The 135262-nt window shown below is 41.4% G+C and overlaps 1 protein-coding gene and 1 pseudogene across 3 annotated transcripts; one reads left to right on the top strand and one right to left on the bottom strand.

Annotated features, from left to right (window-relative positions):
- Window positions 1-2478: 2478 nt before the first annotated feature.
- On the top strand, window positions 2479-117797 carry CAMSAP2 (calmodulin regulated spectrin associated protein family member 2). 3 transcript variants are annotated; one of them, XM_048496705.1, is made up of 18 exons: window positions 2479-3435; window positions 32161-32420; window positions 63260-63421; window positions 65074-65157; window positions 70847-70879; window positions 76192-76333; window positions 80513-80652; window positions 92816-92909; window positions 95260-95353; window positions 98078-98160; window positions 99480-99549; window positions 103518-105711; window positions 107905-108041; window positions 108982-109202; window positions 110530-110602; window positions 112472-112587; window positions 113607-113725; window positions 114475-117797. In XM_048496705.1, exons 1-18 carry the CDS (start codon window positions 3297-3299, stop codon window positions 114778-114780), a joined length of 4467 nt encoding a protein of 1488 aa, XP_048352662.1. In that variant the 5' UTR covers window positions 2479-3296; the 3' UTR covers window positions 114781-117797. The 3 variants fall into 3 exon arrangements, with proteins under 3 accessions (XP_048352662.1, XP_048352661.1, XP_048352663.1); XM_048496704.1 differs by having other exon boundaries at window positions 2480-3435; window positions 99477-99549; XM_048496706.1 differs by lacking the exon at window positions 70847-70879 and having other exon boundaries at window positions 2482-3435; window positions 99477-99549.
- On the bottom strand, window positions 34145-34286 carry LOC125434055 (annotated as a pseudogene).
- Window positions 117798-135262: the final 17465 nt, after the last annotated feature.

Below are 135262 nucleotides of genomic sequence, written 5' to 3' on the forward strand. Positions count from 1 at the left end.
CCGCACTAGCCTATGCAACAAAATGTGGGTTTTACATGGTATATCATGGTGTACTACAAATGTGCAGAAGAGTGTCTCAGAAAAAAAATAAGAAGAACATATAACCTCCAGAGAGCTTTCCAGCAGCATGGAGATGCAAAAAAAGCCAAAAAAACCGCCATCTAAAGGGATTGGCGTATGTAAGTACAGGAACTTCTGAACTAAGTGGTGCAACCAGCTGTGTAAACTTCCAAAGCCGGAGCTGACCTTCCGGGGCAGGAATGCTCTCCCTCCCACCACCCCAGGACTGTAGCATCTGACCCTGGGCCAGTTTCAGCACAGCTCTGCCCAGCAAGGCCCCAGGATGTCCTGCTTTAGCACCACCACAGAGCTGAGGGGCAGCCAGCCACCACACCAAAGGCGTTGGTGAATCCCACACTGCCTACGCAAATGGATTTGTCCTCCCCACCATCTGGTTTGTACTGATAGTTTATAAATGTTGACACTGTATCACCAGCAAAGATCTTTTAAGGCCATCATCTAAATTGAGAGAAAAAGTTCAAATAAAATACATTTTTAAAAAGATAACCAAACTAAACAAACAGCTATGGCCTTGGCCTTTAATATATACACAGAATAATCCCAGGCATGTTTAGGGGGACGTATAAAATTCCATTGAATTTTATTTTATTAATTTTATCTCGCCTTTTCCCCTTCATAGCATATCTTTAGTACATTTTAACCCCACTTTTCCTCTTGGGAGCTAACAATAGTATACATGGTTCTCCCTTCATGTTATCCTTATAACAACATTCTAAGGAAGGTTAAGACAGAGAGAGAATAACCAAAATTACCAGTCCCTCCGGCCCAAAATTACCAAGCAAGCTTCCATGATCTCCCAGATTCCAGGCTGGCACTTCCACCATTATACTGTACTAGTTCTTAGGACATTCCCAGGAGGTTTGTCATGGAGGGGATGCCATAACTTGTGACTTGACAGCACTTCACCACCACCACACTAAGGACTGGGTCTGGAATCTTCCAGATGGAAAGTAAGTGTTCCAGAACTGAGCTCTGGCCCCTCCTCTCACCAACAATCAGATGAATAGTTTTGACAGGAGAGTTTTCCTTCCTGAGTTGAGGCAGTGCAAAATCAGTAGCTGTGATATGCATCATTCTCTGCAGAATGGCTGCATACACATATTTTGGTTATGAGCATATGTACTCAGAAATAACTCCCACCAATGTTAATGGAATTTTTTAACAAGTGCATATGTTTAGTTCTGAAGCCTTACAGCAAAGATCTTATCCATGAAATAGCACATCTGGGATGGCAGCCTTCCTGCCAGTCAAGCTGATCACCACCACCCTTCTCCCTCCCCCCACAACACAATTTCAGCAGACTTGGGCACTGTTTATGAAACCCAGATGTCTCTACTGAAAAGGCATTTCATTTGGCATGGAAGCATTCCAAAAGCTACAGTGCACACCCAAATGTTACAATCTTGTGGCACCTTGAAAACTATTATATATTTGTTTCAGGCTAAGTTCCAGACAACAGCTCACTAGTTAGGATTTAAGTTTGTATTTTCTCTCTGTCATAAAGCTTGTCAGTCATTCTCAATCAACCTAAGCTACCTCAATTGGTAGTTGTGATCATATAATAAAGGAGAGCACCGCAACATATGCCTCTATAGCTCCTAGGAGAAAGGGTGGGATAAACATTTAAATATATAAACATAATCTAACACAGAACATGGCAGCTTTAACTGTGAAGAACCAATTTTAAAATCTACTGAAATTAGAGTCATGCACATAGATTCAGATGTATAAACGGTGATATAGCAGTTAGAGTGTCAGGCCAGGATTTGGAAGACCCGCATTCCAATCCCCACTCAGGCATGGAAACTTGCCAGCTGTTCTTGAGTTAGTCACATCTTCTCACTCAAATCACAAGGCTGTTGTGAAAATTAAATGCAGAAGAGAACGATGTAAGTCGCTTTGGGACCCCAACAGGGAGAAAGGTGGGGATACACAAATATACCCAACATTACCCACGGAATAATACTATCAAACGCCTCGCACATCTCAAGTTTACACCCCGCATGTGTCAGATTCCCCCGCGCGTTAAAATGTGCTTCGCGTCCGGTTTGTTAAAAGTTCTTCCAGGCCGGTTTCCATCCAGCCTACGCGCGCATTAGTATCGCTGCCCATGCTCGCTTCCCTTTCCCTGGCGCATCGGCCGGACCACAGGCTCTCAAGGCGGCCCGGTGGCTTTCGCTGCCCAGAGTTTCCCAGCCCAGCCGCCGCCAGTCGCTCTGGCAGTGCGCACCGGAGGACCCGCCTTGGCACCGGAGGATGAGCGCACTAATGATGCTGCTGCGCTTTGGCGCGGCGTCAAGAATGGCCCATTGTACGGCCGCTCGCCCACGTGATCCCAAGCCGGGCGGAGGGGAAAGGCGACTCCCCTCTCCTCGTCCTTCCCTTGGTTTTTCCTCATGGCCGCTCCGCCCAAGCCGGAGCCTGGGCACAATGAGGAAGGGGCCGTGGAGAGCCAGGGGAGCGCGCATGCGTTTTTGCGCCCGGCGGCTTTCCCCTTCATTTTCTAGTCTGGTGCGGCAGCGGCGGGAGGGAGGGAAGCAGTGGCGGCTGGGGAAGCAGAAATACAGATGAGGGAAGAGGCGAAGCCAAGGCCGGCTAAGCCAGAGCAGCCCAGGCGGCCCCGGGAAGAGGCACAAGCGCCGCACCCAGCCGCGTCGTCGGGCTTCTGCTTGCCGTGGCGCGCCGGCTTGTTCGGGTAGCCGGGCTGGGGCGTTCGGACATCTCCCAGTCCTCGCTGCCTTTTCGCCGCTGCAGGAAAATCCCAGCCGCCTCCCTCCGGGCTCCGGCTCCCTTCCCCGCCCCCTTGGCATTTTTTTTCTTTTTTGGCGGGGGGGGCAGAGCCAGGATCTACAAGGCTCTTTGGAAAGGATCCTTCAGAGGGATCTCTTAAACTGTCATCGGCCGGGATTTTTTTTTAACCGAGGAACAAAAGGAATCGAGACCGAGTGAGCCAGGGCCGAGGAAGAGAGGACACCCGGGGCTTGTTCCACATTCCTATGCAGAGGCAGGGAGTGTGGGGAATTTCTCCCCATAAGCACCGCTGAGGTCGTTGCATCGCCTCTTTCCTCGGCTACTATAGGATATATATATATATTTAATAGGCACGCTCTTGTGATTTTGGACATCTATTTGAGGAGTTGCCTTTTGGAGGGAGAATCATGTAAATTGCGTTTGCGAGAAACCCGGGCTCTGTGGGTGGGGGGAGGGATCGAAAAATGGGGGATGCCGCAGACGTCAAGGAACTGAGGAAGACGTTCATTGTGCCTGCCGTCAAGCCCTTCGATCATTACGATTTCGGCAGGGCGAAGATCGCCTGCAGTGTAGCCTGGCTGGTGGCCAAAGCCTTCGGGACAGGTAGGCAACGGGGCTTGGGGGCTTCCTTTTCTTCCCTCCTGGGTCAGTCGGGCTTGGGTGTGAATCAGCCACCCGCTGGGAGACGTGCAAGAAGGGAAAGGGATGGCAAGGGAGGGAGGGTGGGTGGGTGGGTGGGTGGGTGGCAGGGAGGAGGAGTGGCAGGCACCCAACACGGCGGTGTGGTATGCTGTTGTCTTCACCCTCGGTGTGCAATGGTGGGTCTCCGCTGTTGTACCTGAGCGAGTCATCATATCTATTACTTCCAAGAGTACAGGTCTTGCAGTGTGGTGTATGTAGGCGACCCTCTCCCTTTCCCCTCCTGATTTTTTCCCCCTTTAATCCCACCACCAGAACCGATTGTTAAATTGTCAGAAAAAGAAGCAGCAGACAGTTTTCCCATTTAGTAAGCTGGGAGCGGGAGGGCTGGGTGAGCATGGTTACTTTTGACATGTGTGAGGTTTGCCTTGCGGGCATCTAAAGAAGGGAAAGCTGGAGCAGTGGGAGAGGGCTCTTGAGAAAAGGAGCATTTAATGCTAGGTGTCATCCTTCATTACCCAGGAGTACCCTCCTCATTTGGGTGTACACAGAGAAGTTGCCTGAATGTGTTCGCTAAAGGGAAATGCTTCCTGGCTAGTAAAATCGAGGCCTTCAGGAACAGTGTATGATTTATTGTGCTTTTTGGAGGATTGGTTAGCCTCTTTCCAAACAATGGTTTTCCAGCCATAAAGCAGGCTGCCTTTAAATGGACTCTCTTCAGATAAGCAGAGTGACTGCTTATGGCTTTTCTTAAAAGATAATTGCAGCACCATTCCGACTGTGTCTCCTTTTCTCTGTAGAATAACCGGAAGAGCCGCCCCCCCATCCCTTTTGCAGTTCTGCAACTGTTCCATTTGGAGCCAGGATATTGTTGTGGACTAGAATATTTTGTGTTTTGCTTGAACTGTGCCAGATAGGAAATGACAGGGCTTAACATCAAAGTCTTTTTTAAACAGATGCCTCTGTTGGTTCGTTCTGTGAGGCAGAGATTACATAAAAGTTCATGGACCTAATAAGTCAGTAGCCTGTGCTTGGGTGCCAAAAACATTGTGTTGACTGGCATAGTGGCACATTTGCTGTTTTGAGAGGCTGCTGTGGTTTTTTATTGCCCTCTAAGCAGATTTATGTGCTGATGTTGTAGTTAATGGCGGGAGCTAACTTCAAGGGACCTCAGAAATGGTGTAACATATTTTTCTTATGATTCAGTCTTGCAGGTATGGTCACAAACACCTGTTAATTAACATGTTGTGGTAATGCGGAAATCATATCCCTGTCTAGTAAACAAGTGAAACAGCATTCCAGTATTTTGCTGGTGCAGAGGCAAAAAGCTTAACAATAAGTCCTTGACTCCAGTCTTGCTTGTGCATTGAATTCACTGTTAGTAAAGCCATTCTCTCAGCTCTTCCCTTCTATCTGTAATGTGGGAATAATACTGACCTTCCTTGCAGGACTGTTGTGAGGAATACTGAGATTACCTTTATGAAATGCTAGGAATCTTCCAGTAATCTTCTAGCTATGTAGATCTAGGACTCACCTTTAACCCCCAGGCTGCAGCATCTCTACAAGCATCTGACATCACAGTCACATGACAGGAAGAGGGAGAGTCAGAATTATTATTGTACCCACACAAAGGCCAGGATCATGGCCACCAGACCAAAAGAGCCAGGGGCAAGGAACACAAACCAAGCATCAGGAGAGGTATCACAGTACATGTAGGGATGTAATCAGTGGTGGGATTCAACAGGTTTGCATCACTTTGCCTGAACCAGTTGTTGAAATGGTGCTTGTAAACAACCAGTTGTTAAATTCTTTTAATCCCACCACCAGAACCGATTGTTAAATTATTTTAATCCCATCACTGGATGTAATCTAATACTCCCATATATCTTGAAATGTTTGAAATATGTTTGTTATTGCCAAGGCTTAGAGATGGCAAATGCTATATGTAAAATATTCCATATTCCTAAATAAAAAAAACCTCCGAAAGGCCTTAATGTGTGTTCGTCCCTTGTGAATGGCCCATCATAGATAAAATGCTCAACTGAAATGCAGTGGAGTCATTTTTCACATTCTGCTTTTGGTCATCAAGAGTACAGTAATAAAGGAATGTGCATATGTATATAACCCAGCCAAAAGTCTGCAAACCTAAGTACTCATTTTGGGAAGTCATTCCTCTTGAGATCAGTGTTTATTTCCAAGTAAATAGGCTTTAGAGTCAGGCTGAAAAAAAATCAACTCTGCCCCTATCCTGTGAACAGTGGACTGAAACATACATAAGCGAAGCAAGATATTGTTGTCTGCTCTGTGCTTAAAATAATTGTTGGAAATTGAATTTAGATGCCATATAGTGTACAGAATCATGTACAGCACAGTAATATTTTGTTACAGGCAGTTGCAATGTTCAAAAAAGTATTCCTAGACAAACCAAATGGGGATGGGAAATAGGAATTAGTGGCTGAAAAATAACCTTCTCTTTTATGAGTTTGAACTGAAAAACAATCAATCATAGAGGATGTTTATAACCTTTTTGTAGAGAAAAACTACACATTCATTTCAAGCAGGCATCATTTGACATATGGTCAATGTGTTTTTCTGCACAAAGAAACATGATTATCTAAATATAAAAATGTTGGGTTGGCTCCTACCAGCTTCCCAGAGCACAACCATGGCTGGGAATTGGTGGGATATAAATTAAATTAAAAATAAAATTTAACTAGTGAAAGAGGATGAAATGGCCCCTTTAGACCACCCAAGAGTCTTCATCATGAATTCTGGGAGCTGTGGGGATAAAAATCACATGTGTTTGTAGTAATGGTACCCAGGTGAACTTGTTTTTAGCCCCAGCTCATACAGTTAAAAGGAATTATAGCTTTTCCTTCCAAATTAATAATTTTATGCACGAAGTGTTGATTCCATGGAAGAAAGATATATTAAACATGCCCAAATTTTGTTGTTTTTGGAATCCTTCTGCCATTCCAACTCAAGGAAAGAGATTCAGATTGCAGGTTCTTTCTTAAGTTCCTTTATTGTAGTCTATAATTAGCTTGATGCTGGCCAGTGGTGAATTATATCTTGATTAACTTCTTATAAGAGGTTTTCCATCCCACTTAGCCACTTCCTTCTTGCAGTGAGTGTCACATCCTAATTACTAATACGAATTGTTTAGAAAACTGTAAGGAAGAAATGGAATTATAGCTAGTGGGAATGATTGAGCAAAAGCAAGCAATATTTTGAAATATAAAACCTGGAAATGGTAGGCCTGCCATAGAACCAACGTGTTATTGTTTATAAAGGTAAATCTAATATTTAATTTCACATACAAAGTCCTTATAGAATCCCTATACATTCAGGTATTTACTGTAAAGTGTTATCAGATCATGGGACTGAAAGAAATAGGGTTGTATTCTGCAATCTACAGACTAAAGGACTGCAGAACTTTCCTGTGTTTTCTTCTCCCTCGACACAGCAGTTCTTTCCAAACCCCGCCATTCAGGTCCAGAGGCTGCAGTTTAGAAGGGGAAGGAGGTAAAATTGGGCCCTTCTTCCCCATCTGTCAGCTGGGGCGGGGGGAGGGAAACACAACCAAAACTTTCTTCCACTCTGAAGCTGCATGCCATATTCTGCTTCTCCATCTGATCTAGCAAGCAGTCTTTGTACTATTTTTATTTTTTCTGTGCCTTTTTTTAATGCTTCCCAGAGCCAAGATCAATAGTGTCATGGCGGCTGTTCTTGTGTACTGTAGGATGTTTTCCATTATGGAGCCAGGAAAATGGTAGGCTCATTCCGCACCCGCAAAATAATGCACTTTCAAGCTGCTTTCAGGGCTCTTTGAAGCTGTGCGGAATGGCAAAAACAGTTGTGAAAGCAGCTTGAAAGTGCATTATTTTGCGTGTGCGGAATGAGCCGTAGTTTGTTTGCATTTATCTCACAAATACTTCTGCTATTTTGTTTTTAAAGTCCTTATGAGATTGCATCCACTTACCCTGGCCTCATACCACTGGTAACATAGTGACATGGGCTTTGCCTCTCTGCTCCAGTCTCTGAGAATGTATTAATATGGCATTCTAGGCCACCCTATGTTTGTTGGACTTAGACTTCATTGCCTTGAGAAGTTAGCACACTTATAATCTGCTTGTGTGGTCTTGTATCCTATTTTATAACTTCCCTCCACCAGAGCAGCTTTCTGCTTGTCACTTTAAATCAGGATTTAAATTTCCTTGACTTAAAACCAGCCCATATTGCTAGAAATTGAGCAACAATGCGGAAAGAGATGCATTCATCACAGCAAAGTTAGGTCAAGTTGAAGTTTTCCTGCCATAACAAAATAGCTTGATTCTGGCATGTGATTATCCTGACAGAAATTCACCTAGCTCTGTTAATCCCATTTAGTTCTTTGGTATTGTGTCTATAAGATTCTGTTTTGCTATATTGATCTCTTCCTTGTGATTCCCAGTGAGTGAGTGAGAGATCATTAACATTGGATGCCTGAACTGCTTTCTTAGTACTAAGGGGAAAATCACCTTCTAAAAATCTTTGATTACATAGGATGCATTCTGTACTCTCTCTTTGCCCTTGGTTTATGTGCCTTTATTTTTACTTTGAAACTAAATATACATCTGCTGCTAAGTTCACCTGGAGTAGGCAGGAGGAATTTAAAGTGACTAGGGAAACTACAGGACCAAAGTATAATTTCCCTTTCTAGAAAAGAAGATGGTGAAGCAGTTTCAGGTATGTCTAGAGAGCATGGATTATTTAGATCCACTTCATTGTAGCATCCAGCCAAATTGTCCCATTCAATCTTGATAGTAGAAGATATTGGGAGAGTATGACCCTATTAAGTATTATGTTCTATTTCCAACAGTGCATGGCCATATAGCACAGAAAAGTTTACAAACAAGGCCTGCAAATGGAGCCTCCACCTGCTGATTGCTCTCCAGCACCTGACAATCAGAGGCCTTCTTTTACTGAACCTTTACGTCCTATTCAGCTATCTTGTCAGTGATAGAAGCAGCCTCCACACATTTTCCAGCCCTCTTTTAAATCCTTCAAAGTCAGTCTACTGTGATATAAACGAACTGAAGGTTAACTACGTAAAATCCAAAATAGTAGTTTTCTCAACTCGCTGGAAACAGATGACATGGAAAATCAATAACATCCATCTTAATCAGGTCAAATCTTTTAAATATTTAGGCCTAAATTTCCAATATAATTTCCAGTGGTCACTACAAAGATCTTGCTCCATAACTTCCGGGAAAAGGCTGCTATCAGGTATCGCCCAATTCTATTACGGGAAGGGTTTTCAATCCATCATTGCTGCCCTGAAGATTTTCCAAGCAAAGGTGATCCTAAAGACTCTTTACGGGATCCCCATGGCGACGCACGCTTTCAACTCAGAAATTGATCTAATCCAAGCATCATTTCTGAGAAGAGTAATGGAGTCCCCTTACCAGTATCACCTTCACTAATTTTGTGTCTTGAATGTGGATCATCCACAGTCGTAAACCTCTAGCTTGGATTTCACAATAAAAATTCTGGCTCAAGATCCACTTTTAGGATCCAAGGATGACGACATTACCAGACACCTACTTAAAAGATAACATTGCCTAAATGGTCCAAGGTACTCACTAACAAAAAAATTAGGAGCATTGGAATAGATCTAACTGTCCTTCAAAACAGCAATGAGAACTTTATCTTCTGCCAAATCAAAAGACAGACTGAAAGACCATGGAACTGGGCTTTCTATTCATCCAAAATTCCAGTCTGTTCTCTCGAAGCTTTGGGCATCCTTCCCAAGCATGGAGCTTTAGCCAATTACCTAGTAGCTACTTTTACCGGGTTGCTCCAATCAACGGCATTTATAAGTAGCTAGGATTCAACAGTCTTCCTTCTAGCCTCTACCACAACTTAAAGGTATCACCAAATCTAAAACAACAAAGACACTGTCATGGTGGCTCCATTGACTTCTCTTACCCATGTCCTCCTAGGAAAGTGTCAAATAAATGCAGATGCTGCTCAGGATTAATTCACCCCTTTACTAGTGGCGAGGAAAATTTCTAACCCTACTAAGTTGCCATACACGCTTTCTTCTTGAGATTACAATGCTCATACAACACGATGGTAGCTCTATACCTGACAAACTATTTTAAAGTGCTAATTTATTCCTATTTTATTACTTTTAACTGTATTTTTTTATATATATATATATATTATACTCAGTACACTAAACCAAATTGGTTTTATTATTTTGGCACAGAATCAAATTTTAAATATAAAATATGATACATAAAACAAAACGTAGAACTTCCTATAAAAGATAGGTATCGTCTCCCAATCTGTCTAATCTGCATGGTAGGATACCTATTGCTGTATCATTTTGCTTTTAACTTGCTAAACAGATCTATTTTTATTGCAATTTTATATTGGATTGTATTTTTGCATTGATGTGTAGGGGTATTTGTTGTTGTTTGCTCTGGCTGTTTCTTTTTTTTTTTAAAAAAGGAATCTGAAGTGATTTGAGCCCTTTGGGGTCAACCGTCAGGTTATGTGATCTGTTTTCTTGCTGCTGAACTATACTTGAGACTGAAGAATGTGTCTGTGTAAATCTTGATCTATTTATGCCTATTAAAGGTTAATAAAGATAAAAAAAAAAGAAAGTCAGTGGCCATGGCTGCATCTTGGAGCAGGGAGTTCACACAACAAGCAGTTGACTTATAGAAGTGGCACTGAAAAGACCAACCTGTTACTCTGGAAGGCCAACAACAGAGCATAGAGACTGAGGCCTTCCTCTGATGTTGTCTCCTGTCTCTTGGATTCAGAGCTTTACTTCCTTTTCCTTGTCTTGACACAATGGTTTAATAGAAGTTTGCTATTGTATTTAAATTGTATTTTCCATTTTTTTAACTTGTTTTCAGTTTTGGAAATGTGTAAATTGAGAAGCGGACCATAGTCTACCTTCCTATCTGTCATCTGAGGCAGCCCATTCTAACAAAGGTTGTGCCATACTATTCTGCTTATTGTGCAGCGTAGCTATTTACCCAGAAATGTAATCTATTTGTTCTTAGCCTGTGGACCTGTGTTAAACCTTCCACCTGGAAATATTTTGTCATAGAGCACAGGCTCAAAGTTCCCAGCACAAGAGAAGTGCTGTTCCAGAGAACAACTGAAAACCAATGAGACCAAAATAACTTCTCATGACCTGTCCATAATATGCAGATTGCAGGCTTTTGAACCCTCAGTGTGCCTCACGGCCATGCACAAGAGAAACAGGTGAGTTTAACCCTTCTTTTAGTCATTTTTCTATTTGAAACTAATTTCCCCCTCTGCTGTTGCCTTTTTAAGGGTCCATGGAATTGGAATATTCTCTCCTTTAAAATTCTAACAAAGTAATGGAGGGGAGAGGTTTTTAATTGTGAAAGTGAGTGAAGAGAGAATAATTAAGCTTCGTGTCCCTTGTTTGCAAAGCCCTGAGGTAAAATGAGACCCCAGAATCCTGCAATTTGCATTTTATGGACTGACAGATGTATAAACCTTCATCTCCTCTATTTAAGCCAATTAGTTTTAGTAAGTTTGGGAAAAGGGCGTAGTATGAAGTGCTTATGCCTTGTTTCAGCACTCACAGAGCAAGTCACCTCCTGAAGATACAATTAGTGAGTCTGTCCAGTTCTGCCAGCCAGCATGGTGTAATGGTTAAGAGCAGTGAACTCTAATCTAGAGAACAGAGTTTGATTCCCTGCTCTTACACATGAGATACGGACTCTAATCTAGAAAACTATATTGGATGACCCACTCCTCCACATGAAGCCTGCTGGGTGATCTTGGACTAGTCACAGTTCTCTTAGAACTCCCCCAGACTCACCTGCTTCACAAGGTACCTGTTGTGAAGGGAATGGGGAGGGAAGGTGATTGTAAGCCACTTTGAGGCTCCTTTTGGTAGAAAAAGTCAGGATGTGTTAAAAAATATTCTTCTGCGTGCAATCCAGGAGGTTGCAACGATTGTACAGCATCTGGAGAGCATGAGAACAGGATGTATATCTGTAGTCAAGATTTTAGACTTACAGGCATATATCCTGTGTTACGCTGGAGGAAGTTCCTGCAGGTTATAGAGACTTCCTCTGTCTTAAATAACCTCTTTCTTCCTTGGAAGAGCCATTTCAGTTGGAGGAAGGCTCCTTCGCCTTGAGGAAGCCTCCAAACTGTGCTCAGTGTAGTAGTAGTAGTAGTAGTAGTAGGATGCATGCTAATATGGTAAATTCTTTCTGAAAGTAATACGCAAATTACTTCCTGCTTTATCTCCCTCCAGCTTAAAGTAATTCCTATTCTAGTTGATAGTCATAGCAATGTTATAATTCAGATCATATGCACAAATAACTAGTTACAACTGCTCATCATCCTTGGAATCATAGCTTCAGAGGCCTCTGGGATTATGGTGGGAACAGAACCGGCAGGATACTTATTTACCAAATTTAGTGTCAGATTATTTGACCTAACTCTAAGTAAGAGCCCTCTCCTTCTTGAGCATGTGTGCCACATTCCTTTATTTTCAGTACATGTACAATGTAAAAATAAAATTGAGTACAGCCATGATTCTTATGAAAAGAAAGATAGAAGAATGAAAAGAATGATAGGAAAATATTGAATAGCTATATTTTCATCAATCCAGTGTTCTTCTTTTTGTCCCTGTTTCAGAGACTTACCGGTATTTCAGTCACATCCACTAAAACTTTGGGAAGTTTTTTCCTTCAAAAAGCAGATTCCAAATCAGAGGCTGCTTTTGAAACACTTATAAGTTCAAAAAGGATACAGTAAATTGACAGTTACGGAAAGGGGAAATTGACCAGGGAATTGGAATATCTTCTGTACCAGGAAAGGCTTTAAAGGTTTAGTAAAAAGACCACCTATGGCTGAATGAATGTCACACTCATTTCATAAATCTTGTTGCATAGTACAGAGGGAGTGGCATCAAGGTCTTTGAATTGATTGGAGGCTGGTTCCAGCCAGACCAAATGAAGTACTTGTCCATGAAGCAATATGGTTAAGCCTCCGAATTTAGACCTCGTAAAGTAACTGTATCATTTTATGAACAAAAGTATATCCTTTGGTCTGGCTGGAGCTTGCTTCCAATCAATTTAATAAAAGGTCTTGATGTAGGTGACTTGAATAGACCTATCAAAGGTTGATTGTATCTGTGGGCAATATAGCTCCAGAAGAAAATGGACAGAATGTGGTTTTTTTCTTTGCATGAGCTTCTCATAGCACCTCGTTGGCTGCTGTTACAGGCAGGTAATAGGCTAATTGACCCGTGTTATCTTGCAAGACAATTCTTATGTCGCACTAGTTTTAATCTAACTAGTGTTAGATGTCAACAGTATCAGTTCTTTAGCTTGCAAATGCAGCATACTGACTGTGTATCTGTCCATTCTTTGAAATCACATCATAGGGTGGGGTACTAAATTTAATAAAATAAGTAATATATGCAACAACATACTTTCCATAGAAAATTATATTGTTAATAATACAGACATAGGAGGGTAAGAGAATGGTGTGAAACTGTATATGTGGTATGAAATCAAAGAAAATTGTAGGGTGCCATGCCTTCCAGGGCGTATGCCCTATGTATGTTTAAAGAGAAGTGGATTAAGACAGACCAAACTGATCAGGTCGTTCAGAATTGACTAATCATCTACATGTTAGTTATTAATTGAGTAAATACATTGGACTGGATCTTGTGATTGTTCTTCTGGTAGAAGCGAAATTTTTCCCTGTAGCATCCAGTGAACCCCGCTCCACCCCCCACCCCAAGACATTTCTGGAGCTTGGGGGACCGTTACAGGCAGGAAACTATACAGGTCAAGAAAATCAGTGTGTGGAATAGATGGTAATTCTACACTTGGCTTCTTTTTATTGGACAAGGACCACCAAATAACATGTACAGTTGCTTGGTTCTGTACACTTCTATGTAAATATAGGAAAAGGTGGGAGGCCAGTGGACTGTAGGACGCAGAGATTTTAACCAAAGCACTTTTTTTTTGCAAGCAAGCCTTTATTGGCATAGACAACAGTACAACAATAGTAAAACAACTGATTAAAAACATATACAGTACAGGAAATAAATGTTAAGTGGAGGAAAATCTACTGGCATTTAGTAATTTCCAGGAGAAAGACTGCCACTATCATACAGAGAGAAGGATCAGGATTGTCCAGCAAGTAGTGTAATGTAAATAAATCGGTGAGATCGGGTAAATGTAAAGTAGTAAAATTCACATACTTGGATCTGATTTCCTTGAATCTGAAACAGTGTAGTAATTGGTGGGCCAGAGATTCAACTAAGCTATCAGTACACGGGCACAATCTTTTAGCCTTGTCTTGCTTGTTAAATCTGCCATGTAACAAGGCAGAAGGCATAACATTAAACCTGGCGAGCATTATGGCTCTCCTTTGAGCAGGGTTTATTAAGCAATACAGGTAGTGTGCCAAGTCGCCCTGTTCATATGGGAGGGAAAAATACAGGGGGGAGCATGTTTTCTTGGCTGCAGTGATTAGGGTAGGGAACTCTCTATCCAATAGTTTACCTTTTAATTTTCTATAGGCTTCTGAATAGGACAAAGGGCAAAGTGAATCCACTGACAGTCCAATAGAAGCCATTTTTTCTTCGATTCTGGAAAACCAGGGGTTGGAATGGGTGTCAGAGAGCAGATGGTGGACCAGGGAATTACAGTCCGAGAGAAAATGGATCCGCAGCCAGAATCTAAAAGCCCTCAGCCAAGCGGCTGATTCCAAGGAGTTTTGACCTAACTCCAGACAAAGGGCTGCATAGGGCATGCAATTTGGGAGTCCAGTTATCTTATGAAAAAAATTGGATTGAAGGGAATTCAAGGAGTGGTTAATAGCTTGAATCCAAAATGGGACTCCGTAAAGCAATCTCAAGGCGACTTTGGCATTAAAAAAATTGAGGGTAGGAGGGATAAAGGAATGGCCACAGCTGTAGAAGAACCGTAGTAATGCTGACATATTATTAGATGTATCTAGGAGAGTGGCCTTCCTATGGGTTGCCCATGAAAGGTTATAGGAGAATGAAAGACCAAGGTACACTTAACCTGTTCAATTTGGGTGCTATTCATTGAACCAAAGCACTTTTTTTAACCAAAGCCCAAGTTTTACAGCATATTTTAAATAAATATTTGATGAACTAAATCAGTGGGATATAAGTTTTAGTGTCACATTTTAATAACTACTGGTAGGTTTGTTTTTAGTGTTGATTTATTTTAATATTTATGTATATTGGCAAGGTTTTAATGCATAATTTTGGTCTATATATAATTTTGGTTTCTCTGACATGGCAATTTTAAATTTTTTTGTTGTTGTTGTTCTGGTTGTGGACTTCTTGGTTCTTGGTTCATAGTTCTTTCTCTACTGCGCCAGTAATTATACTCCCAAAGAGCTTGCATCAGTTATCTGAAGATAAAATACAGAGCATAATGCATTTGGATATCTAAATTCTCATCTATCTAAAATAGTTGTCGATAATAATTATTAATCCTGCCAAGATTCAGCAGTACAAACCATGGTTTAGAAATTGTCTGAGTGAGCCTGGGCTCATGTACTCTGTCCCTTTGTCATTCAGCTTCATAATTGAAGACTTCTGTTTTTTGTACTCTTGAAGGCTTTCGCAGCCAGAATCAACTAGTTATTTCTGGGCTATGTGGCCATTGTCTAGTAGCTTTTGTTCCTAAAGTTTTGCCCACCTCTATGGCTCTATACATCTTCAGAGGCATATCACAGCAAGATGTGTTTCTTATGTTTCCATAACAAACTGCATTATGCTGGTGTATTTGGAAACAAAGCTCGTTTTGTTACACCTTACTAAATCCTTTGAAGTCAACAGACTAGGATGTAACTCTTCTTAGGACCATGCTGTTAGTCACCATTAATCCCCCTTTGAAATCAGTAGATTTATATTAGTCATGACTAACTTAAGGATTTAGTCATAACTGAATGTTCCCATTTGGTCCAAACTTGTAATTAAAGTGTAGAAGAAATTACTTTTCCCTGACTTGCATTGCCCCAGGCTAGACTGACCTCATCAGATTTCAGATGCTTTGCAGAATCGGCCCTGGCTAGTGTTGGGATGGGTGATCTCCAAGTAATACCAGACTTGTGATGACGAAGGCAGGCAATGGCAAACCACCTCTCTGAATATCTCTTGCCTTGAAAACCCTACGGGGTTGCCATAAGTCATCTGTGACTTGGTGGCCAAAAAATGTACTTTCTTACATATTCATAGAGGGTATAAAATTTGCCTTGTGATGAGATTTTGGAGGTTAAAATATTTTTTAGTACTAATGAGTATTCTCAATATCTCTACTTTTACAATGAGAAAACAAATAATTTGTCCGTTACTGCAAATGCAAATTTGTAGTCAACTAAAAAGTTAACTTCTAGTTTTTGTTAACTTACCTAATGATGGCATATATTCTTTTTATTAGGGCATATTTGATTTAAATCAAATTGATTTAAAGCACAGTTTAAATCATTAATAAGACTAGATTTAAAGCATGTTTTTCTACATGAAGACTCATTCTTGATGATATAATCTTAATATTTGCAACATGTTAAGGGGTTGGAACAATGGGATTAAGGTATTTTTCTCTACTCTGTTTATTTTGCTGTGAAGAAGAGGCAGTTTTGAGAACTGCAAAATCAAAGATCTATGATAATATCTTCTAGATTAAAAAATATCCAAAATAATATTTCATCTGGAAGAGCATTATATTGTGAATGGATTAATGAAATTCATTTACCAAAAATTTTAAACATTGCATGAATATTTATTTTACTTATTGATTTAATTTAATTTCTCACCCTCCCCAACCTAAGCTGGGCTCAGAGCGACTAATAGCGACTAATTGCACCATAAAGCCAATAACTTACATAATTAACAATTAAAAGCAATCTAACACATTTTTTTCATAGATGGCTATATAAATCAAAGCTCATTGCCCAAAAACAGATCCTATGTTTGCCCCAGAGGAGGGGGCATGATCTCAGCAGCCAGCATGACTCAGTGTGGTCCAAACAGCTTCAGTTATAAACCGAGTGAAACATCTCTGTTTTACATCGTCTGTGGAATTGTTTGATGTCTCACAGAGCTCAGATGTTCTTCGGTAATGAGTTCCATCATAAGCATAAGCATAAGCATAAGCATTTTATTGTCATTGTGCACGCACAACGAAATTTACAGCAGCATTCCTCGATGCACACAATTTCAGACTCATACAATTTCAGACTCATGCAATTTCAGACTCATACATCATCATCCTCCACCCATCCCTACATAGCCCCAAATACATCAATATGAAGCAGCGGAGTTTAGCATAGCCACAGCTCTAGAGTAGAAGCTTGTCTCTTTAAGCCTCTTTTGTCCTAGTTCTGAGGGCCCTGTATCAGATCTGCCAGATGGTAAAAGCAGTTTGAAAAGAGAGTGTGCTGGAATGGGACGGGTCCATACCCAGGAATATTTTGAGGCACTATTTGGAGCTTCGGGCATTATAGATTTCTTCCGGCGAGGAGAGGGCAGCCGATAATCCTTTGTGCAGTATTGGTCACCCTTTGGGCGCTCTTTCCTGTTAAGCCACTGTGCAGCTGGAGAACCATACACAGATGCAGTAGGTTAGGGAATGCTCTATAGCTACAGTAAAAAGGACAATTCAGAAGTTTTCCATCTGTAGTTGTTAAGCTTCCTTAAAAGTCTCAAGAAAGTACGATGATCTTTGCTGGGCTTTCTTAACCACTGTGATGATCTTGTACTCCCCAGGTCAAATCCTCTTTAATCATAGCATGGGAATTTAAAAACTAGCCAAATTCCGCTTCCACTTGATCTCTCCATTTATAGTCAAAGGGTACTGAATTTCTGAGCTATTCCTTCTATAGTCCCATATGAGCTCCTTTTGTCTTGTGAGTGTTAAGAACCAGGTTATTTTCCCTGCACCATGGAGAGCAGTGGGTCCACTTCATTCGGGATTAGGCAGACTCATCTCTCCAGAGATGGTTTCCCCACCGTTGTGTCATCAGCAAATTTTGATAATGGTGTTGCGCTTATGATGAACAGGAGTACAATCATATGTATAAAAGGTGAACACAGTAAAGGGCTCAACACACAGCCCTGTGGCGTTCTCCCATATTTGGAGTAATGAACTGACGAAACCCGATTTCCCCAGTCTAACCCTCTGGGAACGCTCCAGACAAGCAAAGAAGTCCCTAATCCACAGAATAACAGATTGAATGTGAGAGTCCAAGATCCCACAAGTTTTGTCACCAGATCTTTGTGGCGAGGATTGTATTAAATCTTGAACTGAAAGTCCTTAAAGAGCATTCTTTATAATTCCCCTGCTGTTCCAGATCGTCAAAGTTTATTGGCCAGGCTAATGGCAATGGCGTCCTCCGTCAGAGATCTATTAGTCCGATATCTTTGCAACTGGATGTTTATCAAATGTATCTGGAAGGCAAGAACTAATAATGCCTATATGGACCAGTTTTTCAAAACACTTCATGATGATGGGGGTGGAAGAGTGCCACTGGTCTATAATCCTGAAGATTGTCAGCAGGAAATCTCTTTGGTAGTGGAACAATGGTGGAAGCTTTCAAACAAGATGGAATGGTGGACTGGGATAAGATTGCATTAAGAGATCCCGAAGTAAAACACTTACCAAGCCAGTTGGTTAAGCGCGATTCGCTTTAACACGACGGGAATACCATCGGTCCAGCAACCTTCCTTGGATTCACAGCCCTCAAAACTTGCCTCACAATTCTCATGTTCCTCCACAGTGAGGTGGCGAGCTACTATCACCTGGTGGCATGTGTCATCTCCTTCTGATAGACTCTGTTATTGTTCAAAGCGGCAAAAAAAAAGTGCATTTAAGCTCCTCCGCCAGAGAAGAATCCCCATCTTTAGAAATGTCATTGTTTGGTTTATGGTTGGTAATTTGTTGAATTCCCTGCCACGCACCTGCCCCATGTTGTTATTGTTGAGCAAAATAATCTTCAATTTTTTCTCTTATAACTCATATCTTGGCTTGGCGCAATGCCTCTCTTGAGACTGAAGCTCTTCGGCCAAGACTATACTTTGCCTCATCACACACCAGATCTGAAAGCAATATTCCTGTCATGCAAAAGTGGCTGAACCTCCCTTGTCATCATCCAGGAGGTTTATGGTTGGAGTGAAATCGGGATGCGCTTTATACTACAATGGAGTGTCTCCAGGCAGTGGGTGATATAACTCAGAACAGCAGTGGTATGCTCTCCTCCAGATCTGGGTGGTAGAAAACATCCCGAATTTGTTTGTCTCAAAACAATCTTGAAGGAAGTTTAGAGGCATCAATGTTGGGACACATTTGCCAGTCTTTATTACAGGCAACACCGCCTCCCAAATTCTGGAATGTAAATAACAGTTGCCAGAAACAGTGATAAATGAAATTCTGACTATTAGAATTAGTAGTAACTGTATGTAACACCTTGTAGGCATCCTTGATGTTGGTATACACTTTATCCAATGTATTGGCTCCTCTAGTGGGGCACCTGACATGCTGGTAGAGTTTAGGGAGCACTGTTTTTAAATTAGTATGATTAAAGTCTCCTCATGTAGGAGCCAAAGCCAAAAAAGCCCTGACACTAGTGGAAGTCTGTCCTTGGAGCCAAGTTTCACCAAGAGATTGCTGTTGGAGGACCAAAGAGTCCTCCATGGACAGTATGGGGAGATGAGGTCCCAAAGGCACAATGGTCCCAGACCGTTCAGGCCTTAAAGGTTAATACCAAAACTTTGAAGACCATCCGGAATTCAACTGGTAATTAATGCAGCTGATAGAGTATAGGTCTCATATGCTCCCTCGCTGGAGTCCCAGTAAGCACTCTTACCACTGCCTTCTGGACCAATTGCAGTTTCTGGAACAGTCTCAAGGACAGTCCAGCATAAAGTGAATTATAGTAATCCAGTCTAGAGGTGACTGTTGCATGGATCATTGTGGCCAGACCTGAATGGGACAGACAGGGGGCCAACTGTCTGGTCTGGTGAAGATGGAAGAAGGCTAATTTGGTCATGTGTGCAACCTGGGCCTCTATAGGTAGGGAGGACTCCAGGTAACGTGACAAGTTAATTGGGGCCAAGAGATGTAATCAGTGCCCCTAGTCTAGCTCTTGGTCATGCATGCCAGGTCCACATACAAAATAATTTTGTAGAGTCATGGTCTTATCATTGATGGATGTAGCATTACACAACACCCATATTAGAGAAAGGAATTTCCTTCTAGACTCCCTACCATTGTATCTTGGGATGGGACAAAGTTCAGAAGGGGGTCAAGCCTGACTGTATCTTGGCTGCCTTCTTTCATATGGCCTTTTCCCACTCTTATGTCTCTCTTTACCACCAATATGTAGCTTTATGCTACAAAATTAAAAACGAATCCTTATTTCATGATGAATAACCTTTGGATTATGATATATCTTAAATTAAAAACCATGTTTAGATAGATTTTCCTCAAAAAGCATTTTATTAAAAACCCCAATTTAAATAAAAAACCTCAATTTTAATTTTAAAAACCTGGTTTTAATTTTTTAAAAAACGTTGATTTTTATCCACCCTGTTTTTTATTGCCTTTTAGGATTAGTAAATGTAAGCTGCAGCGGCATTCAGCTAATTGATTTTCATATCTAACTTCATGAAAGCAGTGTGAATAGTTATGTTAGCTCATTAATACCTTGTCAGCCAAATCCATGTGAATTGGAGCAAGTTAATCTGTAGAAATGGGATTACTTTCAAAATGTATTCCATCAGAGTGAGTATAAATTTAATAGAACCTATTTGTTTCTTTGTTGCATGAACAAATATACATATTTAAAATTCCTATAATTTTCTTCCATTTCGTTTGTGTTATGGATAGCTTAATGAAAGGTTCAGTAGTGTCAAAATAGCATAAGCATCTTCGTAGAGGAAACCAAATTGTGTGTAAGGGCAATTACAAGTGTATTTCTCAAATCTGAGAAGCATAGTGAGGCAAGATGGGGAAGGCAAGACCTTGATATGTAAAAGGTTTGGTAGCTTTTTTCTTGTTGGTTGTTTGAAGGGTTTGTTTGTTTTGTGGAAGGTTCTGTAAATTGCCAATATATATTTTTCTGCCTCCAAAGAGAAACATGACTCTGTGATTTAATGATGGCAAATTCAGGAAATCCACATTCCTTTTCTGATGGGGAGGTGGGGGCAAGAGAATCATTTAGCTGAGCCCTCAGATTTAAACACTTGTTAATTTTCAGGCAATCTATACATATTGTAGTTTGTTTTATTATACTTGTCATTTTGATTTTAATTGGGATGACTAGGGATCTAAAAAAAGATAGAAAGTGTACCTCTGCCCATTGACAGGAGATTTCTGCTCATTATACTTTTCTACCTTTAATATTCAGTTTTCAGTTCCTGTTGTTCTTTATATACTTTACCTTTCTTTACTTAGATTCATGTGTTTTTTTGAAAGGAATCCATAGCATTTTCTCATTCCTTTTGGCCAGCTGTAATTTCACTGTAAGTAACCTGTCCTGCTTAATCATCTATTGTTAATTTCTGTTGGAATTGTGGGTTCTGATCAGAAAAGCAAGCCATATATTTCTTAACAATGATCCCTAACTTAGATGTGCTTTAAAAGTTAGAAACTGCTTCTCAAGTGCCTTCATTCCCTTAGGCTGATTCCGCACGGGCCAAAAACAGCAGTGTGAAAACGGTGTGAAAACAGTATAAACCCTTTTACACTGTTTTAAACCCTTTTACACCATTTTCGCACCGTTTTCACACAGCTGTTTTTGGCCCATGTGGAATCAGCCTTAGTGTCTTGGGCTTTTTTTCAATATTGATATATCTTACAGATTCAAGTTTACATTCTTGCTGTAGTCTACAACTTTTCTCATTTCAGCATATTGTAGTAGTGCTCCTGCTGAAGTAGTTGATTGTTCACATCATTGAAGATCTTGATTTTTTAAAATTGTAGTTCAATTTTGTGCACAAAGTGTCTGCATGTGTGGGAGAGAAGCCTGCTTGCAAACAGAAAAGGAAGAGGGAAACTTGCATCTGACCTGTTCCACCTGAGACTACAAGAGGAGTTCTCATAACAATGTTCCTGCATACAGAACAGAAAACAGAAAATTAGCTTATGGTGGGGGAATGTGGTGTGCTGGGCTATTACCTAGGACAGTGGTGGCGAACCTTTGGCACTCCAGATGTTATGGACTACAATTCCCATCAGCCCCTGCCAGCATGGCCAATTGGCCATGCTGGCAGGTGAAAATATCTAATTATGGGGCGATAGATTATCATTGCGGTGTCCTTGGCTGCTGTTTGCTATCACTGATACAATGCACTTTGAAGAATGAAACTAGTAAATGTTAATTATGGCTCTGCTTTTCAGTTTACTTATATTACGATGATTAAAATGTGTGTCCATGTGCAAAGCTGACATATCATTAAAGTTGACAAGAATGACTATGTTAGCGTATTTATCCCTTCCAATCATCTTGTGCAGTCACAGGAAATTTTATATTTGCATAAGAAGCTCTAGAAAATTAGGTAGATTTTTGTAGATGTGGTCTGGTTAGTGCATGAATGATTAAGATGATCCTAGCAGACATAGTAGACATACTTCCTACAAACTGGATAGTGTATCTCTAAGAATTCGAGCTTATAACCAAGAGGTTCTTCACCGGTATTTCTGTTCTGCTTCCTTTACAGCGGTTCTCGAAAAAGCCTGTGGGATCGACCCTTTTGGAAGTCCGAGCGACCACCTACAAGGGTACCTAAGACCATCCAGGAGAAAACACATATTTCCAATAGTGTAGGAACTGGTTTCCTAAATAGTTTTTATAGTTCAGAGGTCACCACAACATGGGGAGCTGTATTAAAGGGTTGCGGCATTAGGAAGGTTGAGAACCACTGCTTTACGCCGTGTCTCTGCTTCAGCCTCCTATTTGCAGTACAGAAATTGTAGTAGTGCACTGCCGACCCAGCAGTGCCGTAGTAGAACGTTGGGGCATGTAGCGGACCTGCGGCCTTGCGTGCGCGCTCGCACCCCCATCATCCCCATGAGTCCGCGGGTGCGTGAGCACATGCTGGCTCAATCACCGAGGCAGGGACAATGGTCTTGCCCCAGGGGTGAGGGATTGAAGCCAGGCAATGCGGCTCCTCTCGCCGCAGTAGCCAGATGAGATCATGCATCACATGATGATCTCCGACCTCCCGCTCGGAACTCCCCAGTCCTCCCTCCTACGCCCCCCGATAGAGTAACAATAAAGGTGCAGGAACCGGCAGGCCGGGAGCTTCGCTAGAACCGGACCTCCGGTCTCCGCTGCTGGCGATCTCCACCAGATGTTATCTCGGCGTCTGCGTCGTTCTTACGCTGACCGCGTGGAGTCGAGCTACAAGCTGGTGCCGAAACCCGGGATTACTCGAACCTCCACCCCTGCTGCATTAGCCTGGGGAAGGGCGGCGATGCCGAAGTCCGGCTGGATGTCCGGCGCATCCAGGGACCACCGTTTCGATGCTCGCCTGTCCTCTGGATGCGGCGCATCCAGAGACACGCGTCCTGGGACGCTCTCTCGTCCGACGGAACACCGGTGAAGTATGGGAGCTTGCAAAAGCAGGGCTTATGACAAGCACGTTGGACGCAACTGAAAGCGTTAATCGAAATCGCGGCAGGGTCCCCGTAAAGAGAAGGGAGCTGCGCAAATTGGTTGAGGAGATTGAAGCTCAGTGTCCATGGTACCCAGAGGGGGACATTGGAATCTTAAGGACTGGGAAAACATCGAGGCTTATGCACTCTTACGCTGACAGAGCCTCGCTTGGCATGATGTCGCTGCTACTGACGTGGAGACAATGTTTTGTCGCCATCAGCCCGTGCGAGGACCTACGGCTCCCTTGCTGTAGGCCGCCCTCCTTTCGATCTTTCACCTTCAATTTCAACTTGAATTTTCTCTATCCACTAAATTGGACGCCTGTCCTCCTTCTGCCCCCCTCGTTCCTTCACCCAATTCAACCTCTCCCGCGGCTCAGCCGCCCCCTCCCCTTGCTCCGCCTTCATTTTCCGAAGCCATCAGCACCTCCGTCAGCAGCCACGTAATGGCGCGGGTTTCAAAACTTTCCCAGAACAGCATTAGCCCACGATCTGCAGAAGAAAGAAACCCTGACGGAAGACGATGCTGAGATTCTTGCATTTGTGCCCCATCCACTTCAGCAGATACTGAGGGGGGAGGATGGCATAGTTATCCCGGGCGGGTTGTCGAAGTACCGCCCCTGAGCTATAATAACATCCTTACCGAGGCTCCGCCAAAGCAATGCGGGGCGTAGGGGAGTCACTAGCCCCTACGTGAGAGGCATGCTGGAAGCCATACGCAAGGGAACCACCTAATGGTTTCCAGATGCACTGGAAGACTAACACCTTTTCGCATGCTCCTGAGCCCTGCACAATTTGTGGTCTGGGAAAGAGTGAGTTCCGCCAGCAATGCTTCAACAGAGCAGCCACCTCTGGCGGCCTCACACCGCCCGCTCATTGGCGCTTTGCGGTTTCGATGCTTTTTTGCCAATCCCAGCGATCAGATTGTCCTGCCTTGAGGGCCACCCTTACGATTGCCGCCTCTGGAGTGCGCCTATAAGGCATTTGTCAAAGTCCCCAATGCCGGCCAGCCAACCCAGAGTTTCTCCTCCATCCGGCCACAAAACCCCAAGAGCCCTATGCTGAATTTTGTGAACAGGCTCCAGGAGGCGCTCCAAGAGGCAGGTAAGATGGCGAGGAGGCTCCAAAGCGAGGCTCCCTCATGCGCCTGCGCAAAAGAGAACGCTTCCCACCCGAGGAGTGCCGCAGGGCAATCACGGGCCTGGGCAAAAAATCCTGAACTGGCCGACATGCTTAAGAGCTTTGCCAGGACATCGGATCCTCCGGCGCCCACCAATTGCTGGCCTCCCTCGTCAGCAGCGCACTCTCCTCCGGCGGAGGCAGCCTCCAGGATGACCTGCTTTAACTGCAAGTGCAGACCGGACACTTCGAAGGGGAGTGTAGGCAGCCCGGCGGGGGGGCCTACAACCCCGATGTGGAGGGAGGGTCCTCCCCCAGGAGGAGAAGGCCACCAAAAACCCGGTGCCCACGCTTGCCAGAAGGGGGCTTCCCACTGGAGAAGCGACTGCCCATCGGGAAACTCTCCGCCCGAGGCGTCTCCCCAGCCCAGGACCAAGGAGGGAGAGTACTCAGAGAGCAGACTCAAACGCCAAGGCCCCTGCCAGAAACCGCCCCCCTCTCGTGGCATCTGGCGGCTCGCATGCACTCCAGCCCATCTCCTTTAAGTTCCCCACCGAGGGGGTTCTTGTCGCCCCAACCCAGTATGGCCGAGCCCATCCCTACGGGACAATTGGGCTAGTGCTGCCAAAGGCCTCTGCCGCTGAACAGGGGACTGTTCATCGTCCAAGTGATCGACTCCACGCACCGGGACCCATCCACCTCCAGGTCTGGACAAACATCCCACAGGAGCTGCCCGCCGAAGACCAGCTGCAGCTCAGCTGGTTCTCTTGCCCCATCGCGGCTGCCCGCTGCCGACGACCAATAAAGGCTCACGAGCCCCAGCAACCAACATGGCGCAGCCTACACCACCGTCACTTGGCCCGGTGGAAGGCATGCCTATCGGGAGCTCCGTCCATATCTGGAGCTGCGCCATAGAAGGATGTAAGTTCAAGGGCCTGGTGGACACCGGCTGATGTTACCGATCATCAGAGCAGCGAGAGTAGCCCGACCAGTGATGGCCGACCCGAGGGCTTGCCCGCACATCTGGGGAGTGGGGGAGACAAACCTGGCCCGAGGCGGAGCATCCGCCCGGCTCACCGCGATCCAACAGCCCAGGACTCGAGCGGCAGCTCACAGTCCGCCCATTATTTTGGACATCCATGTCCAATCTCTGGGAAGGGACCTCATGAGTCCAGGTCAAAGCGACTCTGGTCTAGGGACGGGATAAAGCCGTCCACAGATCGATTGATCCCGATCTTGCCCTCCGAAAATTATTTTCTAATTTCCGCTTGGGAAAACTGTTTCCCTCTCCCTCCTCTTCTCCTTCTGTTTTTTCGAGCCAGTATTAGGCGGGAGGGCCAATTAGCTGACTGGCCCTCCCTGGATTAAAAAAATCTGGGCCGTCCTGATACGCGCAGGCACTGTCAGGACAGGCCCCAGTTTAAAAAAAAGGGCTGCCGCCATTATGCGCTAATACCCAAACCACGTTTGGGTCATGAAGCTGCCAAGCGCCTGGCCAGCTTTTATCAATACCATGTTAAAAGGCCGAGGCGGCTCAGCGAAGCTTCGCCCCTTAGGGAGGCGGTCACGGCGTGACGGCAATCCCCCGAGATAATTCGATCACAAAATTTAGCACCATCCAGCTTCCTGCATTAGCCACCAAGGTCCGCGGTAAGTGCAACTCCCTTGCAAAAAAACCCCCCTTTCCCTTTTTTCCTTTGTGTGTGCTGAGGAATCTGCCTCCTAATTGCCCGGATTGCCTCCTTCCCGGATGCACCCATCCCAAAAAAGAGTGCTTCCAAAGCCCCCTTTGTGATGCTGATTAAGCATACATACCCACAATCCCCCCAGGACCCGCCTGTTCCCTCCCCCCTCAAGGCTCGGACCCTCGCCTTGACGCACCCTGATGACGCTCTGAACCAATTCCCACCAGGGTCGCCTACCTCCTGCCCTCCCTGTCAAACAACTAAAGAAAGAGGAGTGTAGGCGGCCCCCATGAGGAGTTGCATTAAAGCAACAACCTTCACAGGCTGCAAAGCAAGCCTTCCCTCCTTCCCATATTAATCTAATACTAACTTCGGTCCCAATGTCCCGCCATCCGGCTCTAGAACTGAGCTTGGCGGGACCAGGCCCCCCCCCGTAACCTGGGGAAAGGGGTGTATTGATCCAGTCCCTCTTCCCTACGCTGAGTTCCCGTGGACTCCGATTAGCTACGACAGGCCAACCCATGGAATGAAGCCGGGAGGAAACCAACCCCATCCCGGAGATGGGCAGCATCTCTCTAGAGGATCCTTAGCGATCTCAACAGAGAACGCATGTCGCCAATGCTTAAAGACCCGGATGACCTGGGGAGACGTCAAGGTGACCACCAGCCAGGCCCTAGCGCTGCTGTGCCAGCAAGACCACCCCGAGACACCCGAGAACCTCTGTGCCGCTCTCTTTGCGATCATCACCACCAACTCAGCAACCACCATCCTTTGCCTGCTCTGCTGCCTCCTGCCACGATGGCGATGCGGTACCCCCTGGCGAGCTTTCCCCATACCAACATCTGGGAGCGGTTTGCTGCCGCTGCCAACGTCTCATCATCTTTCTGCCTGGGCGGTACCTAGGAGTGGGGGAGCCTGCTGGAGCTCCTGCCTGCTCCCCGTCTGCAAAGCACCCGGAGACTTCCTAGCGGAGTCTGGGCTGGGCAGCTTCATAGATACCTCATCCATCCAGATGCTCTATGAGCGCCGACTGGGGACCCGTCGTCCAGAAACCCTCCCGGCCGGCCCTCTCTCCCATGTCGCCAAGACTGTCGCTAACCACGAAGCTAACACCCGCGCCCGCATCCGCAGGCGCAGCCAAGCGAAGGAACCGACCCGGGCCCGATACGTCGGCTCGGCCAGTTGGATCTGCACACACAGGGAAGACATTCGCCCCATGTTCGGAAACAGCCTGCTCCCCAGGGGCTGGTTCTGTGGACCTGCGGGGAGAGAGCGTTTAATTATATCCCCACCCGACTCTCTGCGGGAACTGCTTTGTTGCCTCAGTCGCCTCACCATCGTTCTACCCCAGGCTCCACCCTGGGAGCCCCGGACGCCTTGCTGCCCGCCAGCTCATCTGCCTTTCGTGACCCGCACCTCCTGTCGGAGCAGCCCAGTCGCCCTCTCCGAGCCGGAGTTAAGTCTCTCCTGGCGACTTCCCTAGTGGGAGTCCCCGGACTCGCTTCCTACAATGCTAAGACTATTGGCCGGCTGGCCTGTGCCCTTCGCGAAGTCCATCGCTCTACCTCCACCGCTCTGGATGCCCTGGCCTCCGAGCAGCAGGAACTTCGTCAAGCGACCCTAGACAATCGTGCCGCGATTGATTATTTGTTGTTGTTACATCACCAAAGGAGTTGTGAGAATGTACATAATATGTGTTGTTTTAATCTTGCTGATAAGCCCCAGTTGACCCACATGAAAGTGCGTGAGCTGCAAGAAGTTGTATCTAATCTGAAGTATGATGTTTTGCCCCATTGGTGGTCAGCCCTCTGGAGCTATTGCGGGGAGAGATGGTTGAGTGCTATTGTACAGCTCTGCATTGGTTTAATTGTAGTACCTTGTTATCGGATCTTGTTTTAGATTTCAATGCGTGTCTAATATTGCCTATGCGTGTGCTAAGAAGCCCCTCGTATTTCCCTTACCCCGCAACCAAGTTCTAATGTTGCACAAGCAGCAGTCAACTTGACCAAGCTTGGCCGAGGAGACAAGCGTCCCTTTAAATCGCGCCCTTAGCGTTTCGGCCCCCCGTTTTCTAAAAAAAAAAATGTGAAAAAGGAGGAGATGTAGTAGTGCACTGCCGACCCAGCAGTGCCGTAGTAGAACGTTGGGACGCCAACGGACCTGCGGCCTTGCCGGTCGCATCGCCAACACCCACTCCTCATCCCCCCATGAGTCACGGGTCGTGAACTGTCTGGCTCAATCACCGGGCGCAGGGACAATGGTCTTGCCCCCAGGTGAGGATTAGGCTCAGGCAGCGTCAGCTCCTCGCCGCATTAGCCAGATGAGATCATGCATCACGCGAGTAGTCTCCCACGACCTCCCGCTCTCCCGGAACTCCCCCCAGTCCTCCCTCCTACACGCGCCCGATAGAGTAACAATAAAAGGTGCCAGGAACCGGCAGACGGGAGACTCGCTAGGAACACGGACCTCCGGTCTCCCGCTGCTGGCGATCTCCACCAGATGTTATCTCCGCGTCTCGTCTCGTTCTTACGCTGACCGCGTGGGTCGACTACAGAAATAAAACTGGCCTATTCTGCAAAGCTTTTATATGACTGAGGTAATGTATATTAGATAATCAGAACATTCTAAACTTGGATCCCTGTGGTGCAGAGTGGTAAGCTGCATGTTCATGACCTGAGCTCGAACCCAATGGAAGTCAGTTTCAGGTAGCCAGCTCAAGGTTGACTCAGCCGTCCATCCTTCCAAGGTTGGTAAAATGAATATCCAGCTTTCTGAGGGTAAAGTGTAGATGACTGGGGAAGGCAGTGCCAAACCATCCCAATAAACATAGACTATCTAGTACACATTGTAACATGGCATCACTCCATAGCTCAGGGAACTACCTTTAGCTTTTATATTCTAAACTACTGTATAGATTATGGTACTTATATTTATGTTGTGAGGCTGGCATATGACCATTTCCACAGCAAAAAGAGTTGGCCTGAAGCATTTTGACTGAGATGCTTAATTGAGCAATGAGTAATGATTTTTTGAGAGAAATTTAAGGCAAATTCTAATATTCTCTCATAGTCTTTGGTAAACTGATCCTGTAAAGAGGGTATCAATTAGAGCAGGTGTCTCCAGACTTTTCAGTGAGAGGTCTACACTGTATATTTTGCAAATGTTCATAAGCCGGAAAAAAATCAGTTTTATAAAACAAATGAATGAATAAAATTTAACTGAATGAGTAAGTTTTATGAACTCCTTGTAATCTACCTTGAGTCCCAATGAGAAAGGCAGGCTATAAATAACACAATGTCTTGAGACACCAATCTTGTGTCAGGTGGAATGTCCACACTAGTTCTCTTACCATCCCCAGGGAAAATGCACTCAGCAGTACATAATTCTGTTTTCCCAAAGATTTTTCATGAAATTTGGATTTTACAGTGGGGGAAGCTAGGTCGTCAGAAGTGGGAGAGTGGAAAATGGGGTTAACAAGGGGAAAGGGCATAGCAGTTTGCTTTAGACCACAGTGGAGTTGATAACCGATGCGTTCATAAACCAGCAGGTTTCCTTTTGAATCCTTTACCAACCCTGCGTGATTCTAGCATGGAGAAGTTTGAACCCTTCACTCAAGAGGAAGAAATAGGAGTCCTTCCAAAGAAAAGCCAGTGGTGATTTGGTGGTGGTTGGAGGGAAAGAGATTTGATGAAGGAGCCCTTTCTCAAGACCTACCTATCTCTGTCACCCTATTGTTCATTTATCCCTGCTGGGCGCAGAGCCATTAGGCAAGGCAGATCTTCATACAGACTGCTAGACCAGGCTGGGACACAGCCAGTAAGCACCCCCTGGTTCTGCTCTCCCACCCCCACCCTTTCTGTTCATGCCCCCTTCCCTGGTTTTCTACCACTTCCCCAGAACAGCATCATGGCAGAGAGAGGCAAGCAGGAGGAGAGAGAGACACCAGTAGGAAAGAGAGGCAACCAGGGAGGCAAGTGGCTCCAGGCCGGATAAAATCCCTTGGCGGGCTGGATGTACTTGGAGACCCCTGCATAAGAAAACAAAATCCATAACCACAAGCCTGAAATTAGGGTCCCCTGTATAAAATGAATTTACAAGAACACATCCCATCTTACCCAAATTAAGATTTGTATATTGTGATCACACTATGTGATTTTTTTTCCAGCTGAAAGCTTTAAGACAACATTTTGACATCAGGATAAACTACAGTTTAAAAGCCATAATTTTGATTCATCTAGTTCAGTGTAATGTTTGACTGTAGGCTGTAAATAGCAAACATTAATAGCCAACAAATTATTGTTTTTTTAATCAGTGGGTTTCATCCAATGGGTCACAAGCTCTTGTAAAGGTTGCTGTGTTTGTATTTTTTTTAATGAGCTTCAGCTACCACACATACATATGAGAAGAAAGGCACTATGCCTCCTGTCTGCCATTAGATGAATACTGAGAGGAGCAGCAGGAAAGTGGGGCAAGGTCACTCAGTGATGGAGAGGATTCTTTTTTAGTATAGTGGCTCATCTTCTGTCCTGTTGGATGACTGAGATCATGTGACTTCTTGCCAAGTACTTGGCTTCTACTGGGAATAAAGGTGGGTCTTCCTGGGTTGGGAAAGGCGGAAGATCACTGTTCTAAATCATAGTTTGTATCCAACTTGTTACCTGTAGTTTGGCGTGATTAAGGTTGCCAACTATAGAGGAAAAAATGTTGCGTCGGTTTAATGGAGATTTAATGAATGAAAATGAGCAGTTGAAGCTTTTCTTGGCATGAAGTTAAGTGATGTCACCTGGTAGCTAGAAGGATCAGTTTAAAAATTGGTCTTGTGTATACTCATACTTATTAACATTTAACATTATTTTAGTAGGTACACAAAAAAATTACCTAAAATTAAAATAAAATTCTTTCGATTTAGTGTCCAAATGTGCAGAATGAGATTGTAAAGGGAGTTTAACTTCCATTAAAAAGTACCTTTTCTTGTCATCAGTTTCTGCAAGTCTTTCTTTGATTTTGTTATTCTCTACTTTGGCTTATTCTGTAAGGGCCTCAACCAGACTGCTGCTCAGGGAGGCAACACTTTCTCTTTTCTGCATATTACCTTGCTTACTGGATTTAGATTCCATTAATTGTTAAAAGCTGTTGTATATCATGGCTTCTGACTGACATGTTTTTGTATCCCCTTAGATTTACTGCCTTTGTACATGCTGTTCTAAATGAATGGCATTTCTTAGTGAGATATGAAAGCTTTTGTTTTCAGTTCTTGATTTTATAGATGCAAAGCGTGTTCTAGTAATGCAAGACATTGTTTTAATAATAGCAAATCAGTCATACCTTCTTTTGGCTTCTTTCCTGTAGCCTCCATTGTATGTAGACTTTTCTGCTTTCTTTAGTAGAATCTTCAAGAACTATGTGTATAAGTCATCTACAGCAGCATTTTTACCACATGTTTTTTCTAACTTATTTTGCATACTTCTACTTAAACTAATCTCATGTAAATACATACCTAGAGCATTTATAGGATGAATTTCCCACTATCCCATGATTCAAATATACTGGTTATCTGGCTGATTTTCTTTTCTTTTGTAGTAATGTGTAATTTGTAGAAAATTATGCCTCCTGCTGACTTTCCAGATTGCAAACATTAATAGGAATTTGTCAACAGCTGCCCAGAGGATTAATTCTCGTATTTAGAAAACATCATCCATGCTTGAGTGATACTAATTTGTTTACGCATTATCACTTAAGCAGCATTCAAATGTGGTGTCACACACATGTGCCAAAATGCCTTTCTAGCACAGAGAGCAGTCAAATTTCAATTTGGTCAGTTTACAGATCTGTTTTGATCGAAGTTGTACAAAAAACATAAATCCTGTAATAAATTCCATTGTACAAGTGTTCAGATCCCCACACCAGAGTTTTATTTTTCTTAACACTGTAGTTAAATGTGATCACACAAGAATCTTGACAAAAGAAGTCTGGATAGCTTAGCCAGGATGGAAGGCCCCACTTGAATATGCATCAGGGTTTGAGGATAATAGGCAGGCACAACACATTTAGTATAATAATAGTAATAGTAGTAGTAATCATCATCATCATCATCATCATCATAAAAGAAACAGAATTATAAACAGATTATCTGAAAGTACTTCTTCTGATTAGACTCTATTTGATTTGTTATTGTTTTTGCTTTTTAGAAAATGTACCAGAGGAACTTCGAGAGCCTTTTTATACGGATCAATATGACCAGGAACATATTAAACCTCCTGTTGTTAATTTGCTGCTATCAGCTGAACTTTACTGTCGTGCCGGGAGTCTTATTCTCAAGAGTGATGCTGCCAAACCACTCCTGGGTCATGATGCTGTTATCCAGGCCTTGGCACAGAAAGGCCTGTATGTCACTGACCAAGAGAAATTGGTGACGGAGAGAGACTTGCATAAGAAACCTATTCAGATGGTGAGTATTGGCATCAAATGTTGGTTCTGAAGTGTATATTTGGTGTGTGTGTGTGTGAGTGTGTGTTTTCTGTTACTGCTATTATCACTGTTTAATTTTACTTTAAGTTTCACACATTAACTTTCCAAATTATCATGTATAAGACATGGAGTAAATTGTCTTTATGTTCCTTTTGTTTCTTTTACTAATTCAACATTGTTTACATTGCTACATCTAATAACAGGGTATGTGTCATGTACCAGTTATGAAAGCAGCAAAACCAGGTTAACCACGGCAAGCTTGTGGTTTCCAAGTCCCTAGGAGGCTCCCTATGTATGTAAAAAATTATAACTTCCTAAGTTAATCAGGAGAGGTGGGAACACTATCAGATTTATGAGAGGGCAGAATATGATTCAAGAGGCATAGCATGTTGACAGGAGTTGACAATTAAAACAAAAATGGTAAGATGTTACCTGCTGCCAAGCACAATGATCAGACATTGCATGCTGGTCGTGTATACCTCTGTCCTGGCAATGGGATGGAGACCGTATTGGTTGCCCTCACAGACAATCTCCTGTAATTATGAAATATTACAGAAATGTTTGAAAGGGCTAATCATGGGTATATGGTGATGAATCTGTAACAAACCTATTTTGTGTTAATCTATACAGTAATAAAAATGAAAAGCTAGTTGAATTGATTAATGTCTCTTTAAAAACATGGTACACAGCAGAAATTGATTGAAAAACCTGAAAGAATGGTTGATCTGTACAAAACTGGTCCTCTTTATTCATCATTGGATCAAAAGACATAATGATTCAGCATAACCAGTTACTTTCTTTATTGTGAACTTTTATGTTTAAAATATTCAATGTTATATAAACAGACTTTTTAAAACTTTTTAAAAAAACTGATACATAGGTGCTCCAGCACAAATGCCCTGGCTGCTGATGGAAGGGCAGACTTGCTAGTGAGTGGACAATTTACCCTGGTGGTCGGGTGTTGCGCGGCTCCGCTGTGCCCAATGTGGAAACCGGCTCCATTGCCCAGGCCCACCAGTGTAAAACGTTGTGCTGATGTGGCCAAGGGCATTTGGGGGCGGGGGTAGGTCCCCTTGTGCCAGCAGAGATATGTCATGAGTTTTGGGCCTTACCTCTATTCCCCGCTGTGGGAGAGTTTTGCACTTTCAAAAACCGTTTTAGGGCTTCCTATGTCGTGAGGAAACCCTCGGGAGGAGACAGGGATGGGAGTGGCAACATCCCTACCTTCTCGACGGCTCTGGATTGCACTGTAACTCTCTTTGAAAGTAGTTCTCACAATAAATACCATAGCACCCTGGAATTCCTCTGAGAATATCAATTGTGGTGGAAAAGGTGCTTGAGGGACAGCTTGTCCACTACAACCAGTTTTTTCTGGATTTGAGACACATTCTGAGATTGGTTCCAGAGAACTGCAAGCAGAATTCCACTTGTATAGATGGAGCTTTCCCACTTCTCCCCTCACTCTGTAGTCTCGTTGTGCATTCATCATATAATAAACCCACTTTAAGGCTGGAAGGTCCTCTGGATTTGTATGAAAGTAGCATAGAGGCTGCATGAGAGCACACACACCCCTCCCCCAGCATGGACTTAGTACCTTTTACAAATGCAGGAAACTCGTCAATTTCACTTTGTTGCTATACAGCTAAGCATGGGTATCATCCTGGTACAAAATTCTCTATGAAATGAGTTTGTTGCCAGAGTTCTTTGTGATTCACAAGAATTATCTTGGGAGACAAACTTGTGAGTGGGTTGGAAAATTGTCTGAAAATGGCTTAATAAAGTGGCTTAAAATAGTAAAAAATAAGTAGGTCTACACTTGATCTTAGCCAAAAGGCCGAGAAGCGATAGTAAGTCTATGGGGAATTAAAGTTTTCACAATTTAACCTAAGACGACAGAGAAATTCAAATGATACAAATCTTAAAAGGTAAAGAATCAGAAGAATAAAATTGTTCTCTTTTCTTTTCCCAGTTGGGTAGAGCATTTTACTCAGGACTTCTACCTGGCTGCACTGAAAACTTATTTCTGTGATGCTGTAAATCTTACATGCAAGGACGTAGGTAAGGGGGGGTTCCTGGGTTTAACCCCCCATTACATGTCCGAAGCTCCACCCCCATTTGTGGTTTTTTTTGCATTTTTAAAGTTTTTTCAGTTTTTGGCCTGCAGGGGGTGCAGCTTTTAGACTAGCAGTACCAAAATTTCAGGGAGTTTTCGGCAGACTCTCCTGATTATACCACCCAGGTTTGGTTCAGGGGATCAAAAGTTATGGACTCCCAAAGGGAATTCCCTCACCCCCATTGTTTCCAATGCGAGCTAATAGGAGGTGGGGGCTACACCTTTGAGTGTCCATTACTTTGGACCCCCTGAACCAAACTTCACCAAACCTGGATGGCATCATCAGGAGAGTCTCCTAAAGAGCCCCTGAAAGTTTGGTGCTACTAGCTTAACAATTGCATCCCTGACAGCAGGCACCCCCCAAATTTCCCCAGATTCTCCTTTTATATCCACCCCCTTGGGCATGTATTTAAAGGGAGAATCTGAGGTCCCCAGTTTAACCATTGAAAGTGATGCTGTTTCAGGGTGGGGGATAATCCACCCCAAAACAGCATCACTTTCAATGTTGTTTTAACTGGGTACCCCAGATTCTCCCTTTAAGGTGGATTTAAAAGGAGAATCTGGGCTCCTAGTTTAAACACCATTCAAAGTGATGCTTTTTGCGGGTGGATTCCATCATCACAGTGGCCGCCCATGGGGGGGGGGGGCACAAAACTCAGATTTTGCACCAGGCTCCATTTTCCCTAGCTACTCCTCTGTCCGGAGGGGAGGGCAGAAGGGACTGCCGGCTGGGAGCCCAGCCGGTGAGGGGTGGGCGGGGCAGGGGAGTCTGCCATCCCTGGCCTAGGAGAGCTGCTTTTATAAGCACTGAGGCCAGGGGTGGGGCTTTGGGAGGCATGGCTACGCCCCCAACCCCCCATAAAAATCTATACCTATGTCCCTGCTTACATGTGATCCCTTCTTATGTGTGCATCTTAAAATTCTATCTTGTGTTCTCCCATTGCTTGCTTTTCTATGTAGGCAGAATATAGGTTCTACTCCTATGATATAATTGGCTGGAGATTTAGATAGCTATGCTTGAAATACATAACTACTCTAATCCATGTGTCTCAATTTTCCAGCTTCATTAACAGTGGTAGGTTACATTTAGCCTTTGATGTCCCATTCTTTCACTTCTCATAAAAGGTGCCTCTTTTGGGTCCTATGTACTTGATTTGTGTTCTGCTGAGGTTTCCCACTGGAGGCTTCTGGCACGAGTAAAAAGTTTAATTGTTTTCTGTTTGAAGCACAGCAAAGAAACATTTATGAATTTGTGATGTGGGAATTGCCTAAGGCTTGTCTCTCAGCTAACCTCTTTCTCACAAGCAAGGACAGTGTAAATAATGAAGCAGGAATTTCCAACAGCCAGGCAGAATTTGTGGGGATGGGGATAAAAAAACATTGTTCATGAAGATAACATCCATTTCTGATATGCCCTTATAACTGCTTTGGGGTGTACAGTGGCGTTTTGGCCTTTACTATGCTAATAATGATGTTTGAACTGCTGCTACCAACTCCTACTTTAAGCCTGTTTGTTCAGATTCTATATTTCATCTATATAAGACAGTTACTAAACCCTTCCTCTTGAAGCAGGAAGGGCTCAATGGGTGGGGTGGGGTGGGGTGGGATGGGGAAACTCTCCTGAGGAGAGGTGATAAATTCTCTGCATATAGAGAAGAAGCTCTTCCATCTTACTGCTGTCTTTGGATGAGTGGAAGCTATGGAGAACTAAACTCATATGTAGGGGCCTTAAGGACTCAGTGTTATGTACATAATGAGGGACAGTGGATTGGGATAAGAAAGGGGACTATGTGTTTTCACATTTCCTTTTTATTCTTGCTCAGCCTGAATGTTTGAACAAATGTGTATTCTTTGTATTCATTAGTACTAATTTATTAAAATTCCTTACATTTTGTATGCTTTAACACCTGAGCTCTAGAAATGCATCACGTTTAATTGGCCTTTCTGTTTGGAATCTGATTAACAAGGAAGGGGCCAATGACAACTTTAAAGCATTTGGATAACATGGATTACTAAAACACTGTCTGAAGTTACCCTTCAGAAACTACAGCTATTATAAAATGCCGCAGTGTCCGTTTTAACTGGGTTTGGCAGTAATGGATGCTATTTTGGTTACACTAGTTTGTTTCTGGGATCAGTTTAAGGTATGTTTTTATAACCTTTAATACCCTAAACAACTTCCTTTCAGAATACCCAAAGGGCTACCTCCACCTTATGTAAACCTATCCAAGTTTTCAGGACAATTGATGGTTCTTCCTGCAAGCACAAAACTGGCACTGTTCCTACAGCTTATGTGGAACTAACTGAAATCTGTCTTAATCTTGCAGTTCTTCGAATGAAATTAAATGAATGGGATGGCACTTGGTTTCCATGAGTTTTGATAATAGTGTTCATTAAAACTCAGATTTATGTTGAATTCTTATCTGCAAGTTGCCTTAAGAGCCCACATAGACGCAAAGATGGCATGTAAGTGCACTAAATAAACAAAATTCAAGTCATTATAGCTAGTAAATTTTCCAGAATACTCTTCCCTGGGGTGGGGTGGGGGCAAGGTGGCACCTCTGGTACTCATTATTCTCATGGTGTCTCCCACATGTTCCATTGACCTAGCATTATAGTGGAGTTGAGTAGGGTCTCCACCCTTTCCCCCCTCCATCAACACCTGCAAATAACTATTCATATTTGGGGAAAAGATTTATCAGTGTTTCACCTGGGGTAGGTTGCAGGTGGGAGGATTCAGAATCTAGTCTCCTTGGTTACCATGCCCACACCCTGATCAGTGAACTGCAGCCGGTTTGCTATTTCAGACAGTATCTCATTAGTTCAAGTCATTAGCCATAACATCTGGTAATATCTGTCTTGTCTCCAGAAAAAAATGAGCTTCTTTCATGAGAGCTTACTTCGCTGTGTTTTTCCGAGGCCTGGGTTGGCCTCTTGCAAGAGCACTGATGGAAACAACACCTGGGCTTGATAATGGCACAGATGGCCCACATGTCTCCTCTCCAGCCTTTGCTATCAGTTGCCATCATGATGCAATTAAAAGTTAGGGTACTATCCATACATTGATGTCTTTGTCTTCATGAAGTATTTGACTGTATTGTGAGTAGACAGTATCTCACAGACCCGTGAACCAATGTTTCTCTTCTCCGATGAAGTGAATGCTGGGAAACTATGATATTACAACATAAGAGCTAACAAGAGGAACCACTTCCTGATCTATTGTCACAAAAACCAACCGTGTATTGTGGTTTATAATATAGTGGATAATCTAGAGGCACTGTATTGCCCTGGCAGCTGCCCCTTTCTAAAATGTCTGAGAATGCAGATAGATTTTTAATGTATGCTGGAGAGGTAGTTTTGCTTGACAGAGAAGCATTTTCTCCTAATATGGAAAGTGTTGCTGAAGTTGACTTAAGAGGTATGGGACTATAGTATAAACACTTTGAGCCTTTGATACATGCAGTAGTGAACCATGGGGAAAGGGAATCCTTAAAGACTACTGGGAGGAGGCTGTTTTTACTTGTTCAGTAATCTGGATTTTGCTAATCTGTAACCCCAGGGACAGTAGTTACTCCATGAATCTTGAGCAAGAGTAATGTGATGATTGTAAAATGCTCAGCTGGGACTTTAGGCAGCTACAGTCTTGCCTTTGCGAGAGGGAGCTCGGCAGCACAGGGCTTTGGCTAAAACATAGGAGCTGTGTGATTCTTTCCTTTCAAAAACTTTAATGGAGCAAAAGAGCTCTAAATGTGATTGGAACAGTGCTCAGAGACTTTTTCTCATGGGCTGGAGTTCAGAACATAGTAGGTATACTTTAACTGAAAGACATCGTGAGAATTTGCTCTTGTATGATGCATTAAATCACTAGTTTCTAGTTAGTAAACGATTCTAGTTAGTAAAGATTCTAGTTAGCAAAAAAAACCTATGCAAATGTAGCCAATTTTCCCCAGCCTATGAAAATAACCCAATTTTATACATTATAGCCAACTGTTCTTGTGTATTTGCAGAAATGTTGGATAATATAACCAGTATTCATGTGTCCTGCTGTTTCTAAAGGCAGAAGAGAGATCTCCATTTTATCTTACCAACTAAATTTTACATTTGCTTGCAATCTAAATTTTGTTTGAGGTCTTTATTGCGGGCTGGGGGGGAGTGTTAACTGGCCAGATAATACATGCTAAACTATTTCATAGTATCACAAGCAAAGTTTAATTTTAGGTTTTATTAATTGATATCGTTATAGTCTTGGTTTGAAAGTTGTTTGTTGGATAGCTATTGTCTGCATAGTTTTGCTTCAGTGCTAAAGAAAGTTAAGGAAAATGATTTATAATCATTTTAACAAATATACTACAATTTTATATTTAAAACATATAATAAAATTTAATGCGCTTTTATCCCATGGTTTTGTCTCAACATTCTTGGAATGTCAAAATCTTTTTAGAGTTTAAATATTGTTTTTTCTTTGGTTGTGGCTTTTTCTTTTGGGTTTTCTTTAATCTTTTTGGAACATTCTGATCGCAATTATAGATAAATTAAACAGAAACGTATAGACTATAAAAATGATAATTATAATTCAACAGTATACAATCACCATTATTCCCAAATCAGAATAAAGTAAGTAACATGCTAGGCACTAAACGTGTACATACACAAATAAAGACTGACCCTTTCCCTGACGTTACTTCAATGTATTTTAATCAGGTCTATCCACGTATTTTCAAGTCCTTATTTATAATGTATATAAAATTATGTGTGTAACAGACTTCCCTCTGTGATACACCTCTGAAGATGCCAGCCACAGATGCAGGCAAAACGTTAGGAACAAGAGTTACCAGACTACAGCCACGCAGCCTGGAAAACCCACAACAACCAGTGTATAAAATTAAATTGTGAGTAGACAATACTAGCATATGAGATAATTGCTAGTTCCTTGACCAAGCTGAAAAGGGAATTCCTCTTCTAAACTAAACTTCCATTTTCCACAACCATATGACCACATTGATTTGTGAATTTTCCTAGCAGTGTTCATTATATGGAATGGCCATTACCAAAGATTGTGGTGTTTAGATGATAAAGTACCTTATAAACTAGTCTCTCCAAGGGCCTGGATTGTCACTTTTAAATTCTGGTTACATCTGATTAATAAGTCACTACAGCTTTTCCATCAATCTGAATGGTGGGGCCTTATCGAGTCCAAAATTATTAAGCTGGACTAATCTCTGGATTCCTTGATCATATTTTCATCCAAAGAAATATTTTCAGCTCCTAAAAGGAAGCTGCTGGATCAGGAGCACCAAACTCTAATTGAAAAGGCCACAAGGTCTTGCTCCCCTCTCACCCTGGTATCCCCTGCTCAGTAAGCAGGGGGGATAAATATCTTCATCAATTAATACCACCCAGGTCTCGTAGAGCAGTGATGCTGGCCCACTGTAATGCTCTCCCATCAGCTGTGCTACCGTGTTTCCCCGAATATAAGACAGTGTCTTATATTAATTTTTGCTCCCAAAGATGCGTTATGTGTTATTTTCAGGGGATGTCTTATTTTTCTGTGTTTTGTTCGTCGGGCATGCTTCCAAACAAAAACTTTGCTATGTCTTACTTTTGGGGGATGCCTTATATTTCGCACTTCAGCAAAACCTCTACTATGTCTTATTTTTCGGGAATGTCTTATATTCGGGGAACAAGGTTAAAGGAAGGTTTGCTAAAACTCACTATCAGCAAAGGCTTTGTGCATGTAATGCGGACTGTCCAGACTCTATAGTACATATTTTATTATACTGTCTCCTCTTTATGGCACCTAGAACAAAATGGCTATCTCCACTGTTAGCAAAAAAAGAGTACGCATCCAATTTGCAGAAGATCATATTTTTATTAGATAATACCAGCAGCAAGGTAACAGATCCAGTAGCCAATTTTTTTGACCTATATATTATAAATCCAGAGATCCAAGGGTTAACTTGCCTAATTCCTTTCTCCCCCTCTCCCCCTTGTTTTATCTTTCAATTTATGTACTGATCTTTATTCATAATTTTATTTTCATTACCTGTTTGGAGACTGAACTCTCTGTTGATAGAATTGTACTATTATGCCAATAAAGGTTGTTGAAGTTGAATTAGCCTTTTAATTTTGTTTTAGTTAACTTCTGTTTAGTATTTGACCGATTAAGTTCTGGACTTTAGTTTGTAATGTTCCCTGTAATGTAAATTCAGAGAGAGGCAGACTGAAGTTTTGAAATGCCCAGAACCAAACTTGGAAGACTGAAGCGTACAGCAGTGCAAAACAAGATAAAGCCACAGTCATCCAAATTGTGATCAAGTGCAGGTTACTGTCTTGTACTCTATATGGGTTTGCCTTTGGAAGACTGTTTGGCTTTGAGTATTGCAATAGTTTTGTTGACCGGCATTTTCTATTCTAAAATAAGCTGTCTTCCAGTTCGTTTCTGGGCATAATTCAGAGTCCTGGCTCTTGCCTTTTAAAACCCCTATGCAGTCTTGGATGAGAATATTTGAAGAACCCCCTGTTCCAATTCTAACCTTGTCAGTTGAAATAATCTACTGAAGCCCTGCTGTTCATATTCCTATGTAATTCCCTCCCCACAAGGGTTTACATGTAGCTAAGGCTAAAGCTTTAGTAAAACTTTGTTTAAAAATTTGTAGGCACTTGTTGATTTCTTTAGTTCTTTTATTCTTTCTTAATCTCTCCATATTTGTACACTTAATTGATGCTGATTTTTTTTTGCAAGTTAAGGAGCTGTCTTGTTTTAAACATTTTCTTCTCCGTTCCTAATTGCATGAAAAAAGACAGGAGACTTGCAAGGGCAGGAAAAATCCATTTTTCTGACTAGCTACCTGTGTGGTCTGCTGACTGCTTATCTTCTTCCTTCCAGCCCTGGCTGCTCCTTGGGGATGGGGGTAAAGTTTCAACCGATCTTTTAAAAACAAATTAGATTTTTCAGCAAACTTGTGGATTCCCTTAGGTTTGCACAAACCTGCATGCCAGTAGTGGCTGGCTCCATTGTGTGGATTTGGCTACTGCTATTAGATACAGTGATTGTTCATTACATGCTGCTGTTCTTAAATTGATTGGATTTTATGCAGATCTCTCTTGCTTTTTGATGTTTTTATTATTTATGTATTAATGTTGTGATCTGCCTTGCAGAAGAAGCAGGATATTCATTTATTTAAACTTCTATAATCAAGCAAGAGGCAGTGACCCAAAAGCAGTGATCTGTGTCCCAATTCCAGCTTGGCTTAGAAGCTCAGAAGGTGACTCTGAGCAAATCACAGATTCTCTGTCTAATCTATTCCATAGAGCTGTGGTAGAAGTAGAGTAGGGATCTGCTGCACTCTGAGCTGATCTCTTGATTGATTGTTTGAAAGATTTTCTTTGATGAAAATGGTTTCCAGAAGTATATAACACAAGATGACCCAAATACCAAACATTCAATACACCATCACAAGACAACAGTTATTAAGATGGGAGTAGGCAAAAAAATGAAAACACATGTGCATGGGATGTCTCCCAGAGACATGGCTTTCAAATGAGCATTGGAAGGGGTACTGCAGCCTAATCAAAGAATTTATTTACTTCATTTATATTGTACCTTTTGTACCCAACGGGATACAAAGTGGCTTACATTGTTCTCCTCACCTCCATTTTATCTTCACAACAACCATGTGGATAGATTAGGCTGAGTGTTTGTGACTGGCCCAAAGTCATCCAGCAACTCTCAATGGCAGAATGAGAATTTGAGCCTGAGTCACCAAATCCAACACTCTAACCACTATACGTCACTGTCTGTCTAAATGTAGAGAGGTGTGTGTTTTGCTTTTGAAGTATGCTGCTTCTCACTGATTTTTTTAAAAAATGTGTGCTCTGCTGTATCTTGATATGTGGAATACAGTATGTCAGTTTGCGAGACGATCTACAGCTTCTAAATGTTACTTCCATAAACCTTGTCTTAGAAATTGCTGCTGGTGTTGATTTTCCTGCTTAAGGCTCTCGTGTGTGTGTGTGTTTTTTTTGGGGGGGGGGGGGAGTAATCTAAAATTAACAAGGGGAGGCCCCATGTGTTGACTCTTGTGCCGAAATATTACAAGTGGATTCTTTCCAATACATATGAATAGTTGTAACAAAGAATGTTTTTGTGTTAATGGGGCAGGCAATCTTACTCAACATTTTCAATTGAATGAGCGGACATTGGATAATTTTGAATATGGCAACCTAGCAAGCGTATGGACCAGAGTGCAGGGTAAGAGGTCTTACAAAGCAATTGTAGTCACTACATGGAGCACCGTGATAGGAAAGGTCTTTTAATGGGGCACAGAGAAAGTGTGATGTTAAAGTTGGCCTGTAGGCTGACATTTCTTAGAATTTCTGCCTTAGCTAAAAGGCCCAAGTAGGTCATTCGCTGTTTCTGGTTATCTTGTTAGAGAGGCCTAAGAACCAGCAAAAAAGCTACTTGGGTAATCCAGGTTTGAGTATAATTAGGAAGATGCATTATATGGTAGCGGCTGTTTCATACAGATTGCTTCTTATTTCTCAGGGGAACAATTAGCTTTGTGGGAGTGATTAGAAGAAGGAGTTTTGTTCTTATACCATTGGCACTCATGGCTGCCCTTTAATTATAATGCAGTTATGGCATTTGTAGTTGCATAAAGCCATAGAATGGTTGACATGTGGGATATCATTCTTCTGATACTCCTTTTTCAGGGATAATTTTCAGAAATGATTAAAATTAATTTTACTTCCTGATAGGGCTTTGGATGATAATCTTAGTTCACAGACAAGTTTGTATGGGGAGGTGATGGCCTTTAGATACTCTGGAGATCATTTAGAGTTCAACACGAGAACCAGCACTTTGAATTGATCCCAGCAATAGATGGGAGACCTGTAGAGCTCTTTCAGCACTGGCAACATAAATGGGTCTGGTCTCTAAAAATTCATAATGGTGATGCTAAAACAGTCAGAGTTGGTTGAGATGAAGATGCATGATAGACATCACTTTCTGTGTCTTTTGGCTTGTACCCTATGAATTAGAAGCACCATGGTGCTCTTTTACATTTCCACCACTTTCCTATCACCCACCTGGAAACTCTAAAAAGCTGATGCTAGGACTTCGGAGCTTTGTGGACAAAATGCAATGAAACATGTGGAGCAGTGAATGGGGAATCAGATGGCACTACCACCTTTTGCTCTTCCACTGGAGTTTCTGTTGATGCTTGAGGCTTTGTTTGTACAAAGTTGAAATGAGAGTGATGGTGCCTATTTCTCCATTGCAGTGTCCTTGTAGCATTTTTTGGAGGAAACATGCAAGACTTTCCTTCCATTCAGGTTTGTAGGATACAGGCCTCTATTTTTAGTGATAATCTGATAGATCAGTTTTGCACCTCTTGCTTGCTTGACTCATGGTTGTTAACACTGCTTCTTCCGTCTGTGAAACGAAACATTTATATATAGCAGGTTGCCTGAGATAGAAATAGCATAAACCTTCTGTCTGAGGCACCTGCCATACAGTAGGAAATATTTCAACTTGTATCTATTTCCTATGGTGACAACTTTAAGTTAATCTGCCCCACAACTCTGTTGCAACAGATTCCACCAGACACCCATATATAAACACTCCAGAAATGATTATGCAGAAGCATGTTAGTTTACCACAATTAATAGCTAGTTTAAGATCAGGTGGACTCTCATCTGGAGAACTGGGTTTGATTCCCAACTCCTCCACATGAACAGCGGACTTCAATCTGGTGACCAGGTTTGTTTCCCTGCTTCTACACATGAAGCCTGTTGGGTAATCTTGGGCTAGTCACAGTTCTCTCAGAACTCTCTCAGCCTCTCACAAGGTGTCTGTTATGGGGAGAGGAAGGGAAGGAGTTTGTAAGCCCCTTTGAGATTCCTTATGGTTGAGAAAAGCATGGCATTAATCTAAACTCTCCTGAATTTATTGTAAAATCTAGTTCTATTCATGTTGGATTTTACCGTTATTACCTGTTACTCTCACAAAGGATTGGTAGGTAGGGAAAGCAAGTGCACTCCCATTTCTATGTCTGTAGGAAAGTAGTGTTCCATCATATCATTTAACCCGTCAGTACTTGACCATGTACGGGGAATGCCTGCTGAATTCCCAAGAGACATTAAGGTAGCTGAATAAAATGTTCAGTAATTGGAAATGGGAATTTACCTCCTTTTCAATATAAAGTAAAATGAGAAATTATGCTTTTGTTTAATTTATGTTCTTTGTCATTGACAGTTTTTCTTTGGTCCTAGAAACAAGTCCAAATATTTATGAGCCAAGCTCATTTTTCACCCATCAGAGCTTCGTATTCTAATGACCATATTTTTAAATTATTGCTGCTGTAAAGCCCTAATCTTCACACTTTCTCATAATTCCATTATTGCTCTAAATATTCCATTAAATTGAATGTAGGAGCCAGTGTAGAAAGCAGATATCAAGAAGCAACTTTATGCACATTCATTTTTGTTATACAGCAAAACCTGTGATGCAAAATGATAAATAAGCTTTGTACTTGCACTGCCAAATTCTGGGGGAGACTCCAATAAAATAATTGATTAAAATACTGGGTGCCACAATGAAATCTTTAGATGCTATGGTCACCTGGCACCTTAAATTTGTCGAGTGCAGCTTTATATAAATTGCAGAAATCAGGCTTATTTGACTGGATCATTAGGACACACTGAACTGTTATTTTGTAGCACAAATAATTTCTCCACTGTGTCCCAATTCTATATTAATTAGAATAAAATGAGCTCCAAGCTGAACACTTACTGTGACTTTTTAAATGGTTAATTCTTCAGGCGCTATCAGCTCAGCATGTCTGCAAAATAGATTCACTACTTGTGGGTGGGGGTAGGGAGAGATTTGTTTATATGCATATTTGCTTTTTCTTCAAAAAATATTAGAAAGTGAGCCAATTGTGAAGAGCTCTGAAATTGTTTTTTTTTCCGTATAGCAACTCCCCTTGGCACCTCCCAAAATTCTTGAAATAAGATTGGAAACAAACTGCACTAGTCTCTAATCAAGAAAGCCAGTGAGATTGAATTAAACACCTAGTGCTCAATTACACTGGAATGAGAAATGTTGTTATTACTGATGTTCTTTGCTAAACTGCATTTCACTGTATGTGCAAGCCATGCACCTCCTGGTTTGCATCATCTTCGTTTATTTTAAAATACAAATAAAATGAGAAGAGTACTTATTTAACTTGTACAATTTTTAATTATTTGTCTATCAGTTGAAAGGGAATATAGAGAGGTAGGAGAGAGAGAGCTACATCCCTGTTACAAAATGCCATGGTGCAGATGAAATGTTCCCAGCTCTTTGATGGTTAGAAAATGACTTGAAGATGGTGCCTTGTGGGCTCACACTCTCATTTAGCTTTCCTTTGGGGAGATAGCCCAAAATAGTGCAATATTTTGTCTATATCAGTGTTAATGCAAACCATGACTGGCTTTAAACAGGGGTTATAGCTGTGTTTAGGAGAATTACAAGCTCTGGGTTGATTGTCAGGTTTCTTCATTCACAAGGTGGCATAAGAGTGATTCCCTCTTGCCACTGCAGCTCCCCACCCCCCCAATCCCATGTGGCATTTTGTAAGTTTACTGATCTATAACATATTTTCTTTGGGGATGGGGTCCAAATGTAATGGGGCTGCTAGGGGAAGGGGAAATCAAGGAACAATCTGCTTTTGCCCTTGGAAAACTGATAAGATCTTCTGGTTTGACCTTCTGATTGTTAACACTGCTACAGATGTTGTCAGCTGTGGTTGGGAAGTAAGGGAACAAGAGGTTTAAGGGATCAGGAATTTTAATTTATACCAAATTTATACCAAACCAGTGCAGGTTAGGATGCTTTTTCAATGTTGAAAAGCAAGAAACTTCTGTACTGAAACTGATTGTAGAAATCACTAGTCCAAGTCGATTATGAAGGCCAGTAAATGTGTTATTTATGTTTTTAGTGTTTAAATATTGTGCTGCTTCTGCATCACAGCAGCCTTGTAAATAGTCATTAGCCTGTTGTGGTGAATAACAATCTGAGCCAGGCAAAATTGTGTAGCAGCAGCGTTTATTCTTTTCATTTAGCAATGGGTGTGTCCTAATGCTAATAGGCTCAGGTTAGTACAGAGGTTAAAACAGTTTTGAAGAACACGAGGCTGTTCGGCAAAAGCTCCCTTCCCCATACTATGTACCTAAAAATAGTAGCTGAGCATAGTACCTGTTATTTACTACTAGCCATAACTGTAAAATTTACTCCTAACACTGTATTCATAGTTCTTAGCATCTACTTGGTAGTAGACAACACTGTTTGGATGGACAAATGATCTCAGTATAAGGTGGCTTCATATGTGCAAGGCTGGAAACCTGTGCACACTTGCCTGGGAGTAAGTGCCATTAAACCTAGTGAGACTTGTTTTCTCAAAAATATGTGCATGATTAAACTAAACATCACTGAAAATCATTGAAACTACCCAGCTACGTTGGAAGCTTTGTAGTCAAAATTGGTAGCAAATCTGTCAGTTTTGGGTTTTTTTAAAGAATTTCCTGTTTGCCGTTATGCCCCTGCTTTTGGCTCTTTTTATGGGGACATTATACATTCTCTCTTTCTGTCTGAGGTACCAGCAGGGAAAGAACGAAAAGGGCAGCAAGCAATACTGTCTTTTGAGGAAAAGAGGCGCTTAGATGAAAATGAAAATAATTCATTGCAGTCCTCATGTGGTTCAACAGATTCCTTTGTTGTGAAGGGCATTTATTAGGATGAAAACATCTCACTGTAAATTCTGTTTTGGAAATTCTCTCCATTTAAATTCCCATGTTGAAAAGGAGCATGCCAAGTGAAACTGGAGAGAATTGGGTAGATGTCTACAGATGGCAGGGGAATGCAGTTGCCAATATTCAGGTGGTGGCTGGAGATTTCTTGGGATTACAACTAATTTCCAGGTGACAGAGATTAGTTAATCTGAAGAAAATGGCCTCTCTGGAAGTTGGACTCCCCAGCATTATACCCCATTAAGTCCCTCCCCAAACCCCACCTTCTTCAGGCTCCGCCCCCAGTAAGTTCAGATATTTCCCAACTGGACCTGGCAACAGTAGAGGGGAATGTCTTTTTTGCCAGTCCCCTCCCCTTCTTCTGCAGACCTCCAACATTCCTGTGCTGTTCTTCTTTGCCCTAAGAGCACAATTATGGGGACCAGTTTGGGCTGCAAAATGAGGGGGCAGCAACCTGCAGACAGAAATCCTTCTTGTCAATGAAAACTCTCCACGTCAGTGACCCAGAAGGGGAATGAGGCTTCTCCAACAGTTAGTCACCTTTCGTGATAATTTTAAACGATTTGGCTCCAGTATTAAAGGAGGTAAATGGCCATTCTCCTACCTTAGCTTTTATTCCAATTCCTCTTCTTTTATTTGCTGATGATGCAGTAGTACTATTGCGCTCGAGAGTAGGACTGATGAGACAATTGAAATGCTGCCTAGAATATTTTATATACAATGACCTGCAATTAAATTTTGATAAATCCAAAATAATGATTTTTACCCACAAGTGGCAACTGAGTAAGTGGGAATTAAATGGGAACCAATTTGAGCAGGTTTAAATGGTTTAAATATCTAGGCCTAAATTACCATCACCAGGCCTCTTGGTCAACTCACAGATCCCAGGCCATTATAGCAGCTAATATTAATGCTAATGCCATTCTGCGGTTTTTCTATGGTAAGGGCAAGGGGTATGTTCCTGCTGCATTGAAGTTATTCAATGTTAAGATCTGCCAGCAACTCCTATATGGAATTCCCATATGGATTGAGGCCTGGAACAGAGATGTTGAAAGAGTACAATTGTGCTTTCTTTATAAAATCTTTGGTCTCCCTCACTCAGTTCCTTATGCGGCGCTTTGCCTGGAATCGGGCCAGCATTTGCTGGTAACTAAGGCTTGGTCACTGGTGTTCAAATTTTGGGTTTGGACTTGTTTTAATCAAGATGCCAAGAGCTTTTCCTACCTGGCACTAGCTGGCATTCATGCCACCAAATGGTGGAATTGTATTGAAAAAAAACTAAATTCCTTGGGGATGTGTCTTGATGAACTGGCCATGTTATCAAAACAAGAAATTTATCTTTCCATCAAAAAAAGATTTTATCAAAAAGAATTCCTCTTCTTGTTGAAGGAAGCTGACAAGTTTTGTTCTCCCCTCTATTTGGGAATTTCCCATACCAACTTAACTGTTGTTAGCTATCTCCACATTTTAATTGAGGCCAGATGGCGCAGAGCCTTGACCCTGGCCAGATGTAATGTGTTACCCTCTGCTCTTAGACAGGGCTTGGGAACTCCCCATCATGAAAGAACGTGTTCCTGTGGAACTGGGTGTGAAGAGTTGGTTCTTCATGTCCTGTTGTATTGCCCCCTTTACATCAAGCCTAGGAGCAAATATTTAGAACCTTTACTGATGGGTCTTGAGGAGCATTCTGATAACCAAAAAATTATATTCCTTTTGAATGGGGATTGTAAAGAGATTCTGGAGCTGGTAGCAAAAATTTTATGGGTTGTCATCAACAAAAGTGCATAAAGGGGTTGATTGTATGCTGCTATTGTGTTATTATGCCAATAAAGGTTAATTGATTGATTGATAGTGATAATTTTACTGGCTAAAGAAATTGTTCCTTCTCCAGTTTAGCTTAAAATCAGAGAATGTTGTGGGGGTTGGGATTAATTTGCTGCTTATCAAGAAGTGTTTTGTAATGGGTTATATTCATTACCATTTAAAATTTCAAGATGCTTCAGTATATTTGTTTAATAATGCAGTGTAATTCCTGTCCGTAGTACTGTTTTCCCAGTCACCAAGCATTTCCTTTTGTCTAGTTGTCATTGTCTTTGCCAACCTGTCATAGTGGCTTATTTGCTAGACGGAAGTATACAGGTCAGCTTTCTAGTAAATCTGTTAGTCAGCAGCCTGTTACTCCAAAGGGTTTGTGATATCGTAATAACCAAAGGAGATATAGGTTTTAATGTGATAAGTGTAATTTTCACCTGTCAATCCCTGTTTCTCTCATGCCTCAAATACATTTGTTTTAAGTAAGCACCTGGAAAATACCCTGCTGAGATATGCTACCTTGGATCTTTGTAGAAGCAATGTCTGACAGAATCCATCCCATCATTTCTAACAGTTGTGCTGCTATTGTGCCACAGTGTATTTATTGTATGTTCATGCACACACAAATACATTTTACAATTTCAGTATTTTATAAGTACACAGCTAAATAGTCCCTTTTGTCTATTCTTCTTAAAATAGAAAATTTTAAAAATGATTGATTCTGATGCTCTAACAAACTGAAGGGAAACAGAACTCAACCTATACAACAAGCCAGGAACCAAAAGGTTGAGAAAAAAGAATTTATTTAATATATATATCTGTGTGTGTATATATATATAAAAACTACACTTTTATTGCACAGTGCTTAATAACTAAATTTTTAAAAGGCTACACTACCACCCAAATTAAGTGTTATCTCAAATGTCATAGGCACACTTTCAGTGTATGATACATAAACAGTCAAAAACATATGTAGTGCCGCAAAAGACCTGACATGTTTCAAATCAAATAGTTTCAGTGGTCATGTTTCAGTGGTCAGTAAAATCCATACACACTGACAAGTATATTTCAAAATTCATAAATTAAAATTCCTTCTTCAGGCCACGAGGTTTGTTTATGCATCTGTATTAAACAAATAAAAATACAGTTAGATATTATACATTCCAAGGAGCCATGTTTTCTTCAGTTTGGTATCAGTAGGCCACTAAACTCTCCTGGTTTGAAGTATGATCCCAATGTGTTGCAGTTTCAGTAATTTTCAGAAATTTAAGGTCTGTAGATTAAGCTCCTACTTGAGCGCCAAATGTGTATGTATGCATGTTTGTACATATCCTATTTAAAAGAATGTGAGAAAAAATTATAACATAAATAATTTTTCTGGAAATATATTTAAAATAAATGTGACAGTTGAGGTTACAAAATTGTTCATCCTTGACTTTTGTTTATGATACCTTGCTAGATATCTTCTCTAACAACAGCCATTTGCAAGAAACAGCGGTTGGATGGCTAGTGCGTACTAATGCAATTTATGGAAGCTGCAGTTTATGATGAATAATACTGCTGCGTTTAGGAAAACGGGGGCGGGGGGGGGCTTGTTGAGCATGTGGACACTTCTGAGTTTTCAGAAAAGATAGTAGGTGCCATACCAGAGTAGCAGTTGGAAGCTGAGAAACGTTGGCCCCTCCCATGGCCATGCCTTTGGAATGCCTCCGCTACAGTGGGAGCCGAAGAATCTTGGTTTGTCTTTCTGCACTGTATCTGACAGCAATGGAAGGCCACAGCAGTTGCCCATCAGTGGATCCACCCCTCCACCAGGGCAAGTGACCTGGGTACGGCAAATGCGCTGGCACAACCTCATGCCACTTCCAGCAGTAGATTTGCCCCTCCCCCATGGGGCTGTGAAAGTAGTATGAAACTATAAATAATAATTCAACTTTTCCCCTCCTTCCAAGTCAATATTCTTAAGAGATTAATGCAACTGGGGTATATGTGACAATCATTGAAACATTTCCAGAATCCAAATTTTTACCTCTAGGTTTTAATAAGTACTGCAAGGAGACATCTTGCGTTTCTTTCACAACATCCCAAATGTAAATTATTGTGTTTAAGTGCCATCAAGGTGCTTCCAAATCATGGTGACCGTATGAACTGGTGTCCTCCAAAATGTCCTATCATTAGTGCTTCTCCTATCAATATTTAGCAAAATTCATCACTAGACAGATTTTGGGCGTCACCATCAACTGCTAAAGTAGATCATTTTATCACTTTATAGACCCCCTAATTCTTTGAAACATTTAAATGTAAATGTTGTGAAGGAAGAACTGTGAAGGAAGATGAACAAGAAATGGTTATGCATCGAACCATGATTATGATGTCAAAATGTGTGTTTTTACTCGTCTCCGTGTTGAAAGTTTTACTGGCATTGCTACTGTTATTAAACTGTGGGTCAGGGTACATTTTCAGGTGATCGTTAGAACTTATAAATGAGTTAAAATGGGTGATAAGGTTTGCAAACATTTTCTCATATTCCAGAATGTATTGACTGTACAGTCACTACTGTGCACAGTTCAAACTGCTGCACTTTTGAACCTGCAGGAGGCACTGCCTAGACTAGAGGCTGAGGTGCTGCAAAAGCAGGTGTCTTGAGCCTCTGCTTGTAGCGCCTGTGTTGATAGGTTCTGCTTTTGTGGCATCCCAGCTGGGCTTGAGGCATGATGAACTGAGAGTTTCATACTGCTTCTCGTCTGTGTGTGTTCATTTCTGTATTTATTTCCTTCAGAAAAAAAAACAACCTAAGAATTTACTTGAAGATAAAAATATAATAACAGTGGTGGCGGATGTAGACATAAGTTTCTATAAATGGTTTCCAAATATCTAAAAACAAGTCCATGCTGCATAAGCCACAACTTAACATCCACGGAGAGAACTGAGTAGCTATAAACGTTAAGGCTTATGCTTTGACAAAACAGAGTGATCCAGTTCCTTATTCCATTGGGTGCTGAGACTTTGCATGTCATATTTATTAATTGACATCAAATATTTATAAACAAATATTGTGGATTTTGTTTTCTCCTTTGATTTGGTTAGAACTTTCAGGGGCAAGGGGGACTCTGAGACGAGGCTTGCAGGGCTGTATTCTTGTAGTGCTTTCTGCTTCTTCTTGCTGTGCCCAGCAAGGTTAGATTGGTGCTGCTTGCATGGTACAGGTCTCACACTCCTGAGATGCTGTAAGAAGAGACACTCATGCTTCCTTCTACCACACTCACAAACTGGTCCTTATTTTATTTATTTGAAAATATGAAAACATTAATTTTAAGAAGGTTGGCTAGCTAGACATGCTTTTGTGTGGGGACATGTAAATTTGTTAACCATGATAAGAGTGCAGTATACATTTCTTCTGCCTCATGTGGTATGGGGTCTCTCCACAATGGAGATCTTGATGTCTTAAGTGAGGGTTGTCCATTTTTTACCTGCCTTGGTTAGGGTGAAAGATAACCATTTGCTCAAGGCTATCAGAAACATCTTAGCTCAGCAGGTATTTAACCTTGGATTTCCTCAATCCAAGTTTTATTGAACATTACAACAACAACAATGCTTATTGAACATTAGCTCAAAGTGCTTAGTTGGAAGGAAATGTGTTGGCATTTTTCTGGATGCCTATCATTTTCGTTGGAGAGTTGAGTTCAGAGTGCACACCCAATGCCAGGAAAAATAGATTTCCTATGTTTTACTACAAGAAAAAGTGATGTTTCAGAGAATGTTAATTTGTACCCTTCAAGCTTGGAATGAACTTCCTGATCTCAATGCAAGGTCATTTTTAAGTGACTTTGTTAAACACTTAATTGCTCTCTTTTTAGTAGGAAGCCTTGATTATTGTAAGCAGAGGATTAGTTTCAGGAGATTGCTTTTAGAAAGTACAAATAGTACCTAAAATCAAGGTACAGTACCATTCACTTGTATTGCAAGGAACAACAGCTACTGAGAATAATGTTGAAAGAACAAGTTAGTTTCCATGGTAATGGGCTTCTGAGGCAAAAGGGAAACCTGCCTATTTTACAATAATTATTTAATCAATCCCTTAAGTATATGTTAGAGGTGCTTGCTCAAAAGATCTTTTTTGCAGCATGATTAGAACGCTGCAGGTAAAAGCTAAAAATGCAGCTAACTCAGTTTTTAGTTAAAAAGCAGGTTGTCCTTTCTGCGTTTTAGTGTATCATATATGCATACGCCCTCAAGTGTGACCTCCTTCTGCAGATATCTAAATCTGTAAATTGGACCAAACTGACACTAAAACAGATTTTTATGCAAACTTGGGGTTTGAAATTGCTTCAAAATCAAAGACTGTTGAAGACTTCCCTTGCTTGGGAAAAGGATCTGCTCACCATCTCCAGGGAGGAGGAAAAGTGGTGGGAAAAGTTCAGCCTCCGCAGAGAGGCTGCTTGCAATGCTGTCTGGAATCAGAGCTTCCAGGCACCCCCCATGAATCACGCAGAGGTATACTGACAGAGACACAACTGAGAAGGGAACCTGAAGGAAACTAAACGAATCGTTCACTCCCTGCAGAGGCAGGAAAAATACTGAGGTAAAAATGGTCTCCGGGACCTCTGCAGGAAGTGACATGGGGAATTTTTCCTGATTTCCTTCCTTTCAACTGGTGGAGGAGACACCCACACAAGATGTCCTCCTAGCCTACCAGTAGAAAGGCCTTTCACAGTAAGTATCCAATGGACCCTTCCAGGCCTATTTTAGCCTTTGAAGGAGGACTGATTGGAGCCAGGCCTAGTTTGGATTGCCAGCTCCAGGTTAGGAAATCCCTGGAGATTTTGTGGTGGAGTCTGAGGAGGGCAAGGTTTGGTCTTAGCTGGGTGTAATGCCATAAAGTTCACCCTTCAAAGCAGCCATTTTCTCCAAGAGATATCTAGTCTGGAGTTCAGTTGTAATTCTGGGAGATCTGAGACTGGCAAATCTAGACCTGGCAGCAACTTCTGGGTGACTTGATATCACCCAACTTGCATGATTCAACTTGGCCTGACCACTAGCCACTTTTCAACAGCAGCCACCGTTTAAAAGCCAGTATCATGTGGTGATTAGAGCTTCAGAGTAGGGTCGGGGAGATCTAGATTTTCAGTCATCATCATATTGTTGGTATTCACTGGATAATTTTGGACCAGTCACAGGCTTTCACCAAACCTACCTCAGGGGGGTTGTGTGGATAAAAAGGACAGAAGAATAATGTAAGCTGCTTGAGTGCACAGTGTGGAGAAAGGTGGGGTAAAAATGAAGCAGGTAAATAATATAATTGAAGATGGGTGGTAGATAAAAGGTAGTTGATGAATGGCTGAGAAGGAAAGAATGGGGCAGTGGGAGGGGGGAAGATATGGGGGTTGCTAGGAGGGGAGGAAGAGGAAATAGTAAGCTAATAAATGCTACTGTACATTTTGGCATTGTATCTCTGTGACCAAAGTCATTTCTATATCAATTTTGCCATTGTGGTGGTTGAGGCTATCTGTAATTATTTTGATGCATTATTTATATCAACAATTGCTATTCATAAAATAAATTGATATGTTGTTTCATTTGTAGCTACAGAATGTGAGAGCAGAGGATTATGCTATGTCAATTTTCTTTTCTGTACGTGTAACTTTTAAACAAAATAGAAATAGTCAAAAATTTGCTTCATGCTGGGAGGCTTTGAAGAATTTTCCAGCAGACCACAAATTAATTATAATTCATCAAGAATCTTGAAGTTCATACTGATCTGTTCTCATCCCAAATTAGGATTTTCCACATCATTGTGCCTCAAGTCTTCTATTGATTTCCCCACGTCATTCTGATTAGAATAAGTGGTGAACTCAAATAGGTAGATATTGAATAACAGCAAAAGATTTAGAACTTGTAGGACAGTTCCACCAAAACTGTATTTTTTGGTTTTTTATAAATTGCTTGGCAGTTCAGACAAAAAGTGACACTGGTTTTATTTATTTATTTAATTATTTTATTAACTAATGTTTCATTTGCAAAACAGCATAACTAAATGTAAAGATTTTGGGAGACAGACGGAGTGGGGGTAAAAAGAATTGTCTTACAAAGAGAAGTTAAAGGATGAATAAATGTCTTGGAAACAGACAATACCATGCATGAATCTAGAATAGAATAGAATAGAATAGAATCTTTATTGGCCAAGTGTGATTGGACACACAAGGAATTTGTCTCCGGTGCATATGCTCTCAGTGTACATAAAGAAAATACATTTGTCAAGAATCATAAGGTACAGCACTTAATGATTGTCATATAGGTCTAGTAAGCAATCAGGAAACAATCAATAGTAATAAAAACATAAAATGTAAAATCATAAAATAAAATGAAATGTCAGCACAGGCTATAGTCATACAGTCATAATTGGGAGGAGATGGGTAATAGGAATGATGAAAAAAGTAAAAATCTATCAACTGAACATAAATTCAGATTACTCCAGATTTAGGAAGAGCCAGTCCAACCCAATATTTGTAGATTCATGCTTTATTTGTATGAGTATGTATGCAATAATATACATGTAATTTTTTTTTTAACTAGAGGAGAATAGTGGGTTGTTATGCATAATGTGAAATTATAACAAGGCATGAGAATATGAGGAATGAGAGGAATTGGATCATAGTAACTGAATCATCAGTTTAAACAGTGCCTAATGCAGTGCATAGCTTGTGCTGCTCTGTCAGCTTGTGAGCTGATGTAGCATAGCGGCTATGAATAAGAGTGAAGAATTTCTAGCACAGTCTTGGGTTAAGGTGTAATCTTGCTTCAGCTATGGACTAACTGCTAGCGAACTGGTTCAAATCACTTTCACTCATTCAAAGCTACCTCACCTGCTCTGTGTGGGTAACTGAAATAAGATCAGAATGATAGTTAGCTGAGGAGATATCTCTCAAAGTGAAAAATCAGTGCTAAGTAGCAGTATTCACTTGAGATGAGAGCCAGTGTGATATAGTGGTTAAGAGTAGATGGACTCTAATCTGGAGAACCGGGTTTCATTTCCCACTCCTCCACATGAGCAGCGGACATTAACTGGTAAGCCAGGTTTGTTTCCCACTCCTCCATAGGAAGTCTGCTGGGTGACTTTGACCTAGTCACAGTTTTCTCAGAATCCCTCAGCCCCACCTACTTTACAAGGTGTCTGTTGTGGGGAGAGGAAGCAAAGGAGTTTGTAGGCTGCCTTGAGTCTCCTTACAGGCGAGAAAGGCAAGATATAAATCCAAATTCACTCTTCTAATCTTTCTAGCATCATAAATTACGTTTATATAACTGTAAATCAATACAGATTAGTTTTAAAGTGCTTAGCAATAGCAAAACTATTGCTGTATCTTCAGCTGTAGAGGCCACTGTGGAGATCTGCTCCAATTAGTTTCTTCATGTTACCCCTTTAGCATGCTTAAGTGACAGTGACTTTCCTGTACTATTACTTTTAATCATCACTGCTTCTCACAACTGCTCCTTCTGCTGCGGGATACATTCCTATGTCTGTATCGGAGCCTCTATTCTCACACTAATTTCAAAAGAGTCAGTGAGTATTGGCGAAATGAAACAGAAATCAAGTGACACTTTCAAGTCTTACACAGTCTTTCTCCCTTCTTGGATGCTAATGATTCTTTCATTGTTTAACAGCGAGCCTAGTGTGAGAATAAAACAAAACAGAAATCAAGCAGCACTTTACTCTTTTGATTCCGACTTCAGTTCTTCAGAGCTGAAAATCTTTGTGAAGTCTGACTTAACAAAAACCCAACTATCAGAATGTTTTCTTGCTCCTGCTATTGAACATGCATAATGTGCATGTCCAAATGTTGCCAAAAGTTCAAAAGTCACACAAAAGTCACATAGTGTGCATTCCCAGATGTTGCCAAAAGTTCAAAAGTCACATATTTACAATCTCCATGTCAATATGTATATCATGGAAGTTTTAAAAAACAGCCGCAGGATATTCCCTTTCCTTATTAAAACCTCACCTCTGCCTTTAACCAAATCAGGTGGCCATCAGCAGTCACAGTATCCTAACCATGATCCTTATAATAAATGTATTGTTGCCCTCTAGCAGGGAATATATTTGCCCAGAGGCAAGCTCTTGAAAAAATGATAAATGGTATTTTAGAGTGAGAAAAGAGCCAGCAGTTGTTATTTGTCTCTTTCTGGGCACAGTGAGGAAGAACATGAAACTAGCAACTCACTGCCTGACATAATGGAAAAGATTATTACTATTTAAGTTAGTGACCTGTTTACTTAGCTGGTTGGAGTTAAGGATTTCCAGTACTTCTGCTGATTGCATGGTTGTTATTATCTGTTTATTGATTTTATTGTCTTTTACCATAAGCTACTGTAGGAACCTTTTAGGTATCCATTTTTTAAAATTCCTTTTAAATGTTTTGTGCATTGTTAAGTCAGTTAACACCAGTGGGTTTTAAACATTTGTAACTCTGTGGCCAAGGACTGCAACCCATAGCTTTCTATGGCCCATCAAAATATTATATATACCCTGTTTGCTCTGAATCTGAGTACAAGTAATAGTTTAAAACATTGAAAAATAACTGTAAATGTGTAAGTCCTTCATGCAAAGCAAGTCACCAGTGAGTTTAAAGGTGAGGAAGGGTTATTTAATAAGGCTTTCTAATCCAGAGTTCATCAGTGCAGTGCACATGGGTGATAATGGCACCCACCAGTATTTCCCTTATCTCCCACTGAATTTTTCAAAATGGGCAGGACCATTGCAGGGGAGGGCTTGTTACTGGCTGCCTTCATTCAAACGAAAAGGAAGACTGGTAAGCACCTGGACCTTCCAGTGTGTAGCGCCATTCCCCCTTCAGACTTTCTTCTCAGGAGGTGTAAGGAGGGATGATTCTCTTTGGGCAACCATTTTGAGTTTGACTTCACTTCCTGTGGCAGTCATTTAGGGCTAATATTCAATACCCTTCTCAGAATTCCAAATGAGTCCACAGGGAACTTTTTCACACACACTATTTGAAACATTTTCAAGCAGGAAGTGAAATATTTCCTCCATGTAGTTCTGCACTGCACTGCTTTTTGTCCGTTTGGTTCTGAAAACATTTCCAAGCTTTTTCTCCATTTTATTTGAAAATTTTTTACAACAGTTCTATAGGCTGAAGCATTTTCAAGTTTTCTTCCCTTGCTGTGTGGTCATATTTGCAGTGTTTTATCTTTCCTGCTGCCATTTTCCACGCCTCTGTGCTGTCATCCAACTTTCCCCTCAGTATTCAAAATTCCTTCCCTAAAGGGGGAGGGAGCACATATGTAAAACTCCACTGCTGCATCTGTTGCTCTCCTCTTTACACTACAGCTTTCTCTCTCCGATTTTGCCCATAGGAAAAATAATCAGCTGAGTCAATAAGTCTGCAGGAAACATAAAAATCCTTGCTTTCCTTTTGTGGGGATGGGGTGGGGAGAAATGAATTTAAGCAAAAGCAGGACTGGGGGTGGGGTGGGGTTTGTAGGTTTTTGTAAAGAAGGAAAGCCAGTGAATACCATTGCTTGTCTTGTTCTTTAAGCTGGGGGACAGGGTAAGCAAGTCGGTTTCTGTTGCTGATCAACTGCAGACAAGGCTCCCAAGCTTTCTGTGCACAGAATATGGGGGAAATGTAAACAGAGAGGCTCAAAAGGAGGAATAGTCTTCCTTGCATACCCATAAATCAAAGAAGCATTTAAGGAATTTTGAAAGCGAGGGGGCAACCTTTCATGCCACATAATACAGAACTGGGGAGTGGGAATCACTGCCACAAAAACTCAAGGTCTCGGGAGTCAATGATGCTGTGGGTGAGAAGCATGTGAGTGTGTGTAAGGAAAGGAGCCTGAGGTAGAGTCTTGAGAAGGAGAAAGAAGGGGACAAGTTTCTTCCCTTCCCCGCCATTCAGGTTCCTGTAACTGCAGCAGCCGCAGGTTGGAGGGGGGAGGGGAACATTTGGAGAAACTGAGTGCGGAGAAACATTGTGGTGAAGGGTTTTTAAAAAACGTTTTAAATGCTTTAAGCAACTTGTGCAGAAAAGGCCAGGTTCAGAAAGGTTGTGGGGAGGAGCTGTTCTGATGTGTTCAGGAATGACAAAACTAGAAAGGAGAAAGTTATGTGAGATCTGCAGGGAAAGATCTCCAGAGAATCCAATTGTGAAGAAAACAGAGTAATTTTTTGCTTTTGTGTTCAGTAAATATTGAAACTTTCAGTGTCTACAAAACAATTCTCTGTGTGTTTAAATAGAATGTAATTGTTATTTTTGTTGAACGAAACTACTGTGATCTGGAGCAGTGTAGAAACTTCAGCTACATATTATACGATCTTTTATTATAGGATTTTTTATTTATTAAAATAGTTGCAACTTCTTCCACTGTGCATTATTTTTGTACTTGTTATATGTTGACAGTGAATGTGGAAAAATAATAACTAGATGATTGAAATAATGATCAAAGTAGTTGTTTTAGTAGTTATATTTTGGAAGCAAGCTGACTTGGAGACCTGACAGATTTGATAGTGCCTCGGGGTTCCCCCAGCCGGGTGCCTCGGGGTTCTCCCTTCACCCTCTGAGGAGGGCAGCAACAAGCCGCTTGTGCAGCCGCAGGGAAGTCGTCCTGGGCCACACCCCCAGCCTCAGCAGAGGCCTGAAGAGCCTGCTGGCTGCGGGGGTTTCCCCTTCGCCCTCCGGGGAGGGCAGCAACAAGCGCTTGTGATTGCTGGTAAGCGGTGACTCGTGTATAAGCCGAGGGGGCATTTTTCAGCCTTAAAACAGGGCTGAAAAACTCAGCTTATACGTGAGTATATACAGTAATCCATCTCATACTGTAAAAGACATAGATGCCCTCATTTATTGTTGAGGAGGAGAACTGTCACTTGAGTAATGCTTGCATTTTCAAAGCTTTTCAGTTTCTTGGGCTCTTGACCCTCAATGGCAAATGGTGCTTAAAAATAATCCTGTGGAAGAAATTTCATGCATATACATTTATCCTTACCACTCCTTCCTTTGCATATACAATTTAATGTATACATCTCAAGATTCTCTTCTGCATCTAAATATTCTCTGGCTTGTTCCAAAGCATTATGATGGTTCCCCTGTTCAGAGAAGATGGATGGATAGATATGAACTGCTGAACTACCTAAATGAGCACGTTTTGCAGTGTTTTCCTGTCTCTCCCTATAGCCCAAGAGTGAATATTCTTTCTTTAATATCTGCCTTATTTTGTTTCTTTATCATTCGCTTCTTCCTCTAAAGAGGGCTATACAATCACTTTTACAGATTGGGAAGGGAGTATTATCATTTTTACTAAAACTGTTAAAAATTAAGAGGAAGCAGCATAGTTAATACATTTTTTAAAATTAAATAAAGCCACATTAAAAAGTTCGTTATAATGGATTCAGTGGTTCATGGTAACCCAACATATTGAAGTTTGTCCTTTGATTCCTTTGTTATACAGCTAAACTCATACTACCTTGACCAAATGAATATTGCTGCCTTTAAAGTTCATATACTAATATTTTTATGTGAATGAATGCATCGTTAGATGTACATGCCAGCAAAGGAGACAATTAATTTTTGAATGATATTTACACAACTTTAAACTGATCTAAACTCAAATATCTTGAGGGAAAGAATTACGCTAACTGTAGCACTTGAGAATAATTGTACTTCAAGTCTCAGTAATCTTCTTACCAAGCAGTTCCTTAGACTAAACCTCCGATACAGCTTGAAGCTTCCAGAATTCACACCAAGCAGTAATTACAGGAGACTGTAGAGATTATTGAGCAGATCAAGTCAACCCTAGCTGCAAAGATCCTATTACAGCTTTGGCTTTTATAAAATTCCATATTTAATATTTCTCACGGCAAGTGGAAGCCAAGGCTAGTAACAAAAAATAAAAACAGTCTATATAATCACAGGTTAAAATAATAAATATCAAAGCATCCACAAAATCAGTGTCATATAAAGTGTGTTCCAATAGTCTAGCCTCAAGGTGACTGTTGTAAATCAGCGTGGACTCAGTCAGGAGTTCCTTAAGTGGAAAGATTTTAAAGTAAATACAACTGAAAAAACACATTCTTAACCACTATAGTTACCTACTTTTCTAATAACTGTTTGGGATCTAATAAAACGCCTAAACTTGAAAGGTATAAAGCTGCTATGTATAACAAAATTGTTTGATTTTACTGTGTATTATTAATTACCATTGGACGCTTCTTTGTGTACATTTTGCAGAGAGACTAGTTTATTAGTCCTTTGCAGGTGGGTCACTTGTACTTTGTAGTGATTATTTTAACGGGGAGGGGACACTCCACAAGTGCTGCAGTGAAATAATTTACCTGTTTTATGAAGCTATCCGATCCATTTCAGACATTTTTCTCAAGTGTAATTTACTGTTGATGTTTCCATCAGAAGAAATGTGTTATTTTTATTTTGGGTTTTTACAATTTTTCTGGATTTAATTGAGCTTTTTACCTTTGCAGCTTCTTCACAAACTCCTTCAAGGAGATTCTCTCTCACAGCATTTATTTTCCTCTTCACTGACTTCCCAACCTAACTATTCCTGTCTATCATCTTCCTCTCCCAGTATTCTGTCATCTCCTTAGCAATCAGAACTTCTCAGTAGCCTGTGTGTGCTTGTCTGTTGAGTCACAGATGACTTACAGTGACCCTGTAGAGTTTCATGGCAAGAGATCTTCAGAGGTAGTTTGCCATTTCCTGCCTGTGTTGGCTGAGAGAATTCTGAAAGTACTGTGGCTGACCCAAGGTCACCAAAACAGTTTCATGTGGAGGAATGGGGAATTGAACCCTGGTTTTAAGATTAGAATCCACTACTCCTAACCAGTATACCACGGTGGCTACTTCATCCTCATCTAGCTGTCCTCTACTAGGGGTTTACTCCTATAATTAAGAGACTGAACTGTGTACTAGAAGAAGTGTAGTAGGTTTTTGTACCCCAATTTGCTCTATCTAAAGGAGCTCAAAATTGCTTACAATCACATTCCCTTCCTCTCTTTATAACAGGCACCTTTTGAGGTAGGTGGGGCTGAGAGAATTCTCAGAGAAGTATGACCGGTATCCAACCCAATTCTCCAAATTAGAATCTGCCACTCTTAACCACTACACCACACTGGCTCGGTTGGGCAGTTATTAGTTTAGATCTTGACATTGATTTCTAGATTTGGGCTTTTTTTTTCTCTGCCTCCGACCCAATCTGCAATATGTATACAGTGGAACCTCGGTTTTTGTTGGTAATCTGTCCGAAAAGAATCGATGAAAACTGAAACCGATGAAAACCGAGGCAAACTTTTCCGTAGCAATTAATGTAAATCCAATTAATCTGTTCTAGGCACTCCAACAAACATACCAAAAACACATTTTTGGTGAATAAAAATAATGTTTAATGCTGAAAACAGTAACAAACAATAACACTAGGGGCAGCTTCAGAGCCAGTGGACCAATGTCGCACCAGAAAACTGTCCAAAGAGGTCTGTTTCTGACGCCCCTTTAAGATTTGTCTGAAATGGGGCAAGACATTGTCATTAAACAAGTTGCACACACAGCCTGCAACAGCTTTGTCCGGGTGATTTTTCTCCATAAACCCTGCACCTTACTACAAATCGATGAAAACTGAGGTAAATCGATGAAAACCGAGAACAAATTTTCACTGAAAAAATCGATAAACCAAAACCGACGAAAACCGAAGGCAATGAAAACCGAGATTCCACTGTACTGTATACTTATATATACCCTGTTTCCCTGAATATAAGACATCCCCTGAAAATAACACATAGCCCATCTTTGGGTACAAAAATTAATATAAGACACTGTCTTATTTTCGGGGAAACACGGTAGTAAGTATTAAGTGGTATTGTTTGTTCCCACCAGTCCTTTCTGAGGACTGTATGGAATATGTATGGGATTCAGTTTAGTGCTCTTTGGATCAAAAAAAGAAATCAAAACATTCAGGGACATGCCTTAGATGTGCTTTCTATTGCAGTTGATAGAAACGTTTCTGAAGATAATTTTTTTCTGTGTGTATGTGAGAAAGAGAGAAATAACGACTTATTTGTAAGCAAGTAATCTGTGACCACTTCTTTGTAGAGTGCTCATTTGGCCATGATCGACACCTTGATGATGGCTTACACTGTGGAAATGGTCAGCGTGGAGAAAGTGATTGCATGTGCCCAGCAGTATTCATCCTTCTTTCAAGCCACGGACCTTCCCTATGACATAGAAGATGCTGTCATGTTTTGGATAAACAAAGTAAGGCCCTCTACAAATACGCTCTTCATCTGTTGTAAAGAATTTGTTTTCCTAAGATGCTTATTCAAATGGCCTACTGCTGCATATTACTGAAATCATGCCAAATAGCTGTGCTGCAAGCAGATAATCTTGTGCAGGACAAGTTAAGATTGTTTCTGGCCCAAATACATTAATAGTTTTGTTTACAAGTCTTTGGAATGATGACCATCCTGTTTCTACATCTTCAGAAACATGTAGCATATATACTACTGAACGGAACCTCATTTTGGTTATGCTTTCCTTAATCACCTACTAAGTTCCCTAGCTACTATTAGCATTGCCACATCATAGCATCTTGTGGTTGTATTCAAGCAGTGATGTGCGACTGCTGGTTTAATTGTTGACAGTCAAAGCTAATGCTTGTAGACTAAATTACATGATGAGTGGCACAAATGCATACTTCATTTTCATTACCTAGTTCCTGTGACAATAGTTGGTAAACAGTATAAACATATAGAAGTCAGTTGAAAACTAAATAGCTATATATGAATTTCTGCCATCAAAAAACGATCTAATCAATAGCTCTTAAAATGCTTCTGGAAGATGCTCAGGCTTCCAAAGTTCTATAACAGATGAATTTCCTCATAATGGGCAAGCACAATGTCCCTTTGTGCCCATAAACTTTTAGCAAAAGTGTAAAAATGGTATTATTAAGATGATGCCTTTAGGTGGTCTGTGTAGAGCAGTGGGTCATAAGAGAGAATGCTATCTCTTGCCCTACTCTGGAACAGCCCTTCCGACTGGACAAAGTACTCCTGGGAGAGTACTCCTGCAGGAGGCGGCTTGGACACACCCAGGAGGGCCAACAGACCACACAAGGCCCAGTGGCAAGAAATAGGTGGATTGCCGGGGGAGCTGGGTGGCCAGAGCAAGCTGCCACTGATGCAGCCATTGGAGGCCGCTCCAAGCTGGCTGGAGGCAGGCAGGGGTGAGAGTGAGGCCAGGATGCAACTGGCAACAATGCCGAAGACCCATTCATCTTGGGGGAAGGCGAGGGACATGCAGTTGAGCCAGAGACCACTGGGGGAAGGCAGCCTATCCCTGCAGTTACTACACAGCTCCTAGGCAGCCACAGCGATTTTCTCTAGAAAAGGGAGAGCCCAGGTGTAGGGGTGGGATTTAAGGGAAATTGGCAGGGAGGCGGGGTTGAGGTCGGAAAGGAATAAAGGCTGTCAGGTCTGGATGTCTAGAGGGATGTAGTGGAGCCAACAGCTGGCATCTGGAGGCCAGAACCAAGGGCAGAAGTCCACTGAGAGAACCTGCCCAAGTATGAGGTTGCGAAGTGAACGACTGGACCCTGGAGCTGCAGCATCTCTTAGGCATGCTTGGTTCAGTCAGTTTAGGAATTTATAGCGCCCATTTATCTTCCAAAGTTCATAGCTCTAGAATCTAGATACAAAAACTTTAAAAAGAATACACCCCCAACTGAATTGAGAGTTATTGTATTGTATCCTAAGTCCTATTTTATGTCAAATCATGTTGTATTGAAATAATCCATGATACAGTGTGTGATACAATTATGTTAATGTGTCTCATTAATCCTTAAGTATATGTCACTCTTACCTCAGCAAGAATAGGAAATTCTTTTAATGGGATTTTGTTTGTCATCGTAGGTAAATGAACATTTGAAAGACATCATGGAGCAGGAGCAAAAGCTAAAAGAGCATCACAGTGTTGAAACTCCAGGAGGTCAAAAGGTATGTACAGAAAATGCATCCAAGGAAGGCAGTACATTAGTCTTCATTGTAAAATCGTTCTGTAATGCAGCCTTAACAACAGGATTTCATTGTACAATCTGATTTCTTTCATGTGGCCAGGCCTTGATGGTTAAATATTGGCGTTGATTCTTGGAATATTTTGCTTTTGGTAAAAGGTAGCCACAGAAGCTGGGGATTCTCATTCTGCTGAAAGCATGTATGTGTCCATATTTCATTTTGCTTTTTGTCTGGTAATGAGTTGACTGGGTATGCGTTCCTACTGTAACATGTTAGCAAAATAAAGAGCTGAGGTTCGTGATTGGGTCAGCATTAGATGGCTGCCAAAAATCTGAACAACTGCTGAATTATAGACAGGGTGCATTCTACTGAGGAGCTGGGTGATTTCCTTTAATGCACTGGTTTGTCGTACATTACAGATACCCTAGACATAATCAGGCAGTTTCAGTAGTGACGAAAAGCCAGTATGCGTAGAGGATGATTCATACCAACAGCAGTCATGCACATTGCTGCAGCATCTGGAACTTGGTGCAACCTGCGTGTATTTTTCACCTACAGCTTCTTGGGGGCGAGGGAAGTCTTGGCCCTACAGTCAGTTTTTATTTTGAAATTATTGCAATTCATCATCGATTCTTTAGCTCTCAGAAGCAAAAAAAAATTTATATTGTTGAAGGCTTTCGCAGCTAGATTCAACTAGTTGTTGTGGGTTTTCTGGGCTGTGTAGCCATGGTCTGGTAGATCTTTTTCCTAATGTTTTGCCTGCATCTGTGGCCGGCATCTTCAAAGGCTTATCATAGGGAGAAGTTACATACCATGGCCACACAGCCCAGAAAACCCACAACAACCAAAATGTTTTTTTGTTCTTGTTTGTGAATATAGTAATATTTTTCAAATCTCCATAACATCAAAAAGGAATCTGACAGTGTGGGAAGAGACTTATGGGAAGTGACAGCTCTAAAAAAGTTAGTCTCAAAATTGCTGCTCACATTTCAGGTTCACCTGTTACCATATCTGATTTAAATAATATATATTTAGCACAGACAATTGGTCCAAAAAGAAAATGCTACAAGTTAGCACCATCTTACCATCTTGGCTGTCCCAATGTATCTGTATTAATGGGACTGTTGGTTCCAAGTGTATAAACCATGGTTCAGTTAACTGAAGTGACCTCTGCACCCAGGACGTATTTTTCATCTAATCTTAAATTGGAAAACAGATTTTCCCTTCTATAGTTTTCCTTCTATATCCAAGTTTATGTGCAGTTTTTTTTAAAAAAATGTTACTATCATACTATCAAATGTTACATTTGATAAAGTAGACTCTTGTCTGTGAAATTTTATCAAAATAAAATTGTTAGCTTTTAAGGTTGTTTGTATATATAGAACATTGGGCAAATGGTGGTCAACTTGAAAAATATTATGTTGCCTAATTTTTATTTACAGAGTTTAGATTATTCTGGTTAATTACCCACTCTCATTTAGAACAGGTAAAAGAAGTGAACTGAGAGGTTGCCTCAGAATGCGTGGTAAGAGAAGTTAGATGTGTAACTGGGTGCCTGTTCACTTTCTATTGAGTTATTTACCTTCCCATCATAATCTAACTTATTGTTAATGTTTACAATATAGAATAGTCTGATGGTTTACATTCAGAATTAAAGTTAGGAAAACTTTAAAACTGATTTGAAACCTTGATGGCAATTATATATGTACTGGGAAGTTCTGCAGCAAATGCAGGTATTTAAAGTTTTATGTGTGACACCTGTGCTTTATATTTACTGCAGGAAACACGCTTCACCAGTATGTTTGCAGTGATCAGGTTTTCTGTGTGAAGTGCACTTTCTGCCAGTAGGAATTCTGAAGCAACTGGTTCAAATTCTTCCATAGGGTTTTTTCATTTACTTTAACAATTGTCTTATTCTCTTTGCTCTATTTTTTATTACTCCATTTTTATTAGAAGTTTCTTCTGCAGGCACTCCTGAAGGACCATCTTTTTATTAATATGATCAGCAATTTTAAAGCATGTCTGCTGTTAGGATCAAAAATCAGTCACTGAAGAGAAAGTCATGTTCTCTTTCCATCTTACTCATTTATTTCTTGTAATTTATGGTTAATAACCTGCCACGTGCTTTGTTTTCTTGCTGTTTCCTAAATTGTGCCTTTCACTGCTGTGCAGCTATCACAAAGATGTTTTCTGAAATTCCTGAGATATGCATATAATTACAGCTGCCATTATGACTTGGGTCTTCCTCTTTGACCTATTCTCCACACCCCACACCCTGCATTTGTTTTCTTTGTCTGCGTAAGGCTACCAAATTATTTGCATCACTGGAGACTGTGATTAACTGACTCAGAACTAGGTCAGATTAAAAGTCTAATGTATTAAGTCACAACAGTTCAGAGATTCACATCTTGACTTTGATGTGATTTGGTTCTCCAGTCACGTAACTACGAACCCTTCATTTGGAAGATTAGTTCTTTTTTTCTGCAGAGGAGTAATAGTTGTATTTTACAGTGGCTAGAAGCAGGTATCTCTCCAGTAAAGCATGTTAGGACAGTTCTTATGTATAGCATCTTAAGCTGTGTCTTTGTTGTCAGTGTCCCCTGAAGGGTTGCCTCTGCTGGCAGTGTGTGATGTCCTTAATTGTCAGAAGGCAGTATGTGGGGGCCTTCTGGGTCATTGATCAGACCATGCCACCTAATCTCAGTTGTTTCTCCCCTCATATTCCTGCTGCAGAAAGGGAGGGGAGACTGTCATGGTTCCTGTGTTTGGGAATTAACAACACAATCCAGTGACAGCAGCTGTACCAATTTTCTCTGCAGCCCATGGGACTGGGCTAAATATTCAAATATGTGACTGAGCCCCCAGGAAGATGCTAGAATTGCCCTTTTCATTGATTCCCTTTTCAAGAGGCCATTGACCATTTCAGAATAAGTAAACTTTGTGAGTTCTGTAAGTTCATATTCATACACTGCATTTGAAACCAAGCTTCTGTTAGACACTTGTGGCTATAAGGCCCTGGATTTTTTTGTAAACATTGGCAACCAAATTGCCTAGCCTGTTACTGACTCACTGATGTATGTTGTTAAAGGAGTGCTTCTTTTCTTCAAAGTTCACACATTTCTTAGGAGTGCTTCTTTTCTTCAAAGTTCACACATTTCATTTGGGGTGAGAACATTTCATTATGTTTTGACAGTTGAGTCGCAGTGTCAGCATATCTGATAAGCAAATGATCATGGAGGGGATATGTATTATTTAGATGGTACTATTTCTGTTCCTCGAGACAGAAGTAATTAGTGAAAACATCTGTCTCTTCCATACTTCCTCCTTCATTACTATGGCATTTGACAGCCATTCCCATCATGAACTGCACAAACTAAAAAAAACGACCAGGGTATTCTACAGCACTAGCTACAGCAGCGAAATCACTTTCATCCTGTCCAGTTACATTGCCAGTGAACTTCCAGGTCCAATAGAAAATGATGGTTAAATGATAACATTTAAGGTTCTGGCTTGGGTTGAAGGTACCTGGTGGACTGTGTCTACTCATATAGACCAACTTGTGACCTGATGTTGGCCTGAGAACTAGGAACCTATATGAGGACTTTCTCAGCAGCTGCTCATGATCTTTGGAATTCTCTTCCTCTTGTGCTGCAGATGGTTACATATTTCTTTAGAAGTCTTTTGGCATCTTCTGAAGATTTGCCATTTAACTTCCCAATTAAGAGTTTCTGAATTAGAGTGTGTGTACTTGAAAAACATAAAATATTATTTAGCATGTATCAATTCCTTTAGAAAGTTCAAATATCCTGTAAAGTAGGTCAGTAGTGTTATCCTTATTGTGTAGACTAGGAAATAAGACTGTGCACTGCCTAAAGCAACTTGGGGAGTTATCATAAGCAGGGCTTGAGAATAAGTCGCAGCCTTAGTGAATTAATGGCAGAGGTAAAATTCAAACTAAATAGATAAAGTAGAGGAGAAAAGAATGGTTGAAACTTCTTTGGATCCCCATTATAATGACAATATGACCTCATTTGGGAGTTAGTCTGAAAACTGTTGCTATCCTTGAGTGATCCCTTTGTAGAACTTGTAATAAAGTCATGATGATATGAAGTCAAGCTATAAACTTAGATGGTGAACTACAATTGTGAATGCAGCTGTGGTATAATACCTTTTATCAGGACTAACTAATGAACCTGCTCAGCTACTTACTATAATTGTCTTGATTTTGAGCATTTATTCTGACATTTAATGAAAGCAGAAATTCCTTAATTTGTTGTCTTTTATCTGGTGGTAGAGGGAGTTCATATTAACTACTCAAAATTATTAATCCCTTACCTATTCTGGCATTAGTCTACTCAAAATGATGGATAAAAGGTCTCACAGTGACTTATTTTCCATTAGTGAGTACATAAATTCCAGTTCAGTTCATTGCATATACAAAGTCAGAATCTGACTTTTCTCCAAACGCCTTCTAAGCCATGAATAAATTTCCGTTGTCTTCTGCCAGATGCATCATGAAATCTTCAGCTGAATTTATTTTTAACAGAAAAAAAACAGAGGAAGCGGGAGAGAATTTTGCTGGTTGAATGCAGTTCATAGAACTTTTCTCCACATATACAGCCCCTGAAAAATCACTTTTTTTTTGTAACCATTTTTTAAAAAATTTTGGTGGGGAAGGAACTGCATTTTGGGGGAATTGGTGACGACAGACTCTTTTGTGAGCAGACACTTTTGATCTATGCCCATTGGTCTTAAAGATCAATTATTTGGAGCTTTTTGATCATAGAGGCGTGAACAATTCATAAACCCATCCAAATGTTTTCCTCTCAGAAGATTCTCTGTAGAATCCAGTGAATTGCATTTGAAGCTTCCCAGAGTTTGCAAGGCAATTCCAAAGGGCTGTAGAATTTGCTTTAAAGGAAAAAAGAGGAAGCAAAAATAGGCTCACCCGAAGCAGTTCTCCTTTCCATATCTTTAGCACATTGGTGACACTCACTGCGTTTACAGACCTTTCACGCGTATGGAGGAATGTTCTGAGAGGAAGAAACTCAGGAAATTTCAAACACTGTACAGGTATTTGTGATGTTTGGGTTATAGGAAACCTAGCTACCGTTTGTGAGTTTAGCTGTGTCTTGCTGCTGTCTTTTCTTGCTACTGCTATTCTATGCTGCATTTTTAACACAAACCGTTGCCAGAATGTATTTTGCATTTTGTGTCATTAGAGTCCTGTGAAACTTCTCACATTTAGAAAATATATTTATATTTTGAACTTTATATTTTGAACTTTAAAGGTTTATATTAAAGGTAAACACTGCACATTTCCAAATTGCTATGCAGATCTTTATAAAATTGCTACTACATAATAATTATGATTCTTACTAGTAAAATGCCATATTTGTGATACAGCTAAACTGATTTATGTGATAATTATTCTGTCAACATTTGATGTATAAAAAGTAAATAATTGTTTTGACAAATGCCTTTTTATCTTTTGTGATGAAAGGCAATATTGGTATTGATCACCAGATGCTATTAAATGTTATCATGTTTGTTCAAAACTGAGAATGTTATGTTAACTGTGATTATGGAATTGTAGAGTTTTGTCTTTTAGAATTTTCACATTTCCTTTGCTCTTTGCTTTTTTTCTTTTTTCCTGCTGCTTCCTCTGAAGTCTCCTTCCAAATGGTTTTGGAAACTGGTTCCTGTAAGTTTGCCCAACTGCTTCCCTTTGATACACTAGCATAATTTTATGGATGGCGCTGTCCATGTCATGCTGGTTTATTCATTCATTTCATCTATATCTGCTGGAGTTTTACAATAGATTCTATCCAAGAGGACAAGTAGAATTTCACAATGATATGAGAACACTATGGAAAGATTTGTGATTACCAGTAACTGGAGACTAAGTTGTGATAATGTTGTTTAAGTAATTTAATGTGCATTTATTCGTATGTGCATTTATTTAATATGCATATATTTACAAGTGTAGTTTCCAGTCTTTTTAACCTAAAGGTATCATCCGTCCATAGCAACAGGTTTGTCTGTAAAGTTCTGTTCAGTGCAAACAACGAACCTTGAGCATAATTTGTATTTTAAAAAGCCCTTCAGAAATGGTTGTTTTTAGCTTTCTGTGATGTCTTCTTACACCCATGCGCTAGCAGAAGTCAGAAGTGATCCAATCCGTTTCATTCTGTAAAAAATGTTAGCTGAAATTTGAATATTGAATCAGTTTTACTTTTTATACTATCCTATGAAGAATTTATCAGTTTAAATTCTTTAAGAAATCTGTGTGTCTTTAGTACTGCTAAACGTAAGTGCATTATTTCCTGAAGTTACTGGCCATTGGAAAGTGTGCTGTCAATCTTACTTAAAATATACATATGTATTGTAGGCAACTTTTGCACTCCTGCCACACAGGAGCTTGCATATTCTGCTTAACTGTTAGCAAAGGAGTGCATAGATGGGGGAGGGATCAGCAGTATATATGCTAATGACACACAACTACTCTTTTGCAAGTGACTTCTTTTATTAGTAGAACAACAAATATTTGGAGCACCCTGGTATTTATGCAGCATAGAACATGACAAGTTTTCAGCAACTTGGGTTTTCTAATAATTTTTTAATTTTAAAAAAATCAAACTCTTAAGAAGGTCATGCTGTTGAAAACCTGGAAAAAATGTAGAATGTCTGTATAAGGCACTAATATTAATATGAATCCCAGAATTGGGAGGGAGCCTACTGAACCTTTCTTTTCTCATCATTAGAGAGACCATATTTCCCTGCCTACAATAAATGTTTTTACTCCTCATGTCATTCTGCTTATTCAGGTATGGTTGAACGGTTTCTGTTCTGCCTCTTGTGCTCACTGGTAAGGGGGGCACTGGAGGCACATTGCAGGGTTGCACCCCCCCTCGTAACCGTCTGGCCCCATATGTCCCATGTCGGTCTCTGTGCTCGGCAGAGGCCAATCTACTGGAGATCCCCGCCCCCTCTATGATGCGGCTGGCCTCCACTAGGGCCAGGGCTTTTACGGCCCTGGCCCCTGCCTGGTGGAATGCTCTTCCTCCAGCTGTCCGGGTCCTGCGGGACCTAAATGAATTCCGCAGGGCCTGTAAGACCGAGTTATTCCGCCGGGCTTTTGGGGAGGCCGGCTGCTGATAGGTGCCCATTAACAACTGAGATCCGCTGTTCCCCTCTCAGAGTTAGAGGAGTTAATGGTTGAACGCCATCTGTTTTAAATATTTATGGATTTGGAGCGCTGCATTTTAACTGGTATTAATTTTTAGCATTTTATCCTGTTTATCCACTTGCCTGTAATTATGTTGTAAACCGCCCTGAGCCCTTTGGGGGAGGGCGGTATAAAAGTGGAATAAATAAATAAATAAATAAACTGCACCCTGGTCCCAAACTCCGTGTGGAGTTTGAGGCAGGGGCACAGTTGAACATTGGTGAGTGGTGCTTACTCTGCCCCCAACTCCATTTAGAGTTCGGGGCGGGGCAGACCTGTTTGATGCTGGGGGCCCCGTTTGATACTTGAGTAAGAGCCAACAGTACAAAGCTAGAGCCAGTTAGCCTCTGGTGCTCGGTCTGATTCTGGCTTCAAAGAGACTTGGATCAAGCTTGCAGTTTAAAGATGAATCCCTGAGCTGAGGCCAGCATCAGAAAGGCCCACTGTGGGGAGATCGGAGGCAGGGCAAACTCCACACAGAGTTTGACAGGGCTCAGCTGGGAGGGGGGGGCATGGAACTCAGGGTTAGCCCTGGGTACCTTTTTGTAAACCTACAACTTTGCTTGTGCTTCAGAGTGCATCTGATTATTCCTCAGTAGCATCTTTTCCTGTGGCTGCTGATTGGCTCTCCACATCAAGTGTCTATTATGTATAAGTTATAAACAAATAATAGATTTCTGTGCTGTATGTTTGCCCACCACAAATTCCTTTTTGGGGGGATTGACTTGCTGATAACTGAGTTACAGTAAAACTCAGGCATAAAATAATTGCTTTTAAAACTCACTATTAAAGATTAACCTATTAACAATGGCTGATTTGTTATTTTGACTCTTGTTCCCTCTTTAGATCAGACAACATTTTATGTATGATAGCATGGCACGGAGTTACTCTAATAGAAACCCACTGAACAAAATGGGCTTAGAATGGAGTAACTTTGTACAGGATTTCAATGTGGATCTCACAGTATTTTTCCTTAAGGCTTCTGAGTATAAGTTCACATTAGATCAGGACTACAGTACAGGAAAAACAAACTTTTCCTCTTACCATTCCATGGTTGAAATTACCCTCATGCCAAAGCTGCTGTTGTAAGTGTTGGAGGAAGAAGACTGTATTGCTGTTGGTTTCCCATTGAACTTAAAAGCAGCTTCAGAAGAGTGATTTCTGTTAGATGAAATGGTGTGAGGGATAAATAACTGTGACTGCAGTCCAGGTCTTCTCTCTGTGGCTGCTTTTGAAACCTTTAACTGGTTGTCTCATAAACACCCCTTTCTAAAATTGTTCCTTTTCTGCATCATTCGTTGTTGCTTGTTCTCCTATTGTAAGCCAAAATAGTAAAACAAAGTGAGGATCCATTGTTGTGGGCAGAGTGGAGGGATAACCTAGCAAGGGTTTTTTTAATCATCTTGCTAAAAAGCGAACATGTGATGGAGTGCTTGAATCTCTTATTCAGATTTATATTCCAACTAGGTTTGATTTTTTTGACCATTTCAAACTCACTGAGCAATCATAAAATCATACCCATCTCATGGGTTAACTCAGGTTCTCAAAAAAGCAGCCAAGGTGGTCCACAATCATATCTTGGATACATTGCAACATTGGGCTACCTCAGAAATGTGCATGAAGGCATGTTTAAATGTAATTGCACATTTAAAATTTCCTTTGTATGCAAAGCTAACATTGGGTGGAGGGATGGACGTGTTAACCCTGCAATTTTGAGAACTATATATAGGGGGAAAAAATCTATTTTCAAATAAGGAGTTCCCCAATATGTGTAGCTGAGGTATACTGTTATCCAGCAGGGCTGTGCTGAATGCCCTGATACTTGTTTGGATTAACTCTTAGAGTGCTTCTGAAAACAGTCTGTACTCAGTCTCAGCTCAGTCTGTACTCCAGAAGGAGCCCATGATTATGGACATCCATTAATAATGGTTCTTTGCATTCCAACTTGGCACACAGATGATATTTGTTAACAGAAGTCAAAGAACACAATAAATTCCTCTTTCTTGGTGACACTGCACTCTCAATATCTGATCTATATTTTTGTTGATTTTCATACTAATTCTCAAGAGTATCTAAAATTCACCTCCACTTGTCACATGGAATTTCCAGTGAATGAAGATTTTATAAACGTTGCTGGACACTGTTGGAGGAAACTCTCTGCAGTGTCAGGCTTTCATGTGACAAGTGCTGCTATACATAACATCTCTGGCATGGAGAGTCACTAGCTAGAAGCACAAAGGTCATCGATGAGGTACTGTGTACATTTGTCTTTCTTCACAGTGGTAAAGCTAGATGCTAATCATTGCCTAGATAAGTGGGAATGTCAAACTTCCATGATTATAGTTCAGCATGGTGGGATTCAAATAATTTAACAACCAGTTCCGGTGGTAGAATTCAAATGATTTAACAACTGGTTGTTTACAAGCACCATTTTAACAACTGGTTCTGCCAAAGTGGTGCGAACCTGCTGAATCCCACCACTGGCTATAAACAATGAATGGGGAAAAAATTAAAGTCAAAGATAAGTTCAAATTTTTAGGGCATCTACACAAATGTTGGGAATAACAGCTTGACAGATTTTTTCCAACATTAATACGCCAGTAGGTGGTTTTAAACCGGTACAGTGAATTTTGAGAGATTTACACCTTTGCAAATTTGGAGGGAAATTTTTTAAAACAAATTTCAATGTAACATAATAAATGGATGAAATAATAGTTGAGTGATCTGATGGAGTAGGGTATATTGGAAATGGTGGCCAAGTTTCTGACCACACTCTGAACTAATCCCTGGGGGGAGGGGCCTTCTTATTTTTTCTGTTTATTTTACCTCTGCTAATGCTGGATACGTGTGTGTGTGTGTATGTGTGTGTGTGTGTGTGTGTGTGTGTGTGTGTGTGTGTATTTCACCTACTTCATTTTGTTTGTTTCTACTCTGTTGATTTTCTATTTTGATGCCTAATAAAGGTTTCTGAGCTGAGTAGGATAATAGAAGCATGCTTCCCCCTTGAATACTGATTTCCAAGAAGGCATTCATTTTTAAAAAAATTGATGGCAATGTTTCAGACACTTGGAGAGAAAGCTTTCAAGGTGAAAGGCAAGACTGTTAGACATTAGACTTCCTATTTCCTCACTGAAGGTTCTGTAGTTTTATCCTAGAGATTCCACTGATTCCTAGAGAGGTATGATGTCACTTTCAGGTTCCACCAAAGTGACATAATGCTATTGTCAGCCACACTCATCCCCCAGCTTTCTCATTAATAATAAGTGTTATTGCAAGCTATTCTTTCAGCCTGTGGTAATTTTATAGAAGAACATTAGCTGTCAAAATGTATTATTCCACTTAGTGAACTAGTATTGAAAGGCTTAATTCTGAATTTAGTAAAAAGTTGATTTCTAGTCCTGCTTCTCAAGTAGTAATAGAAACCATTACTCTTTTTCCTTTTATAAAGTCTTGCTAAATGAGAGCAGCTGAATAATCTGTCTGCTGAATATTTATAGTTTTGTTGCTCTGTCCTCAGAATACCATGGGAATGTTTATTCCAGAATAATTTATACAGTATACTTGTATTGCTAAAACAAGTATTACTGTAAATGGAATTAGCATTCGGTATTCCTCTAAAATTTCTCTTTTTGCTTAACATAAATGCTAAGACTGCAAAAAATAAGATGTTGATGTCTGGATTGGAAATATTTTTGTGTGTGTAATTATGGAATCAGTAGCATGAGACCTTCCTTCCCATATGTTTCTGGGCATAGGTCCATTTAATTTTTCTTCTTTTTGCACGATAGGCCCGTTATAGGAAGGAACAAACTCTGCTTAAGCAGCTGCCCTGCATTCCATTGGTGGAAAATCTGCTGAAGGATGGTACAGATGGTTGTGCGTTGGCTTCCTTGATCCATTTTTACTGCCCGGATATAGTAAGATTGGAGGGTGAGATGGATACTTTTTAAATTTTTGCTGTAGCCGTTGTTGGTAGTACCTGCAGGGCAATTGAGCGTTGCACGAGATACTGGTCTAGTTACTGACATTAGAGCTACCCTTCTTGATTTAGCAATGAAAAGAAAAAGAAACCGACTTATTTGGAGGCAGTCTTGTAAAGAACTCACCCTGTTGTTAGAGTCAATAATGAGTGGAATCAATGGGCACAAATTACATGGTTTCAACTGCCTGGTGTATCAATGAACCTGCTACAGAAAGTGGAATCCTGGGAATTCAAAAAGAAGTTTGTAATTACCCTAATTATCACAAACTTGAGGAAAATATAGACAGTTTCTGCTAACTATTGGAGGAATTGGTTTAACAAAAATAAAAAATATAGAGCAAAAACTTGTGTAACATGAATATAGCATATCTTTCAATAAACGTTATGGGTTGGATATTTTACAACCCGTATTGTTCATTAATACTGAATTCAATCATTACTCAATTGGAGCTTTCTGCTTTCAAATTTCTGGGCTAGATTTCTACTCTTAACTATAAATAATAGTCAAAGCATTGAACCAGGAACTCCTTGGTTCAAATCTAACTTCAGCCATCGATTCCTGCACTAATGTGTGTGAAATACTGTGAGCTCTCAGGAAAAGTGTTACACAAAACATTTTAAAATTATTATTAGACTTAAAACCACTGGCGAATCAGTGAGTGTTACAGCATTCCAAATCCATTTCTTGTCCTTTCTTTAGCTCATAGGCTACAGATCTTAATTATTTAATATTAGTTATGCAACAGCTTCTTTATTGGTTACGGTCACAGATGTGCACAGAGAATATCCCAGTAAATGTAAAATGGTAGTTTTCTATTCAACTGCTTATGAGTTACTAATGTACAAATTTAAGTTGCATAGTGGTTTCATGTTTGGTTTTATGGATGATTCTGATTATTGTCTCCTTTCTTCCATTGTCTTAGTTCTTAATATGTTCTCTGCTGTGACCTTTCAAGCTTGTAAAATAGCTCACCAATAGCTTTAAGGGGTTAGTAATGCAATTCCTAAAATGGTTATTTTACTTAGGTTTTTAAAAAAATCTTTTGACTACCAAAACCATGAATATTTGATAAGAGTAACTTACTTGAAGTGCTTCTATCATTAATTAATCTTTTTCATTTTATCTGAATATGTGAGCATTTAAAACATCATTACAAAGAAGGCAGAGTAATTAAATCAAATAAGCGCTATACCAGATGTACGTTATTGTCTGCCGAAATAATGAACATACCTAAAGGCAGATGGACTAATATAGGCAGTTACACTAGTACTCCTGTTTACCTTAAATTCATATTAGAGGTTTTGGGGGTTGATGCAAAAGTTTGTAATGGTGGAGCAGCTTCTCTTGAAGAGAACTTATCTGCTGGTACTGCTCTTCCCTTATAATATGATTCTGCAGTAAAGTGTTGTTGGTATGTTCTAGAATGCATAATCTCCAGCTCTTCCCCCCATCTTTTCAAGGACCTCAGAATAGTATACCTGGTTCCCCATTTCAACCCTCTCCAGCACAGAGCTTTATATAGGACTGCCAGCTCTGGCTTGGAAAATTCTTAGAGATTTGGGGGCAATGCCTAGGGAGGGCAGAGTTGGAAGTGTTTCTCTCACTAAAGTACAATTTGTTTCCTTGCCTCTTTTAGCTCCCATAAATAGTCCGGCCACCAGGTCACACTGGTAGATCGATATTCAATTGCATTCCCATTTGGTAACTAATGCCGACTAGCATGAGCATCACCCCTGAAGTCATCAGGGTTCACAAAAACGATGTTTATAAGATAAAATGAATAAAAAGGACCTTTAGTCTAAAGCGGATTCTGCATGGGCCAAAAACAGCGGTGTGGAAACTGTGTAAAATGGTTTAAAACAGTGCAAAAGGGTTTACACCATTTTCACACCACTGTTTTTGGCCCATGCAGAATCCACCTAAGAGACACGCAGGGTTCAGAACATTCAGCTGTCTTTCTCAGCCTCCTGCCCAATTCCTTAAAAACATAAATCAGTCAAAGGGAAGAACTGTTCAAAATACCCAACAATAAATCAATCCTTCCTAATTCTGTGATTAATTTCTGACTTTCCTGGTGTCTCACTTGACAAATCTTACCTGCCTAGGTAGCCGTATCTAAAAAAAATCTAAAATGAAAACTTGTCCTCTCGTATTAACCTCTCCCCTGTATGTATATCTCCCCCCAATAATATCCTGTCATCACTTCACTTCCAATTCGCAGTCATTGGTTCTTCCTCTCATTTTGTCACCCAGACATTCGACTTCACACCACATGCTTTCCTCCTCCCCAGCCAACATCCATATCTGTTAAACCCCCTGTCAAGAACTATATATAAGTACAATTAATTTATTATTGTTTTTAGATGGTTTATGTATCCTATTGGATTCACTGAATTGTTATGTGGTTGTTTGGGATCATTGTGAGCCGCCTAGAGCCCTTTGGGGATGAGGCGGCCTATAAAATCGAACAAATATATACATACATACATACATACATACATACATACATACATACATACATACATACATACATACATACATACATACATAAACCTTTTATGGCACTACCTACCAATTTTATATGCATGATATCACAAAAGTAGTAACAAGGATGTGATGTCATAGAATCTGGCCTCCATGGTGCTATTTCCTACAGGAGAATTTATTTCTGTACTGTAGCCTAGAGATCAATCATAATTTTTTGAGAACTCCAAGGTCCACCTTGAGAAATTTATGTCAGGCAAGCCAGTACCAGTGACGTAGGTATAGATTTTTTATGCCCCTGGGGGTGTGGCCACATCTCCCCAAGCCACGCCCCCTTATAAAATCAGCTCTCCTAGGCCAGGGACGGCAGACTCCCCTGCCCCACCCCCCACCCCACCAGCTGGGCTCCCAGCCGGCAGTTCCTTCTACCCTGCCCTCCAGGCAGAGGCGTAGCTAGGGAAAATGGAGCCTGGTGCAAAATGTGAGTTTTGCGCCCCCTCCCATGGGCGGCCACTGTGATGCTGGAATCCACCCCCAAACAGCATCACTTTCAATGGTGTTTAAACTAGGGAGCCCAGATTCTCCTTTTGGATCCACTTTAAAGGGAGAATCTGGGGTACCCAGGTAAAACAACATTGAGAGTGATGCTGTTTTGGGGTGGATTATCCCCCACCCCGAAACAGCATCACTTTCAATGTTTAAACTAAGGACCTCAGATTCTCCCTTTAAATCCATGCCGAAGGGGGTGGATTTAAAAGGAGAATCTGGGGAAATTTGGAAGGGTGTCTGTTGTCAGGGGGTGCAGTTGTTAAGCTAGCAGCACCAAACTTTCAGGGTATCTTTAGGAGACTCTCCTAATGATACCACCCAAGTTCGGTGAAGTTTGGTTCCGGGGATCCAAAGTTATGGATCCTCAAAGGTGTAGCCCCCATCTCCTATTAGCTCCCGTTGGAAACAATGGGAGATGGGTGCACCCCTTTTGGGAGTTCATAACTTTGGACCCCCTGGACCAAACCTCACCAAACCTGGGTGGTATCATCAGGAGAGTCCAAAAAAATCCCTGAAATTTTGGTGCTGCTAGCCTAAAAACTGCGTTCCCTGCAGGCCAAAAACTGAAAAAACACTTGAAAATACAAAAAAACACCAACGGGGTGGAGCTTCGGACATGTAATGGGGGGGTTAAACCCGGGAACCCCCCCCCTTACCTACGTCCTTGCTCACTAGGCTGGTAAATGAACCAACTATACACCCTAAAATGTGCTCTAGAATTCTCCACAATTTAAGAGGTATCTGAAAGGTTGATGTGAAAGTATTCTCTGAAGGCGGAGTGTTTTTAAAATTTCAGACTTAATAAAACTGAAATTACTCAGAATCAAATCACTATAGTACATTTCTAAACAGAGTGAAATTGGTCCTGAATGCCAGGGGGGCAGGAAGGAGGGAATCCTGTAGGCTAAAAGTTCCCATTTATTCATGAAAAAGGAAGGGGGTTTGTAAAGAACCATATAGATGGCTTAGAATTATGGAGTTCTCTCCCCCCCCCCCCCCCCCCCCCCCCCCCAAGCCTGGTTTTAAGAATAAATGTGCAATGTACTGGGAAATACTCTGGTTTGTAAAATTACCTAACTCTTCTCTTTCATAGATATTTGTTTGAAGGAGACCATGTCATTGGCTGACAGTTTGTATAATCTGCAATTGATACAGGAATTTTGTCAGGAGTATTTGAACCGATGTTGCCATTTTTCACTTGAAGATATGCTCTATGCCGCTTCTTCAGTAAAGGTAAAAAAGAAAGTTGTGATGTGAGTGATTCTCCACAGGAAGCCATGTCTACAGTGTGCTTGTGCTGCTTGTAATGTGCTTTGTGAGACTGTGCTTGTTCAAGGTGTAAATGGGTCTTTGGGTAGTATTCATTTTGAACGTATGTGCTGCCTCTCCAAAGACCTGATCTTCCAATGCTTTTACTTCCTGCTAGAATTCTTGGAAGCTTTTGCCTATTTTTAGGGTATAGCTTAAAAAATCCCTGACCTACACTTGATGTCTGTTCATTTTTGTGTATTTGAAGTTTATATTCTAAAGAGTTTTGCTTACTTGAGCAGGTAACTGACTTCATTTCCCTGTTTGTTTTATATCCCAGTTTCCCAAAAAGCTGGAACAAACTAAAAAAAATTAATTACAATTAAATGCAGTCTTCACAGGTGGATTACAGGAAAGTAATTTGTAAGTGTAAAGTATACAGCCAGTTTTTAGTAGTAAAAATATATTCAATAAATATATTTAAGTGTAAGCTCTTTAACCTTTCTGTACACGTTGCAAGGTGGATCTAAAGGAACCAAGGCTTGCATTTTGTTTCTCTCTGTGCTTGCCTGGAAAGAAATCCTTTTTTATTTCAGTGGGATTTGTATCTGAAAAACTTTGCTTAGGGATTTGTTGTGAGAGATAGTTGCTAACAAAAATGGGGAGATTTTCTTGGTTTCCTAATTTAACTGAATATTTTACACTAATTTATCTCTAGAAAACTGTAGTTTGATTTCTTATGACCTTGGTAGTAACTCTCTCTGAAGTCACACAAATATCCATTAGCACATAGTTTGGGAATGGCTGGCATACAAAATCAAAGCATTAAACTCAGCACCACTTGGAGGATCTGTTCCTCACCCATGCTTTCCTTAGTCTCTTTAATGGCTCTTGGCGTATGTGTTTAGTGTGGCAAGATAAGATTGGATCCTAATCTCTGCTCATCAAAATGATGCCTGCATATTCATATATGTTTGCTGTGAAATTACTTTCCTGATTCTTAACAACCAATCCAAACAGTAAATCCACCTGAGGGTTTTGAATTTGACTCTTTTGGTAGTGAGACGGGAGTAAGCTGGTTGCTATGAACAATGCAAGAGCTGTTCGTTACAGTGGAAAAGTTTGAAACTGTCTAGGGAAGCAGCCAACATAGCTGAATTCACAGTCCTGCTCCAAACTGGAGAAAAAAAAAATCATGGCCATGATTCAGGAACAAAGCTCTCTTTGTAAGAAAGCTTGAAGATTGATCTGGCACTAGATGATTCTTCTGCCTGTTATCCTTTTTTCCATTCTTTTGGGTTTTCTACTTCCTTTTTTAACATGCCATGTGAATTTCTGATTTCCCTTTCATAAAACATTTTTAGGTTTTAGAAAATCAAACAGGTAGGCCTATTGCTGCCTGCACCCTGCTACTTTTATTCTTGACAGACAGTTTTTCTCTTAATATTGATTTTTAAATAAAAACACTGAATTGGCCTTAAATAGCCTTAGACGGTTTGTCTTAAAAGCTGAGGTGGGAGGCAGCTGATAATTTTTTGCAGGATTTGGATACCTAGTAATATACAGGAGGCTCCCTGCATGGTGGAATCAGTTGCCTTTTAAAAGCATTCTTCTTGTTCTCAAAAGATGTCCCTCTTTTATTCATTTATGCTTCACTTCCTTTCTTGTAAAGGTTTGAGGGGTGTTTGGAATTGATGGGGGAAATAGAAGTTAGTGTGGCATTTAACTTTAACGATAAGTACTATATAGAAGAGTTCAAAAGATTGATTTCAAAGTAAGATTTGTTGCTCCAGTTCTCTGAGCTGTAATGCAAATGTAATTTTAGCTTCCTGGAAATCTTAGTTTGCAAATAGGAAGGCAGCCCGGAATGTGTGGTCCCTCCCTTCTTCACTTTCAGCCTAAGCTCCACTTTCTTCCCTTTATCAGAACCTCTGAGAGGGGAATGAGCTAGGAGGGACAAAATATAGAGGCTTGTGAAGACAGGTTACAAGTCATGTGATGATGCAGATATACCAATAAACCATGGTTGATGCCAAAAAAGGAGAGACAGACAGTTCAGTACTAGTGAGAAAGATTGCTAACCTCCAGACAATAGTTCATCTAGAGCAGGGGTAGGGAACCTGCGGCTCTCCAGATGTTCAGGAACTACAATTCCCATCAGCCTCTGTCAGCATGGCCAATTGGCCATGCTGGTAGGGGCTGATGGGAATTGTAGTTCCTGAACATCTGGAGAGCCGCAGGTTCCCTACCCCTGATCTAGAGAAATTGGCCACTGTAGAAATTGGCCCCTGTGGACTCTATTGCATTATATCACATTGAAGTCCCTCCCCAAACCCTGGCCTCCTCAGGCTACATCCACAAAACCTATATTTCCCAACCCAGAGCTGGCAACTCTAGTTCTTTGGGCTAATTTCTGAACTGCAGATTGTGTTTTGAAGGTACCATCAGTACCTGTATTACTATAGTCCTTTTTTTCAGACAGTGGAACATTAAGATCCATCACTGGCTATTTGAGTATATGAATATATATGGATGTTGTTGTTGTTGTTGTTGTTATGCTTGTATACCACCCTCCCCCGCATATGTTTAGCTCCTGGCATATCCATAGTAGACAGGAGCGGTAGATTGTTCTGGCTAACTCTGTTCTATGATCAGATAGTATAAGGTCGTTTCCCCACTTCTAAAATGGAGGTCGATTGCAGCACTGGTTTACGATTTTATTTCCAAGGACCTTTTGAGCTTTGCCGGGAAGTCATGTCCCCACCGCAGCTTTTGCCCCTTTGTTCAATGAGCGTGGCAGCTGCGCAGCAGCCAGGCAGGACTCCCCTACGATCCGGCTCAGGGGTGTGTCCTGAATTTGGCTGCCTGCGCTTATTGCTGGGGTCAGAATTTTTTTTTTTTTTTGTTTTCAAAGGGACAAATCAACGTCTTCACGTCTATTTGAGCACACACAATATGCGTCTATGCCCATGTGTGCTCAAGAACTGTCTATCTGGAAGCGGCGTGGATTTCTGATAGCGTTAAAAATAAAAAAAATTAATAACTGGCTGGCTGCGCCGCGATCCACGCACACCTCCGCCATGTAGCCTGGAGATTTAAGGATGGGGAGGGTCCGTCACTAAAGCGGTTGCCGGGATGGAAAATGGAAACCTGGAGTCACCCCCCAGGCTTCCCCACTGGCCCACGCTCCCCGCGGGTTTTCCCAAAAGGCACTGTTCTGAACAGGAACAGAAATTACACGTGCTGAGGGGGTAGGAGAGCGGCAGCATCGGAGCAGCTGCGTTGTCGCTGCTGCTGTAGTGGGGAGTGCGGCTGGACCCAGCGCTACTTGCCGCGAGTAGCGCGCAACAAAAGGTGAGTGTGGAAACGGCCTAAGACATCTTTCTGTAGCTTTAGTTTTCCTTCTGTTAGTCCAGTAATGTACCGTTTGAGAGAAATGCGTGAAATAAGTGACTTTTTCCAAACTAAAATACTTAGTTGTGTGGTGAGGTGGAACATCAGTCCTTTTTCTCTTCAACAGATGATAATTTTCACAGTGATTAGCATATCTGCTTGATATAGGATGTTACCAGCTTTCTAAATAACTTCATCACCTTAACACTTCTATGCTCCTTCTGCTGCAATATTTCTTGTTCAATTAAAGGCAAACTCTATGGTTTTTCTGCTCCTGATCATTATAATCCAAAGAAGGGTGTACGTAGTAGGGTGCTTTTCTTTAAATTACACTTCCTCTGTTCTATCCAAAAGGCTGCATCACAGACTTCCTCTTGTTGTTGAAGTGATCTCATAGAAGTGTTGATTCTGTGCAGAGGAGAAAGTGGACAGCTCTGCTGTGCACATGCATAAGGGGTTCCCTTGGCCACAGACAGAAGTATTATAGGTTTTCTGTGTTATCTCTTCACCCTCATACCTTCTTATGTGATTCTGAGCTCATGCCCTAGTAGGAAAAACTGACGAGGGATACTGACAAATTTGCATTGAGGTCTGCTGCTTAAGAAGAGTCTATAATATATATATTAAGATTGTGCAGACACGAACGCTGTATTGTAGTGAGTTCTTCGAGGGATATTTTGAGTGAATACATTGGTTCCAACCATTCCTTCTTACCAAGTGAGTCCTCTTCCTATGGAGAGAGTAATTGAAATAAATGTTCTGTGTTTTGGGAAAGATTATGCTAGTCTGTGTTTATTTTTGGTTTCTTATGAAGCTCTTGAAGTATGTTGACTTTTCCTTAATACTGAGTTTGGAGTGAAGATTTACAATGTGATGGGGTAGTAGATGTTTAGAGTAAATTCTACTTTTTATCATTACTTCTCATAACAAATGTTTCTTTAAAAGCTATTTGTAAATCTTTTGCCTTTTCATTCATAACAGTACTTAACCTTTAGCTTTGGAGATTTAGAGAACTCGCAGTCACTCTAGGATTGCTGACACTTTGCCACTGTTTCTAGAGTCAGAATTTCATCAGCCTTTCAGTACTGCAGAAATACCTGCAGAAAATTTTCTGTAGCTTTATTTGTTCAAATTCTCATTGGTTCCTTAAATTATGTGTGTCCACACAAAATAACAAAATTGAACAGATACAAAAGGGAATCTAAAACTGCAGACTGCATTGTTGTTGTAGTAGTAGTAGTAGTAGTAGTAGTAGTAGTAGTAGTAGTAGTAGTAGTAGTAGAAGATTTCACAGCTGCCAGATCTTTAGCTGGTTGTTGGCTTTCATTACAATTCATTACAATTATTACAATTATTATTGTTGTTGTTGTTGTTGTAGATTTCACAGCTGCCAGATCTTTAGCTGGTTGTTGGCCTTCATTACAATTTGAGCCTCACCCAGAGGCTTAGGAAGTTGTAATGTATCGGCGTAGTATTCGTGCGGATCCCAGCAGGGCTGCCTTCTGAATTTGACAGATGTTAATTTTGTCAATTCGAAGATGTTTCAAGTGCTGCTCCTAGTGTTTTTGGGATTGCGCCCAGCGTGCCGATTACCACTGGGATGACCTCAGCTGGGTTTGGTAGCCATAGAACACTGGAAAGCTCCTCGCATTTTCAAATCGCAGTATCTAGTGACCTTCTCGTGTTCTTTTTCAGTGACCCTGCAGTCACCAGGGACTGCTATGTCGATGATGGTCACTTTCTTGTCCTCGATCACGGTGATGTCTAGTTGAAACACTGTTGTTGTTGTTGTTAATTCGATTTGATAGACCACTATCCCCAAAGTGCTCAGAGTGTTGTACAAATTAAACAAAAGACGACAAATAACAGTATACAAACAAATCGAATAACATCATTAAAATCCAATTTAAAACAGTAGCAACAATACATCCCATCCTCAAATGGATAGATGGCATCCGGTCCCAACCCCGGGAGGGGGCTGGGCATCAGAGAGTTTTACCCAGCTTTTGGTAAGAATGTGGAAGAGACAAGTGGAAGACCCATAAGGGTTTCCGGAGGCATCTTCCCCACTGTTTTGTCTTTCCAGTCCTAAAAAAGCCCCCATAGCTTCTCCCCCTTTTTCTGCTTTGTACCCACCAACCCACCCACCCACCTATCTTTACCACCACCACTCCATCTTCAGCTGTCTCTTCTTCCCTCCCCCAGAAGCCTGTACATGTGGGAAATGTGGCTGAGTTGGGCAGTGCTAGCTGCCAGGCTGGGCCTAGTTGCATGGTAAGGAACATGCAAGGACTTGTGGGGGAGCACCTCACTCACACTAGTATCTGCTCTCGACATTAGTACCTTTTTTTGTCCTCCTGGCAACCCCTATATCCTCACTTTTCCCTGCTTCCTATGTGCCTGTTATCTCCCCTCCATCTTCAGCTCTATTATTATTTATTTACTTCATTTATTCTCTGCCTTTCTCCAGAATTGAGACCTGAAGCATAGTCATTATTCTTTTCACCTCTGTTTTATCTTCCTAACAACTGAGTGAGGTAGGTTAAGCTGAGAATGTGTGACTGGCTCAAGAACACCCAGTGAGCTTTCACAGCTAAGTAGGGATTCAAACCTCATTCCCAGATCCTACTAAGGAACTCTTAACTACTATATCACACAGGCTTTTGTGGGATGACTGCTGTTGAACAGTAGCAGGAAAAAACAAGGGATCACAGTGTACAAATTACAGAAAGACAATACACTATGAAAAATTCACAATCCATGGCCAAGTAGTATTCATTAATTATTGCTCAGAGTAGAATCATGGAATCATAGAGTTGGAAGAGACCACAAGGGCTATTGAGTCCAACCCCCTGCCATGCAAGAAAACACAAACTCCTGACACATGGCCATATGGTCTCTGTTTAGAAACCTCCAAAGAAGGAGACTTCACGACCCTCCGGCAGCATATTCCACTGTCGAACAGCCCTTACCATCAGGAAGTTCTTCCTAATGTTTAGGTGAAATCTCTTCTCCTGTACCTTGTACCCATTATTCCTTATCCTAGTCTCTGGAGCAGGAGAAAAAAGCTTGTCCATCTTCAACATGACATCCCTTCAAATAGTTAAACATGGCTATCATGTCACTCCTTAACTGTCATGTCACTCCAGACTAAATGTACCTAAGCTCCCTAAGCCACTTCTCACTGGTCATGGAATCCAGACCCTTTACCATTTTGGTTACCCTCCTTGAGATCCGTTCCAGCTTGTGGGGCCCAGAACTGGATGCAGTATTCCAGGTGAGGTTTGACCAATGCAGTATAGAGAGCCTTTTATGGCCATAAACCAATGCTTGAAGGCTGGCAGTTACATTATAGTTGCCTAGCAATGGCCACTGAGGAAATTCATTTCCTAAATCTACAGGTACTGCTTCTATAATTTTAGAGGGTTTTAACAGTCCACCTCCCCCCTCCCCTTCCCAATGTATTTCACATTTTTCTGCAAACCTGGCAGTTTTCTCAGGTTTGTTGAAACATCTGACCTGTCTATCTACAGTTGCTAGCTCTGAATTGTATCCACAGATAACATGTTGAGAATTAAATACATTGATATGAATAGGGTTTGTTGAATAATGTCACTTTTGAACAAGTTTTTCTAAGCAGTCATAGAGAGATCCAGGCAGGAATCAGAGGGCACTGTAGCTTGCTTCACTTTTCAGTCTCTTCCAGACAAGCTTTGCTATTATCTCAGAACAAAGCAAATCCTGGCATGAGCCAAAGGTTCTATGATCCTTTCCCAACTTTTTTTAATAGGATGAGGAGATGGAAAGCAACTGGTAGATGACTATATGCTTTGTTTGCATAATTATCTATTTTCATAGGATGCAAATTAGGGTACCTGGATTTGGGGGGCATTAATATGCTCATACTACCTTTGGAGAATAACATCCTTTGTCCAGAGTTTGACTGAGCTAAATGTGCTCTTTCCATTCTCTGCCAAAATCAGTTGATTCCCTCAACCCTAGTTGGCAGTCATGATTGAACAATCCATCTGTTTTTGTAAGTGACAAAGACAAATGCATGAGTTACTTTTTGTATCCCCTTAGTGATTCTTCTGACAATTATAATTGGAATTCTAATTATGATCAAGAAAATGTGGAGAAATGTTTCCTCCCAACCTTCTTTTTTGAATGCATCTTAAATAGGCAGAAGACAGCATGGCGCTGTCTCTTTTCAATAAATGTACAAGAGTTGTCTGTGTGATTTGTCTTTCCCTATCCCAAGCACAATCATAGCAGATTGTGTAAGATACTTTGGGCACTCCACATTTTATTTCCTTCAGTATCCTCCATCTGGAGCCTTCAAAACAATCTGTGGACAGAATTTTTCCTCCCCTCCCCACCATGGGAAGGCAGAACAACAAAGGTTTGATAGGAGTCTCACACAGTAATGTACAGTTATCACATCTAATACCATTTTAAAAAGCAAGGAGAACAGTAAGAAGTTGGCCCTCACTTGGAAGTCTCACCTTCAGATATGTAGCAAAGAATCTCAGACTGAAAGACCAGTACTGACTTCTCCCTTCTAACGTCACCAGGGGCTTGTTCAGCAGTTGTAGTTATAGCTTGTCCCTAGCCCAGAGCAACTTTCCATATATGGATTTTTCCAATTATTAATATCCCTTTTGGACCTTGCCTCCTGATCACACTCACTGTAGGTTAACTGGTTTTTGTGAGGCTCCTGTATATCACCTGACTACCAACTGATATTTCTCCAGGTAACCTACAGAGATGGAGAACAGATACAAAGGAGAACTGAAAGTTTACTTGAAAGAATATATTTTTAAAAATTATCTTCAGGCACATTTCTATATGCCGGGGGGGTGGGGGGGGATATTTGCCTGGTGGGAACATGAGAGAAGTCTGACACAGTCCAGTTGCCTGCTGAGTTAGAATGCCCCCATGAGATCCTGCACACGATACAGCCACTAGTGCCTGTCTACAGGATGAGAATGCAATATGAGAGCACTAACAAACAACTGCTGAGAATCTGAATGATTTTACTGTAGTTGTTCTTTCTTGATTTGTTTTGAGGAGGAGAGATGCCTTTGGCATTGTAGACGTTAAATAGCATGAGGAATCTTTAGAACACATGTTTCAAAGCAGGTCTGTTTATGACTCAGCAAGGCAAACACAGCCCTCCAAATTACAGGTAAACCACTATTTTTCCATTCTGTCTGGGATTTTCAAAGTAAGGTTTGTCAAGGATCAGCACTGTCTGGTAGTTAGCTTATATAGTACTAGTTGTACAGACCTGCTTGACAGCTCATCCCAAAGGAGAGTTACTCCAGTCTGAGCCCATTCATTTCAGTGGCCTTAGAGTGGAGTAGCTCTGCGTAGGATTGCACAGTAAGAGTGAATCAAACATATTTAATTAGGTTTTGTTATGAAATATATTTGCTGATCTCTTCACAGTTTTCTGTTATGCACTGGTGAAGTAGGTCATGTTTAGCCACTGAGAGTTAATTGCTTTCAAGGGGAATCATCAAAGAAAGGGAAAAAACTGATTATTTTCTGCTTTGTGCCGCTTGTCCTACTTTAACCTGTTCAGGAGTTCTCTGGTAATTTTTCGGCTGGCCAAAGGAAAAGCCATGTTCCTGGGTCCTGCATAACCTGAATTTCTCTATGGGGTAGACATCGACTTCTTATAAAATATTAATGCTGAAAACTCTCCACTCTGAACCCATTTTCCTTGAAAGCGGGTCAGCCAGAATTGAGATGTGTCAGGTACGATAATGCATGCTTCACTTACTTGAGGCAAGATGGCCCACTAGCGTAATTTCATAAAGGTGATCTGTCTGTAGAAAATACCAATGGTCACTGTTTCTTCCCTACTAAGTATTATATCAGTGAAGCATTATCATCTTTAAAAAAAATAAACCTCTTAATTTAAGTTTAGTAGAATCCTGTTACTTTGGTTGGGGGGAAATAAATTAATCCCACTGAGTCGCATTTCCCCTGTTCCTTTTTGAAAGTGAATTAATTCGCAAGAAGTATTTGGAAGAGCCGTGAAAATGTAATGGTGGTACCTTGTGACATACTGGTGTCTGAGAGAGCATGTATAGGGAAGGAATGCTTTTAGGGCTGCATATGTTCTTGCCACGTCAGTATAAGTTCTCATACTAGTTCTGGACTCCTAGCTCAGTATAATATACTTTTAGAAAAAATGCTGAACTGATCTCTCTTGCACTCTTGAATGGAAAACTTTTCTGAGTGTTTCCATTCATTTTAATTACTGTTGTGCCGAATACTAAAGGCGGCATTTTCTTTTCCAGTGCTGTTTGTAGCTTGTATTTGATAACCATGGCAACAAGAAACTTCTCAGCTGTGGGTAGATGATGCCTTTTACAGTGTTGAGGCTCCTAAGCAAGCCTGCCATGATATAGTTGTTCAACAGCATGGGGTGTAGCTTGAGGGTGGGATGTGTTTGTGTGTGTCCATGTTTTTAAATGTCAGCATTCATAAATTTATGCTGTGGTAAAAAAAAAGAGTAATCATGTTTAGTTTCTAGGTTATAGATTTTATCTGCTGGAAAATCTATTCTAGCTTTAAAAGCTATACTACTGTGTTAATTAGCAAAACAGTCCTGAGCAGGAACTATGAAAAGGACATGCCCTCACAGTTTTGACAAGAACACAATGAAGGGTTTATACTTTTCAGAAAATATTCGTGTATTCTTGGCCAAACTGGAGAATATTAAGCAAATGACACAAACCAAACTAAAACCCTTTTAGCCATTTGTAGTTCTTCTGTGTCTGTGAGTTTTGATCTGGCCTCCAACTCCAACCAGAGTTGTGCTGGTTGTTGTATGCGGCTTCTGAATAATAGTCTAGGCAGGCTATGGTTAAGGGGATTTTTTAGGGGAGATTTGTGCAACCTGGGATCCAAAGAAAAGTATTCCTTTCCCCTGTCCCTCATCCCCAACAAGGTGTAGTGATTAAGAGTGGCGGACTCTGATCTGGAGAACCGGGTTTGATTCTTCACACCTCCTCCTGAGTGGCGGACTCTAATCTGATGAGCTGGGTTTGTTTCCCCACTTCTACACATGAAGCCTCCTGGGTGACCCTGGACTAGTTATGGTTCTCTTAGAACTCTCTCAGCCCCATTTACCTCACAAGGAGTCTGTTATGGGGAGAGGGATGAAACTAGTTTGTAAGCCGGTTTGAGACGACTTACAACTGAGAAAAGTGGGGTTCAAATCCAAATTCTTCTTCTGCTTCTCTAAATAGCTTTTTCTTTGAAACTACTCTTCAGCTATGCCAACCAAGCTATTGCTGTTAGATGAGTGAGGCAGAGGAACCTGCACATACATAAGAGAATTTGCACACAAACTAATGCTTGGTATACCTCTTGTTATAGCTGCAGTGTAAAATGCAGTGATGTGAGTTTTCTGGGAAATTTTGAATCAAAATATTCTCTTATTCCTATTTGAATAATGTTAGCAAAATTAAAACAATGCAGAAGGCAAATACACCTGTACAAGAACTGGGGTCTGTCCATGCGTCATATCCCAGATTTAGTTCATCTAATATGATTGACTTGCAGCGCAACAACTCTTAACAACTATAGATACTTAACAACTAAAGATAGATAGATCATAGATAGATATATATTTCCATGTGTGGGGTGGAAACTTTTCTACTGGAAAGATACAGCATGAGAAAACTTTTCTGGAAAACTTTTCACCCCACATCACTGGTCATATGGCGTGGACCCTGTTTCATTCCAACAGCAGTAGACAGCTTGTCGCTACTGGTTCCTGTCATCATTTTTCTTTTCTTGTTTTCAAAGAGAAAATTCCCTTTAAACATACTGGAATGATTTTGAAATAAAACTCTGTTATAATGAATAATATTTTTTTAAAAGTGCAGGCACAAAGATACCTTTCCCTCACATATCCATGAGACTGCCTGTAAAACAATTATTTAGTCTTACCTTCTATTGCCATCTTGTGGCCAGTTTAATATCCATTATCTGTTTTTTAGTGAACCTATATCCGTGGTGGCAAACCTATTGCACTCTAGATGTTCATGGACTACATTTCCCATCAGCCCCTGCCAGAATGGCCAACTTTATACTGCACTCTGACTAGAATCCTTCTGAATGTATCTCAGAATCCAGAATGTGTATATAAATGTCTATAAAACTTAGCCATGTTTATAGTTTTAAAATAGGAAATAAAAGCAACTGTGAATAAGGTTTCCCTACTTGGAGTGTAAATACTGCAGCAGTTCACTCTTACCTCTACAACTGGGATTTGTGCACAAAAACATATCTCTGAATGGTTCACTCAGCATGTATTTTTCCTGTCTACGTTCATTCTGCTAATCTTAAGCAAGCCACTAAAAAGGCCAGAGTATTCAGTGCTACCTTAACGCTCGTGCTGTTGCCATCTCCTGCTTGCCAGCTTACTGTCACTTCCTCCACTGAGGTCCTCCTAGCCCTGTCAATTTGTCAGGCTGTCTTGTTTGTGTGTGCATGTGAGGGGGCATCCTGGCTGCTCCAGCAATTGTGTAAAGGTTGCCGCGTCATTGCTGTTCTTGCAGACCATTACAAGAAATAGGAAGTGTCATTCTTGGCATTATTAATTTTATTTTATTCATAAAAGTTTTTTAATACCATGGTTTCAAATGTCCTATGATCTTTCGCCAATTTTATCTATATAACTTTTGTTCAGATTTTATTATTTTACTGACTAAATTTCTGCCTCTCCTTACAGAGCAATTATTTGGTGTTCATGGCAGAGCTCTTCTGGTGGTTTGAAGTAGTGAAGCCATCATTCGTTCAGCCTCGAGTTGTAGTTCATCCCCAAGGTAATTTTTGAACTATTTCTTGGTAACTTAACTATGTATATTCTGCGGATTGGGTTATGATAATGTCAAATTTTTCCAAGATCTGTGGTCAGTAACTATTTTTTAATAGAGACTGTTATTTTGAACTGATGGAGACTGCATGCTTTGCAGTATTGCTTATTCCTACTGGGACACAGATATTGCATGCACCCAAGCAGCTTTTAAGCCTTTGTCTTCCCACTGTGAATGGGAGCCACAACTGATCACTCCCATTTGCTTGTATTATGGTAAGGTACATAAGGGAATAACTCTGCCAAAGCTGCTATTAGCGCTACGGAAGAATGAGTTAGAGAGCCTTTGCAGATAAGTTAGAGAGCTTTTGCAGATATCTCAGATTGAAGCAAATTAGCTCAAATGCATAGCAGTGGTATTCAGGCCCTTAGAATGAAATATTGTTCTGGATGGCCAACAGGTAAGAAGGCTCTGGGGACTAAGCGGAGCCCCTAACAGTTGCCTAGCCCTAATGTAACCAATTTGGAGAGGCAATTTACCATTCTCCAAGTGTAACTCTGCTTAAACACTATGCAAATCTAGTGGAACCAGTACATGATGGAGCAGCAAAATAATATTAATCTGCACCAAAGCAGTGAACCATATACATGGATAGGCCTGATAATGCCTAACCCTTACTTGTCAGACTTGTGGCAGTGATGGGGACTGCATGTTATTCAGCCTGTGCTCAACCGTTACAGGTTACATTGAGGGTCACTCTAGCAAGTGTAGTCATAATCTTGCACAGTGTCATGTAAGTCCATCAGATCTTGCACTCCACCTGTCATTTGAATAAATAAGTTGTTGCTACAAAGATAAGAAAAAGAAGAGTTTGGATTTCTACCCCCCCCCCTTTTTCTCCTCAAAGGGGCTTACAAACTCCTTTCCCTTACTTTCCCCGCAACAAACACCTTATGAGGTAGGTGGGACTGAGGGAGTTCCAAAGAACTAGCCCAAGGTCAACCAGCAGGCACATAGGAGTGGGGAAACAAATCTGGTACACCAGATTAGAGTCCGCCTGCTCTTAACTAATACCGTATATACTCATGTATAAGTTGAATTTTTCAGCACATTTTTAATGCTGAAAAAGCTCCCCTCGACTTATATGCGGGTCATTAATTTTTTTTGTGTTTTTACTTTGCCGACCAGCAGGGGGTGCAGTTTTTATGCTAGAGGCACCAAAATTTCAGGGTACCCTCAGAAGACTCTCCTGATGATACCAGCCAAGTTTGATAAAGTTTGGTTCAGGGGGTCCAAAGTTATGGACCCCCAAAGGAGGTGCCCCCATTCCCCATTGTTTTCAATTGGAGCTATTAGTAGATGTTTTCAATGGGAGCTATTAGTAGATAACTTTGGACCTTCTGAACCAAACTTCACCAAACCTGTCTGGTCACATCAGGAGAGTCTCTTTATGATACCAGCCAGGTTTGGTGAAGTTTGGGTCAGGGGATCCAAAGTTATTGACCCCCAAAGGGGATGCCCCATCCCCCATTGTTTACAATGGAAGCTAATAGTAGATTTTTCATTTCTGATAATATCCCTCTTAAAATCTAAGTTGGGTTACATTTGGACATACAGATGATGCATTGAGGAATCCAGTTTTGAAGGATTTTAACTCTTGTGTTTTAGCTTGGTTGCTGGTTGAGCGTAAGGTTTTGGTGTACTCCTTTTAAAGTTATTGTTGATACCATATTGTTCTTGTTGACCCACTTTTCCACTAATTTACAGAGCCAGTTTACTGTTTTTCTTTGAAATAAATATTCAAAAACATTTAACCTACTGATGCCTCAATTGATGCTGCATTTCCCACCCTCGACTTATACGCGAGTCAATAAGTTTTCCCAGTTTTTTGTGGTAAAATTAGGTGCCTCGACTTATATGTGGGTCGACTTATACACGAGTATATACGGTATACCACGCTGGAGTAAAGCAAGACAGAATCTTTGATTTTCAGAAAGTTGGCCTCAGTGGAGGTAAAAGGAGAAGGAAATATGTAGCCCAGCAGGTTAAAGCACTATTATTCACCAACATTTTTTCACATATAATTTTGTCATGTGAAACAATAATCTTGCATGAGCAGAATAGTGTGGGAGGAGAGTGCTCATGGGAAGGACATAATTTCTGTGGGTTAGGATTTCCACATCACCAGCATGTCCTGCTTGCGAAACTTTGGACACTGCATATTCCATTGTTGCAAGCTGACTACTCATGCAACCAAATACAGTGTAGTGAACAGAGTCTTGGTGTGTGTTCCTGTTGTTAAAACTGAATTTTCTTCTCCAACCGCATAACAACATATAAATGTTTTCCAATGTTTAAGCTGAACTTCCGAAGGAAACATCTTCTGTTCCTGCCGCAAGTACCAGTAGAAGAAGCTATTCAGATGCTTCACAGAGTTCTGACCCAATAGGCAGGTAATTCCCAAACCTCTTCTGTTTTTATATACATTTCAAGTTGTTTTTATTTTGTACCTTTTAAAAATAAATGGTGAGGAGCTAACAAAACTCATTGTTTGACTATCTGTTTCCCCCTTCTTCCATGCATAAGGAGCAAGGGACTCAAAGCACCAGAGAAAGGAAACATACCTTGAAGTGCAGTACAGCCCCATTTTGCAATGTTGCTAAGGTTTCCAAAGCCAGGAAACACCCCCTCTCGGCCTAATACAAGATGTGGGGCGATGGCCGGAATGTTCCCTCTTGGTAGTGACATTTCGGTAAAGTATGATGGAACAATAATACGGACTCTTTCTCTGTTAACAAACATAGCAATATACAAAATTGTTTCTTGTCTACAACAAGGAAAGACACATAGTTAATATATTTATCAATAGTTCTGTAATATATTTTCAGCAGGTCATAAAACAGCAAAGTATTTAGTGTCCCTTTAAAGGCATTTATTTTGGTGTATGTTTTCATCAGTCAGAATTTATTTTAGCCAATGTCTCTTTCTGACAAAGGGGATGTTGTCCCACTGGAATTTGTTTGGACAGATCAGTGACTTAGCGGCACAGCAGCTACACACAAAGAAAATTCTGAAGGGATATTTAAGATCAAACTGTGATGCCAATTATTCAAATGTACAGGCAAGATACACTTTTGTCCTTTTGTGAGATGTATTATCTCAGGTTGTACATAGGGGAGAACACTCTATTTGAAAGTTTCCCTTGTATCCCCTTCCTGTGTCAGACAAATGTGTACCAGTCAAAGGCTGGGAAGTTAAAATGACCCGAGAGCAAACCAGGCTGAGTGGCCCCTGTAGTGCTAAGCAGAGGGCTCAGTTCATTTTACTCCTGGTTACCAGCAGCCCTCCAGGTGGGCTGCCTGCTGGAAACTTTCTGTAAGTTAAATGGTCAGTCCACCCTGTTGTACGCTTATGGGAAGTGACTTTCACATGATGTTCTCCACAGAATGTTTGAAACATTTCTTTGAGTTTTGGGGGGAAATTGCTATTAAGCAGTAGGGGGAAGTGTATAAAACTGCATGCCTGTATAATATGCTGGCTAGGCCATTCTGAAGTTTGCCAACAGTCCTAGAGGAAAATGTACTATCCCTTTAGTAGAGGCCTACTGTTATTTACCATGTGATTCTATTTACCTGCATGCCAGGTAAAACCTCAACTGTCCATGGCCAGACATTAAACCTGTTTTGAAGGACAACACATTCTGTATGCAGCATGTTTTTGTGCTCAGTAACTATATCGTTGCAATATGATGGGAACTTAATCACACTATCAAGCAGATGAAAAGAAAAATGACTACTAAATATGCGTATATATTATGTTTCATAGAGGATCTTTTAGTAGAACCAGAAAGCAATGATAGCACATGGCTAACAGCTTTTCCATTCCTGCCCACAAGGACTCCTTCCACATTCAGTCATTTTTCAAGAAATCCTGGTGTTCTTGTTAAATTGACTGTTGTATGTTATAGAAGACACTGGGGCATTTTCTCAGATTATGAGGGGGTACCAGTGGCATCTGTTAAGCATGACTCTTATAAACTGAGAGCATGCTCTCCACTGAGGCTGTGGCTTACAAGGGAAGATATCATGTTTAAGAGGGAACGTCATGGTTGGTCATCTCTTTGAAGAACTCTTGAGAATCTTCTGGGGAGCCCCAAGGCACATAAGAACACAGTCTGAAAGTCGCTGAAAATACTGTTGCAGTGTACTGTGGAACTTGTTCTTCAGATCAGTGTACTGTGGAGCTTGTTCTTCAGATTAAATGGCTGGGGTTGAAAATAAAGTGAATGGATTGTGACTGCCTTGAAAATAGCTCACACAATGGTACTCTGGTTTTTTCCATGTAAAAATGGTGTTGGTTTTAAAAGACAACATTGAGAGGCACATGCTTTAAGGGACCTAAAATTAAGCTTTTTATTGTATTTCACTTCTCAAATAGCAACAATGTTAAGATACATATTTAAAACATTTACAGAGTACTCTTTCAGGCTGTATAAGGATTGTAAACAGTTTCCATCTGATTGTAATCAGCATGTTTTGGTGGTTATAACAACTGATCAGCACACGCTTTCAGGAAGTATCTTAATATTAAATGACAATCTTTGGTGTAAATATATTTTATTTGGCTTGTTGGCTTGGTGATTAAACATATGATTTTAAATCCAATCCACCCTCCAGTGAGAATGCTTTCTCTCAGGGTGCAACTCCAGATAAAATTCCACATGTAAATCTTTACAGACTAATTTAACTTGTTCTGATACATCAATTAATGCTTTTGAACCTAAATTTGAACATCAAATTAATTTTTATATGCAGCATTCAGACATCATTACAAGCTTCTATTTGACCATGAGCTTGTTACATGTTTGTGGACTTCCTTTCCTCTGTTCACAGTGCATTTGGAGTCTTCCTGGATTCAGAAACCTTCAAGCTCTTATTTGCCATGATACCTGAATACTGGGGCCTAGACAAGTTAGTTTTTCTCCTCCCCCCTCCCCCTCCAGGTTTCTAAACTGGGGTGAAACCACAGCTAGAAATCCAGTTGGTGGGAAACAAACAGCTAGAGATCTGATAACTGGAGATCTGCCATGATGTCTGAATGAAGCCCCCCCTACTCTGTTCAATGACTTTCGCATGCAACTATAACAGCATATGTCTTTTTCTTTTCTTTTTCCCCAGTGTGGCTGGACCAACTTTTAAACCATCTCACCAGATTCCACCGGTTAGGAATACTCACAATCTGCCTTATTCATCTGTTCCAGGTAACAGCATGAAACTGAAATGTAATTTTGTTTCCCCATGCAGAGTGACTTTTTTGAATTTTTATATTAAAGCCTCATGTCACTTTATACAATGCTACATGCATGCCCTGAAATTATTGATTAAAGTAGTGGTGCCGCTAAACATATTAGTGACCCATTTCTGATTTGATCTAGTTAGATGGAATAGACATCTCTGTGTGTGTGTATGTTCGTGCTTGCGTGTGTGTGTGTCTGTGTGTTAAGAGCCATCAAGTTGTTTCCGTCTTATGGTGCCCAACTTTCACACTTGTACATAGTAATGGGAAATACCATTACATGAACTAACATGATGTTGGGTGCCAGCAACACATCCTTCTGTGTGCTATAGCTCCTCATGTCTTCCCTTTCCAGTCTCAATCTCCTTCTGATTTCTTGGATGCATTCTTCCTTTTTGTTGATAATAGAACCAAGGAACAGAAAATCTTCAGCAATTTCAATTTCTTCATAATCAACCTTAAAGTTGTATAATTCCTCTGAAATCATTACTTTTGTCTTCTTGATGTTCAGCTATAATCCTGCTTTGGCACTTTCTGTTTTAATTTTCATCAGCAGTCATTTCAATTCCTCACTATTTTCTGTCAGTAATGTCATTTTAAGAACTGCAAATAAATAAGATGTCAAAATGTTATTCTTGCCACTCTCCTTTGCTAAAAAGAATGACAAAACAAACCTGAAGATAGCTCCTCTTTCAGCATCCTAAAAAGAAACAAAAAAATTATAAAGCTTATATTTTTCAAAAACCAGAGTGAGGAGGATTCTGCTAAAAATAAGAAATGATATTAAATATGGCTGAAGTATAACCCATGTTTACCTGAAAGGAAGACAATCCTGAATGTGTAAGATGGCCCCAAGAGGTTATATATAAATAGTTTTTTGTTATGATAAATACCTATAACTTTTGCATGAATTTAAGAAGCCCTGAGAAAAAGGGCATTTCTGAGAAAAAAACTTAGTCTTCTTTTAAGGTAAATAGTAGTTTGTGATTCCCACTCAATTTATATCAGTGAGAATTTAGCTATTTGCGCTCAAAGTTTTAATAATATTGTATAATATTTTGTAATATTGTTCAGAAATAGAGATGTGCATTCTTTGTTCCTTTACTAACAAATTTGTTAGCATATACATAATATATATGACCTTTTTAACCTGCACAGATCTTAGAAGTCCATTTTCAATCGTCTTAATATATGACAAATGTAATTCATTTTCTGAATGTTTCCTTTAATTATTATTTCCTAAGAATGGACTTTCATGTTATATTCTGTATTGTTTTCAAGTAGGCAACATTAGAAGATCTGCATCTATGTCTTATGTGGATGGATATGTAGGGACGTGGCCCAAAGAGAAACGGTAAGCCATCTCTCGGTTGAGGATCCTGCCAATGTTTGAGTTTTCTATTTTGTTCTTCTGCTGACTTGGAAAACATTTCATGCCCAGCCTGATTACTTATTTACATTACACTTATAATGCCTACAAACTCATAGAATTTTAAAATCAAAATAAGTATATGCTCATAAAACAATAAAATGAATCGGTCAAACTGCAGCAGCGAGGTTAATCCAGGAGCAGCAGAAAACAAATTTAAATTCCACTAAAAGGCCAAGTTAATAAAAATATTTTCATTTGGCATTTGATACTCAAAATACCAGATGCCAGGTGAATGGGGTGCAGTGAGGAAGTTCAATAAATGATATGTCAGAAGTCGGCTGGTGTGGAAGCAGGTAGTTCTTTATGCACATGGGGAAGCACATGAGTAAGCTTTGGGCTTACATATTCTCTCCCAATGACATGTAGAGTCTTTACGAGGGCCTGTATATGAAAAAAAATCTTGGCAAATAGGGCCTATTTTGCAAGATCCATATTACTCAACTCCCCTCCTCCCACCCCCACACAGACTTCATGAAAGATGGATTATGTTAGCAGGACCTACACATTTAGACCTGTCAATGTAAACAGATTGTAGTTTACATTAAAAATTCTGTGCATGACAGGAAATGTGATACACATCCAAGACTCATTCTTATCCATTGTATGTAATCTGCATGTCAACTAGTTCATAACTATGCATTATATTTGCTACACCTCCATCCGCCATGGAATACTGCTGTTTTAGCAATTACTGCATCAATATTTTACTCTTCATTTTTAACATAGAAGGTATCAGAGGTTCTATACCAGTGATAGCGAACCTTTTCGAGACCAAGTGCCCAAATTGCAACCCAGAACCCACTTATTTATCGCAATGTGCCAACACGGCAATTTAACCTGAATACTGAGGTTTTAGTTTAGAAAAAATGGTTGGCTCCAAGGCGTGCGTTACTCGGGAGCATGCTTGGTAGTAGTTGGTGGCTTTGCTTTGAAGCAACCGTGCAACTCATCGAACAGGTGAATCACTACCCTAGGCCAGCCCAGACATGTTTGCACGTGCCGACAGAGAGGGCTGTGACTGCCACCTCTGGCACCCGTGCCATAGGTTCGCCACCACTGTTCTATACTGTTGAACATCTGTCCTTTTTGCTCAAGTTTATTGTTTGTATTTGCAAACTCCATTTATTAGTTACTAAGAGTTTGCTGAATATATCCCTTTTGCTTCTTAGGAAGGAATTTTTATTTTAGATTCAATAAGTCATGTCGCTCCGCCAAGATTTACCTGCCACCTTAGAGACAATAAGCGAACTGGAGGCTCCCTTGCCGTCTTCTGGCCCTTGTTTGGCCCAGTTCTCCCTGCTCTCGGAAGCCGCTGTTGACAGGGCCCTGGCTGCTGTTAGACCTACTACCTGTCCTCTGGATCCGTGCCCCTCCTGGCTTGTTAAAGTGTGCCGGGCGGAGTTACGACCCCACCTGTTGAGTATCATCAATAGCTCCCTTGAGCAAGGAGTTTTTCCTGGTGGGTTGAAGGAGGCAGTGGTCCGCCCACTCTTAAAAAGACCATCGTTAGATCCTGGTGATCTGGCCAATTACCGCCCCGTTTCGAATCTTTCGTTTCTGGGGAAGGTAATTGAGAGAGTGGTGTTGGAGCAGCTTCGGGGTTTCCTGGAGGACACATCGGCTTTTGATCCCTTCCAGTCCGGGTTCCGTGCTGGGCATGGGACGGAGACCGTTCTCGTCGCCGTCACAGATCAGCTCCGCTTACAACTAGACCGAGGCGGATCGGCGCTGCTGGTTTTGTTGGATCTAACCCCAGCGTTTGATGTGGTCGATCATGACCTTTTGACCCACCGCCTGGCCGCTTCCGGGGTGCGAGGCACTGTCCTTAAATGGATTGCCTCGTTTCTCCGGGACCGGACACAGCAAGTGTGGTGCGGGGATCAAGCGTCCCGGAGGTGCTCACTTCATTGTGGGGTGCCTCAGGGAGCGCTGTTGTCCCCGCTATTATTTAACATCTATATGCGACCCCTTGCTCAGTTGGTGCGGAGCTTTGGGCTGACGTGTCACCAATACGCTGATGACACTCAGCTCATTCTGTCGATGGAGGGGGGAGCGGCCGCTGCCCCTGCGGCTCTCCAGCATTGTTTGGTGGCCGTGGCTGGTTGGTTGAAACAGAGCAGGCTGAAACTGAATCCAGCAAAGACGGAGATCCTCTGGCTGGGACGGGGGGGGGAGGTTGGGGATTTTCAGCCGCCGGTGTGGGAGGGGGCTATATTGGCACCAGCCCCCTCTGTCCGCGACCTGGGGGTCCACCTGGATTTGTCTCTTTCTATGGAGACCCAGGTGGCCCATATAACCCGGGTCGCGTTCTACCATCTACGTCAGGCCCGACGGCTGCTCCCCTTCCTTTCCCAAGCTGACCTGGCCACTGTGGTCCATGCAACGGTCACCTCCAGGTTAGACTATTGCAACTCGCTCTACGCGGGCCTTCCCTTGCGTCTGATTCGGAAATTAAAAATGGTCCAGAATGCAGCGGCGCGTATGCTCACAGGGGGTGCCAGGGGAGAACATATTACCCCTGTGCTCCGCCGCTTGCACTGGTTACCAATTGAATTCCGAATCATTTTCAAGGTGTTGGTGTTAACCTTTAAGGCCTTGCGCGGCCTGGGACCTCCGTACCTGCGGGACCGTCTTACCCCATATGTCCCGAATAGGCCTCTGCGTTCAGCAGAGGCCAACTTACTGGTGATTCCCAGCCCCTCGATGATACGGCTGGCCTCCACCCGGGCCAGAGCCTTTACAGCTCTGGCCCCTGCCTGGTGGAACGCTCTTCCATCAGCTGTCCGGGCCCTGCGGGATCTTGCTGAGTTCCGCAGGGCCTGTAAGACTGAGCTGTTCCACCGGGCCTTTGGGGAGACCAGCTGTTGATAGGGGCCCCCTTCCTCCTTCTTCCTTCCTCCTCTTTTTTCTCCATTACGACATCATGGAGATCCTGCCACCCCTTTTGTTTGGGGTTATGGGAATTAGTAGAGGCCGCCATCCTGAGTTAATTAATGCTGCATTTTAAATGGGGAAGGGTTTATTTTTATTCTTATTAGAGCTGTTTTAACTTATATTTATCGTATTTAAAATGTTATTGTGCTCTATCCATGTTGTACACCGCCCTGAGCCCTTTGGGGGAGGGCGGTTTATAAACCCAAATAATAAATAAATAAATAAATAAATAATATTAAAGTCACAAGATCTTTCAAAGTTTTTCTTTCTTTTTTTACTTGTAATAATGTATTGTCAAAAGCTTTCAAGGCTGGAATCAGCTGGCTGTTGTGGGTTTTCCAAGCTGTGTGGCTGCAGTCTGGTAACTTTTGCTCTTAACATTTCTCTTCTGTGGCTAGCATCATCAGAGGAATATCACGGTAAAACATTAGGAGCAAAACCTACCAAACCCCAGTCACACAGCCCAGAAAACCCACAGCAGCCAGATAACTTGTAATACATTCACAATAAGCACAAATCAGATTCTAATTCTTGGGTTCTTGTGAATGTAACAGGTATTGTATTGTGGGTTTTTATTATTATTATTATGGGGTTTTATTAGGGTTGAACTGATTGGAGGCAGGGACACTTTGCTTGAGGATTTGGGGACAGTAACAAAAGGAGCTGAAGGAGGGCAATTAGTGATTCCATTGGCAGGGATTATCCACGTGACCACTCTGTGAAGGGCTGTTCCTGCTCTCAATTAATTTCATTTGCCCTGTGTGCCATCAAGTTACTAAGAGTGGCTACATAACTTACTAACATTATTATGTTAGTCGATTGGGATCACACAAAAAAGCAAAAAGTAGAGTTGAAAGAAAAATACCAAATGTTGCAGCAGGGATACAAAAAGATTGTTCAAAAATATTACAATATGAGATGATTTAAAAGACTTTGTTAATCTAATCTCCTTTTAGATCATCAGTGCATGGAGTTTCATTTGATATTTCTTTTGACAAAGAAGATAGCATGCGTATCACAACTCCAAACAGACGAATGACTAGATCTATTAGTAATGAAGGTCTTGAGAAAAATACTGACCGCATGCCCAGACATATTAGAAAAAACCTGTCCTTCAAACCTGTGAATGGAGAAGAAGACAGTGAGGATATTGAAGAAGAAAGGGATGAAGACTTTCCCAGTCATCCAGAGGTCAGTAGTATTCAAAGGAATGCCAATCAAGTTAGCCCGTATAACCTCCCAAATGGAGCACTGCAAAACAGATTGGTTACTGATGAAGATGGCAATCAAATTGAGGCACCAAGCATTGAACAAGCTTTGCAAATTATCCATGATACTGAAAAATCTCCCAGCATTACTCAGCCACAACAAATTACAAATGGGTTTTTCCTTCACAACAAGGAGATGAACATTTTGAATTCAAACGTCAAACCTGATCAGAGTAATCCTGATATTGCAGACACGAAAGGTGCCCTCAGTCCCATAACTGACAATACAGAAGCAGACACGGGAATTCATGTCCCTTCGGACATTCCAGAGACTATGGATGAAGATTCTACCTTGAGAGACTATACTGTCAGCCTGGACTCTGATATGGAAGAACCATCTCGATTTTTGCATGACTTCGATAGCAGAGGCATCAACCAAAAGGAGCAAATAAGCCCTTGTCCAAGCTCAGTAAGTGCCAAATCTCAAGCAGGAAGTAGTGCTTCTTCAAGCTCAGGAGTCAAAATGACCAGTTTTGCAGAACAGAAATTTAAGAAACTTAATCACACAGACAGCAGAAGCAGTGGAAGCAGTTCTCAGAAAACAACCCCAGAAGGCTCTGAGCTGAATATTCCTCACATGGTTTCCTGGGCTCAAATACCCGAGGAATCTCCTCTCCCTCAAGGAAGAGACACTACACAGTTGTTGGCCTCTGAAATGGTGCAGTTGAAGATGAAATTGGAAGAGAAGAGGCGAGCAATTGAGGCCCAGAAGAAGAAAGTTGAGGCTGCATTCACAAAGCAGAGGCAAAAAATGGGAAGAACGGCATTTCTTAATGTTGTGAAAAAGAAAAGTGATGGAATTTCACCATTGAGAGAAGAGGCAGCTGGAGCAGAGGATGAGAAAGTGTTTACGGATACCAAGCCGAAGGAAAAAGAAACACAGAAGCCAGATGAACAACTAAACAAGGATTCAGAAAAATTAAAGGCGAGCGTTGAAAATCCCCACACCAAATGGCTTAAGCCCCCAACTACCCCAGTTGATCCTGAGAAACAGTGTAATTTGACAAGTCCTTCAGAGGAGAACATAAATGAAGGTGACCTTTTAGAATATACAAAGTCTATTGAGAAGCTCAATTCTTCCTTACATTTCCTGCAGCAAGAAATGCAACGGTTATCACTTCAGCAAGAAATGCTAATGCAGATGAGGGAACAGCAAGCTTGGGTTATTTCACCACCTCAGCCTTCTCCCCAGAAACAAATTCGGGAGCTTAAATCTTCTCTGAGATCTACTGGATCCTCTCCCATTGCCTCATTTTCATTGGAATCTCCCCGACCTTCCCATCACTCCCCACAGTCGTCTTCCAGGAAGAATTCCACTCTCCCTAGTAAAATACAAAGGACTCCTAGGCCAAATGAACTGAAAATAACACCTTTGAATCGCACTTTGACTGCTCCACGATCTGTAGATAGTCTTCCTCGTTTGAGAAGATTTTCTCCAAGTCAGGTGCCCATTCAGACTAGGTCATTTGTTTGCTTTGGAGATGATGGGGAACGTATCTGCGAACCTCAGTTGAGGGGAAATCTTTTAAAAGAGGCAGCTGACAAAGAAGCAGCTGGTGAGAGAGAAGCAGAACAAAAAGTAACACAAGAAGTAGTTGAACAAAAACGAGAGGAGAACCAGATCAGACCTATTGAGTCCACAGTGTCCGAAGTACTGTCACAGCCCATTATTGAAACTGTCTGCCTTACTCCAAGTGAAGAGTTACTGAACCCACCAGTCTTGCCACCACCTCCAGCTAAAACTCCTAACCTCATAGAAGTCCCCCTCTCAAACGTCAAACTGCCGGAAAAGCCAGAAGAGTCTATTGAGAAATCAGAGGGCGAGAGTGACAAAGAACAGATGGAGGATGACCAAAAAGTGTGTTGTGGATTCTTTTTCAAGGTGAGTACATCATTGAGATTGTACAATCATAAGTGAGATCAAGCATGGTGTGATTAGAGTGTTGGATCCTGGTCTAAACTCCACTCTGCAATGCAAGACTGCTGAGTGGTCTTGAACCAGTCATTCTCTCTTAGCCTTTTCTACCTCATGATTGTTGTGAAGATAAAATTGAGGAGGGGAGAATGGTATAAGCTGCTTTTGGTCCCTGTTAGAGAAAAAGAGAGGGAATATGAATAAACAAATCATGAGATTTTTTTTCTGTAGTAAAGTGGGAAGCAGAAGGCGATTCTTTTTTGCTATTGCTAAACGTATAACCATTTTAAAGGAAAATTAGCAAACTGAAGGTCTTCAAAGAAGGGATTTACCTTAGTTGCTCTGTTTCCACTTTAAAATCCTATAGATGTTTCTCCAGTGTAACGCACCAGGAAACATCTTGTAGCTTTGGCCTCCAATACCTATTTGGAAACAGGGTCATGACAAATTAGGGTTTGATAGAAGGCTTCCCAGACTAGTATCATTTCCATCCGTGTTCTCTGTGGAAGAGGAGGGTGAAGAAAACACGCAAGCACAGCAAACAAGCTGTTGGTTCCCATCACAGAGATCTGTCATGTTTGAATGCAGCATTTATATGCCCTAGTATATCCCTGCTCATACCATTCTTTGCTCTAGGACAGGGATCTTCAAACTATGGTCCTCCAGATGTTCAAGAACTACAATTCCCATCAGCACTGCCATTTGGCCATGCTGGCAGGGGCTGATGGGAATTGTAGTCCATGAACATCTGGAGGGCCATAGTTTGAAGACCCCTGCTCTAGGACTTCAAATAATAGTAATAGATCAATCCTTAAAGTGCCGGTACTCTAATTATTTTTAGTTCAGTGGATAAAGTCACTAATAACTTTGGAACATGACCTCCATGGAACAGTGGATAAAGTCACTAATAACTTTGGAACATGACCTTTGGAACTTACTCCATGATTTGTGGAGAACCACATTTGCAGTTACCATTAAAAAGCCACATGACGACTATATATCTTGTATGCCACCTTACCAAACACCCACACATTATTAGATGCAACTTACATTCTTAGATTAAATATGTAGCTGAGTTGGGCTCCCAACAACTTCCCCCAAAAGGAAAGGACTTCCTTCAAAAGACAGACTTTTCTGCATCAGAACACATTCTCCACTCAATGAAGTCTGGAAACAGACCTAGCAAAAGAGAGCCACAGGATCCAGGCCTGTACTATAACTTTTTTAAATTACCAGAGTCCCTCTTAGTGTGTAGGGGGTCTGTCATTGTTACTGTCAAAACTCAGCAAGCCCTCCTGAATTTGGAATGAGGGAGAGGATTTTCAAGTTAGACTTCAAACATAAAATAGCATGCCAGTTTCAAGTTCTCCACAGCTCTCTTTAAACTGTATGCATGGGCAGATCTGGCCAGCAGCTGCAGGAACCTTCTCTGCCTTTTGCAGTGGAAAGAGCAAGAAGCAGAGATGGAAGTAAATAGTGCTGAGGCTTCCCACTGCAGGACCATGAACATTCCAAAAGCAGGTTTGTGAGCCTTCCCCCATAGTATTTGTGTTGTCTTCCTCATATAAGTTTATACCTCAAGTGAGAATGAAATGGTCACGTCTACCCTGTGTCATCCCAGGGAGAGAGTGGGAAGGCACCAAAGGAAGCAGAGGAGAGTGGTTTGGCTTTCTACTTCAGAAACCTGCTGTGAACCAGCCAGCAGCACTGTTCAGTCTATGCACCATTTACTTCTCTTGCTACCTTCTCACTCTTTTTTCAGCTTGAGGTGGGAGAGTGAAATTGCCAAGGAACCTGCAGGGAACCAAACTGCCTATGGAGAAAGGAGAATAAAGCTGCCACCTCCTAGCCAGCTTGTTCTTTTGTTGGGGGTGGTTTTCTTTCTCTTCTCTGTGACCAACTTGCTCTCCTCCTGGCATCCGCTGGGGTGCTGGGATGAGAGCATGGAGGTTGCTGTAGATGATGGGCCCTCATGAAACCTGCAGCTCAGCCTCTCCATACTCCATACATACTCCAGTCCTTCCAATGGCAGCTAATTCAGCGTGGGAACAACCTGCCAACCACAAATCCCACAGAATATTGGGGCTGGTGCCGTATAATGGTATGGTGCTCACAAGCTCTGCATCAACTGATTTATTTTTTCATAAATGTTGCTACTAGGATGATCAAAAGGCTGAAGATGATATGGCGGTAAAACGGGCAGCATTACTGGAGAAGCGATTAAGAAGGGAAAGGGAAACCTTACTTCGAAAGCAGCAGCAGGAGGCAGAGCTGGAACACAAGAAGGAAGAAACAAAGTGAGATTTACTGTAGACGCTGGTCATTCTGAGTCCAAACTAGTTTTTAGAAACTATTTGCTGTGCCCTAGAAGTGATCCTTCCTCCCAGAAGTCTCTAATCCAAAGTCTTGTACACTATGTTAAAACATTCTAATGTAAAACGGTCAATTTGGGAAGCTAATGGCTATATTCTTTCTTTGTTTCGAGAAGTATAAAATTTCCAGAAATTTTGAAGTGGGGGGGAGGGGGGAACCAGGTGAAGGGGAAGAAATGACAATTTGGAAGGAAATTGAAATATTCAGTACTTCTTATCAAGCTTAAATTTATTTTATTGTTTTAATAACTTAAAATGCATCATTTGTGACATAGTAATTTATGTGAACTATATTATAAATGATGTGATTTATGTTGTTCAGACATTGTGCTATTTGGCCTATGTCTGAAATTTAAAAATATAAGTGCCGTAGTTTTCTACAAGCAATGTCTGTTTGATCAGAATCTGCTGATATATAGATGTAGATAGATCTTCTGCTTAACAAATCTTAACATAGTTCTTAGTTAAACATTACAAATTTTTCTCTTTGAATTTTACTAAAAAACCAAATTAGCCATATGTTCATACAAACACATTCCATGCTAAAGTATTGTTAGTTGATATATTGTGATAAATTACAATATTAGCTAGTAGAATTGGTACTGATCAACAACGGGAGGAATTCACTAATTTTCATCCATTATTTTTTGTCCCATTGGATACTGGAGAACTCTTCCTATCCTGAAACTATTAACTGCCCTAAAAATCTTAAATATGAAAGCTAAGCTAGTCTCTTACGCTGATAATTGAAAACTGAATACATTCTGGAAATGTATCTGGTATTTTGCCAACACTTTTAAAAATTCACAGTTATTGTAGCTGTTCAAGAAAAATGTTTTTGCTAATAGTGACTTGAATTTCAAAGGAGGAAATCTGAGGAAGAACGTCAGAAGAAGGAAGATGAAAAAGCACGGCGAGAGTTCATTAAACAAGAATATATGAGGCGGAAGCAGCTAAAACTCATGGAAGACATGGACATTGTCATAAAGCCCCGTTCCCATTCATGCAAACAGAAAAAGCCACGACCCAAATCTATTCATCGAGATCATATTGAATCACCCAAGACTCCAATTAAAGGTCCCCCAGGTAACAAACCAGCATTGGTTTGCGATGCTAAGTAATCAGCATGCGATATATAACTTTTTGCTTTCCCAGGAAACTTAAGGAGTTCAATGAGGAACCGATGCCAGCCTGGTGGATTCTAATCTGGAAAACCAGGTTTGATTTCTGATTCTGATAAGTGGACCCTTATCTGGTGAATCAGATTTATTTCCCCACTCCTACATTCCTGTTGGATGATCTTGGCCTAGTCACAGTTTGTTCAGAGCTCTCTCAGCTTCATCTGTTGTGGAGAGAGGAAGGGAAGGAGTTGGTAACTGTTTTGAGACTCCTAACAGGAAAGAAAGGCTGGGTATGAATCCAGATCTCTCTCTGTCTTTCTCTTTCTCTCATATGTCTCCCCACTGTCAGTTATATTTATTATTTATTTAAACTATAACCTTTACTACTTCTATAATTTTAGGGAGTTTTAAACCCCAGTGATTTTTTTAATCATTATTTTTTAATTCTGCAAACCTGTGGCTTTTCTCTAGTTTGCAGAAAGATCTGGCTTGCCTGCCCATGGCCTCTGTCTCTGGATTTAATTATCCACATATGGGACCATATACAGAGATATAGTATGCACTTGCAGATATATAGGGCCAATAAACATATTTTTAAAAGAAATCTTAGTATATTTCATTTCTTGATATTGGATCTCATGAATAATCTGGTTGTTTGCAGAAGAAACCTTTGCTTGTTTCTGACACAAACTTCTCAGGCTCATATGTTCTGTGCCTCATTCCCTGAAATGTGGGTCACATACTAAAGAATTCCTGGCATAATGTAAATCATAGCCACGCTTGTTTCAGTAAAACCTGGGTTCTTTTCTCTAATAACTCCAACCAGCTGAGGTCTCAACAATTTTTATTGAAAAACAGAAATCAAAGAAATAAAACTTAAATGCACGGAGGTTGCTCAGCTGGTTACATTCCTTTTGGTTCTTTGTCCCCATTCCGGGAACCCATGGCCCAGAGATGCTTCTCTGACCACGTCTCAAGATGGAATCCAAAACCCTTTGTTTTCCCCTTCTCAGGAAAACTCTGTTCGAGAGACCTTGAGGGTAATTTAGGCCTTTGAAGTTTCATCCTGGCACCTTTGCATGGCTTCCTGTCCTCCCCCCAGGAGATCAAAAGGCAAAGATGCTTTTCACAGTCATGTGTGATTTTGCTAGTTTTACAGTACTATTCCATCACAGTAACAAACTGTTTCTTGCTTGTAAATCTGACTGCAGCTTTTGTTTCCAGGTCTGATTTTTTAATGATCAACTTTGTATTTCACTAGGTTTACAATATTATTGTTTTCCCTCCTCCAGTATCCAGCCTTTCCCTGGCATCTCTGAACACAGGAGACAATGACAGTGTGCAGTCAGGCAAGAGGACCCCACGGTAAATCTTAATTTTAACAGAAATCTTCCCTTTAACAGAAGTTATTGTTGCCTCCTGATAGACATAGCAGTGCTCATTTGATTATGCACTTCTTATGTATAATAAAGAATCATCTGACACAACGAATCTTCCATTTGAAAGCTACAAACGGTTCATACTAGCATCACAAATGCTCAAGATGCATGATTTCCCAGCCTGTGGTGAATTTTAGAGAGGGTTTTTTTGAGCAAATGCAAAAAACCTGAGTACATATGAATGCTGCAGGCTGAGAGTCAACATCTGTGGGTTCATGCGGCACTTTTCTCATGCCTACTGCATGACCACTAGTTGTGTGAATGAACTGATCAGTGCACATTTATAGACCAGTGAACATTCCACAACTGAGTTAAATTGTCCAAATTGGATTTATAGTGGAACACATTTTAAGTTAGATATACTTTCAGATACAGATGCTAGTTTGGACAGTTGAGATGCAGCGGTCAAGAAAATTATATGTGTCCGCATTAGAATATAGTCTTAAACTAATACGAGAATTAACATTCATTTTTATGCACTTTGTCAAAACCATTATTTTGTGCATTATTGACCCTGTGTCAGGACTGCAACTCCCAGCATGCACTGGCTCCCGCCTTTTTCCAAAAGGAACGGGAAAACAGAGAAGCTACATCCCACCAGAGCTTCAGAACCAATGAGAGGCCAGGAGCTGGAGGGAGGGGAAAAGTTGATTGGTTGCTGCCTGTTTTTGTAAATAGAATGAATACTGGAACTGTGGACAAGAATCCACAGTTCCAGCACCCTGTAGCTAGGGCGACATAGTTCAATAAAGTTCGTTCCTTTTTATTAAGCTGACTTTGAGTGTGTTCAGCCTTACACCATGGTACTTTGATACAAGACCATTTATGCCAAAATATATTTTTACTTTCAAACTTCAAATTGATTGAGGGACCAGGGCTAGGTAAGCACTAGGATCCAGATGGAGCATTCTACAACAAAGAAGGTCCAGTATGCTTTGTTCTGTGTAGAGGAATACACAATCTACTAATGTCTCTATGTGAAACAGAGTATAGCTTTGATAGGTGTCTAGATGGCAGCATTGCACCATCTATTTAGTGTTGCTACTGTCATTATTCTCACCCTTTGCTGAAGCATTCTTTCCCACTATTGTTACCTTCTCAGTATTTCTCAGACTCCTGCAAAGAGTGAAATTAATGAGAGCAGAGAGATTAGAAAGTTTTAAGGCAGTGGCGTTCATGGGTATTCTGTCCTGTCATTCTTTGTGGTAGCACTACACGGAAAAGGGGTGAAGTCTTCTGAAAATCATCAGAATCCAGCCCAGCCTACTGGTAGGCTATGACTGATGGTCCTCCCACTCCATATGCTGCCCAGGAATGTAGATGAATTATTTATCTTTATTCCTTTATTTCATTCAATTTACAGGCTGCCCGTCCGCATTCGTATTTCAATAATATGTTGGTGCCAAATTATTCTACTAAAGGGAAGAATAATTAAAATATAAACCATATTGTCTTAGAAACTCACTTACACCAAAAAGGGAGAGGAAAGGAAGAAAGGAAGAGGAGAAAGGGGAAGGAGAGGCCAGTTAGATGGATACTGTTACTGTCCTCAACCATAAGCCTGGCAGAACAGCTCTTGTCTTACTTCGAAATTGTACCAAGTCTCTCAGGACCTGGATCTGATTTGACACAGTGTTCCACCAGGCTGGGGCCATTTGATAGGGTTTAATTGGTGATTATCTTTAGCTCTCTAATCATACAACATTGTATACTTTCATTTGAATGTTAAAAAAAGAATGCTTGATAATAAGTTGGAAATAATTCTTTAAAATATATTTATATGTGTGGTTTTTAGGTCCGAGTCTGTGGAAGGATTTTTATCTCCAAGTCATTGTGGTAGTCGTAATGGAGAAAAGGATTGGGAAAATGCATCTACAACCTCTTCAGTTGCTTCTGCTACAGAATATACAGGTTGGTTTAATGGGTAATATTCAACTTTTTACATGGTTTGAAGCAGCATCTTGGGTATGTACAACATTCTGGTCTAAAAATAGTCTGCAACATCTATCTCTTTCTATGTAAGTGGCTCTGGGATCCCATCCCTCTCACCTGACGGCTCTTGTCCTGAATTGTGCTGTACATATCACCATTATTTCCACATGTGGAGCCATCTCTATCTCTGTTTATATCGATATAAATATATAAATCCTTATATATAGATTCATCAGTCTCCATGGCAGCTCAGCACACAAACTATTCATTCAATGAAGTCTGAGAGTGCCAGCTGTTGTTTTCTGGGCTGTGTGGCTGTGGTCTGGTAGTTATTGCTCTTAACGTTTTGCCTGCATCTACACCTGGCATCTTCAGAGGCATGGCACAGAGAAAAACACATCTTACCATAAAATAGATGCAGGTGAAACTTTAGGATCAAAATCTACCAGACCACAGCCACACAGCCAGGAAATCCACAACAGCCAGTTGATTCTGGCTGTGACAGGCTTCGACAGTACTGTGAGAGCGCATTCATTTATCCTTCTTGAATTGTCTATGCAAGATTCCACTTGAAGTAGAACAGCTTTTCTTCCATTTCATGTACAAACTGTTCTCCATTTGCATCACTTTTCCTTTCTTGTGCATTCATGCTTAGAGTGGCTGCCTTCTGCTTTCTTTTGTTCTCTTGTGCTTTGGAAACCAAACAATCCTTCTCAAACCTTAGGAGACCTTCATGAGTTGCAATTAGAATAGGAAGTTGAGTGAGTTTCATTTTACACACAGCATTTGAACATGTGCAGATTGGAGTAATGGACTGCAAAAAATAATGAAAGGAAGAAATGGCCAAACTGCCCTCGTTACTAGTGTTCTGCATGCTATAGTATAACAGTATCAACTGTTTGAGCAATATGCACCCTGGTATATCGCTTTCTTGATGAAGGGAATGTTTATGATTGCTTCTTGAGGCTACATTGATTGGGTGGACTTTTTCCCCTCAGGACCAAAGCTGTACAAAGAACCCAGTGCAAAATCTAACAAACATATAATCCAGAATGCTCTGGCTCATTGTTGCTTGGCTGGAAAAGTTAATGAAGGGCAGAAGAATAAAATATTGGAGGTAAGACTAATCTGTTCTGCAAAAATAAAAGAAATATAGAGGAAAATTTAATTTAAACTTAAGGCTTCAGGAACTGTTGTGTTGGCCTCTACATTCCATAGAAATGCTGCAAAGAGAGCCAGAATAGCTACGGAGCTCAGAATCATCCACTTTGCCAACACCTTCTGATTTTTTCTGGTGAATCTAACCCAGGAAAAGGATAATGTGATGGAAGAAATACTTTCTAAAAACATATGTAAACATTAAATAATTTTTCTGTAGATCTTGGTGCTCACTGAATTCCCAACCTCTGCAGAGCTGCAGTTCAGTTTGTTCCCTTTGGAGCCTTCCTGAATATAAACATGCTCACTTTGTGTAACTGGGAGACAGCTAATTAATTTAGAGTAAGAATTCAATAGGAAACCAGAAAAAAGAATAGGGATTCATACATTGTGATACAGTCCTCTAACTTGTCTCATAAGGAAGTCCATCTTTTGCTTCAAAAACAAATGACATGTGAACAAAACTGTCTGGCCTGTTACAATCCAGTTCTTAAATTTATCCTTACCACCATACAGGATTTGTTTGTGCATGCCTGTATGTCACCTGAACTTTCTGCACTTTTAATGTTTTTCTAAGACAGGAACAATTGGAGCATTATAATAAGTTTATGTTAAATTGAAGCACATTTATTAGATCATAAATTGCATTTGAATTTTCCATGACATTAACCTTCTTTCTCTTTCCTATTTTCTCTTCTTCCCTTGAAGGAAATGGAGAAATCAGATGCCAACAATTTTCTAATACTCTTCCGGGACTCCGGCTGCCAGTTCCGGTGTTTGTATACGTACTGTCCTGAAACTGAAGAAATCAATAAATTGACTGGGATAGGCCCCAAGTCCATTAGCAAGAAAATGATCGAGGGGCTCTATAAGTACAATTCTGACAGGAAGCAGTTCAGCCACATACCTGCTAAAACTCTTTCTGCCAGTGTCGATGCAATTACCATTCACAGCCATTTGTGGCAGAGCAAGAGACCTGTAACGCCGAAAAAACTCTTACCTGCAAAGGCATAGTGACTTGGGGAGGGGTGGGAAGGATCCCTTGCTGCAGACTGTTGTGGGAAACTTGCACTTCATCTTTGCTGCCTATTAGAAAATAGGTTCCTGTTTGCCAACGAGACTCCTTTGAACTCAAGTCTGAAAACCAAGCTCTGTCATCATGCACAACTGGAATGTAAACACAGTATTTAAGATTCAGAGAAAACTGACACTTAGGTGATTATGCATTCATGTGCTCATGAAAGATTGAGTCACAAATGGAGACAGATGTGTGCTTTCATGCAGTCTAGAGTGTTCATTTCCTATTTTGAAACACTGAACTAATGAATGTTGCAAAATCTATAGTGACAAATTACTTTTTTTTACATTTGTTGCCTTATACTTTGGTATTTTGTGCTTGGTCTGGCATTTGCTGTAGCTGTTAATATATATACTGGAGAAATATTCTGTCTTGATTTAACACTCCATTAAATTTTTAGCATCCTCCAGGCCTCTTTGCACTTAAAGGGAGAAATCTGTTAGTTAAGCTTTCATTCATTGCAAAGGATTTTGCACAGGAAAAGCTCATTGGTTGAGAATACTCAGAATTAAATATTGCTAGCATGTCTATCAATTGATTTCTAGCATTTACTATTCAGCAAGGAAGTGTATTTTTACAAAATGTATCAATATTACATTCAAAAATTCACCATGGACCTGATCCAGATAGTGTTTTGTTTTGTGCTCTCAAGTCACAGCTGATTTAGGGCAGTGGCTCTGTAGAGGTTTTCAAGGCAATACATGTTCAGAGGTGGCTTGCCATTGCCTGCCTTTGCCTCTGGTATTCCTTGGTGGTCTCCCATCCAACTACTAGCCAGAGAGCTTACCCTGCTTAGCTTCTGAGATCTGACAAGATGTTTTCCCTGTTGTGTTCAAGAAGCGTCTTCCGACAGCTACAACCCAAACTTTTTTTTTACACAACCATTTGAGATTCAGCACAGAGATCCCATATAGTTTAAGCAAGAAAAACAGATAAAAATAACTCCGCATGTGCAAGCCCCATACATGCATGTAAGGTAGCTCCAGCAGTCAGGGACCATATGGTATTTTCATTTCAAAACTCTAAACAGAATAATGTTGTGCTGTGTCAAAATTAGAAAGTTTGGGTGAATCTTTTTGAGAAAGGACATTGGAAATCTCTATTGATAAGACTACTTAAAGCTCTTTTGATGCTACCCAGTATGGACCAAAGTAAATTTTCTTCTGAGAAACAAAAGGATTAAATTTTGCTAAATAAAAGGAACTGTAAGGATTATGGTTCATGACATCTTGAGTGTATTCAAACTGAGAATGGCAAAGATCCACAATCTTAAAGCAATGTAATTGTTATCTGAATAATCACTGGGGTATATTTTCAGTATTTACAAAGGGCTGCACATCTGTATATTTTAGAAAAGTAATTTCTGGTTTTTTATGTACTATTTAGTATAGCAAGCACTGTTCCAACAGGTGAAAAGTACAAACTTGAAACTTTTCCTTATTTTTGTGGTTGGTTTTTTGACATTATTCACCAGAGGACTTAGTTGGGGGGTGGGAAGGGAGCTAGGTGGAACCTCATTCTCAGGAAAAGACTTGAATTATTGCTGATCCTGTTCCGTTTCAGTGTTGTGACAAGTGTTGGAACTTCAAGACAGTATTGAACTATTCTTATTACTTTTACGATGGGTCTAAAGAAGGAAAACTTAAAATTCCATACACCTCTCCCATTGAACTGTTTGAATTGGAGAAGTAATGCTTCACTACATTGTGCTCGTATTCTTAATATAGAAGATGTACAGGAATGAGAAATCCTTAAATAATTTAGGCAACAGTACTTTTTTAAATTATTAAAAGGCCTTAGGCATCAATGCATCTGGGTTGTTTAGCAACATTTACTCAGAAATGCAGTCAATATTTTACTGTAACTTATGTTCTTATATTTATGTATATTTGTTAAAACTGTAAAAAAACACCCTCCTGTTTAATAGAGATGTGACTCGGATCCATTTGTGGTTAGGTGATTCCTAATGTTTGCATGTATATGAACCAGGATATCTAACCATCTTCTATTTCAAATGTAAACATATTGTGTATATATTATATATAATATAAAATAGGAGATGAATGGTCTGTATATTCTACCTGCTAGGCTTGGCTCCAACAAATGAAATTTGGAAGTCTTATTACCCATGGAAATGGAAGTCTGACTGAAGTAAATCCATTGTTGGGGAAGAACCGGCAGGATTTATATGGAATAGAGGGTTTTAAAGGGGACAGCACATGGAAGGATTTTTTAAAATTTAACTATTCTGTTCTTGCTAAAAGGAAAACTAGATTAAGGATACATACCACCTGCTGATTCATGAACTCTCGACTAAACCATTATTTATGAAGTAGGATGGCAGAGGGTGTAATTTTAAATTATTGAACATATGAAATTTATCTACAATTCAAAAAGGGTTGTGCAATGTCTGCAGGTAAAATGTGTACCACACCAAGTTTGATAGTGTTGGGTTTAAAATGTACTAAATTCTAGGACAGTAAGGGCAGATTTTTTTTTCTTAAAGCTTGCAAATTTTCTAATGACAGTTCATTTGGGATCATGTTTAGGAAGAAAGAAGCTTTTCATGAAGTCCAGTATTTATCAGTGTCATTATCAGAACACACTGCTGCTTTAATGGGGGAGTGTTTTTATAGTTTATATGACAGCCAAACATTCTAATTTACAGGCCAGATGTTCACATTCTTAACAGTCACATGGGCTACTGAAACCCTTTTTTGGGATGACTGTTGCAGCTTTTAATGCTTTGGCTGTTTAAAGCCAAATTCTGTTATTTATTATTTAATGGGCACTGTCTGTTGAGGAAATGTACAGTGTTTTGTGTGCTTGTCCACTTTTGAGGAACATTGCTACCCTATTTTTTCAGATACTGTGCTGTAAAATATTGTCATATTGCTACTTACCTAGTACAGTGTAGTTCTTCCCTCCATCTAAATAAAACGCATGGCACCAATCATGTTGTGGTTTCTTTTTTGTACATTGTTTCCTGTTCATCTTTGCAGGTTCCGTTTTTATTTATTAAAATATTTATATTCTGCTTCCTCGTGGCTCAAAGAAGCTTGAGTACGTTATATGTGCAGCAACATGATGTCTCCTGCTTGGGACCTTTAAGCAAGCACCTAGCCATAATTTTTAGTGAAGGTATGGGTCTCAGAAATTGGATTCTGTGGTTGTTAAAGATTTTCCAAAGGGAGAAACTGCAAGAAACTTTCATTTCCCTTTAGAAAGTAGGAAAGTGCTCTGTAAGTTATTCCCTGTCTCACTATATTAATCAGCCGTACCTATAAGAGGGCAGGTAGCTGTTCTATGGCAGTGGGGAAGTGAACAAACACAAAATGGGTACAGAAGGGCCTGCCCATTCCTTAGATATTGTTTATCCCTTTTAAGGTCCTTACCTATGTTTTAAGGTGATAACTGTGATGATGCATCCACAATGTTATCTCTAGTCAAAAATGCTATTTATCACCTCTTCGTGCTGTTTACTAAAGGCAAACGTAGGATGCATTGTCGAATTTGTAAAACCTTAGGATGATTTTGCAGTGCATGAGGAATGATCCATCATTCAAAACACCTTCAAATTATTGTCTCCAGCTTCAAATATCTTTTGGGATAAAGTCAGGATTGAACAACAGTACGCAACTGCAGTGAGCATATCCTAGATATTGATCTAGTTGTCTTTGTTTATTAAATTTAAATTGCGTAACAGAAGTGTGCTTGAAGGGGGAAAAACATTTCTGCAGCATTTCTAAGTCGCCAACGACAGCCTTTTCACGTTTAACAATCTGTGGCCATAGAATGACCTTGAGATTCATCATCCTTTTTGCCAGCTGATATTAGCTGACCAACTACATAATCCTAAACAGTATTATGCCCTTGACGCATATAGACTTCAGTGGCAGAAGTTTAGGATTGCACACTCTGTTTAGGATTGCACACTAAGCTTCTCAGACATCAGCAAGTAAACGTAATTCCAGTAAAGAATTTGCATGTGAATTTTTCAAGATTACAATCTGACTTAATTGCAGGGCTTAAGATGTCATTTGGAACTGGAAAAGTATAAATAAAATGCTCACAACTGATGTTGCGGCTTTTAAGAGCTGAATTTGTAAAATCTATAATGGGGATCATTAGAATTGGCATAGGATCTTGGAGACCCAGGCTCCCATTCCTGCTCTGCCACACAGAGGCATTCCTCCCATTGGGCAAAGTGGGCAGTTGCCCAGGGCACCCCCTTATGGGGGGCACAAAAACTGCAGGTAAATTGTGGGATTTTTTGGTATTTTCTGTGTTTTTCCATTTTTGGCCTGCAGAGGGTGCAGTCTTTAGGCTAGCAGCCCCAAAATTTCAGGGATTTTTCAGGAGATTCTCCTGATGATACTACCCAGGTTTGGTGAGGTTTGGTTTAGGGAGTCCAAAGTTATGGACTCCCAAAGGGAGTGCCCCATCCCCCATTGTTTCCAATGGGAGCTAATAGGAGATGGGGGCTACACCTTTGAGGGTCCATAACTTTGGACCCCCTGAATCAAACTTCACAAAACCTGGGTGGTATCATCAGTATGGTCTCACAAAGATACTCTGAAATTTTGGTGCTGCTATCTTAATAATTGCACCCCTTACAGCAGGCACCCCCTAAATTTCCCTAAATTTCCCCAGATTTTCCTTTTAAATCCACCCCCTTCCTGCCAATGCTTGTTTTCTTTCTTTTATTTTCTCAATGCCTAATAAAGGAGGAGGAGGTGGTGGTGGTGGTTTGTTGTTGTTATTAAATCCACCACCTTCGACATGGATTTAAAGGGAGAATCTGAGGTCCCCAGTTAAAACATTGAAAGTGATGCTGTTTCAGGGTGGGGGATAATCCACCCCAAAACAGCATCACTTTCAATGTTGTTTAAACTTTGGACTGGGTCTCCCTTTAAGGTGGATTTAAAAGGAGAATCTGGGCTCCCATTGAAAATAATGCTGTTTGAGGGTGGATTCCAGCATCACTTGTTTAAACTAGGGAGCCCAGATTCTCCTTTTAAATCCACCTTAAAGGGAGAATCTGGGGTCCCCAGTTTAAATAACATTGAAAGTGATGCTGTTTCCCCCATTTGGGGGGACTGGATACAATTTTTATTTATTTATTTATTCCACTTTTATACCGCCCTCCCCCAAAGGGCTCAGGGGAGGGTCCACAACACCATAAAATGTTTTCATAGTAGTAATAAATCATTTTGAAAGCATTTTGAAAATGTTTTCAAAAATATTTCTGCTGTGTGGCATGACTTATTGCTGTGTTCAGAGTTGTGAGTTGGGGCATGTTCTATAATGTGATGGTGACTTTGAAATGACCTGGTTGAAAAAATCATTGGTCAAGGTGGGAGAGGGTGGCCGCCCATGGGGGGATGGCACCAAACTCAGGTTTTGCCCAGGGCTCCAGTTTGCCCAGGCACGCCACTGCTGCCACAGAAGCATAATGGGTGACTTTGGGCCAGTAATTTACTCTCAGCCTATCCTACCTCAGCATTGTGGTGAGGATAAAATGGAGGAGAAGAAAATGATATCTATTGGGGGTCCCGATTGTGGAGAAAGGCAGGGAATAAGTAAATATGTGTATGAAAGATTGCTGGTGGTTTTTAACTGTTCTGAGCAGGATCACCAAGGGCTGGAGGGTCTCAGGGAACAATGTTCCATAGACCCAGATCATGTTGGGGCTGTGAAACCAAGCAATTCATTGGATTTGCTTTTACAAGTTTGGGTTTGGTCTGGGCTGTGTGAAGGGAAGAAGAGTGAGTTTTTGTTAGAAGGTGGGCAGCACAGCACTGGCTAAGAGTCCTGTCAAGAAACTGGCCACACATAGCCATTTCTTGGTCTTTCCAAAGTTTGGTTCAGGCCTTTGGAGTTAGTCAAGGCTACCAAAGGCTCATGTCTGGAAAAATTAACACGACACTGACTTGCAGTTTCCAAAGAGAGAGTTAAGGAATGAGATGGAGTCAGACATAGGTGCAAATTTGATCATGGGGCTTGGGACCAAGGGGGAATTTTGCACTCCATCTCATTAGTGCAAGGAACCCTGGGGATGGGAAAGTATATATCAGCTGCAGAGGTGCATGGTCACATGTCATAGCTCACACCTTATTGGCTAAACAGGATCAGGTAAACTGCAGGCATAGAGCAAGATCATTCTAGGTTGACATTTCTAGCCATCCTTTTGATGGTAGGTTGGAACACATGCTCTGGGATTTTGGACTATGGAATTTTAACTGGACTGTTTATCTCCAGTATGGATCAGAGAACAAAATATGATTAAGTATTCTAGCTATTTAATTGTATTATTTTCTTCCCTGTTTTTCTTTTATTAAACCATATTAATTATACTTCTGTGGAGTAATTTGGGTTTTGGAGCTTAAATCTAATACCAGTAATTTGGCCTATTTTGGTTAGAATAGAATAGAATAGAATCTTTATTGGCCAAGTGTGATTGGACACACAAGGAATTTGTCTCCGGTGCATATGCTCTCAGTGTACATAAAAGAAAATACATTTGTCAAGAATCATAAGGTACAGCACTTAATGATTGTCATATAGGTCTAGTAAGCAATCAGGAAACAATCAATAGTAATAAAAACATAAAATGTAAAATCATAAAATAAAATGAAATGTCAGCACAGGCTATAGTCATACAGTCATAATTGGGAGGAGATGGGTAATAGGAATGATGAAAAAAGTAGTGCAGTAATTATATAATAAATATATAATAAATAGTTTGACATTATCGAGGGAATTATTTGTTTAACAGAGTGATGGCATTCGGGAAAAAACTGTTCTTATGTCTAGTTGTCTTGGTGTGCAGTGCTCTGTAGCGACGTTTAGAGGGTAAGAGTTGAAACAGTTTATGTCCAGGATGCGAGGGGTCAGTAAATATTTTCACAGCCCTTTTTTTGACCCGTGCAGTATACAGGTCCTCAATGGAAGGCAGGTTAGCAGCAATTGTTTTTTCTGCAGTTCTGATTATTCTCTGAAGTCTGTGTCGATCTTGTTGGGTTGCAGAACCAAACCACACAGTTATAGAGGTGCAGATGACAGACTCAATGATTCCTCTGTAGAACTGTATCGGCAGCTCCTTGGGCAGTTTGAGCTTCCTGAGTTGGCGCAGAAAGAACATTCTTTGTTGTGCTTTTTTGATGACATTTTTGATATTAGGTGACCATTTTAGGTCATGAGATATGATGGAGCCTAGAAATTTAAAGGTCTCTACTGTTGATACTGTGTTGTCTAGTATTGTGAGAGGAGGTAGGATGGGAGGGTTTCTCCTGAAATCTACCACCATTTCTACGGTTTTAAGTGTGTTCAGTTCTAGATTGTTCCAGTGGCACCACGAGGCTAGTTGTTCAACCTCCCGTCTGTATGCGGTTTCATCGTTGTCTCGAATGAGACCAATCACTGTTGTATCATCTGCAAATTTCAGTATTTTAACAGATGGATCATTTGAGATGCAGTCATTGGTATACAGAGAGAAGAGAAGTGGTGAAAGTACACAGCCTTGGGGGGCCCCTGTGCTCATTTTACAGGTGTCTGATGTAATTTTTCCTAGCTTCACCTGCTGTTTCCTATCTGTTAGGAAGCTTGTGATCCACTTACAAATATGCTCAGGTACTGCTAGCTGATTTAGTTTGGTTAGAAGAATGTCCGGTCTGATAGTATTGAATGCTGAACTAAAGTCAACAAAGAGGACCCTTGCATAGGTCTTTGGCGATTCAAGATGCTGTAGGATATAGCTTAAATCTAATACCAGTAATTTGGCCTATTTTGGTTACAGCTAAAGCAATCATTTTGGAACTCAACCTGCAAGTGTTATATCTTAAAGTGTTAATCAAGAACATTCAGTAGGGCTGGAGACTAGATTGTTTGGTTTCTCATCTTAGTGTTAATTTAGGGTGGTTCATTACGACAGTGAGGATCCCCCCCCCCCCCGGTTTTGTGCATTTTGTTCTTGACCTTCACCCCAAAGTTGTCTTGTAGGACAAGAGGCTTTGACTTAATTCTGATTTTAAGCACATGCAACTGCATAACTTATGCTAAGGTTATGCTATCAAAGGTGGACACTCATATCTGTGTGAATGGGGCCTGTTTGCAAGTCTGGTCTAAATTCACTCTGCAGAATCCAGGCCTAAGATGGGCGGGGAGGTGTGTCTCTTTTGCCACATGTCACTTCTAAAAAAGCTGCAGGCTTAGAGTTTAATACCGGGGGCGGGGGGGTGTAGTATTGATGTGCATGTAGTTCCAAGGTATTATTTAATCTTTGGCTGTTTCTGCACAGCCCAGGGAGAGAGCCTGCGTCGGCATTAATCATGTCGATGCAGGCTCTGGGGCCATTCACACAAACGGCCCCATGGGATGTGCAGCTGTTGGAGCAAGCTCCGCACAGCCGCGAATTCCTCTCCCCGGCCCCAAACACTTCCATACCTTCTGCTGGCAGCCGCGTCACTCTATCGTCGCTCAGAGGAGGGAAGGGAACATGCCCCCATGGCCACAGTGACGGCTGAAGCACTGGAGACCAGGGGGCATGTCCCCTTCCCTCCTCAGAGCGACGCAGCTGCCAGCAGAAGGTAAGGAGGCGTTTGGGACCGGGGAGGGGAGGGGAGGGGAGGGGAAAACGCAGGCTTCCACCCGCTGCCATTCGCATGGCAGCGGATGGAAGCCGGCGTTTGCAGGAAAACTCGCTCCCCAGGTGAGTTTTGAATACACCATTTGGGCGGGCACAGAGCGCTGCTGCATCGATTTGGCAGCGGCGCCTGTGCAAAGGGTCCTCGCCAAAACGGTGTTTTACCAGGCTGAAGCCATTGCTTTCAGCCCGTGCAGAAACCGCCATAGAGAAAGGTTTGGAATTACAGAAGAGAATCAATGCAGAGAGTTATATAACCTATCCTGAGGTGGTTGTATACAGGGAAAGTGTCTGGGATGGTTTCTAGGTTTCTGGGCAGCCAATAATTCAAGAGGACTCCAGACTTGCATAAACCCAAACAAAATCCCAAGAAACAATCTGCCCTGGGGGGAATCTGCCATATGAGGCAGCAAAATCCCAATGATGAGCATAACTTGGAAGGGAACTACTGAAGATCCAGATAGAGATGAAGAGAAAAAATAGGATATGAAATGTTTGATTATCCTGGGCTTGAAGAGGGAAGGATTATTGTGATAAACTCCAGTTGAAGTATTCTGACAGGATAGTGCTGTGGCAATAGGTGTTGTCATGATGTAGGATGGCTTCCAAATAAGGAAATCACAGGAAGACTTGGGATGAGAAAGAGGTGTGTTAGATCAGGGGTCCCCAGTGTAATGCCTGCAGGGTCCATGGTACCTGCTAACACCTTTTCTGGCACCCTCCAGTGTTGTTAGGGTGGGTTAGGTAGGGCTTTTGCACAGCAAGACTTCTGATTGGCTGCTGGACATTTGATTGACTGTTCAGATTTTCTTAATGTTGCTTTGGCAGTTGCCAGCACAGTACAAGGATCTACACTGTGTTACTGAAGTTAAACTGTGGGAGCCATTTTGTGGCTGGCCTGCATCCTGTGGGAGTCATTTTATGACTGGCCTGCCTCCTGTGGCAGCCATTTTGTTGCTGCACCTCCATGATGTGTCAGAAGTCCAAATGTTCACACGGATACAAAGAGGTTGGGGATATGTGTTAGAGGAACTCTTGAATCAGACCTCTGAATGATTAAAAAAATGGTACAACCTATTGTTCATTGGAAGCTGAAGTCACTAGAATTTCCTTTGGTTAGTTTGCAATGTGCCAAAAACACCATGTATGAGCCCAAACTCTTTGAAGTGTTACTTGGGTTGATCAATTTCTCTGGCCTCGTTATGCTGCCATGGGCACAATTGCACATGGCATATTGGGCACAGAAACAAAGTGGCTGCCACAGGAAGCAGAGTGTGCTGCCAGGAGGCAGGGCATGGTCAGGTCTAGCCTCGCAAGGCAATGCAGGCAGCAAGCACAAGCATAGTCAGGTCACAGTCCAATGAGTCAAGGCAGAAGGCAGGCAAGGCGTAGACAGGTCACAGTCCAATAGGACAGGGCAGGCATGGGCAGACAGTCCCAGGTCCAGAGCACAGGAATCCAGGCAGGCAGACTGGGAACTATAGCAAGCATAGGAAGACCCAGCAGGAAGTGCACTCATTGCACCCAGGCAGAGCTAAGCCCAAGGCAAGGTTTATATAGGAAGCTCTGGTTACTAAGGCTGACATCCTGCAAGAGCTCAGTCCTCCTCACGTGCAGATGCACCCATCTCACAGAGCCTTCTGCCATATCTGGAAGAGAAACAAGCACTCCTCCTTTGGCTCTGAAGCTGCTGCTGCTTTCTCCACCTCCTTTTGCAGCTGGCTGAAACAATCCACAGGGCTTGAAGTGGAGGACAGGGGTGCAGAGGATTCATCCTAAGCACAAAGTAGTAGGTATCAGGTAAGGAAGGGCTGGTGGTAGCTGATTCTGCTGCCTGAATTTCCTCATGAGCAGCCTGCTCTGGCTGTACAGTGTGGTCAGCTTCTTCTTCCTCATGAGGAGCCACTTCTGAGTGCCCAGTGTTAGCAGGTTCTGCATCTGAGTCCTCTGAGTCCAGGTAACTGCCCGCAGGCTGGCCCATGACACAGAGTCACCAAACTATTGCCACAGGTTAACTTAGTAATGCAGCACAGATTCTTGTGCCATGGTGGCAGCTGCTGCCAAAGCAACATTTTTAAAAGTCCATGCTGCTAATAAAATCTCCAATTGTCAATCAAAGACCTTGCTGGATAAAAGTACTGCCTTGCCCCATTCATTTTCTAAAAACACTCAGTGGGCATCAGAAAAGGTATTGGTGGGCTCCATGGCAGCCATAGGTACCCCGTTGCGGATTCTTGATCTAGACAATGAGTGGATGAGGGGTGATCATAAAAAATAGCATCCCTGTATCAAATGTTTCCCCTTTTTCAAAGGTTATTGGTAGGAACACTTTATAACAGTCCTATCCCTGCCTCTTCCCTACATGGTACTGCAAGTGAGGTAGGGCGGTGGTTGGTTTTTCATACATGCAAAATTATGCTGAGACAGCCTCAGGAAGGCTATTTAAAACCTGTTTCCTTCAGTCCCTTAGCTTAGCATATGTTGTACCCACCCATCATCCCATCAGTGCAATATCAGTCTTATATTCAGTTAAACTCTAACAATAACTCTACCAAGTAGTATGTCATCATCTCTTCGACCATATCAAAGAATTTACTATTCAGAACAAGTCCTGACAAGGTCCTTTAAAGGTAAGCCCATTAATTAAAATGCCTGGATGAATATTATCATCTGCTCAAATCACTATGGCTTATAGTTTTGACATATTTGGAACGGGAAGGGCGAGAATTAAGCAAAAGACTTGTATAAGTATTGCTCAAGGCAAAGACTAGGATCACTGTGTCTAAGCGCAGCTCAGTTTTTAGAAGAGAACTTTACCATTTCTTACTGCAATCTGCCATGTCCTGCCCCTGAAATACTTCTCTTGAGATTAGCTTTCTTCACAAAAGCATGTGGAGGATGAAGTAAAGATTTGCAATGGGTGGGGGAGAAATGGTAAAAATCACTTTTTCTCTTTCCTCTTATGCTGCTAGTGGAGGTGATTTATATCAAGAAAACATTCCTGGGACAAAAATTTTTACACGAAATTTGAGTTGGATTGTAAATTGGCCAGGGCAGGGGAACCCTGAACTCCTAAGTGCAGCTGTTCACAACTCCAACAGTTACATGAGTCAGAATTTGCCTTGATTGGAACAAAGCTGGCCATATTATGAAAGTGGTCTCCAACTGACCCTATTCCATAACATCATCAGGCTTTGCCCCATGAAGATTTAGGATGCTGCAGGCTTAGCAACATTAAGGGCTCAAAAAGGATGAAGATCCCACAGCCTCAATTTGTCAGAGAGTTGTTGCAGCAAAGGTAGGGGTGTTAACACTTCAACCTCTATTCACTTCACCAGTTCTAGTTCCATGCTATGTTGTTAGCATTTCTATTCTATGTTGTTAGCATTTTTAAGGGGGAAAGCATCTGTAGTCTCAGCAATTTTTCTAAGATTTGTAATTTACTTCTTGTGGCACTGCTTCTATGGCTCTCAGCTGCCTTGATAGTGATCAGCTAGCCCTACTCAGAGCTTCAACCAATCAGAAACATAGAGCACAGCAATATCTGATGAATTAGCAAATGGGTAGAGGGGGAAGGCCACAGCAATAAATTGGATGACTGTGTTCTACCTCTCTACTTTAATGGAAGGATGGGGTTTAACAAATATAGCTGCCAAACTGCTTCTGCACAGCAAATGTATAACAGGTTGCAGTTGTGATAAAGGAACCAGTCTTCTTGTTTTTGCATTCACGTGCGTTCTGTGCAGGCAGCAATTGGAACCCACGGAAACAATCCGGGTTGTTGTTGTGCCTTCGCACAGGGACGCTTCTCCCTTTTTTTAATTACCCGTCACACATGCGTAGCTACGCAGGTATGCACAAATGAACCCCCACAGCCATACCGATGTCCCACAATACGACTAGCTGCACCTGAGTAGTGTCAGGGTGATGCTATCTATGTCAGGAGAATGTTATCTAGTTGATTGAGATGCGTTCCCGGAACCGTGTACCTGCTTAAAATAACAAATTGCTGCTATTATGTAACCAGCCTACTATAGGTATCCACTGCCATCTGCACATTCTTTCCTTGCTCTTTGCTTTATGGCTTCACATGCTCATAGACAACTAAGTTTCCCCAAGCCCTCTTGTCTCATGGGAACAATGTTGCCTTCATTATCTTGTGGGACAGGAAGCCAGGTGGCTTTCTCTTGCTAGCTGCTGGCGACCTTAGGGCGCCTTAGCTCCAAAGGCTGTTTTTCACAAATTCTTGGGAAAACAGGAGGGGGGCTCACTCAGGGGATAAAGGGGATTGTGAATGTCAGCTTCGTCAGAATTGGCTTTACCAGTGTGGTGCTTCGATGCCTACTCAATAAATGCTACTGATCAATACTTCAGAGTCCGAGACCTAACAAGTAGCTACACAGATGCAAGCTGCAATTTTTTTAAAAAAGGAAAAGGGGCTTCCCTGCAATGGCTGGGCAATAGCAGGTGGCTTCTCTGTGACTGTGGAGGATGGGATGGAAGAGAGGGAAATAAAGCACCTCCTGCCTGGCCACTCAGGATCACCTCCAACAGGATTTTTCAAAAGGATTGCTTGTTTAGCAATTTTCAAAAAAACTGGGTTGGGGAAATAAAACTGGGCAGGCTTGTTTTGGGGGCGGGATCTGTTCACCTTCACAAAGTACTCCCCAAAACAGGTTATATAGCATCCTACATCTGTATTTCTTGGCCTGTGTGGAATGGATCTGAGCTTGACAGTTGATCTTTCCAAACCAGAATTGTCTACTCTGACTGGCAACAGCTCTCCACATCTAAGACAGAGGTCCCTTATATTCCCTGGTACCTTTTCAATGGGAGATGCCAAGGACTGAAATCTTCTGCATACAGAATCATGATCCTATCTCCACCATTCAGCAGTCATGAGATGTGGCCTCCCTAATGCGTGACAAATTCATTGCTTTGCATTCCCAGATATTCATGGGGAAAAGTCAACCTTTGCTGAGCCCTTGATAGGTAGCCATTCCATAATTGGTAAACTGTGTTCAGTTTGGTGGATCACAATGTGTCCAAGTGTGATGTATACTATATGCATGCATTAAAGCTTTAGTGGCTAGGATACAAGATACATGGAATTACATCTCTGCTGAATTCCCTCCCCAAATTCTGTTCTCCTCAGTACTGGCGCCAAATCTCCAGGAACCTGCTAGAACTGTCAACTCTAATTTCAGTTTCCTTTGCTGTATGATTCGATCCAGGACAATATGTAGCTCTATCAACCTGTAACAACTGCAGAATTTGTGGGTGGTTCTGTTTTAAAGGCTTGGCTTAAAGTGGCATGTCACTCAGAATGGTGATGTTTCCTAACAGCTGCAGGTATCCTTCAGTAATGGTCTTTAATGGCTCTGGTCAAGCAGCACCAGAAATTGCAGAAGGTGATCCCCAGGTGAAGAGAGTAAAAATTTGGGTATTGAAAATAAAATGGAGCTTCAAATGTTAGAAGGGACAAGGAAACAGACAGACTCTGCTGTGAGTTGGCTGAAGCACCCTAACTGGAAAAATCTATCTCTGGGCTCTGATGAGGCGAGCAGACATATTGCTCTGTGCCTCCACCTGCATATAATGCAAATATGAAGAAAAAAAACCAATACCTCTTCAATTCTTTGTCCTCTAAAGGGAGCCACCCTAGATAAATACTGCTCCTGAAACATCTCACTGCTTGGAGAAGCAGACCGTTAAACATTAGTGGTTTGTGTTCCAGCTGTAAATGTTAATATCCCATGTTTAATAATTAAAGTACTTAAAACAGTGTAACTGGATGCCAATAATTATGCTGTGGTTGAGATAAGCTCTTGTGGTGTTTACTCATTTTGTTCCACTAGTGCAGGACTGAACCAAATCCTTCATCATTTGACAGGGTTGAAAGACAGCAATCCACTAGGTGCCTTGCCAAAAGAATGCAGAAATTAGTAACAAAACTGCTGGGCTTCCCCAGTTAAAGAATGTGATGCATATAGGTCATAGAAACAAAGATACACAATCACAATGTCAAATTGTGAAGCCTCCTCTACTCCAGTCAGCTTCATTTTCCATAGTTTTTATGTTCTACCCAGAGGAGGCCGGGGTGCGTGCGACACACCGGGTGCGTGCCCCTGCGGGGGTGTGGCAAGGGCGTTCCAGGGGTGTTCGGGGGCATAGGAGGGTGTTCCGGGGCGGGACAGGGGCGGGACAGGGGCGGGACAGGAGCGTTCCGGGGCAGGGCGGGGTGGAGGACGCACCAGTGTACTGGGCACTTTTCCCCCTTGATACACCTCTGGTTCTATCCCACAGGTGGACAGCTCAAGGGTGTTCATTTTCTCTGCACCTCCGAACAAACAACAGAAGTTTTTTATGATCAGATATCTAGATCAGATTTATTCTCACTCAAAAGATCATCAAACTGATTTCCTTCCCCCCTCACACTCCCTCATATAGTTTTGTGTGGCTAATATTATGGAAAAAAAGTCTGTGTTTTATATGTGCAGTCATAATACATAACTATAAAAGTTGGAGTAAGAGAACAATCCTTAACCCAAAATATTGGGTCATTTAATTAATAATCAAATATCCAGTCTGGAGTAATATAAAAATATTTATATTAACTAATTTGTTTTCTTGTTCAGCCAAATCACTGAATTTAAGGGGAGAAACAGATTTGCTGCAGTTGGAAATATAAAGATACATTGGAATCAAGAAGTCGGTCAGATGGTAAATACGTGTACTGGAAACAAGCCAGAATCTTTAAGTTCAAGAGCAGATTGGGGTTAAGATTTTGATGACAGACCATGGGGCAGGGCCAGCACTGGCAACAGAGCCACATCTGACTCAACCCATTGTGAGAATGGGAAAAGCAAAAGGGCAGCAGCACTGAAGAGAACAGATGATGAAAGACAAAATGAGACAAATATAGTTTATCATCAAAATTATAAAATCCTCACGGAACATCCCCCAAACCCTTTGCGTGCGAGGACGGCACTCTGAGAGGGGAAGGGGAAGGAGGAGTGAGATTGCTGTTACTCGGAATTTCTTCCAGCTACACACTGTTGTTGCTACCATCAAGCAGAAATTAAATAATTCCAATTATTAAAATGAGTAGAAAATCTATTGTGTTTTGTTTATGTTCGGATGGCAGATACACTCGTGGCCAAGATAAGCATTATGTTGGGAAGACAGGATGGATATCTCCATGTGCAGGGAAGTATGTGAGATCTGGATCAGGGCTGCAGCATTGTGGCAGGGGTTGGCTAAATCAGGAAACAATTTGTCAGGCATTTTGTGCTGGGCTGCTGAGTTTTGGCAAATGTCATCAGACAATAGCCATGCCTCCAAGGCAACAAAGACATCTGAGAGATGAAGGGATTAATTGTTAGTTAAAACAGAAAAGGGACAGTGGTTAACTATCATAACAAACTGCTTAGTATTATAGCAACAGCCTATATATGGATACTCCTAAATATGTGGTGAACCTATGGTTCCATAGGGTATAATGAGGTAAAAGTTCACCAGTTAGCATTTGGGTTGTATCTATGAATCCCAGTATTCCCAGGGACAAACCAGACAAAAGGCCAGGAGATTTGTGGAGTGATCTCTAGGAAGTATAAACAGAAGCTGGAGTGTGGGTGGGTGTGGTTAAGAGGCAGGGCGTTTTAACTGTTTCTCCTGCACACCTATTTCTCAACCTCAGTTAGCTTCCTAAAGCTGTTATCTATCCTGCAGGGAAGGGGGAATATGCAGGTGCCTGAGTGATGTCTACATTTTTCTCCTCCAAAACAAATGGCAGATAGGGACGGTAATTTGCATTAAGGCTTGGGGGAAAGGATTTTCCTTCCCTCCACATGCTGCAGACCTAATTTGTCAGACCTGCCTGCAAGAGAGCCTGCTTACCTGCCAGCAGAACAAGACCTGGTGAGCTGTGGCCTGCACCTGTGGCCAAAGGGAGGAAGTGAGAGTCCTTCCCCACCCACCCAATTTGGAACACCTGTGGGGGGTGGAGTCTGGCAACTATATAAGACACTGCAGCAGCAGCCCAAGGCAGCAGCCTTGAGCAGCCACCCATTTGGGGACTGGTTGGGAGATGGGCTAGCTAGGGTATCCAAGATGACATCAGCAACAGAGCAGGGCTAAGATGATTGCTCCAAGCAATACAACCTGAACCTGTTTCCTGGGAAGAGCCTGGCCACTATGGGGGTCAATATGGGGTTGGGGATCCCAGTTTTTATGGAACGGGGAAGATATGCTGATAGAGGCCGAAGGAGAGAAGGAGATTGAGGCAATATATGACTCATCCCCATTCTAATCTCATTCCTATTCCCAGTTCTGAGGGTTGTGGGCAATGGGTTTTCCCTTCATCATTGGTGCTGATGAATGCTGTCCTTGTCAATGAAGGCCAAGGTGGCCCACACAGCAAGGGTGGCAGTTTTCCACCTTCACCAAATGCGGCGGCTGGCTCCGTATCTCTCCCATACCACCCTAGCTACATTGATCTATGCAATGGTCACCTCTAGGCTGGACTACTGTAACTCTTTCTATGCTGGTCTTTCCTTGTCACTGATTAAAACTGGCTCAGCATGAGGCGGCACGACTCCTGTCTGGTGTTTCGTCGTGGAAGTATATCACCCTGGTGCTCCATGAGTTACACTGGCTACCAGTGGAGTTCCAAATCAGGTTCAAGGCAGAGGCATACGAGGGTAAAATGGCACCCGGAGGCAGAGACATCTGTCCTCCAGACACCCCCCACTATGCCTGGGACAGGGCCAACCCCCAGCACCACCCCTGAGCCCCAACCCCTCCTGGCTTCCGGCTCCCAGCCGGCAGCTGACAGTCCCTTCTGCCTTTCCCTCTGGAAGGACAGAAGCAACTGGAAGGCTCCGTGCTGGGACCTTTGCTTTTATAAGCTTGGGGGTGGGGTGCAGAGGGGAGGGCAGAACGGACTGCCAACTGCCTGCTCAGAGCCGGGAGGGGGTGGGACTTGGGGGGGGCCTCTGACTTCCTTGGCCCCACCCATGTCAATGGCAACATGGGCGGGGCCGAGGGCGCCAGAGACAAGGCAGCAGGACTTCCTGCTGCCTTGCTGTCTTCCTGGTCACATGGGGGTGATTTTTCACACACACCCCACGTGACCAGATCAGAGGCGCCCAGGGACAGAGGGTACCCCCTGTCCCTAGGCAAATATGCCACTGGTTCAAGGTGTTGGTTTTAACCTTTAAGTCCATTAGAGGGCTAGGACCCTCTTATCTTAGGAACCAGCTCTACTCCTATTGCCCCACACGTATCCTCGGTTATCAGCGGAGGCAAATCTACTAGCAGCCCCTGCCCGCCCTGCAGATCGACTGGCCTCGACTAGGACCAGGGCTCGGCACCATCAGGGCCCTGCAGGACTTGAAAGAGTTCCACAGGGCCTGTAAAACAGAGCTGTTCCACCAGGCATTTGGTTGAGGCGATCGCATCAATTGGCCTCCTACATAACATCAGCTAGTCTCTCCTCAGGAAAGTGGGAGGAGGATTGTGAGGAATGCTGCCAGCTATAGGGTTTAGTGGATTGTATTTCAATGTATTTTATTTCAATGTATTTTATTAATGTATTTCAGTTTAATCTTGAATCTAAGGCGCTCTGAGCCATATGGGGGAGAGCAGCATATAAGTTTGATTAAACAAACAAACAAACAATAAATAAATAATTAAATAAATAAATTGAATGGCCCCTCCCTGATTTTATGTCTACTTCATCCCTGATATTGTTTATGTCTGACTTGACCCCTGGGGGAAGGTATATCATAAGTAGGGGAAATCATGTACAATAAAGCATAAAATGTTACTAGAACAATTTGCAGATTTAAAAGGTGGATCTTAACAGTGTATGTTTTTTGCTAAGCCAACTTAATTGAATTTGTCTTAGTTCTGTTGATGTTAAAAACTTGAAGAACTGGCACTGTTAAATGACTAATATGGTTGCAAACAAGTCACATTCGCATACACCTACACACTTGATGTCTGTCATCACTACTACCAGTAAGACCTTGCATACTGGTCATCATGACATTATGTTTTTTTGCCCCCAAATATCTGGGTTTATGTAAACAAGCCAACAATTTGTAATTGAAAACAGGACACATTACTTCATACAGCCCATTCTAATGCTCCTTCATTGGACCTTACCACTCTTACCACTTCATTGTATCTTACCACTTCCCTGGCAGCCTGTTCCTGGGGAAAACTGTGGCCAAGTTGAACAGTGAGGAACCTGCTAGGACTTTCCCCTATATCCAGTGGCATACCAGGCCTAAATGGTGCCCACCTCCCTGCACCCCACTTACAGGAGCCAGTAGGGAGGCAGGGGAGAGGGCTGGGCTGGGGGCGGCGGCTCGTACGGGTATCCTCACTGTTCCCTCCTTCCTTCTCGTCCTACTTACCCACCCACCAACCAACCAACCACCTTTCCCTGCAGTAGAGACCCAAAGCAGCTTACATCGTTCTCTTCTCCTCCATTTTATTCTCACAACAACCCAGTGAAGTAGGTAGACTGAGAGTTTGTCACCAGTCCAAGGTCACTCAACAAACTTCTATAGCAAAGTAGAGAGTATAACCTGGGTCCTTCAGATCCTAGTATAACCATTACATCACACTGGCTTTCATGAACTACTGTTGAACAGTGACGATGAGTGAAACAAGTTGTGCAGTAGCAAGTTGTCTGGTTGTTGCTGCTGGGACTGGCCCCTAAGTGCCTTCCCTCAAAGGTCAAAACAGACCCCTCCCTCTGGCTTTTACTGAGAGAAACCAAGCCTTGAATGTTGGCAATACTGTGTGATTGACTAACCACTGAGATCTTAAATTTCTTTTAGCAATGTTATCATGGGGGGATTAATACATACATAGGGTTAGGGTTCAGCCAAGGGCATGGGTTAACGCAAATCCCCAATCCAGATAGTAAACATATAGCTACTGTCGGACTGCATCCTGGAAATCAACGTAACACAAAGGCAAGCCCGCGCCCCTGCCCTTGCCTTAACCCTAACCCTAACTTATTATTTTTATTTAATTTATTCAGTCATAAATTGTACCCAAAATTGTAACAAAAAATAAATTAAATAAAAATTATAGGTTAGGGTCAGGGTTAAGGCAAGGGCAGGGGCTCAGTTTTCCCTTATTGTTACGTTGAATTCTAGGGCATAGTCCGAAAATAGGGCTATGGTCATTTTTAGGTTTTGCTTTTTGTTACAATTTTGGGAACAATTTATGACTGAATAAATTAAATAAAAATAATAAATTAGGGTTAGGGTTAAAGCAAGGGCAGGGGCTCAAGCTTGCTTTAGTGCCACTTTGAGTTCTAGGGTGCAGTCCAAGAATAGGGCATTGGTGTGTCTCCAATTTTGGGTTTTTATAACAATTTTGGGAACAATTTATGACTGAAAAAATTAAATAAAAATAATAAATTAGTGTTAGGGTTAAGGGAAGAGAAGAGAAGGGGCTCAGGCTTGCCTTAGTGTTACATTGAGTTCTATGGTACAGTCCGAGAATAGGGCTATGGTCAGTCCTAAGGAGCAGTTCTCAAGAGTAAGACCTATTTTATCCAGTGGGGATAAAATCTCTCTCTAGAAAGTGATTGTAAGATTACAAGTGATCTCTCTAGAAAGTGACTGTAAGATTACAACCCGAAATTTCCATGTAAAGCTGAAGAGCTCTAATGTCAAAAAGCCTCAAAACCCTGGCCTGTTTAGTAGGAATGGATGGGAGGGAGCAAAATCACATAAATGGAGTCTGTA

The sequence above is a fragment of the Sphaerodactylus townsendi genome, linkage group LG05, assembly GCF_021028975.2.
Source record: "Sphaerodactylus townsendi isolate TG3544 linkage group LG05, MPM_Stown_v2.3, whole genome shotgun sequence".
Taxonomy (NCBI): domain Eukaryota; kingdom Metazoa; phylum Chordata; class Lepidosauria; order Squamata; family Sphaerodactylidae; genus Sphaerodactylus; species Sphaerodactylus townsendi.

Coding starts and splice junctions, on each gene's coding strand:
- CAMSAP2 (XM_048496704.1), top strand. CDS start 3,297: ATGGGGGATGCCGCAGACGTCAAGGAACTGAGGAAGACGTTCATTGTG. Junction 80,653..92,815: donor ATGCCGCTTCTTCAGTAAAG/GTAAAAAAGAAA, acceptor CTCTCCTTACAG/AGCAATTATTTGGTGTTCAT. Junction 109,203..110,529: donor TCCAATTAAAGGTCCCCCAG/GTAACAAACCAG, acceptor TCCCTCCTCCAG/TATCCAGCCTTTCCCTGGCA.